This window comes from Microtus oregoni, unplaced genomic scaffold (genome assembly GCF_018167655.1).
Source record: "Microtus oregoni isolate MIOR12 unplaced genomic scaffold, Mior012 000066F_ref0000041, whole genome shotgun sequence".
Taxonomy (NCBI): domain Eukaryota; kingdom Metazoa; phylum Chordata; class Mammalia; order Rodentia; family Cricetidae; genus Microtus; species Microtus oregoni.
The window spans coordinates 301,313-445,491 of record NW_024543952.1 but is presented as its reverse complement, the minus strand read 5'-3'; positions in this window follow the sequence as shown (position 1 = coordinate 445,491).

Genomic DNA, 144,179 nt, shown 5'->3' with positions numbered 1-144,179 from the left:
GCACTGAGCACCCAGCACCCAGAGTACTGAGCACCCAGCCCCCTGAGTACTGAGCACCCAGCACCCTGAGTACTGAACACCCAGCACCCTGAGCACTGAGCAGTGAGCACCCTGAGCACTGAGTACTGAGCACCGAGCACCCCGAGCACTGAGCACCCAGCACCCGGAGTACTGAGCACCCAGCACCCTGAGTACTAAGCACCGAGCACCCTGAGTACTGAGCACCCAGCACCCTGAAGACTGAACATACAGCACCCTGAGTACTGAGCACCGAGCACCCCGAGCACTCAGCACCCAGCACCCCGAGCACTGAGCACCCAGCACCCCGAGCACTGAGCACCCAGCACCCTGAGCGCTGAGCACCCAGCACCCTGAGTACTGAGCACCCAGTACCCTGAGCACTGAGTACCCAGCACACTGAGCACTGAGCACACAGCACCCTGAGCAGTGAGCACCCTGCACCCTGAGCACTGAGCACCCAGCACCCTGAGTACTGAGCACCCAGTACCCTGAGCACTGAGTACCCAGCACCCTGAGCACTGAGCACCCAGCACCCTGAGCAGTGAGCACCCAGCACCCTGAGCACTGAGCACCCAGCACCCTGAGTACTGAGCACTGAGCACCCAGCACCCGAGCACTGAGCACCCAGCACCCTGAGCACTGAGCACCCAGCACCCGAGTACTGAGCACCCAGCACCCTGAGTACTGAGCACCCAGCTACCTGAGTACTGAGCACCCAGCACCCTGAGTACTGAGCACCCAACACCCTGAGTACTGAGCACCCAGCACCCTGAGCACTGAGCACCCAGCACCCCGAGCACTGAGCACCCAGCACCCTGAGTACTGAGCACCCAGCACCCTGAGCACTGAGCACCCAGCACCCTGAGCACTGAGCACCCAGCACCCTGAGCACTGAGCACACAGCACCCTGAGTACTGAGCACCCAGGACCCTGAGTACTGAGCACTGAGCACGCAGCACCCCGAGCACTGAGCACCCAGCACCCTGAGTACTGAGCACTGAGCAGCCAGCACCCGAGTACTGAGCACCCAGCACAATGAGTACTGAGCACCCAGCACCCTGAATACTGAGCACCCAGCACCCCGAGTACTGAGCACCCAGCACCCTGAGTACTGAGCACCCAGCACCCTGAGAACAGAGCACCCAGAACCCCGAGCACTGAGCACCCAGCACCCTGAGTACTGAGCACCCAGCACCCTGAGCACTGAGCAAACAGCATCCTGAGCACTGAGCACCCAGCAGCCTGAGCACTGAGCACGCAGCACCCTGAGTAGTGAGCACCCAACGTACTGAGCACCGAGCACCCCGAGCACTGAGCACCCAGCACCCGGAGTACTGAGCACCCAGCACCATGAGTACTAAGCACCGAGCACCCTGAGTACTGAGCACCCAGCACCCTGAGCACTGAACACACAGCACTCTGAGTACTGAGCACCCAGCACTCTGAGCACTGAGCACCGAGCACCCTGAGTACTGAGCACCCAGCACCCCGAGCACTGAGCACCCAGCACCCTGAGTACTGAGCACCCAGCACTCTGAGCACTGAGCACCCAGCACCCTGAGCACTGAGCACCCAGCACCCTGAGCACTGAGCACCCAGCACCCTGAGCACTGAGCACCCAGCATCCCGAGCACTGAGCACCCAGCACCCCGAGCACTGAGCACCCAGCACCCCGAGCACTGAGGGTGAGCACCCTGAGTACTGAGCACTGAGCACCCTGAGTACTGAGCACCGAGCACCCTGAGTACTGAGCACCCAGCACCCCGAGCACTGAGCACCGAGCACCCTGAGTAGTGAGCACCCAGCACCCTGAGCACTGAGCACCCAGCACAACGAGTACTGAGCACCCAGCACCCTGATTACTGAGCACCAAGCACCCCGAGCACTGAGCACCCAGCACCCCGAGCACTGAGCACCCAGCACCCTGAGTACTAAGCACCCAGCACCCTGAGTACTGAGCACCCAGCACCCTGAGTACTGAGCACCCAGCACCCTGAGCACTGAGCACCCAGCAATCTTAGTACTGAACACCCAGCACCCTGAGCACTGAGCACTGAGCACCCTGAGCCCTGAGTACTGAGCACCGAGCACCCCGAGAACTGAGCACCCAGCACCCGGAGTACTGAGCACCCAGCACCCTGAGTACTGAGTACCCAGCACCCCGAGCACTGAGCACACAGCACCCTGAGCACTGAGCACCCAGCACCCTGAGTACTGAGCACAGAGCACCCAGTACCCCGAGCACTGTGCACCCAGCACCCTGAGTACTAAGCACCCAGCACCCTGAGTACTGAGCACCCTGCACCCTGAGTACTGAGCACCCAGCACACTGAGTACAGAGCACCCAGCGTACTGAGCACCGAGCACCCCGAGCACTGAGCACCCAGCACCCTGAGTACTGAGCACCCAGCATACTGAGCACCGAGCACAAAGCACCCTGAGTACTGAGCACCCAGCACCCTGAGCACTGAGCACCCAGCACCCTGAGCACTGAGCCCCCAGCACCCTGAGTACTGAGCACCCAACGTACTGAGCACCGAGCACCCTGAGCACTGAACACCCAGCACCCTGAGTACTGAGCACCCAGCACCCTGAGCAATGAGCACCCTGAGTACTGAGCAGCCAGCACCTTGAGCACTGAGCACCGAGCACCCCGAGCACTGAGCACCCAGCACCCGGAGTACTGAGCACCCAGCACCCTGAGCACTGAACACACAGCACCCCAAGCACTGAGCACCCAGCACCCCGAGCACTGAGCACCCACCACCCCAAGCACTGAGCACCCAGCACCCTGAGTACTGAGCACCCAGCACCCTGAGTACTGAGCACCCAGCACCCTGAGCACTGAGTACCCAGCACCCTGAGCACTGAGCACCCAGCACCCTGAGCACTGAGCACACAGCACCCTGAGCACTGAGCACCCAGCACCCTGAATACTGAGCACTGAGCACCCAGCACCCTGAGTACTGAGCACTGAGCACCCAGCACACTGAGCACTGAGCACCCAGCACCCTGAGCACTGAGCACCCAGCTCCCGAGTACAGAGCACCCAGCACCCTGAGTACTGAGCACCCAGCAAACCGAGTACTGAGCACCCAGCAACCCGAGAACGGAGCACCCAGCACCCTGAGTACTGAGCACCCAGCACACCGAGCACTGAGCACCCAGCACCCCGAGCACTGAGCACCCAGCACCCTGAGTACTGAGCACCCAGGACCCTGAGAACTGAGCACCCTGAGTACTGAGCACTGAGCACCCTGAGTACTGAGCACTGAGCACCCTGAATACTGAGCACCCAGCACCCCGAGTACTGAGCACCCAGCACCCTGAGTACTGAGCACCCAGCACCCTGAGAACTGAGCACCCAGAACCCCGAGCACTGAGCACCCAGCACCCTGAGTACTGAGCACACAGCACCCTGAGCACTGAGCAAACAGCATCCTGAGCACTGAGCACCCAGCACCCTGAGCACTGAGCACGCAGCACCCTGAGTAGTGAGCACCCAACGTACTGAGCACCGAGCACCCCGAGCACTGAGCACCCAGCACCCGGAGTACTGAGCACCCAGCACCATGAGTACTAAGCACCGAGCACCCTGAGTACTGAGCACCCAGCACCCTGAGCACTGAACACACAGCACTCTGAGTACTGAGCACCCAGCACTCTGAGCACTGAGCACCCAGCACCCTGAGTACTGAGCACCCAGCACCCCGAGCACTGAGCACCCAGCACCCGGAGTACTGAGCACCCAGCACTCTGAGCACTGAGCACCCAGCACCCTGAGCACTGAGCACCCAGCACCCTGAGTACTGAGCACCCAGCACTCTGAGCACTGAGCACCGAGCACCCTGAGTACTGAGCACCCAGCACCCCGAGCACTGAGCACCCAGCACCCTGAGTACTGAGCACCCAGCACTCTGAGCACTGAGCACCCAGCACCCTGAGCACTGAGCACCCAGCACTCTGAGCACTGAGCACCCAGCACCCTGAGCACTGAGCACCCAGCATCCCGAGCACTGAGCACCCAGCACCCCGAGCACTGAGCACCCAGCACCCCGAGCACTGAGGGTGAGCACCCTGAGTACTGAGCACTGAGCACCCTGAGTACTGAGCACCGAGCACCCTGAGTACTGAGCACCCAGCACCCCGAGCACTGAGCACCGAGCACCCTGAGTAGTGAGCACCCAGCACCCTGAGCACTGAGCACCCAGCACAACGAGTACTGAGCACCCAGCACCCTGATTACTGAGCACCAAGCACCCCGAGCACTGAGCACCCAGCACCCCGAGCACTGAGCACCCAGCACCCTGAGTACTAAGCACCCAGCACCCTGAGTACTGAGCACCCAGCACCCTGAGTACTGAGCACCCAGCACCCTGAGCACTGAGCACCCAGCAATCTTAGTACTGAACACCCAGCACCCTGAGCACTGAGCACTGAGCACCCTGAGCCCTGAGTACTGAGCACCGAGCACCCCGAGAACTGAGCACCCAGCACCCGGAGTACTGAGCACCCAGCACCCTGAGTACTGAGTACCCAGCACCCCGAGCACTGAGCACACAGCACCCTGAGCACTGAGCACCCAGCACCCTGAGTACTGAGCACAGAGCACCCAGTACCCCGAGCACTGTGCACCCAGCACCCTGAGTACTAAGCACCCAGCACCCTGAGTACTGAGCACCCTGCACCCTGAGTACTGAGCACCCAGCACACTGAGTACAGAGCACCCAGCGTACTGAGCACCGAGCACCCCGAGCACTGAGCACCCAGCACCCTGAGTACTGAGCACCCAGCATACTGAGCACCGAGCACAAAGCACCCTGAGTACTGAGCACCCAGCACCCTGAGCACTGAGCACCCAGCACCCTGAGCACTGAGCCCCCAGCACCCTGAGTACTGAGCACCCAACGTACTGAGCACCGAGCACCCTGAGCACTGAACACCCAGCACCCTGAGTACTGAGCACCCAGCACCCTGAGCAATGAGCACCCTGAGTACTGAGCAGCCAGCACCTTGAGCACTGAGCACCGAGCACCCCGAGCACTGAGCACCCAGCACCCGGAGTACTGAGCACCCAGCACCCTGAGCACTGAACACACAGCACCCCAAGCACTGAGCACCCAGCACCCCGAGCACTGAGCACCCACCACCCCAAGCACTGAGCACCCAGCACCCTGAGTACTGAGCACCCAGCACCCTGAGTACTGAGCACCCAGCACCCTGAGCACTGAGTACCCAGCACCCTGAGCACTGAGCACCCAGCACCCTGAGCACTGAGCACACAGCACCCTGAGCACTGAGCACCCAGCACCCTGAATACTGAGCACTGAGCACCCAGCACCCTGAGTACTGAGCACTGAGCACCCAGCACACTGAGCACTGAGCACCCAGCACCCTGAGCACTGAGCACCCAGCTCCCGAGTACAGAGCACCCAGCACCCTGAGTACTGAGCACCCAGCAAACCGAGTACTGAGCACCCAGCAACCCGAGAACGGAGCACCCAGCACCCTGAGTACTGAGCACCCAGCACACCGAGCACTGAGCACCCAGCACCCCGAGCACTGAGCACCCAGCACCCTGAGTACTGAGCACCCAGGACCCTGAGAACTGAGCACCCTGAGTACTGAGCACTGAGCACCCTGAGTACTGAGCACTGAGCACCCTGAATACTGAGCACCCAGCACCCCGAGTACTGAGCACCCAGCACCCTGAGTACTGAGCACCCAGCACCCTGAGAACTGAGCACCCAGAACCCCGAGCACTGAGCACCCAGCACCCTGAGTACTGAGCACACAGCACCCTGAGCACTGAGCAAACAGCATCCTGAGCACTGAGCACCCAGCACCCTGAGCACTGAGCACGCAGCACCCTGAGTAGTGAGCACCCAACGTACTGAGCACCGAGCACCCCGAGCACTGAGCACCCAGCACCCGGAGTACTGAGCACCCAGCACCATGAGTACTAAGCACCGAGCACCCTGAGTACTGAGCACCCAGCACCCTGAGCACTGAACACACAGCACTCTGAGTACTGAGCACCCAGCACTCTGAGCACTGAGCACCCAGCACCCTGAGTACTGAGCACCCAGCACCCCGAGCACTGAGCACCCAGCACCCGGAGTACTGAGCACCCAGCACTCTGAGCACTGAGCACCCAGCACCCTGAGCACTGAGCACCCAGCACTCTGAGCACTGAGCACCCAGCACCCTGAGCACTGAGCACCCAGCACCCCGAGCACTGAGCACCCAGCACCCCGAGCACTGAGCACCCAGCACCCCGAGCACTGAGGGTGAGCACCCTGAGTACTGAGCACTGAGCACCCTGAGTACTGAGCACCGAGCACCCTGAGTACTGAGCACCCAGCACCCCGAGCACTGAGCACCGAGCACCCTGAGTAGTGAGCACCCAGCACCCTGAGCACTGAGCACCCAGCACAACGAGTACTGAGCACCCAGCACCCTGATTACTGAGCACCAAGCACCCCGAGCACTGAGCACCCAGCACCCCGAGCACTGAGCACCCAGCACCCTGAGTACTAAGCACCCAGCACCCTGAGTACTGAGCACCCAGCACCCTGAGTACTGAGCACCCAGCACCCTGAGCACTGAGCACCCAGCAATCTGAGTACTGAACACCCAGCACCCTGAGCACTGAGCACTGAGCACCCTGAGCCCTGAGTACTGAGCACCGAGCACCCCGAGAACTGAGCACCCAGCACCCGGAGTACTGAGCACCCAGCACCCTGAGTACTGAGCACCCAGCACCCCGAGCACTGAGCACCCAGCACCCTGAGCACTGAGCACCCAGCACCCTGAGTACTGAGCACAGAGCACCCAGTACCCCGAGCACTGTGCACCCAGCACCCTGAGTACTAAGCACTCAGCACCCTGAGTACTGAGCACCCTGCACCCTGAGTACTGAGCATCCAGCACACTGAGTACAGAGCACCCAGCGTACTGAGCACCGAGCACCCCGAGCACTGAGCACCCAGCACCCTGAGTACTGAGCACCCAGCATACTGAGCACCGAGCAAAAAGCACCCTGAGTACTGAGCACCCAGCACCCTGAGCACTGAGCACCCAGCACCCTGAGCACTGAGCCCCCAGCACCCTGAGTACTGAGCACCCAACGTACTGAGCACCGAGCACCCTGAGCACTGAACACCCAGCACCCTGAGTACTGAGCACCCAGCACCCTGAGCAATGAGCACCCTGAGTACTGAGCACCCAGCACCTTGAGCACTGAGCACCGAGCACCCCGAGCACTGAGCACCCAGCACCCTGAGCACTGAACACACAGCACCCCAAGCACTGAGCACCCAGCACCCCGAGCACTGAGCACCCACCACCCCGAGCACTGAGCACCCAGCACCCTGAGCACTGAGCACCCAGCACCCTGAGTACTGAGCACTGAGCACCCAGCACCCCGAGCACTGAGCACCCAGCACCCTGAGTACTGAGCACTGAGCACCCAGCACCCCGAGCACTGAGCACCCAGCACCCTGAGCACTGAGCACCCAGCACCCGAGTACTGAGCACCCAGCACCCTGAGTACTGAGCACCGAGCACCCCGAGTACTGAGCACCCAGCAATCTGAGTACTGAGCACCCAGCACCCCGAGCACTGAGCACCCAGCACCCTGAGTACTGAGCACCGAGCACCCTGAGGACTGAGCACCCAGCACCCCGAGTACTGAGCACCCAGCACGGTGAGCACTGAGCACCCAGCACCCTGAGCACTGAGCACCCAGCACCCTGAGTACTGAGCACCGATTACCCCGAGCACTGAGCACCCAGCACCCTGGGTACTGAGCTCCGAGCACCCCGAGCACTGAGCACCCAGCGCCCCGAGCACTGAGCACCGAGCACCCTGAGCACTGAGCACCCAGCACCCTGAGTACTGAGCACCCAGCACCCCGAGCACTGAGCACCCAGCACCCTGATCACTGAGCACCCAGCACACTGAGCACTGATCACCCAGCACACTGAGCACTGAGCACCCAGCACCCTTAGTACTGAGCACCCAGCACCCTGAGTACTGAGCACTCAGCACCCTGACTACTGAGCACCGAGCACCCCGAGCACTGAGCACCCAGCACCCTGAGCACTGAGCACCCTGAGGACTGAGCACCCAGCACCCTGTGCACCGAGCACCCAGAACCCCGAGCACTGAGCACACAGCACCCTGAGTACTGCGCACCCTGAGTACTGAGCACCGATCACCCTGAGCACTGAGCTCCCAGAACCCTGAGTACTGAGCACCCAGCACCCTGAGCACTGAGCACCCAGCACCCTGAGTACTGAGCACCCAGCACCCTGAGCACTGAGCACCCAGCACGCTGAGTACTGAGCACCCAGCACCCGGAGCACTGAGCACCCAGCACCCCGAGAATGAGCACCCAGCACCCCGAGTACTGAGCACCGAGCACCCTGAGCACTGAGTACCCAGCACGCTGAGCACTGAGCACCCAGCACCCAGAGTACTGAGCACCCAGCACCCTGAGTACTGAGCCCTCAGCACCCTGAGCACTGAGCACCCAGCACCCCGAGTACTGAGCACCCAGCACCCCGAGTACTGAGAACCCAGCACCCTGAGTACTGAGCACCCAGCACCCTGAGCACTGAGCACCCAGCACCCCGAGCACTGAGCACCCAGCACCCTGAGCACTGAGCACCCAGCACCCTGAGCACTGAGCACCCAGCACCCTGAGCACTGAGCACCCAGCACCCTGAGCACTGAGCACCCAGCACCCTGAGTAGTGAGCACCCAACGTACTGAGCACCGAGCACCCCGAGCACTGAGCACCCAGCACCCTGAGTACTGAGCACCGATCACCCCGAGCACTGAGCACCCAGCACCCTGAGTACTGAGCCCTGAGCACCCCGAGCACTGAGCACCCAGCGCCCCGAGCACTGAGCACCCAGCACCCTGAGCACTGAGCACCCAGCACCCTGAGCACTGAGCACCCAGCACACTGAGCACTGAGCACTGAGCACCCTGAGCACTGAGTACTGAGCACCAAGCACCCCGAGTACTGAGCACTGAGCACCCAGAGTACTGATCACCCAGCACCCTGAGCACTGAGCACCCAGCGCCCCGAGCACTGAGCACCCAGCACCCTGAGCACTGAGCTCCCAGCACCCTGAGTACTGAACACTGAGCACCCAGCACCCCGAGCACTGAGCACCCAGCACCCTGAGTACTAAGCACCCAGCACCCTGAGTACTGAGCACCCAGAACCCTGAGTACTGAGCACCCAGCGTACTGAGCACCGAGCACCCCGAGCACTGAGTACCCAGCACCCTGAGTACTGAGCACCCAGCACCCCGAGCACTGAGCACCCAGCACCCTGAGTACTGAGCACCGAGCACCCTGAGTACTGAGCACCCAGCACCCTGAGTACGGAGCACCCAGCACCCTGAGCACTGAGCACCCAGCACCCTGAGTACTGAGCACTGAGCACCCCGAGTACTGAGCACCGGGCACCCCGAGCACTAAGCACCCAGCACCCCGAGCACCGAGCACCCAGCACCCTGAGCACTGAGCACCCAGCACCCTGAGCACTGAGCACCCAGCACCCTGAGCACTGAGCACCCAACGTACTGAGCACCGAGCACCCCGAGCACTGAGCACCCAGCACTGAGCACCCAGCACCCTGAGTACTGAGCACCCAGCACCCTGAGCACTGAGTACCCAGCGCCCTGAGCACTGAGCACCCAGCACCCTGAGCACTGAGCACCCAGCACCCTGAGCACTGAGCACCCAGCACCCTGAGTAGTGAGCACCCAACATACTGAGCACCGAGCACACGGAGCACTGAGCACCCAGCACCCTGACTACTGAGCACCGATCACCCCGAGCACTGAGCACCCAGCACCCTGAGTACTGAGCTCCGAGCACCCGGAGCACTGAGCATCCAGCGCCCCGAGCACTGAGCACCCAGCACCCTGAGCACTGAGCACCAAGCACCCTGTGTACTGAGCACCCAGCAGCCCGAGCACTGAGCACCCAGCACCCTGAGCACTGAGCACCCAGCACACGGAGCACTGATCACCCAGCACCCTGAGCACTGAGCACCCAGCACCCTGAGTACTGAGCACCCAGCACCCTGAGTACTGAGCACTCAGCACCCTGAGGACTGAGCACCCAGCACCCTGAGCACTGAGCACCCAGCACCCTGAGTACTGAGCACCGATCACCCTGAGCACTGAGCACCCAGAACCCCGAGCACTGAGCACCCAGCACCCTGAGTACTGAGCACCCAGTACCCCGAGCACTGAGCACCCAGCACCCTGAGTACTGAGCACCCTGACTACTGAGCAAAGATCACCCTGAGCACTGAGCTCCCAGCACCCTGAGTACTGAGGACCCAGCACCCTGAGCACTGAGCACCCAGCACCCTGAGTACTGAGCACCCAGCACCCTGAGCACTGAGCACCCAGCACCCTGAGTACTGAGCACCCAGCACCCTGAGCACTGAGCACCCAGCACCCCGAGAATGAGCACCCAGCACCCCGAGTACTGAGCACCCAGCACCCCGAGCACTGAGCACCCAGCACCCTGAGTACTGAGCACCCAGCACCCTGAGTACTGAGCACCCAGCACCCTGAGTACTGAGCACCCAGCACCCTGAGCACTGAGCACCCAGCACCCTGAGCACTGAGCACCCAGCACCCTGAGCACTGAGCACCCAGCACCCTGAGCACTGAGCACACAGCACCCTGAGTACTGAGCACCCAGGACCCTGAGTACTGAGCACTGAGCACGCAGCACCCCGAGCACTGAGCACCCAGCAACCTGAGTACTGAGCACTGAGCACCCAGCACCCCGAGCACTGAGCACCCAGCACCCTGAGCACTGAGCACCCAGCACCCGAGTACTGAGCACCCAGCACAATGAGTACTGAGGACCCAGCACCCTGAATACTGAGCACCCAGCACCCTGAGTAGTGAGCACCCAACGTACTGAGCACCGAGCACCCCGAGCACTGAGCACCCAGCACCCGGAGTACTGAGCACCCAGCACCATGAGTACTAAGCACCGAGCACCCTGAGTACTGAGCACCCAGCACCCTGAGCACTGAACACACAGCACTCTGAGTAAAGAGCACCTCGCGCACTGAGCACCCAGCACCCCGAGCACTGAGCACCCAGCACCCTGAGTACTGAGCACCCAGCACCCTGAGTACTGAGCACCCAGCACCCTGAGCACTGAGTACCCAGCACCCTGAGCACTGAGCACCCAGCACCCTGAGCACTGAGCACACAGCACCCTGAGCACTGAGCACCCAGCACCCTGAGTACTGAGCACTGAGCACCCAGCACCCTGAGTACTGAGCACTGAGCACCCAGCACACCGAGCACTGAGCACCCAGCACCCTTAGCACTGAGCACCCAGCTCCCGAGTACAGAGCACCCAGCACCTTGAGTACTGAGCACCCAGCAACCCGAGTACTGAGCACCCAGCACCCCAAGTACTGAGCACCCAGCACCCTGAGTACTGAGCACCCAGCACCCCGAGCACTGAGCACCCAGCACCCCGAGCACTGAGCACCCAGCACCCTGAGTACTGAGCACCCAGCACCCTGAGCACTGAGCACCCAGCACCCTGAGCACTGAGCACCCAGCACCCTGAGCACTGAGCACCCAGCACCCTGTGCACTGAGCACCCAGCACCCTGAGTAGTGAGCACCCAACGTACTGAGCACCGAGCACCCCGAGCACTGTGCACCCAGCACCCTGAGTACTTAGCAACGAGCACCCCGAGCACTGAGCACCCAGCACCCTGGGTACTGAGCTCCGAGCACCCCGAGCACTGAGCACCCAGCGCCCCGAGCACTGAGCACCGAGCACCCTGAGCACTGAGCACCCAGCACCCTGAGTACTGAGCAACCAGCACCCCGAGCACTGAGCACCCAGCACCCTGATCACTGGGCACCCAGCACCCTGAGCACTGATCACCCAGCACACTGAGCACTGAGCACCCAGCACCCTGAGTACTGAGCACCCAGCACCCTGAGTACTGAGCACTCAGCACCCTGAGTACTGAGCACCGAGCACCCCAAGCACTGAGCACCCAGCACCCTGAGCACTGAGCACCCTGAGGTCTGAGCACCCAGCACCCTGAGCACTGAGCACCCAGCACCCTGAGTACTGAGCACCGATCACCCTGAGCACTGAGCACCCAGAACCCCGAGCACTGAGCACCCAGCACCCTGAGTACTGAGCACCCAGCACCCCGAGCACTGAGCACCCAGCACCCTGAGTACTGAGCACCCCGAGCACTGAGCCCCGAGCACCCTGAGCACTGAGCAACCAGCACCCCGAGTACTGAGCACCCAGGACCCTGAGCACTGAGCACCCAGCACCTTGAGTACTGAGCACCCAGCACCCTGAGTACTGAACACCCAGCACCCTGAGCACTGAGCACTGAGCACCCTGAGCCCTGAGTACTGAGCACCGAGCACCCCGAGAACTGAGCACCCAGCACCCGGAGTACTGAGCACCCAGCACCCTGAGTACTGAGCACACAGCACCCCGAGAATGAGCACCCAGCACCCAGCGTACTGAGCACCGAGCACCCCGAGCACTGAGCACCCAGCACCCTGAGTACTGAGCACCCAGCACCCCGAGCACTGAGCACCCAGCACCCTGAGTACTGAGCACCCAGCGTACAGAGCCCCGAGCACCGAGCACCCTGAGTACTGAGCACCCAGCACTCTGAGCACTGAGCACCCAGCACACTGAGCACTGAGCACCCAGCACCCCGAGCACTGAGCACCCAGCACCCCGAGCACTGAGCCTGAGCACCCTGAGTACTGAGCACTGAGCACCCTGAGTACTGAGCACCGAGCACCCTGAGTACTGAGCACCCAGCACCCCGAGCACTGAGCACCGAGCACCCTGAGTAGTGAGCACCCAGCACCCTGAGCACTGAGCACCCAGCACAACGAGTACTGAGCACCCAGCACCCTGATTACTGAGCACCAAGCACCCCGAGCACTGAGCACCCAGCACCCCGAGCACTGAGCACCCAGCACCCTGAGTACTAAGCACCCAGCACCCTGAGTACTGAGCACCCAGCACCCTGAGTACTGAGCACCCAGCACCCTGAGTACTGAGCACCCAGCACCCTGAGTACTAAGCACCCAGCACCCTGAGCACTGAGCACCCAGAACCCCGAGCACTGAGCACCCAGCACCCTGAGTACTGAGCACCCAGCACCCCGAGCACTGAGCACCCAACACCCTGAGCAATGAGCACCCTGAGTACTGAGCACCCAGCACCTTGAGCACTGAGCACCGAGCACCCCGAGAACTGAGCACCCAGCACCCTGAGTATTGAGCACCCAGCACCCTGCGTACTAAGCACCGAGCACCCTGAGTACTGAGCACCCAGCACCCTGAGCACTGAACATACAGCACCCTGAGTACTGAGCACCTTGAGCACTGAGCACCCAGCACCCTGAGTACTGAGCACCGAGCACCCCGAGCACTTAGCACCCAGCACCCCGAGCACTGAGCACCCAGCACCCCGAGCACTGAGCACCCAGCACCCTGAGCACTGAGCACCCAGCACCCTGAGCACTGAGCACACAGCACCCTGAGCACTGAGCACCCAGCACCCTGAGTACTGAGCACTGAGCACCCAGCACCCTGATTACTGAGCACTGAGCACCCAGCACACCGAGCACTGAGCACCCAGCACCCTGAGCACTGAGCACCCAGCTCCCGAGTACAGAGCACCCAGCACCCTGAGTACTGAGCACCCAGCACCCCGAGTACTGAGCACCCAGCACCCCGAGTACTGAGCACCCAGCACCCTGAGTACTGAGCACCCAGCACCCTGAGCACTGAGCACCCAGCACCCCGAGCACTGAGCACCCAGCACCCTGAGTACTGAGCACCCAGCACCCTGAGCACTGAGCACCCAGCACCCTGAGCACTGAGCACCCAGCACCCTGAGCACTGAGCACCCAGCACCCTGAGTAGTGAGCACCCAACGTACTGCGCACCGAGCACCCCGAGCACTGAGCACCCAGCACCCTGAGTACTGAGCACCGATCACCCCGAGCACTGAGCACCCAGCACCCTGAGTACTGAGCCCCGAGCACCCCGAGCACTGAGCACCCAGCGCCCCGAGCACTGAGCACCCAGCACCCTGAGCACTGAGCACCCAGCACCCTGAGCACTGAGCACCCAGCACACTGAGCACTGAGCACTGAGCACCCTGAGCACTGAGTACTGAGCACCAAGCACCCCGAGTACTGAGCACTGAGCACCCAGAGTACTGAGCACCCAGCACCCTGAGCACTGAGCACCCAGCGCCCCGAGCACTGAGCACCCAGCACCCTGAGCACTGAGCTCCCAGCACCCTGAGTACTGAACACTGAGCACCCAGCACCCCGAGCACTGAGCACCCAGCACCCTGAGTACTAAGCACCCAGCACCCTGAGTACTGAGCACCCAGAACCCTGAGTACTGAGCACCCAGCGTACTGAGCACCGAGCACCCCGAGCACTGAGCACCCAGCACCCTGAGTACTGAGCACCCAGCACCCCGAGTACTGAGCACCCAGCACCCTGAGTACTGAGCACCGAGCACCCTGAGTACTGAGCACCCAGCACCCTGAGTACTGAGCACCCAGCACCCTGAGCACTGAGCACCCAGCACCCTGAGTACTGAGCACTGAGCACCCCGAGTACTGAGCACCGGGCACCCCGAGCACTAAGCACCCAGCACCCCGAGCACCGAGCACCCAGCACCCTGAGCACTGAGCACCCAGCACCCTGAGCACTGAGCACCCAGCACCCTGAGCACTGAGCACCCAACGTACTGAGCACCGAGCACGCCGAGCACTGAGCACCCAGCACTGAGCACCCAGCACCCTGAGTACTGAGCACCCAGCACCCTGAGCACTGAGTACCCAGCGCCCTGAGCACTGAGCACCCAGCACCCTGAGCACTGAGCACCCAGCACCCTGAGCACTGAGCACCCAGCACCCTGATTAGTGAGCACCCAACGTACTGAGCACCGAGCACACGGAGCACTGAGCACCCAGCACCCTGACTACTGAGCACCGATCACCCCGAGCACTGAGCACCCAGCACCCTGAGTACTGAGCTCCGAGCACCCGGAGCACTGAGCATCCAGCGCCCCGAGCACTGAGCACCCAGCACCCTGAGCACTGAGCACCAAGCACCCTGTGTACTGAGCACCCAGCAGCCCGAGCACTGAGCACCCAGCACCCTGAGCACTGAGCACCCAGCACACGGAGCACTGATCACCCAGCACCCTGAGCACTGAGCACCCAGCACCCTGAGTACTGAGCACCCAGCACCCTGAGTACTGAGCACTCAGCACCCTGAGGACTGAGCACCCAGCACCCTGAGCACTGAGCACCCAGCACCCTGAGTACTGAGCACCGATCACCCTGAGCACTGAGCACCCAGAACCCCGAGCACTGAGCACCCAGCACCCTGAGTACTGAGCACCCAGTACCCCGAGCACTGAGCACCCAGCACCCTGAGTACTGAGCACCGATCACCCTGAGCACTGAGCACCCAGAACCCCGAGCACTGAGCACCCAGCACCCTGAGTACTGAGGTCCCAGCACCCTGAGCACTGAGCACCCAGCACCCTGAGTACTGAGCACCCAGCACCCTGAGCACTGAGCACCCAGCAGCCTGAGTACTGAGCACCCAGCACCCTGAGCACTGAGCACCCAGCACCCCGAGAATGAGCACCCAGCACCCCGAGTACTGAGCACCCAGCACCCCGAGCACTGAGCACCCAGCACCCTGAGTACTGAGCACCCAGCACCCTGAGTACTGAGCACCCAGCACCCTGAGTACTGAGCACCCAGCACCCTGAGCACTGAGCACCCAGCACCCTGAGCACTGAGCACCCAGCACCCTGAGCACTGAGCACCCAGCACCCTGAGCACTGAGCACACAGCACCCTGAGTACTGAGCACCCAGGACCCTGAGTACTGAGCACTGAGCACGCAGCACCCCGAGCACTGAGCACCCAGCAACCTGAGTACTGAGCACTGAGCACCCAGCACCCCGAGCACTGAGCACCCAGCACCCTGAGCACTGAGCACCCAGCACCCGAGTACTGAGCACCCAGCACAATGAGTACTGAGGACCCAGCACCCTGAATACTGAGCACCCAGCACCCTGAGTAGTGAGCACCCAACGTACTGAGCACCGAGCACCCCGAGCACTGAGCACCCAGCACCCGGAGTACTGAGCACCCAGCACCATGAGTACTAAGCACCGAGCACCCTGAGTACTGAGCACCCAGCACCCTGAGCACTGAACACACAGCACTCTGAGTAAAGAGCACCTCGCGCACTGAGCACCCAACACCCTGAGCACTGAGTACCCAGCACCCTGAGCACTGAGCACCCAGCACCCTGAGCACTGAGCACACAGCACCCTGAGCACTGAACACACAGCACCCTGAGTACTGAGCACCTCGAGCACTGAGCACCCAGCACCCTGAGTACTGAGCACCGAGCACCCCGAGCACTGAGCACACAGCACCCCGAGCACTGAGCACCCAGCACCCCGAGCACTGAGCACCCAGCACCCTGAGTACTGAGCACCCAGCACCCTGAGTACTGAGCACCCAGCACCCTGAGCACTGAGTACCCAGCACCCTGAGCACTGAGCACCCAGCACCCTGAGCACTGAGCACACAGCACCCTGAGCACTGAGCACCCAGCACCCTGAGTACTGAGCACTGAGCACCCAGCACCCTGAGTACTGAGCACTGAGCACCCAGCACACCGAGCACTGAGCACCCAGCACCCTGAGCACTGAGCACCCAGCTCCCGAGTACAGAGCACCCAGCACCCTGAGTACTGAGCACCCAGCAACCCGAGTACTGAGCACCCAGCACCCCGAGTACTGAGCACCCAGCACCCTGAGTACTGAGCACCCAGCACCCCGAGCACTGAGCACCCAGCACCCCGAGCACTGAGCACCCAGCACCCTGAGTACTGAGCACCCAGCACCCTGAGCACTGAGCACCCAGCACCCTGAGCACTGAGCACCCAGCACCCTGAGCACTGAGCACCCAGCACCCTGTGCACTGAGCACCCAGCACCCTGAGTAGTGAGCACCCAACGTACTGAGCACCGAGCACCCCGAGCACTGAGCACCCAGCACCCTGAGTACTGAGCAACCAGCACCCCGAGCACTGAGCACCCAGCACCCTGGGTACTGAGCTCCGAGCACCCCGAGCACTGAGCACCCAGCGCCCCGAGCACTGAGCACCGAGCACCCTGAGCACTGAGCACCCAGCACCCTGAGTACTGAGCAACCAGCACCCCGAGCACTGAGCACCCAGCACCCTGATCACTGGGCACCCAGCACACTGAGCACTGATCACCCAGCACACTGAGCACTGAGCACCCAGCACCCTGAGTACTGAGCACCCAGCTCCCTGAGTACTGAGCACTCAGCACCCTGAGTACTGAGCACCGAGCACCCCAAGCACTGAGCACCCAGCACCCTGAGCACTGAGCACCCAGCACCCTGAGCACTGAGCACCCAGCACACTGAGCACTGAGCACTGAGCACCCTGAGCACTGAGTACTGAGCACCAAGCACCCCGAGTACTGAGCACTGAGCACCCAGAGTACTGAGCACCCAGCACCCTGAGCACTGAGCACCCAGCGCCCCGAGCACTGAGCACCCAGCACCCTGAGCACTGAGCTCCCAGCACCCTGAGTACTGAACACTGAGCACCCAGCACCCCGAGCACTGAGCACCCAGCACCCTGAGTACTAAGCACCCAGCACCCTGAGTACTGAGCACCCAGAACCCTGAGTACTGAGCACCCAGCGTACTGAGCACCGAGCACCCCGAGCACTGAGCACCCAGCACCCTGAGTACTGAGCACCCAGCACCCCGAGTACTGAGCACCCAGCACCCTGAGTACTGAGCACCGAGCACCCTGAGTACTGAGCACCCAGCACCCTGAGTACTGAGCACCCAGCACCCTGAGCACTGAGCACCCAGCACCCTGAGTACTGAGCACTGAGCACCCCGAGTACTGAGCACCGGGCACCCCGAGCACTAAGCACCCAGCACCCCGAGCACCGAGCACCCAGCACCCTGAGCACTGAGCACCCAGCACCCTGAGCACTGAGCACCCAGCACCCTGAGCACTGAGCACCCAACGTACTGAGCACCGAGCACGCCGAGCACTGAGCACCCAGCACTGAGCACCCAGCACCCTGAGTACTGAGCACCCAGCACCCTGAGCACTGAGTACCCAGCGCCCTGAGCACTGAGCACCCAGCACCCTGAGCACTGAGCACCCAGCACCCTGAGCACTGAGCACCCAGCACCCTGATTAGTGAGCACCCAACGTACTGAGCACCGAGCACACGGAGCACTGAGCACCCAGCACCCTGACTACTGAGCACCGATCACCCCGAGCACTGAGCACCCAGCACCCTGAGTACTGAGCTCCGAGCACCCGGAGCACTGAGCATCCAGCGCCCCGAGCACTGAGCACCCAGCACCCTGAGCACTGAGCACCAAGCACCCTGTGTACTGAGCACCCAGCAGCCCGAGCACTGAGCACCCAGCACCCTGAGCACTGAGCACCCAGCACACGGAGCACTGATCACCCAGCACCCTGAGCACTGAGCACCCAGCACCCTGAGTACTGAGCACCCAGCACCCTGAGTACTGAGCACTCAGCACCCTGAGGACTGAGCACCCAGCACCCTGAGCACTGAGCACCCAGCACCCTGAGTACTGAGCACCGATCACCCTGAGCACTGAGCACCCAGAACCCCGAGCACTGAGCACCCAGCACCCTGAGTACTGAGCACCCAGTACCCCGAGCACTGAGCACCCAGCACCCTGAGTACTGAGCACCCTGACTACTGAGCAAAGATCACCCTGAGTACTGAGCACCCAGCACCCTGAGTACTGAGCACCCAGCACCCTGAGTACTGAGCACCCAGCACCCTGAGCACTGAGCACCCAGCACCCTGAGCACTGAGCACCCAGCACCCTGAGCACTGAGCACCCAGCACCCTGAGCACTGAGCACACAGCACCCTGAGTACTGAGCACCCAGGACCCTGAGTACTGAGCACTGAGCACGCAGCACCCCGAGCACTGAGCACCCAGCAACCTGAGTACTGAGCACTGAGCACCCAGCACCCCGAGCACTGAGCACCCAGCACCCTGAGCACTGAGCACCCAGCACCCGAGTACTGAGCACCCAGCACAATGAGTACTGAGGACCCAGCACCCTGAATACTGAGCACCCAGCACCCTGAGTAGTGAGCACCCAACGTACTGAGCACCGAGCACCCCGAGCACTGAGCACCCAGCACCCGGAGTACTGAGCACCCAGCACCATGAGTACTAAGCACCGAGCACCCTGAGTACTGAGCACCCAGCACCCTGAGCACTGAACACACAGCACTCTGAGTAAAGAGCACCTCGCGCACTGAGCACCCAACACCCTGAGCACTGAGTACCCAGCACCCTGAGCACTGAGCACCCAGCACCCTGAGCACTGAGCACACAGCACCCTGAGCACTGAACACACAGCACCCTGAGTACTGAGCACCTCGAGCACTGAGCACCCAGCACCCTGAGTACTGAGCACCGAGCACCCCGAGCACTGAGCACACAGCACCCCGAGCACTGAGCACCCAGCACCCCGAGCACTGAGCACCCAGCACCCTGAGTACTGAGCACCCAGCACCCTGAGTACTGAGCACCCAGCACCCTGAGCACTGAGTACCCAGCACCCTGAGCACTGAGCACCCAGCACCCTGAGCACTGAGCACACAGCACCCTGAGCACTGAGCACCCAGCACCCTGAGTACTGAGCACTGAGCACCCAGCACCCTGAGTACTGAGCACTGAGCACCCAGCACACCGAGCACTGAGCACCCAGCACCCTGAGCACTGAGCACCCAGCTCCCGAGTACAGAGCACCCAGCACCCTGAGGACTGAGCACCCAGCAACCCGAGTACTGAGCACCCAGCACCCCGAGTACTGAGCACCCAGCACCCTGAGTACTGAGCACCCAGCACCCCGAGCACTGAGCACCCAGCACCCCGAGCACTGAGCACCCAGCACCCTGAGTACTGAGCACCCAGCACCCTGAGCACTGAGCACCCAGCACCCTGAGCACTGAGCACCCAGCACCCTGAGCACTGAGCACCCAGCACCCTGTGCACTGAGCACCCAGCACCCTGAGTAGTGAGCACCCAACGTACTGAGCACCGAGCACCCCGAGCACTGAGCACCCAGCACCCTGAGTACTGAGCAACCAGCACCCCGAGCACTGAGCACCCAGCACCCTGGGTACTGAGCTCCGAGCACCCCGAGCACTGAGCACCCAGCGCCCCGAGCACTGAGCACCGAGCACCCTGAGCACTGAGCACCCAGCACCCTGAGTACTGAGCAACCAGCACCCCGAGCACTGAGCACCCAGCACCCTGATCACTGGGCACCCAGCACACTGAGCACTGATCACCCAGCACACTGAGCACTGAGCACCCAGCACCCTGAGTACTGAGCACCCAGCTCCCTGAGTACTGAGCACTCAGCACCCTGAGTACTGAGCACCGAGCACCCCAAGCACTGAGCACCCAGCACCCTGAGCACTGAGCACCCTGAGGTCTGAGCACCCAGCACCCTGAGCACTGAGCACCCAGCACCCTGAGTACTGAGCACCGATCACCCTGAGCACTGAGCACCCAGAACCCCGAGCACTGAGCACCCAGCACCCTGAGTACTGAGCACCCAGCACCCCGAGCACTGAGCACCCAGCACCCTGAGTACTGAGCACCCTGAGTACTGAGCACCGATCACCCTGAGCACTGAGCTCCCAGAACCCTGAGTACTGAGCACCCAGCACCGTGAACACTGAGCACCCAGCACCCTGAGTACTGAGCACCCAGCACCCTGAGCACTGAGCACCCAGCACCCTGAGTACTGAGCACCCAGCACCCTGAGCACTGAGCACCCAGCACGCTGCGTACTGAGCACCCAGCACCCCGAGCACTGAGCACCCAGCACCCCGAGAATGAGCACCCAGCACCCCGAGTACTGAGCACCGAGCACCCTGAGCACTGAGTACCCAGCACGCTGAGCACTGAGCACCCAGCACCCTGAGTACTGAGCACCCAGCACCCTGAGTACTGAGCCCCGAGCACCCTGAGCACTGAGCAACCAGCACCCCGAGTACTGAGCACCCAGCACCCTGAGCACTGAGCACCCAGCACCTTGAGTACTGAGCACCCAGCACCCTGAGTACTGAACACCCAGCACCCTGAGCACTGAGCACTGAGCACCCTGAGCCCTGAGTACTGAGCACCGAGCACCCCGAGAACTGAGCACCCAGCACCCGGAGTACTGAGCACCCAGCACCCTGAGTACTGAGCACACAGCACGCCGAGAATGAGCACCCAGCACCCAGCGTACTGAGCACCGAGCACCCCGAGCACTGAGCACCCAGCACCCTGAGTACTGAGCACCCAGCACACTGAGCACTGAGCACCCAGCACCCTGAGTACTGAGCACCCAGCGTACAGAGCACCGAGCACCGAGCACCCTGAGTACTGAGCACCCAGCACTCTGAGCACTGAGCACCCAGCACACTGAGCACTGAGCACCCAGCACCCCGAGCACTGAGCACCCAGCACCCCGAGCACTGAGCCTGAGCACCCTGAGTACTGAGCACTGAGCACCCTGAGTACTGAGCACCGAGCACCCTGAGTACTGAGCACCCAGCACCCCGAGCACTGAGCACCGAGCACCCTGAGTAGTGAGCACCCAGCACCCTGAGCACTGAGCACCCAGCACAACGAGTACTGAGCACCCAGCACCCTGATTACTGAGCACCAAGCACCCCGAGCACTGAGCACCCAGCACCCCGAGCACTGAGCACCCAGCACCCTGAGTACTAAGCACCCAGCACCCTGAGTACTGAGCACCCAGCACCCTGAGTACTGAGCACCCAGCACCACGAGCACTGAGCACCCAGCACCCTGATCACTGAGCACCCAGCACACTGAGCACTGATCACCCAACACACTGAGCACTGAGCACCCAGCACCCTGAGTACTGAGCACCCAGCACCCTGAGTACTGAGCACTCAGCACCCTGAGTACTGAGCACCGAGCACCCCGAGCACTGAGCACCCAGCACCCTGAGCACTGAGCACCCTGAGGACTGAGCACCCAGCACCCTGAGCACTGAGCACCCAGCACCCTGAGTACTGAGCACCGATCACCCTGAGCACTGAGCACCCAGAACCCCGAGCACTGAGCACCCAGCACCCTGAGTACTGAGCACCCAGCACCCCGAGCACTGAGCACCCAACACCCTGAGCAATGAGCACCCTGAGTACTGAGCACCCAGCACCTTGAGCACTGAGCACCGAGCACCCCGAGAACTGAGCACCCAGCACCCTGAGTACTGAGCACCCAGCACCCTGCGTACTAAGCACCGAGCACCCTGAGTACTGAGCACCCAGCACCCTGAGCACTGAACATACAGCACCCTGAGTACTGAGCACCTTGAGCACTGAGCACCCAGCACCCTGAGTAATGAGCACCGAGCACCCCGAGCACTTAGCACCCAGCACCCCGAGCACTGAGCACCCAGCACCCCGAGCACTGAGCACCCAGCACCCTGAGCACTGAGCACCCAGCACCCTGAGCACTGAGCACACAGCACCCTGAGCACTGAGCACCCAGCACCCTGAGTACTGAGCACTGAGCACCCAGCACCCTGATTACTGAGCACTGAGCACCCAGCACACCGAGCACTGAGCACCCAGCACCCTGAGCACTGAGCACCCAGCTCCCGAGTACAGAGCACCCAGCACCCTGAGTACTGAGCACCCAGCACCCCGAGTACTGAGCACCCAGCACCCCGAGTACTGAGCACCCAGCACCCCGAGTACTGAGCACCCAGCACCCCGAGTACTGAGCACCCAGCACCCTGAGTACTGAGCACCCAGCACCCTGAGCACTGAGCACCCAGCACCCCGAGCACTGAGCACCCAGCACCCTGAGTACTGAGCACCCAGCACCCTGAGCACTGAGCACCCAGCACCCTGAGCACTGAGCACCCAGCACCCTGAGCACTGAGCAGCCAGCACCCTGAGTAGTGAGCACCCAACGTACTGAGCACCGAGCACCCCGAGCGCTGAGCACCCAGCACCTTGAGTACTGAGCACCGATCACCCCGAGCACTGAGCACCCAGCACCCTGAGTACTGAGCTCCGAGCACCCCGAGCACTGAGCAACCAGCACCCTGAGTACTGAGCACCGATCACCCCGAGCACTGAGCACCCAGAACCCTGAGCACTGAGCACCCAGCACCCTGAGTCCTGAGCACCCAGCACCCTGAGTACTGAGCACCGAGCACCCCGAGCACTGAGCACCCAGCATCCTGAGTACTGAGCACCCAGCACCCTGAGTACTGAGCACCCAGCACCCTGAGTACTGAACACCCAGCACCCTGAGCGCTGAGCACTGAGCACCCTGAGCACTGAGCACCCAGCACAATGAGCACTGAGCACCCAGCACCTTGAGTACTGAGCACCGAGCACCCCGAGCACTGAGCACCCAGCACCCTGAGTACTGAGCACCCAGCACCCTGAGCACTGAGCACCCAGCACCCTGAGCACTGAGCACCCAGCACCCCGAGCACTGATCACCCAGCACCCTGAGTTCTGAGCACCTAGCACCCTGAGCACTGAGCACCAAGCACCCTGAGTACTGAGCACCCAGCACCCTGAGTACTGAGCAACCAGCACCCTGAGCAATGAGCACTGAGCACCCAGCACCCTGAGCACTGAGCACCCAGCACCCCGAGCACTGAACACCCAGCACCCCGAGCACTGAGCACCCAGCACTCTGAGCACTGAGCACCCTGTGGACTGAACACCCAGCACCCTGAGCACTGAGCACCCAGCACCCTGAGTACTGAGCACCGATCACCCTGAGCACTGAGCACCCAGCACCCCGAGCACTGAGCACCCAGCACCCTGAGTACTGAGCTCCCAGCACCCCGAGCACTGAGCACCCAGTACCCTGAGTACTGAGCACCCTGAGTACTGAGCACCGATCACCCTGAGCACTGAGCTCCCAGCACCCTGAGTACTGAGCACCCAGCACCCTGAGCACTGAGCACCCAGCACCCTGAGTACTGAGCACCCAGCACCCTGAGCACTGAGCACCCAGCACCCTGAGTACTGAGCACCCAGCACCCTGAGCACTGAGCAACCAGCACCCTGAGTACTGAGCACCCAGCACCCTGAGCACTGAGCACCCAGCACCCCGAGAATGAGCACCCAGCACCCCGAGTACTGAGCACCGAGCACCCTGAGCACTGAGTACCCAGCACCCTGAGCACTGAGCACCCAGCACCCTGAGTACTGAGCACCCAGCACCCTGAGTACTGAGCACCCAGCACCCTGAGCACTGAGCACTGAGCACCCAGAGTACTGAGCACCCAGCCCCCTGAGTACTGAGCACCCAGCACCATGAGTACTGAACACCCAGCACCCTGAGCACTGAGCAGTGAGCACCCTGAGCACTGAGTACTGAGCACCGAGCACCCCGAGCACTGAGCACCCAGCACCCGGAGTACTGAGCACCCAGCACCCTGAGTACTAAGCACCGAGCACCCTGAGTACTGAGCACCCAGCACCCTGAACACTGAACATACAGCACCCTGAGTACTGAGCACCGAGCACCCCGAGCACTCAGCACCCAGCACCCCGAGCACTGAGCACCCAGCACCCCGAGCACTGAGCACCCAGCACCCTGAGCGCTGAGCACCCAGCACCCTGAGTACTGAGCACCCAGTACCCTGAGCACTGAGTACCCAGCACACTGAGCACTGAGCACACAGCACCCTGAGCAGTGAGCACCCTGCACCCTGAGCACTGAGCACCCAGCACCCTGAGTACTGAGCACCCAGTACCCTGAGCACTGAGTACCCAGCACCCTGAGCACTGAGCACCCAGCACCCTGAGCAGTGAGCACCCAGCACCCTGAGCACTGAGCACCCAGCACCCTGAGTACTGAGCACTGAGCACCCAGCACCCGAGCACTGAGCACCCAGCACCCTGAGCACTGAGCACCCAGCACCCGAGTACTGAGCACCCAGCACCCTGAGTACTGAGCACCCAGCTACCTGAGTACTGAGCACCCAGCACCCTGAGTACTGAGCACCCAACACCCTGAGTACTGAGCACCCAGCACCCTGAGCACTGAGCACCCAGCACCCCGAGCACTGAGCACCCAGCACCCTGAGTACTGAGCACCCAGCACCCTGAGCACTGAGCACCCAGCACCCTGAGCACTGAGCACCCAGCACCCTGAGCACTGAGCACACAGCACCCTGAGTACTGAGCACCCAGGACCCTGAGTACTGAGCACTGAGCACGCAGCACCCCGAGCACTGAGCACCCAGCACCCTGAGTACTGAGCACTGAGCACCCAGCACCCGAGTACTGAGCACCCAGCACAATGAGTACTGAGCACCCAGCACCCTGAATACTGAGCACCCAGCACCCCGAGTACTGAGCACCCAGCACCCTGAGTACTGAGCACCCAGCACCCTGAGAACTGAGCACCCAGAACCCCGAGCACTGAGCACCCAGCACCCTGAGTACTGAGCACCCAGCACCCTGAGCACTGAGCAAACAGCATCCTGAGCACTGAGCACCCAGCACCCTGAGCACTGAGCACGCAGCACCCTGAGTAGTGAGCACCCAACGTACTGAGCACCGAGCACCCCGAGCACTGAGCACCCAGCACCCGGAGTACTGAGCACCCAGCACCATGAGTACTAAGCACCGAGCACCCTGAGTACTGAGCACCCAGCACCCTGAGCACTGAACACACAGCACTCTGAGTACTGAGCACCCAGCACTCTGAGCACTGAGCACCCAGCACCCTGAGTACTGAGCACCCAGCACCCCGAGCACTGAGCACCCAGCACCCTGAGTACTGAGCACCCAGCACTCTGAGCACTGAGCACCCAGCACCCTGAGCACTGAGCACCCAGCACTCTGAGCACTGAGCACCCAGCACCCTGAGCACTGAGCACCCAGCACCCCGAGCACTGAGCACCCAGCACCCCGAGCACTGAGCAGCCAGCACCCCGAGCACTGAGGGTGAGCACCCTGAGTACTGAGCACTGAGCACCCTGAGTACTGAGCACCGAGCACCCTGAGTACTGAGCACCCAGTACCCCGAGCACTGAGCACCGAGCACCCTGAGTAGTGAGCACCCAGCACCCTGAGCACTGAGCACCCAGCACAACGAGTACTGAGCACCCAGCACCCTGATTACTGAGCACCAAGCACCCCGAGCACTGAGCACCCAGCACCCCGAGCACTGAGCACCCAGCACCCTGAGTACTAAGCACCCAGCACCCTGAGTACTGAGCACCCAGCACCCTGAGTACTGAGCACCCAGCACCCTGAGCACTGAGCACCCAGCAATCTGAGTACTGAACACCCAGCACCCTGAGCACTGACCACTGAGCACCCTGAGCCCTGAGTACTGAGCACCGAGCACCCCGAGAACTGAGCACCCAGCACCCGGAGTACTGAGCACCCAGCACCCTGAGTACTGAGCACCCAGCACCCCGAGCACTGAGCACCCAGCACCCTGAGCACTGAGCACCCAGCACCCTGAGTACTGAGCACAGAGCACCCAGTACCCCGAGCACTGTGCACCCAGCACCCTGAGTACTAAGCACCCAGCACCCTGAGTACTGAGCACCCTGCACCCTGAGTACTGAGCACCCAGCACAGTGAGTACAGAGCACCCAGCGTACTGAGCACCGAGCACCCCGAGCACTGAGCACCCAGCACCCTGAGTACTGAGCACCCAGCATACTGAGCACCGAGCACAAAGCACCCTGAGTACTGAGCACCCAGCACCCTGAGCACTGAGCACCCAGCACCCTGAGCACTGAGCCCCCAGCACCCTGAGTACTGAGCACCCAACGTACTGAGCACCGAGCACCCTGAGCACTGAACACCCAGCACCCTGAGTACTGAGCACCCAGCACCCTGAGCAATGAGCACCCTGAGTACTGAGCACCCAGCACCTTGAGCACTGAGCACCGAGCACCCCGAGCACTGAGCACCCAGCACCCGGAGTACTGAGCACCCAGCACCCTGAGCACTGAACACACAGCACCCCAAGCACTGAGCACCCAGCACCCCGAGCACTGAGCACCCACCACCCCGAGCACTGAGCACCCAGCACCCTGAGTACTGAGCACCCAGCACCCTGAGTACTGAGCACCCAGCACCCTGAGCACTGAGTACCCAGCACCCTGAGCACTGAGCACCCAGCACCCTGAGCACTGAGCACACAGCACCCTGAGCACTGAGCACCCAGCACCCTGAATACTGAGCACTGAGCACCCAGAACCCTGAGTACTGAGCACTGAGCACCCAGCACACTGAGCACTGAGCACCCAGCACCCTGAGCACTGAGCACCCAGCTCCCGAGTACAGAGCACCCAGCACCCTGAGTACTGAGCACCCAGCAACCCGAGTACTGAGCACCCAGCACCCCGAGAACTGAGCACCCAGCACCCTGAGTACTGAGCACCCAGCACCCCGAGCACTGAGCACCCAGCACCCCGAGTACTAAGCACCCAGCACCCTGAGTACTGAGCACCCAGCACCCTGAGCACTGAGCACCCAGCACCCTGAGCACTGAGCACCCAGCACCCTGAGCACTGAGCACCCAGCACCCTGAATAGTGAGCACCCAACGTACTGAGCACCGAGCACCCCGAGCACTGAGCACCCAGCACCCTGAGTACTGAGCACCGATCACCCCGAGCACTGAGCACCCAGCACCCTGAGTACTGAGCTACGAGCACCCCGAGCACTGAGCACCCAGCACCCTGAGTACTGAGCACCGATCACCCCGAGCACTGAGCACCCAGCACCCTGAGCACTGAGCACCCAGCACCCTGAGTACTGAGCACCCAGCACCCTGAGTACTGAACACCCAGCACCCTGAGCACTGAGCACTGAGCACCCTGAGCACTGAGTACTGAGCACCGAGCACCTCGAGCACTGAGCACCCAGCACCCGGAGTACTGAGCACCCAGCACCCTGAGTACTAAGCACCGAGCACCCTGAGTACTGAGCAACCAGCACCCTGAACACTGAACATACAGCACCCTGAGTACTGAGCACCTCGAGCACTGAGCACCCAGCACCCTGAGTACTGAGCACCGAGCACCTGAGCACTGAGCACCCAGCACCCCGAGCACTGAGCACCCAGCACCCCGAGCACTGAGCACCCAGCACCCTGAGCTCTGAGCACCCAGCACCCTGAGTACTGAGCACCCAGTACCCTGAGCACTGAGTACCCAGCACCCTGAGCACTGAGCACCCAGCACCCTGAGCAGTGAACACCCAGCACCCTGAGCACTGAGCACCCAGCACCCTGAGTACTGAGCACTGAGCACCTAGCACCCCGAGTACTGAGCACCCAGCACCCTGAGTACTGAGCACTGAGCACCCAGCACCCCGAGCACTGAGCACCCAGCACCCTGAGCACTGAGCACCCAGCACCCGAGTACTGAGCACCCAGCACCCTGAGTACTGAGCACCCAGCTACCTGAGTACTGAGCACACAGCACCCAGAGTACTGAGCACCCAACACCCTGAGTACTGAGCACCCAGCACCCTGAGGACTGAGCACCCAGCACCCCGAGCACTGAGCACCTAGCACCCTGAGTACTGAGCACCCAGCACCCTGAGCACTGAGCACCCAGCACATTGAGCACTGAGCACCCAGCACCCTGAGCACTGAGCACACAGCACCCTGAGTACTGAGCACCCAGGACCCTGAGTACTGAGCACTGAGCACGCAGCACCCCGACCACTGAGCACCCAGCACCCTGAGCACTGAGCACCCAGCACCCTGAGCACTGAGCACACAGCACCCTGAGCACTGAGCACCCAGCACCCTGAGTACTGAGCACTGAGCACCTAGCACCCCGAGTACTGAGCACCCAGCACCCTGAGTACTGAGCACTGAGCACCCAGCACCCCGAGCACTGAGCACCCAGCACCCTGAGCACTGAGCACCCAGCACCCGAGTACTGAGCACCCAGCACCCTGAGTACTGAGCACCCAGCTACCTGAGTACTGAGCACACAGCACCCAGAGTACTGAGCACCCAACACCCTGAGTACTGAGCACCCAGCACCCTGAGCACTGAGCACCCAGCACCCCGAGCACTGAGCACCCAGCACCCTGAGTACTGAGCACCCAGCACCCTGAGCACTGAGCACCCAGCACATTGAGCACTGAGCACCCAGCACCCTGAGCACTGAGCACACAGCACCCTGAGTACTGAGCACCCAGGACCCTGAGTACTGAGCACTGAGCACGCAGCACCCCGACCACTGAGCACCCAGCACCCTGAGCACTGAGCACCCAGCACCCTGAGCACTGAGCACACAGCACCCTGAGCACTGAGCACCCAGCACCCTGAGTACTGAGCACTGAGCACCCAGAACCCCGAGCACTGAGCACCCAGCACCCTGAGTACTGAGCACTGAGCACCCAGCACCCCGAGCACTGAGCACCCAGCACGGTGAGCACTGAGCACCCAGCACCCTGAGCACTGAGCACCCAGCACCCTGAGCACTGAGCACCCAGCACCCCGAGCACTGAGCACCCAGCACCCTGAGTACTGAGCACCGAGCACCCTGAGAACTGAGCACCCAGCAATCTGAGTACTGAGCACCCAGCACCCCGAGCACTGAGCACCCAGCACCCTGAGTACTGAGCACCGAGCACCCCGAGTACTGAGCACCCAGCAATCTGAGTACTGAGCACCCAGCACCCCGAGCACTGAGCACCCAGCACCCTGAGTACTGAGCACCGAGCACCCTGAGAACTGAGCACCCAGCACCCCGAGTACTGAGCACCCAGCACGGTGAGCACTGAGCACCCAGCACCCTGAGCACTGAGCACCCAGCACCCTGAGCACTGAGCACCCAGCACCCTGAGCACTGAGCACCCAGCACCCTGAGTAGTGAGCACCCAACGTACTGAGCACCGAGCACCCCGAGCACTGAGCATCCAGCACCCTGAGTACTGAGCACCGATTACCCCGAGCACTGAGCACCCAGCACCCTGGGTACTGAGCTCCGAGCACCCCGAGCACTGAGCACCCAGCGCCCCGAGCACTGAGCACCGAGCACCCTGAGCACTGAGCATTCAGCACCCTGAGTACTGAGCACCCAGCACCCCGAGCACTGAGCACCCAGCACCCTGATCACTGAGCACCCAGCACACTGAGCACTGATCACCCAGCACACTGAGCACTGAGCACCCAGCACCCTTAGTACTGAGCACCCAGCACCCTGAGTACTGAGCACTCAGCACCCTGACTACTGAGCACCGAGCACCCCGAGCACTGAGCACCCAGCACCCTGAGCACTGAGCACCCTGAGGACTGAGCACCCAGCACCCTGAGCACTGAGCAACCAGAACCCCGAGCACTGAGCACCCAGCACCCTGAGTACTGCGCACCCTGAGTACTGAGCACCGATCACCCTGAGCACTGAGCTCCCAGAACCCTGAGTACTGAGCACCCAGCACCCTGAGCACTGAGCACCCAGCACCCTGAGTACTGAGCACCCAGCACCCTGAGCACTGAGCACCCAGCACGCTGAGTACTGAGCACCCAGCACCCCGAGCACTGAGCACCCAGCACCCCGAGAATGAGCACCCAGCACCCCGAGTACTGAGCACCGAGCACCCTGAGCACTGAGTACCCAGCACGCTGAGCACTGAGCACCCAGCACCCAGAGTACTGAGCACCCAGCACCCTGAGTACTGAGCCCTCAGCACCCTGAGCACTGAGCACCCAGCACCCCGAGTACTGAGCACCCAGCACCCCGAGTACTGAGCACCCAGCACCCTGAGTACTGAGCACCCAGCACCCTGAGCACTGAGCACCCAGCACCCCGAGCATTGAGCACCCAGCACCCTGAGCACTGAGCACCCAGCACCCTGAGCACTGAGCACCCAGCACCCTGAGCACTGAGCACCCAGCACCCTGAGCACTGAGCACCCAGCACCCTGAGTAGTGAGCACCCAACGTACTGAGCACCGAGCACCCCGAGCACTGAGCACCCAGCACCCTGAGTACTGAGCACCGATCACCCCGAGCACTGAGCACCCAGCACCCTGAGTACTGAGCCCCGAGCACCCCGAGCACTGAGCACCCAGCGCCCAGAGCACTGAGCACCCAGCACCCTGAGCACTGAGCACCCAGCACCCTGAGCACTGAGCACCCAGCACACTGAGCACTGAGCACTGAGCACCCTGAGCACTGAGTACTGAGCACCAAGCACCCCGAGTACTGAGCACTGAGCACCCAGAGTACTGAGCACCCAGCACCCTGAGCACTGAGCACCCAGCGCCCCGAGCACTGAGCACCCAGCACCCTGAGCACTGAGATCCCAGCACCCTGAGTACTGAACACTGAGCACCCAGCACCCCGAGCACTGAGCACCCAGCACCCTGAGTACTAAGCACCCAGCACCCTGAGTACTGAGCACCCAGAACCCTGAGTACTGAGCACCCAGCGTACTGAGCACCGAGCACCCCGAGCACTGAGCACCCAGCACCCTGAGTACTGAGCACCCAGCACCCCGAGCACTGAGCACCCAGCACCCTGAGTACTGAGCAAAGATCACCCTGAGTACTGAGCACCCAGCACCCTGAGTACTGAGCACCCAGCACCCTGAGCACTGAGCACCCAGCACCCTGAGTACTGAGCACTGAGCACCCCGAGTACTGAGCACCGGGCACCCCGAGCACTAAGCACCCAGCACCCCGAGCACCGAGCACCCAGCACCCTGAGCACTGAGCACCCAGCACCCTGAGCACTGAGCACCCAGCACCCTGAGCACTGAGCACCCAACGTACTGAGCACCGAGCACCCCGAGCACTGAGCACCCAGCACTGAGCACCCAGCACCCTGAGTACTGAGCACCCAGCACCCTGAGCACTGAGTACCCAGCGCCCTGAGCACTGAGCACCCAGCACCCTGAGCACTGAGCACCCAGCACCCTGAGCACTGAGCACCCAGCACCCTGAGTAGTGAGCACCCAACGTACTGAGCACCGAGCACACGGAGCACTGAGCACCCAGCACCCTGACTACTGAGCACCGATCACCCCGAGCACTGAGCACCCAGCACCCTGAGTACTGAGCTCCGAGCACCCGGAGCGCTGAGCATCCAGCGCCCCGAGCACTGAGCACCCAGCACCGTGAGCACTGAGCACCAAGCACCCTGTGTACTGAGCACCCAGCAGCCCGAGCACTGAGCACCCAGCACCCTGAGCACTGAGCACCCAGCACACGGAGCACTGATCACCCAGCACCCTGAGCACTGAGCACCCAGCACCCTGAGTACTGAGCACCCAGCACCCTGAGTACTGAGCACTCAGCACCCTGAGGACTGAGCACCCAGCACCCTGAGCACTGAGCACCCAGCACCCTGAGTACTGAGCACCGATCACCCTGAGCACTGAGCACCCAGAACCCCGAGCACTGAGCACCCAGCACCCTGAGTACTGAGCACCCAGTACCCCGAGCACTGAGCACCCAGCACCCTGAGTACTGAGCACCCTGACTACTGAGCAAAGATCACCCTGAGCACTGAGCTCCCAGCACCCTGAGTACTGAGGACCCAGCACCCTGAGCACTGAGCACCCAGCACCCTGAGTACTGAGCACCCAGCACCCTGAGCACTGAGCACCCAGCACCCTGAGTACTGAGCACCCAGCACCCTGAGCACTGAGCACCCAGCACCCCGAGAATGAGCACCCAGCACCCCGAGTAATGAGCACCGAGCACCCTGAGCACTGAGTACCCAGCACCCTGAGCACTGAGCACCCAGCACCCTGAGTACTGAGCACCCAACACCCTGAGTACTGAGCACCCAGCACCCTGAGCACTGAGCACCGAGCACCCAGAGTACTGAGCACCCAGCCCCCTGAGTACTGAGCACCCAGCACCCTGAGTACTGAACACCCTGCACCCTGAGCACTGAGCAGTGAGCACCCAACACCCTGAGTACTGAGCACCCAGCACCCTGAGCACTGAGCACCCAGCACCCCGAGCACTGAGCACCCAGCACCCTGAGTACTGAGCACCCAGCACCCTGAGCACTGAGCACCCAGCACATTGAGCACTGAGCACCCAGCACCCTGAGCACTGAGCACACAGCACCCTGAGTACTGAGCACCCAGGACCCTGAGTACTGAGCACTGAGCACGCAGCACCCCGACCACTGAGCACCCAGCACCCTGAGCACTGAGCACCCAGCACCCTGAGCACTGAGCACACAGCACCCTGAGCACTGAGCACCCAGCACCCTGAGTACTGAGCACTGAGCACCCAGAACCCCGAGCACTGAGCACCCAGCACCCTGAGTACTGAGCACTGAGCACCCAGCACCCCGAGCACTGAGCACCCAGCACGGTGAGCACTGAGCACCCAGCACCCTGAGCACTGAGCACCCAGCACCCTGAGCACTGAGCACCCAGCACCCCGAGCACTGAGCACCCAGCACCCTGAGTACTGAGCACCGAGCACCCTGAGAACTGAGCACCCAGCAATCTGAGTACTGAGCACCCAGCACCCCGAGCACTGAGCACCCAGCACCCTGAGTACTGAGCACCGAGCACCCCGAGTACTGAGCACCCAGCAATCTGAGTACTGAGCACCCAGCACCCCGAGCACTGAGCACCCAGCACCCTGAGTACTGAGCACCGAGCACCCTGAGAACTGAGCACCCAGCACCCCGAGTACTGAGCACCCAGCACGGTGAGCACTGAGCACCCAGCACCCTGAGCACTGAGCACCCAGCACCCTGAGCACTGAGCACCCAGCACCCTGAGCACTGAGCACCCAGCACCCTGAGTAGTGAGCACCCAACGTACTGAGCACCGAGCACCCCGAGCACTGAGCATCCAGCACCCTGAGTACTGAGCACCGATTACCCCGAGCACTGAGCACCCAGCACCCTGGGTACTGAGCTCCGAGCACCCCGAGCACTGAGCACCCAGCGCCCCGAGCACTGAGCACCGAGCACCCTGAGCACTGAGCATTCAGCACCCTGAGTACTGAGCACCCAGCACCCCGAGCACTGAGCACCCAGCACCCTGATCACTGAGCACCCAGCACACTGAGCACTGATCACCCAGCACACTGAGCACTGAGCACCCAGCACCCTTAGTACTGAGCACCCAGCACCCTGAGTACTGAGCACTCAGCACCCTGACTACTGAGCACCGAGCACCCCGAGCACTGAGCACCCAGCACCCTGAGCACTGAGCACCCTGAGGACTGAGCACCCAGCACCCTGAGCACTGAGCAACCAGAACCCCGAGCACTGAGCACCCAGCACCCTGAGTACTGCGCACCCTGAGTACTGAGCACCGATCACCCTGAGCACTGAGCTCCCAGAACCCTGAGTACTGAGCACCCAGCACCCTGAGCACTGAGCACCCAGCACCCTGAGTACTGAGCACCCAGCACCCTGAGCACTGAGCACCCAGCACGCTGAGTACTGAGCACCCAGCACCCCGAGCACTGAGCACCCAGCACCCCGAGAATGAGCACCCAGCACCCCGAGTACTGAGCACCGAGCACCCTGAGCACTGAGTACCCAGCACGCTGAGCACTGAGCACCCAGCACCCAGAGTACTGAGCACCCAGCACCCTGAGTACTGAGCCCTCAGCACCCTGAGCACTGAGCACCCAGCACCCCGAGTACTGAGCACCCAGCACCCCGAGTACTGAGCACCCAGCACCCTGAGTACTGAGCACCCAGCACCCTGAGCACTGAGCACCCAGCACCCCGAGCATTGAGCACCCAGCACCCTGAGCACTGAGCACCCAGCACCCTGAGCACTGAGCACCCAGCACCCTGAGCACTGAGCACCCAGCACCCTGAGCACTGAGCACCCAGCACCCTGAGTAGTGAGCACCCAACGTACTGAGCACCGAGCACCCCGAGCACTGAGCACCCAGCACCCTGAGTACTGAGCACCGATCACCCCGAGCACTGAGCACCCAGCACCCTGAGTACTGAGCCCCGAGCACCCCGAGCACTGAGCACCCAGCGCCCAGAGCACTGAGCACCCAGCACCCTGAGCACTGAGCACCCAGCACCCTGAGCACTGAGCACCCAGCACACTGAGCACTGAGCACTGAGCACCCTGAGCACTGAGTACTGAGCACCAAGCACCCCGAGTACTGAGCACTGAGCACCCAGAGTACTGAGCACCCAGCACCCTGAGCACTGAGCACCCAGCGCCCCGAGCACTGAGCACCCAGCACCCTGAGCACTGAGATCCCAGCACCCTGAGTACTGAACACTGAGCACCCAGCACCCCGAGCACTGAGCACCCAGCACCCTGAGTACTAAGCACCCAGCACCCTGAGTACTGAGCACCCAGAACCCTGAGTACTGAGCACCCAGCGTACTGAGCACCGAGCACCCCGAGCACTGAGCACCCAGCACCCTGAGTACTGAGCACCCAGCACCCCGAGCACTGAGCACCCAGCACCCTGAGTACTGAGCAAAGATCACCCTGAGTACTGAGCACCCAGCACCCTGAGTACTGAGCACCCAGCACCCTGAGCACTGAGCACCCAGCACCCTGAGTACTGAGCACTGAGCACCCCGAGTACTGAGCACCGGGCACCCCGAGCACTAAGCACCCAGCACCCCGAGCACCGAGCACCCAGCACCCTGAGCACTGAGCACCCAGCACCCTGAGCACTGAGCACCCAGCACCCTGAGCACTGAGCACCCAACGTACTGAGCACCGAGCACCCCGAGCACTGAGCACCCAGCACTGAGCACCCAGCACCCTGAGTACTGAGCACCCAGCACCCTGAGCACTGAGTACCCAGCGCCCTGAGCACTGAGCACCCAGCACCCTGAGCACTGAGCACCCAGCACCCTGAGCACTGAGCACCCAGCACCCTGAGTAGTGAGCACCCAACGTACTGAGCACCGAGCACACGGAGCACTGAGCACCCAGCACCCTGACTACTGAGCACCGATCACCCCGAGCACTGAGCACCCAGCACCCTGAGTACTGAGCTCCGAGCACCCGGAGCGCTGAGCATCCAGCGCCCCGAGCACTGAGCACCCAGCACCCTGAGCACTGAGCACCAAGCACCCTGTGTACTGAGCACCCAGCAGCCCGAGCACTGAGCACCCAGCACCCTGAGCACTGAGCACCCAGCACACGGAGCACTGATCACCCAGCACCCTGAGCACTGAGCACCCAGCACCCTGAGTACTGAGCACCCAGCACCCTGAGTACTGAGCACTCAGCACCCTGAGGACTGAGCACCCAGCACCCTGAGCACTGAGCACCCAGCACCCTGAGTACTGAGCACCGATCACCCTGAGCACTGAGCACCCAGAACCCCGAGCACTGAGCACCCAGCACCCTGAGTACTGAGCACCCAGTACCCCGAGCACTGAGCACCCAGCACCCTGAGTACTGAGCACCCTGACTACTGAGCAAAGATCACCCTGAGCACTGAGCTCCCAGCACCCTGAGTACTGAGGACCCAGCACCCTGAGCACTGAGCACCCAGCACCCTGAGTACTGAGCACCCAGCACCCTGAGCACTGAGCACCCAGCACCCTGAGTACTGAGCACCCAGCACCCTGAGCACTGAGCACCCAGCACCCCGAGAATGAGCACCCAGCACCCCGAGTAATGAGCACCGAGCACCCTGAGCACTGAGTACCCAGCACCCTGAGCACTGAGCACCCAGCACCCTGAGTACTGAGCACCCAACACCCTGAGTACTGAGCACCCAGCACCCTGAGCACTGAGCACCGAGCACCCAGAGTACTGAGCACCCAGCCCCCTGAGTACTGAGCACCCAGCACCCTGAGTACTGAACACCCTGCACCCTGAGCACTGAGCAGTGAGCACCCTGAGCACTGAGTACTGAGCACCGAGCACCCCGAGCACTGAGCACCCAGCACCCCGAGCACTGAGCACCCAGGACCCCGAGCACTGAGCCTGAGCACCCTGAGTACTGAGCACTGAGCACCCTGAGTACTGAGCACCGAGCACCCTGAGTACTGAGCACCCAGCACCCCGAGCACTGAGCACCGAGCACCCTGAGTAGTGAGCACCCAGCACCCTGAGCACTGAGCACCCAGCACAACGAGTACTGAGCACCCAGCACCCTGATTACTGAGCACCAAGCACCCCGAGCACTGAGCACCCAGCACCCCGAGCACTGAGCACCCAGCACCCTGAGTACTAAGCACCCAGCACCCTGAGTACTGAGCACCCAGCACCCTGAGTACTGAGCACCCAGCACCCTGAGTACTGAGCACCCAGCACCCTGAGTACTAAGCACCCAGCACCCTGAGTTCTGAGCACCCAGAACCCCGAGCACTGAGCACCCAGCACCCTGAGTACTGAGCACTGAGCACCCCGAGCACTTAGCACCCAGCACCCCGAGCACTGAGCACCCAGCACCCCGAGCACTGAGCACCCAGCACCCTGAGCACTGAGCACCCAGCACCCTGAGCACTGAGCACACAGCACCCTGAGCACTGAGCACCCAGCACCCTGAGTACTGAGCACTGAGCACCCAGCACCCTGATTACTGAGCACTGAGCACCCAGCACACCGAGCACTGAGCACCCAGCACCCTGAGCACTGAGCACCCAGCTCCCGAGTACAGAGCACCCAGCACCCTGAGTACTGAGCACCCAGCACCCCGAGTACTGAGCACCCAGCACCCCGAGTACTGAGCACCCAGCACCCTGAGCACTGAGCACCCAGCACCCCGAGCACTGAGCACCCAGCACCCTGAGTACTGAGCACCCAGCACCCTGAGCACTGAGCACCCAGCACCCAGAGCACTGAGCACCCAGCACCCTGAGCACTGAGCACCCAGCACCCTGAGTAGTGAGCACCCAACGTACTGAGCACCGAGCACCCCGAGCACTGAGCACCCAGCACCCTGAGTACTGAGCACCGATCACCCCGAGCACTGAGCACCCAGCACCCTGAGTACTGAGCCCCGAGCACCCCGAGCACTGAGCACCCAGCGCCCCGAGCACTGAGCACCCAGCACCCTGAGCACTGAGCACCCAGCACCCTGAGCACTGAGCACCCAGCACACTGAGCACTGAGCACTGAGCACCCTGAGCACTGAGTACTGAGCACCAAGCACCCCGAGTACTGAGCACTGAGCACCCAGAGTACTGAGCACCCAGCACCCTGAGCACTGAGCACCCAGCGCCCCGAGCACTGAGCACCCAGCACCCTGAGCACTGAGCTCCCAGCACCCTGAGTACTGAACACTGAGCACCCAGCACCCCGAGCACTGAGCACCCAGCACCCTGAGTACTAAGCACCCAGCACCCTGAGTACTGAGCACCCAGAACCCTGAGTACTGAGCACCCAGCGTACTGAGCACCGAGCACCCCGAGCACTGAGCACCCAGCACCCTGAGTACTGAGCACCCAGCACCCCGAGCACTGAGCACCCAGCACCCTGAGTACTGAGCACCGAGCACCCTGAGTACTGAGCACCCAGCAACCTGAGTACTGAGCACCCAGCACCCTGAGCACTGAGCACCCAGCACCCTGAGTACTGAGCACTGAGCACCCCGAGTACTGAGCACCGGGCACCCCGAGCACTAAGCACCCAGCACCCCGAGCACCGAGCACCCAGCACCCTGAGCACTGAGCACCCAGCACCCTGAGCACTGAGCACCCAGCACCCTGAGCACTGAGCACCCAACGTACTGAGCACCGAGCACCCCGAGCACTGAGCACCCAGCACTGAGCACCCAGCACCCTGAGTACTGAGCACCCAGCACCCTGAGCACTGAGTACCCAGCGCCCTGAGCACTGAGCACCCAGCACCCTGAGCACTGAGCACCCAGCACCCTGAGCACTGAGCACCCAGCACCCTGAGTAGTGAGCACCCAACGTACTGAGCACCGAGCACACGGAGCACTGAGCACCCAGCACCCTGACTACTGAGCACCGATCACCCCGAGCACTGAGCACCCAGCACCCTGAGTACTGAGCTCCGAGCACCCGGAGCACTGAGCATCCAGCGCCCCGAGCACTGAGCACCCAGCACCCTGAGCACTGAGCACCAAGCACCCTGTGTACTGAGCACCCAGCAGCCCGAGCACTGAGCACCCAGCACCCTGAGCACTGAGCACCCAGCACACGGAGCACTGATCACCCAGCACCCTGAGCACTGAGCACCCAGCACCCTGAGTACTGAGCACCCAGCACCCTGAGTACTGAGCACTCAGCACCCTGAGGACTGAGCACCCAGCACCCTGAGCACTGAGCACCCAGCACCCTGAGTACTGAGCACCGATCACCCTGAGCACTGAGCACCCAGAACCCCGAGCACTGAGCACCCAGCACCCTGAGTACTGAGCACCCAGTACCCCGAGCACTGAGCACCCAGCACCCTGAGTACTGAGCACCCTGACTACTGAGCAAAGATCACCCTGAGCACTGAGCTCCCAGCACCCTGAGTACTGAGCACCCAGCACCCTGAGTACTGAGCACCCAGCACCCTGAGTACTGAGCACCCAGCACCCTGAGCACTGAGCACCCAGCACCCTGAGCACTGAGCACCCAGCACCCTGAGCACTGAGCACCCAGCACCCTGAGCACTGAGCACACAGCACCCTGAGTACTGAGCACCCAGGACCCTGAGTACTGAGCACTGAGCACGCAGCACCCCGAGCACTGAGCACCCAGCAACCTGAGTACTGAGCACTGAGCACCCAGCACCCCGAGCACTGAGCACCCAGCACCCTGAGCACTGAGCACCCAGCACCCGAGTACTGAGCACCCAGCACAATGAGTACTGAGGACCCAGCACCCTGAATACTGAGCACCCAGCACCCTGAGTAGTGAGCACCCAACGTACTGAGCACCGAGCACCCCGAGCACTGAGCACCCAGCACCCGGAGTACTGAGCACCCAGCACCATGAGTACTAAGCACCGAGCACCCTGAGTACTGAGCACCCAGCACCCTGAGCACTGAACACACAGCACTCTGAGTAAAGAGCACCTCGCGCACTGAGCACCCAACACCCTGAGCACTGAGTACCCAGCACCCTGAGCACTGAGCACCCAGCACCCTGAGCACTGAGCACACAGCACCCTGAGCACTGAACACACAGCACCCTGAGTACTGAGCACCTCGAGCACTGAGCACCCAGCACCCTGAGTACTGAGCACCGAGCACCCCGAGCACTGAGCACCCAGCACCCCGAGCACTGAGCACCCAGCACCCCGAGCACTGAGCACCCAGCACCCTGAGTACTGAGCACCCAGCACCCTGAGTACTGAGCACCCAGCACCCTGAGCACTGAGTACCCAGCACCCTGAGCACTGAGCACCCAGCACCCTGAGCACTGAGCACACAGCACCCTGAGCACTGAGCACCCAGCACCCTGAGTACTGAGCACTGAGCACCCAGCACCCTGAGTACTGAGCACTGAGCACCCAGCACACCGAGCACTGAGCACCCAGCACCCTGAGCACTGAGCACCCAGCTCCCGAGTACAGAGCACCCAGCACCCTGAGTACTGAGCACCCAGCAACCCGAGTACTGAGCACCCAGCACCCCGAGTACTGAGCACCCAGCACCCTGAGTACTGAGCACCCAGCACCCCGAGCACTGAGCACCCAGCACCCCGAGCACTGAGCACCCAGCACCCTGAGTACTGAGCACCCAGCACCCTGAGCACTGAGCACCCAGCACCCTGAGCACTGAGCACCCAGCACCCTGAGCACTGAGCACCCAGCACGCTGTGCACTGAGCACCCAGCACCCTGAGTACTGAGCAACCAGCACCCCGAGCACTGAGCACCCAGCACCCTGGGTACTGAGCTCCGAGCACCCCGAGCACTGAGCACCCAGCGCCCCGAGCACTGAGCACCGAGCACCCTGAGCACTGAGCACCCAGCACCCTGAGTACTGAGCAACCAGCACACCGAGCACTGAGCACCCAGCACCCTGATCACTGGGCACCCAGCACACTGAGCACTGATCACCCAGCACACTGAGCACTGAGCACCCAGCACCCTGAGTACTGAGCACCCAGCACCCTGAGTACTGAGCACTCAGCACCCTGAGTACTGAGCACCGAGCACCCCAAGCACTGAGCACCCAGCACCCTGAGCACTGAGCACCCTGAGGTCTGAGCACCCAGCACCCTGAGCACTGAGCACCCAGCACCCTGAGTACTGAGCACCGATCACCCTGAGCACTGAGCACCCAGAACCCCGAGCACTGAGCACCCAGCACCCTGAGTACTGAGCACCCAGCACCCCGAGCACTGAGCACCCAGCACCCTGAGTACTGAGCACCCTGAGTACTGAGCACCGATCACCCTGAGCACTGAGCTCCCAGAACCCTGAGTACTGAGCACCCAGCACCGTGAACACTGAGCACCCAGCACCCTGAGTACTGAGCACCCAGCACCCTGAGCACTGAGCACCCAGCACCCTGAGTACTGAGCACCCAGCACCCTGAGCACTGAGCACCCAGCACGCTGCGTACTGAGCACCCAGCACCCCGAGCACTGAGCACCCAGCACCCCGAGAATGAGCACCCAGCACCCCGAGTACTGAGCACCGAGCACCCTGAGCACTGAGTACCCAGCACGCTGAGCACTGAGCACCCAGCACCCTGAGTACTGAGCACCCAGCACCCTGAGTACTGAGCCCCGAGCACCCTGAGCACTGAGCAACCAGCACCCCGAGTACTGAGCACCCAGCACCCTGAGCACTGAGCACCCAGCACCTTGAGTACTGAGCACCCAGCACCCTGAGTACTGAACACCAGGCACCCTGAGCACTGAGCACTGAGCACCCTGAGCCCTGAGTACTGAGCACCGAGCACCCCGAGAACTGAGCACCCAGCACCCGGAGTACTGAGCACCCAGCACCCTGAGTACTGAGCACACAGCACGCCGAGAATGAGCACCCAGCACCCAGCGTACTGAGCACCGAGCACCCCGAGCACTGAGCACCCAGCACCCTGAGTACTGAGCACCCAGAACCCCGAGCACTGAGCACCCAGCACCCTGAGTACTGAGCACCCAGCGTACAGAGCACCGAGCACTGAGCACCCTGAGTACTGAGCACCCAGCACTCTGAGCACTGAGCACCCAGCACACTGAGCACTGAGCACCCAGCACCCCGAGCACTGAGCACCCAGCACCCCGAGCACTGAGCCTGAGCACCCTGAGTACTGAGCACTGAACACCCTGAGTACTGAGCACCGAGCACCCTGAGTACTGAGCACCCAGCACCCCGAGCACTGAGCACCGAGCACCCTGAGTAGTGAGCACCCAGCACCCTGAGCACTGAGCACCCAGCACAACGAGTACTGAGCACCCAGCACCCTGATTACTGAGCACCAAGCACCCCGAGCACTGAGCACCCAGCACCCCGAGCACTGAGCACCCAGCACCCTGAGTACTAAGCACCCAGCACCCTGAGTACTGAGCACCCAGCACCCTGAGTACTGAGCACCCAGCACCACGAGCACTGAGCACCCAGCACCCTGATCACTGAGCACCCAGCACACTGAGCACTGATCACCCAACACACTGAGCACTGAGCACCCAGCACCCTGAGTACTGAGCACCCAGCACCCTGAGTACTGAGCACTCAGCACCCTGAGTACTGAGCACCGAGCACCCCGAGCACTGAGCACCCAGCACCCTGAGCACTGAGCACCCTGAGGACTGAGCACCCAGCACCCTGAGCACTGAGCACCCAGCACCCTGAGTACTGAGCACCGATCACCCTGAGCACTGAGCACCCAGAACCCCGAGCACTGAGCACCCAGCACCCTGAGTACTGAGCACCCAGCACCCCGAGCACTGAGCACCCAACACCCTGAGCAATGAGCACCCTGAGTACTGAGCACCCAGCACCTTGAGCACTGAGCACCGAGCACCCCGAGAACTGAGCACCCAGCACCCTGAGTACTGAGCACCCAGCACCCTGCGTACTAAGCACCGAGCACCCTGAGTACTGAGCACCCAGCACCCTGAGCACTGAACATACAGCACCCTGAGTACTGAGCACCTTGAGCACTGAGCACCCAGCACCCTGAGTACTGAGCACCGAGCACCCCGAGCACTTAGCACCCAGCACCCCGAGCACTGAGCACCCAGCACCCCGAGCACTGAGCACCCAGCACCCTGAGCACTGAGCACCCAGCATCCTGAGCACTGAGCACACAGCACCCTGAGCACTGAGCACCCAGCACCCTGAGTACTGAGCACTGAGCACCCAGCACCCTGATTACTGAGCACTGAGCACCCAGCACACCGAGCACTGAGCACCCAGCACCCTGAGCACTGAGCACCCAGCTCCCGAGTACAGAGCACCCAGCACCCTGAGTACTGAGCACCCAGCACCCCGAGTACTGAGCACCCAGCACCCCGAGTACTGAGCACCCAGCACCCTGAGTACTGAGCACCCAGCACCCTGAGCACTGAGCACCCAGCACCCCGAGCACTGAGCACCCAGCACCCTGAGTACTGAGCACCCAGCACCCTGAGCACTGAGCACCCAGCACCCTGAGCACTGAGCACCCAGCACCCTGAGCACTGAGCAGCCAGCACCCTGAGTAGTGAGCACCCAACGTACTGAGCACCGAGCACCCAGAGCGCTGAGCACCCAGCACCTTGAGTACTGAGCACCGATCACCCCGAGCACTGAGCACCCAGCACCCTGAGTACTGAGCTCCGAGCACCCCGAGCACTGAGCAACCAGCACCCTGAGTACTGAGCACCGATCACCCCGAGCACTGAGCACCCAGAACCCTGAGCACTGAGCACCCAGCACCCTGAGTACTGAGCACCCAGCACCCTGAGTACTGAGCACCGAGCACCCCGAGCACTGAGCACCCAGCATCCTGAGTACTGAGCACCCAGCACCCTGAGTACTGAGCACCCAGCACCCTGAGTACTGAACACCCAGCACCCTGAGCACTGAGCACTGAGCACCCTGAGCACTGAGCACCCAGCACAATGAGCACTGAGCACCCAGCACCTTGAGTACTGAGCACCGAGCACCCCGAGCACTGAGCACCCAGCACCCTGAGTACTGAGCACCCAGCACCCTGAGCACTGAGCACCCAGCACCCTGAGCACTGAGCACCCAGCACCCCGAGCACTGATCACCCAGCACCCTGAGTTCTGAGCACCTAGCACCCTGAGCACTGAGCACCCAGCACCCTGAGTACTGAGCACCCAGCACCCTGAGTACTGAGCAACCAGCACCCTGAGCACTGAGCACTGAGCACCCAGCACCCTGAGCACTGAGCACCCAGCACCCCGAGCACTGAACACCCAGCACCCCGAGCACTGAGCACCCAGCACTCTGAGCACTGAGCACCCTGTGGACTGAACACCCAGCACCCTGAGCACTGAGCACCCAGCACCCTGAGTACTGAGCACCGATCACCCTGAGCACTGAGCACCCAGCACCCCGAGCACTGAGCACCCAGCACCCTGAGTACTGAGCTCCCAGCACCCCGAGCACTGAGCACCCAGTACCCTGAGTACTGAGCACCCTGAGTACTGAGCACCGATCACCCTGAGCACTGAGCTCCCAGCACCCTGAGTACTGAGCACCCAGCACCCTGAGCACTGAGCACCCAGCACCCTGAGTACTGAGCACCCAGCACCCTGAGCCCTGAGCACCCAGCACCCTGAGTACTGAGCACCCAGCACCCTGAGCACTGAGCAACCAGCACCCTGAGTACTGAGCACCCAGCACCCTGAGCACTGAGCACCCAGCACCCCGAGAATGAGCACCCAGCACCCCGAGTACTGAGCACCGAGCACCCTGAGCACTGAGTACCCAGCACCCTGAGCACTGAGCACCCAGCACCCTGAGTACTGAGCACCCAGCACCCTGAGTACTGAGCACCCAGCACCCTGAGCACTGAGCACCGAGCACCCAGAGTACTGAGCACCCAGCCCCCTGAGTACTGAGCACCCAGCACCATGAGTACTGAACACCCAGCACCCTGAGCACTGAGCAGTGAGCACCCTGAGCACTGAGTACTGAGCACCGAGCACCCCGAGCACTGAGCACCCAGCACCCGGAGTACTGAGCACCCAGCACCCTGAGTACTAAGCACCGAGCACCCTGAGTACTGAGCACCCAGCACCCTGAACACTGAACATACAGCACCCTGAGTACTGAGCACCGAGCACCCCGAGCACTCAGCACCCAGCACCCCGAGCACTGAGCACCCAGCACCCCGAGCACTGAGCACCCAGCACCCTGAGCGCTGAGCACCCAGCACCCTGAGTACTGAGCACCCAGTACCCTGAGCACTGAGTACCCAGCACACTGAGCACTGAGCACACAGCACCCTGAGCAGTGAGCACCCTGCACCCTGAGCACTGAGCACCCAGCACCCTGAGTACTGAGCACCCAGTACCCTGAGCACTGAGTACCCAGCACCCTGAGCACTGAGCACCCAGCACCCTGAGCAGTGAGCACCCAGCACCCTGAGCACTGAGCACCCAGCACCCTGAGTACTGAGCACTGAGCACCCAGCACCCGAGCACTGAGCACCCAGCACCCTGAGCACTGAGCACCCAGCACCCGAGTACTGAGCACCCAGCACCCTGAGTACTGAGCACCCAGCTACCTGAGTACTGAGCACCCAGCACCCTGAGTACTGAGCACCCAACACCCTGAGTACTGAGCACCCAGCACCCTGAGCACTGAGCACCCAGCACCCCGAGCACTGAGCACCCAGCACCCTGAGTACTGAGCACCCAGCACCCTGAGCACTGAGCACCCAGCACCCTGAGCACTGAGCACCCAGCACCCTGAGCACTGAGCACACAGCACCCTGAGTACTGAGCACCCAGGACCCTGAGTACTGAGCACTGAGCACGCAGCACCCCGAGCACTGAGCACCCAGCACCCTGAGTACTGAGCACTGAGCACCCAGCACCCGAGTACTGAGCACCCAGCACAATGAGTACTGAGCACCCAGCACCCTGAATACTGAGCACCCAGCACCCCGAGTACTGAGCACCCAGCACCCTGAGTACTGAGCACCCAGCACCCTGAGAACTGAGCACCCAGAACCCCGAGCACTGAGCACCCAGCACCCTGAGTACTGAGCACCCAGCACCCTGAGCACTGAGCAAACAGCATCCTGAGCACTGAGCACCCAGCACCCTGAGCACTGAGCACGCAGCACCCTGAGTAGTGAGCACCCAACGTACTGAGCACCGAGCACCCCGAGCACTGAGCACCCAGCACCCGGAGTACTGAGCACCCAGCACCATGAGTACTAAGCACCGAGCACCCTGAGTACTGAGCACCCAGCACCCTGAGCACTGAACACACAGCACTCTGAGTACTGAGCACCCAGCACTCTGAGCACTGAGCACCCAGCACCCTGAGTACTGAGCACCCAGCACCCCGAGCACTGAGCACCCAGCACCCTGAGTACTGAGCACCCAGCACTCTGAGCACTGAGCACCCAGCACCCTGAGCACTGAGCACCCAGCACTCTGAGCACTGAGCACCCAGCAACCTGAGCACTGAGCACCCAGCACCCCGAGCACTGAGCACCCAGCACCCCGAGCACTGAGCACCCAGCACCCCGAGCACTGAGGGTGAGCACCCTGAGTACTGAGCACTGAGCACCCTGAGTACTGAGCACCGAGCACCCTGAGTACTGAGCACCCAGCACCCCGAGCACTGAGCACCGAGCACCCTGAGTAGTGAGCACCCAGCACCCTGAGCACTGAGCACCCAGCACAACGAGTACTGAGCACCCAGCACCCTGATTACTGAGCACCAAGCACCCCGAGCACTGAGCACCCAGCACCCCGAGCACTGAGCACCCAGCACCCTGAGTACTAAGCACCCAGCACCCTGAGTACTGAGCACCCAGCACCCTGAGTACTGAGCACCCAGCACCCTGAGCACTGAGCACCCAGCAATCTGAGTACTGAACACCCAGCACCCTGAGCACTGAGCACTGAGCACCCTGAGCCCTGAGTACTGAGCACCGAGCACCCCGAGAACTGAGCACCCAGCACCCGGAGTACTGAGCACCCAGCACCCTGAGTACTGAGCACCCAGCACCCCGAGCACTGAGCACCCAGCACCCTGAGCACTGAGCACCCAGCACCCTGAGTACTGAGCACAGAGCACCCAGTACCCCGAGCACTGTGCACCCAGCACCCTGAGTACTAAGCACCCAGCACCCTGAGTACTGAGCACCCTTCACCCTGAGTACTGAGCACCCAGCACAGTGAGTACAGAGCACCCAGCGTACTGAGCACCGAGCACCCCGAGCACTGAGCACCCAGCACCCTGAGTACTGAGCACCCAGCATACTGAGCACCGAGCACAAAGCACCCTGAGTACTGAGCACCCAGCACCCTGAGCACTGAGCACCCAGCACCCTGAGCACTGAGCCCCCAGCACCCTGAGTACTGAGCACCCAACGTACTGAGCACCGAGCACCCTGAGCACTGAACACCCAGCACCCTGAGTACTGAGCACCCAGCACCCTGAGCAATGAGCACCCTGAGTACTGAGCACCCAGCACCTTGAGCACTGAGCACCGAGCACCCCGAGCACTGAGCACCCAGCACCCGGAGTACTGAGCACCCAGCACCCTGAGCACTGAACACACAGCACCCCAAGCACTGAGCACCCAGCACCCCGAGCACTGAGCACCCACCACCCCGAGCACTGAGCACCCAGCTCCCGAGTACAGAGCACCCAGCACCCTGAGTACTGAGCACCCAGCAACCCGAGTACTGAGCACCCAGCACCCCGAGAACTGAGCACCCAGCACCCTGAGTACTGAGCACCCAGCACCCCGAGCACTGAGCACCCAGCACCCCGAGTACTGAGCACCCAGCACCCTGAGTACTGAGCACCCAGCACCCTGAGCACTGAGCACCCAGCACCCTGAGCACTGAGCACCCAGCACCCTGAGCACTGAGCACCCAGCACCCTGAATAGTGAGCACCCAACGTACTGAGCACCGAGCACCCCGAGCACTGAGCACCCAGCACCCTGAGTACTGAGCACCGATCACCCCGAGCACTGAGCACCCAGCACCCTGAGTACTGAGCTACGAGCACCCCGAGCACTGAGCACCCAGCACCCTGAGTACTGAGCACCGATCACCCCGAGCACTGAGCACCCAGCACCCTGAGCACTGAGCACCCAGCACCCTGAGTACTGAGCACCCAGCACCCTGAGTACTGAACACCCAGCACCCTGAGCACTGAGCACTGAGCACCCTGAGCACTGAGTACTGAGCACCGAGCACCCCGAGCACTGAGCACCCAGCACCCGGAGTACTGAGCACCCAGCACCCTGAGTACTAAGCACCGAGCACCCTGAGTACTGAGCAACCAGCACCCTGAACACTGAACATACAGCACCCTGAGTACTGAGCACCTCGAGCACTGAGCACCCAGCACCCTGAGTACTGAGCACCGAGCACCTGAGCACTGAGCACCCAGCACCCCGAGCACTGAGCACCCAGCACCCCGAGCACTGAGCACCCAGCACCCTGAGCACTGAGCACCCAGCACCCTGAGTACTGAGCACCCAGTACCCTGAGCACTGAGTACCCAGCACCCTGAGCACTGAGCACCCAGCACCCTGAGCAGTGAACACCCAGCACCCTGAGCACTGAGCACCCAGCACCCTGAGTACTGAGCACTGAGCACCTAGCACCCCGAGTACTGAGCACCCAGCACCCTGAGTACTGAGCACTGAGCACCCAGCACCCCGAGCACTGAGCACCCAGCACCCTGAGCACTGAGCACCCAGCACCCAAGTACTGAGCACCCAGCACCCTGAGTACTGAGCACCCAGCTACCTGAGTACTGAGCACACAGCACCCAGAGTACTGAGCACCCAACACCCTGAGTACTGAGCACCCAGCACCCTGAGGACTGAGCACCCAGCACCCCGAGCACTGAGCACCTAGCACCCTGAGTACTGAGCACCCAGCACCCTGAGCACTGAGCACCCAGCACATTGAGCACTGAGCACCCAGCACCCTGAGCACTGAGCACACAGCACCCTGAGTACTGAGCACCCAGGACCCTGAGTACTGAGCACTGAGCACGCAGCACCCCGACCACTGAGCACCCAGCACCCTGAGCACTGAGCACCCAGCACCCTGAGCACTGAGCACACAGCACCCTGAGCACTGAGCACCCAGCACCCTGAGTACTGAGCACTGAGCACCTAGCACCCCGAGTACTGAGCACCCAGCACCCTGAGTACTGAGCACTGAGCACCCAGCACCCCGAGCACTGAGCACCCAGCACCCTGAGCACTGAGCACCCAGCACCCGAGTACTGAGCACCCAGCACCCTGAGTACTGAGCACCCAGCTACCTGAGTACTGAGCACACAGCACCCAGAGTACTGAGCACCCAACACCCTGAGTACTGAGCACCCAGCACCCTGAGCACTGAGCACCCAGCACCCCGAGCACTGAGCACCCAGCACCCTGAGTACTGAGCACCCAGCACCCTGAGCACTGAGCACCCAGCACATTGAGCACTGAGCACCCAGCACCCTGAGCACTGAGCACACAGCACCCTGAGTACTGAGCACCCAGGACCCTGAGTACTGAGCACTGAGCACGCAGCACCCCGACCACTGAGCACCCAGCACCCTGAGCACTGAGCACCCAGCACCCTGAGCACTGAGCACACAGCACCCTGAGCACTGAGCACCCAGCACCCTGAGTACTGAGCACTGAGCACCCAGAACCCCGAGCACTGAGCACCCAGCACCCTGAGTACTGAGCACTGAGCACCCAGCACCCCGAGCACTGAGCACCCAGCACCCTGAGCACTGAGCACCCAGCACCCGAGTACTGAGCACCCAGCACCCTGAGTACTGAGCACCGAGCACCCCGAGTACTGAGCACCCAGCAATCTGAGTACTGAGCACCCAGCACCCCGAGCACTGAGCACCCAGCACCCTGAGTACTGAGCACCGAGCACCCTGAGAACTGAGCACCCAGCACCCCGAGTACTGAGCACCCAGCACGGTGAGCACTGAGCACCCAGCACCCTGAGCACTGAGCACCCAGCACCCTGAGCACTGAGCACCCAGCACCCTGAGCACTGAGCACCCAGCACCCTGAGTAGTGAGCACCCAACGTACTGAGCACCGAGCACCCCGAGCACTGAGCATCCAGCACCCTGAGTACTGAGCACCGATTACCCCGAGCACTGAGCACCCAGCACCCTGGGTACTGAGCTCCGAGCACCCCGAGCACTGAGCACCCAGCGCCCCGAGCACTGAGCACCGAGCACCCTGAGCACTGAGCACCCAGCACCCTGAGTACTGAGCACCCAGCACCCCGAGCACTGAGCACCCAGCACCCTGATCACTGAGCACCCAGCACACTGAGCACTGATCACCCAGCACACTGAGCACTGAGCACCCAGCACCCTTAGTACTGAGCACCCAGCACCCTGAGTACTGAGCACTCAGCACCCTGACTACTGAGCACCGAGCACCCCGAGCACTGAGCACCCAGCACCCTGAGCACTGAGCACCCTGAGGACTGAGCACCCAGCACCCTGAGCACTGAGCACCCAGAACCCCGAGCACTGAGAACCCAGCACCCTGAGTACTGCGCACCCTGAGTACTGAGCACCGATCACCCTGAGCACTGAGCTCCCAGAACCCTGAGTACTGAGCACCCAGCACCCTGAGCACTGAGCACCCAGCACCCTGAGTACTGAGCACCCAGCACCCTGAGCACTGAGCACCCAGCACGCTGAGTACTGAGCACCCAGCACTCCGAGCACTGAGCACCCAGCACCCCGAGAATGAGCACCCAGCACCCCGAGTACTGAGCACCGAGCACCCTGAGCACTGAGTACCCAGCACGCAGAGCACTGAGCACCCAGCACCCAGAGTACTGAGCACCCAGCACCCTGAGTACTGAGCCCTCAGCACCCTGAGCACTGAGCACCCAGCACCCCGAGTACTGAGCACCCAGCACCCCGAGTACTGAGCACCCAGCACCCTGAGTACTGAGCACCCAGCACCCTGAGCACTGAGCACCCAGCACCCCGAGCACTGAGCACCCAGCACCCTGAGCACTGAGCACCCAGCACCCTGAGCACTGAGCACCCAGCACCCTGAGCACTGAGCACCCAGCACCCTGAGCACTGAGCACCCAGCACCCTGAGTAGTGAGCACCCAACGTACTGAGCACCGAGCACCCCGAGCACTGAGCACCCAGCACCCTGAGTACTGAGCACTGATCACCCCGAGCACTGAGCACCCAGCACCCTGAGTACTGAGCCCCGAGCACCCCGAGCACTGAGCACCCAGCGCCCAGAGCACTGAGCACCCAGCACCCTGAGCACTGAGCACCCAGCACCCTGAGCACTGAGCACCCAGCACACTGAGCACTGAGCACCCTGAGCACTGAGTACTGAGCACCAAGCACCCCGAGTACTGAGCACTGAGCACCCAGAGTACTGAGCACCCAGCACCCTGAGCACTGAGCACCCAGCGCCCCGAGCACTGAGCACCCAGCACCCTGAGCACTGAGATCCCAGCACCCTGAGTACTGAACACTGAGCACCCAGCACCCCGAGCACTGAGCACCCAGCACCCTGAGTACTAAGCACCCAGCACCCTGAGTACTGAGCACCCAGAACCCTGAGTACTGAGCACCCAGCGTACTGAGCACCGAGCACCCCGAGCACTGAGCACCCAGCACCCTGAGTACTGAGCACCCAGAACCCCGAGCACAGAGCACCCAGCACCCTGAGTACTGAGCACCGATCACCCTGACTACTGAGCACCCAGCACCCTGAGTACTGAGCACCCAGCACCCTGAGCACTGAGCACCCAGCACCCTGAGTACTGAGCACTGAGCACCCCGAGTACTGAGCACCGGGCACCCCGAGCACTAAGCACCCAGCACCCCGAGCACCGAGCACCCAGCACCCTGAGCACTGAGCACCCAGCACCCTGAGCACTGAGCACCCAGCACCCTGAGCACTGAGCACCCAACGTACTGAGCACCGAGCACTGAGCACCCAGCACCCTGAGTACTGAGCACCCAGCACCCTGAGCACTGAGCACCCAACGTACTGAGCACCCAGCACTGAGCACCCAGCACCCTGAGTACTGAGCACCCAGCACCCTGAGCACTGAGTACCCAGCGCCCTGAGCACTGAGCACCCAGCACCCTGAGCACTGAGCACCCAGCACCCTGAGCACTGAGCACCCAGCACCCTGAGTAGTGAGCACCCAACGTACTGAGCACCGAGCACACGGAGCACTGAGCACCCAGCACCCTGACTACTGAGCACCGATCACCCCGAGCACTGAGCACCCAGCACCCTGAGTACTGAGCTCCGAGCACCCGGAGCACTGAGCATCCAGCGCCCCGAGCACTGAGCACCCAGCACCCTGAGCACTGAGCACCAAGCACCCTGTGTACTGAGCACCCAGCAGCCCGAGCACTGAGCACCCAGCACCCTGAGCACTGAGCACCCAGCACACGGAGCACTGATCACCCAGCACCCTGAGCACTGAGCACCCAGCACCCTGAGTACTGAGCACCCAGCACCCTGAGTACTGAGCACTCAGCACCCTGAGGACTGAGCACCCAGCACCCTGAGCACTGAGCACCCAGCACCCTGAGTACTGAGCACCGATCACCCTGAGCACTGAGCACCCAGAACCCCGAGCACTGAGCACCCAGCACCCTGAGTACTGAGCACCCAGTACCCCGAGCACTGAGCACCCAGCACCCTGAGTACTGAGCACCCTGACTACTGAGCAAAGATCACCCTGAGCACTGAGCTCCCAGCACCCTGAGTACTGAGGACCCAGCACCCTGAGCACTGAGCACCCAGCACCCTGAGTACTGAGCACCCAGCACCCTGAGCACTGAGCACCCAGCACCCTGAGTACTGAGCACCCAGCACCCTGAGCACTGAGCACCCAGCACCCCGAGAATGAGCACCCAGCACCCCGAGTAATGAGCACCGAGCACCCTGAGCACTGAGTACCCAGCACCCTGAGCACTGAGCACCCAGCACCCTGAGTACTGAGCACCCAACACCCTGAGTACTGAGCACCCAGCACCCTGAGCACTGAGCACCGAGCACCCAGAGTACTGAGCACCCAGCCCCCTGAGTACTGAGCACCCAGCACCCTGAGTACTGAACACCCTGCACCCTGAGCACTGAGCAGTGAGCACCCTGAGCACTGAGTACTGAGCACCGAGCACCCCGAGCACTGAGCACCCAGCACCCGGAGTACTGAGCACCCAGCACCCTGAGTACTAAGCACCGAGCACCCTGAGTACTGAGCACCCAGCACCCTGAACACTGAACATACAGCACCCTGAGTACTGAGCACCGAGCACACCGAGCACTCAGCACCCAGCACCCCGAGCACTGAGCACCCAGCACCCCGAGCACTGAGCACCCAGTACCCTGAGCACTGAGTACCCAGCACCCTGACCACTGAGCACCCAGCACCCTGAGCAGTGAGCACCCTGCACCCTGAGCACTGAGCACCCAGCACCCTGAGTACTGAGCACCCAGTACCCTGAGCACTGAGTACCCAGCACCCTGAGCACTGAGCACCCAGCACCCTGAGCAGTGAGGACCCAGCACCCTGAGCACTGAGCCCCCAGCACCCTGAGTACTGAGCACTGAGCACCCAGCACCCGAGCACTGAGCACCCAGCACCCTGAGCACTGAGCACCCAGCACCCTGAGCACTGAGCACACAGCACCCTGAGTACTGAGCACCCAGGACCCTGAGTACTGAGCACCCAGCACCCTGAGCACTGAGCACCCAGCACCCCGAGCACTGAGCACCCAGCACCCTGAGCACTGAGCACCCAGCACCCTGAGCACTGAGCACCCAGCACCCTGAGCACTGAGCACCCAGCACCCTGAGTAGTGAGCACCCAACGTACTGAGCACCGAGCACCCCGAGCACTGAGCACCCAGCACCATGAGTACTGAGCACCCAGCACCCCGAGTACTGAGCACCCAGCACCCTGAGTACTGAGCACCCAGCACCCCGAGCACTGAGCACCCAGCACCCTGAGTACTGAGCACCATGGTTTCTGAGCACAGAGCACCGAGCATCCTGAGTACTGAGCACCCAGCACGCCGAGCACTGAGCACTCAGCACCCTGAGCACTGAGCACCCAGCACCCTGAGCACTGAGCACCCAGCACCCTGAGTACTGAGCACCCAGCACCCTGAGCACTGAGCACCCAGCACCCTGAGTACTGAGCACCCAGCACCACCCTCAGCACTGAGCACCCAACACCCCGAGCACTGAGCACCCAGCACCCTGAGCACTGAGCACCCAGCACCCCGAGTACTGAGCACCCTGCACCCCGAGTACTGAGCATCGAGCACCCCGAGCACTGAGCACCCAGCACCCTGAGGACTGAGCACCCAGCACCCTGAGTACTGAGCACTGAGCACCCCGAGTACTGAGCACCCAGCACCCCGAGCACTGAGCAGCCACCAACCTGAGTACTGAGAAGAGATCACCCTGAGTACTGAGCACCCAGCACCCTGAGTACTGAGCCCCCAGCACCCTGAGTACTGAGCACCCAGCACCCCGAGCACTGAGCACCCAGCACCCCGAGAATGAGCACCCAGCACCCTGAGTACTGAGAACCGAGCACCCTGATACTGAGCACCCAGCACCCTGAGTACTGAGCCCCCAGCACCCTGAGTACTGAGCACCCAGCAACCCGAGCACTGAGCACCCAGCACCCTGAGAATGAGCACCCAGCACCATGAGTACTGAGCACCCAGCACACTGAGTACTGAGCACTAAGCACCCAGAGCACTGAGCACCCAGCACCCCGAGCACGGAGAACCCAGGACCCCGAGCACTGAGAACTGAGCACCCAGCACCCTGAGTACTGAGCAACGAGATCCCCGAGCACTGAGCACACTGAGTACAGAGCACCCAGCACCCCGAGCACTGAGCACCCAGCACCCTGAGCACTGAGCACCCAGCACCATGAGCACGGAGCACCCTGAGAACTGAGTACTGAGCACTGAGCACCCTGAGCACTGAGCACCCAGCACCCCGAGTACTGAGCACCCAGCACCCCGAGCACTGAGCACCCAGCACCCCGAGCACTGAGCACTGAGCACCCTGAGCACTGAGCACCCAGCACCCCGAGTACTGAGCACTGAGCACCCTGAGTACTGAACACCAAGCACCCTGAGTACTGAGCACCCAGCACCCTGAGTACTGAGCACCCAGCACCCTGAGCACTGAGCACCCAGCACCCCGAGCACTGAGCACCCAGCACCCTGAGTACTGAGCACAGAGCACTCTGAGCACTGAGCACCCAGCACCCTGAGCACTGAGCTCCCTGAGCACTGAGCACCCTGAGCACTGAGCACTGAGCACCCAGCACCCTGAGTCCTGAGCACCCAACACTCTGAGCACTGAGCACCCAGCACGCTGAGTACTGAGCACTGAGCACAGAGCACCCCGAGCACTGAGCACCCAGCACCCCGGGCACTGAGCACCCAGCGCCCTGAGCACTGAGCACCCAGCATACTGAGCACTGAGCACCCAGCCCCCTGAGTACTGAGCACCCAGCACCATGAGTACTGAGCACCCAGCACCCTGAGTACTGAGCACTCAGCACCCTGAGTACTGAGCACCGAGCACCCCGAGCACAGAGCACCCAGCACCCTGAGCACTGAGCACCCTGAGGACTGAGCACCCAGCACCCTGAGCACTGAGCACCCAGCACCCTGAGTACTGAGCACCGATCACCCTGAGCACTGAGCACCCAGCACCCCGAGCACTGAGCACCCAGCACCCCGAGCACTGAGCAGCCACCAACCTGAGTACTGAGATCAGATCACCCTGAGTACTGAGCACCCAGCACCCTGAGTACTGAGCCCCCAGCACCCTGAGTACTGAGCACCCAGCACCCCGAGCACTGAGCACAAAGCACCCCGAGAATGAGCACCCAGCACCCTGAGTACTGAGAACTGAGCACCCTGATACTGAGCACCCAGCACCCTGAGTACTGAGCCCCCAGCACCCTGAGTACTGAGCACCCAGCAACCCGAGCACTGAGCACCCAGCACCCTGAGAATGAGCACCCAGCACCATGAGTACTGAGCACCCAGCACACTGAGTACTGAGCACTAAGCACCCAGAGCACTGAGCACCCAGCACCCCGAGCACGGAGAACCCAGGACCCCGAGCACTGAGAACTGAGCACCCAGCACCCTGAGTACTGAGCAACGAGATCCCCGAGCACTGAGCACACTGAGTACAGAGCACCCAGCACCCCGAGCACTGAGCACCCAGCACCCTGAGCACTGAGCACCCAGCACCATGAGCACGGAGCACCCTGAGAACTGAGTACTGAGCACTGAGCACCCTGAGCACTGAGCACCCAGCACCCCGAGTACTGAGCACCCAGCACCCCGAGCACTGAGCACCCAGCACCCCGAGCACTGAGCACTGAGCACCCTGAGCACTGAGCACCCAGCACCCCGAGTACTGAGCACTGAGCACCCTGAGTACTGAACACCAAGCACCCTGAGTACTGAGCACCCAGCACCCTGAGTACTGAGCACCCAGCACCCTGAGCACTGAGCACCCAGCACCCCGAGCACTGAGCACCCAGCACCCTGAGTACTGAGCACAGAGCACTCTGAGCACTGAGCACCCAGCACCCTGAGCACTGAGCACCCTGAGCACTGAGCACCCTGAGCACTGAGCACTGAGCACCCAGCACCCTGAGTCCTGAGCACCCAACACTCTGAGCACTGAGCACCCAGCACGCTGAGTACTGAGCACTGAGCACAGAGCACCCCGAGCACTGAGCACCCAGCACCCCGGGCACTGAGCACCCAGCGCCCTGAGCACTGAGCACCCAGCACACTGAGCACTGAGCACCCAGCCCCCTGAGTACTGAGCACCCAGCACCATGAGTACTGAGCACCCAGCACCCTGAGTACTGAGCACTCAGCACCCTGAGTACTGAGCACCGAGCACCCCGAGCACAGAGCACGCAGCACCCTGAGCACTGAGCACCCTGAGGACTGAGCACCCAGCACCCTGAGCACTGAGCACCCAGCACCCTGAGTACTGAGCACCGATCACCCTGAGCACTGAGCACCCAGCACCCCGAGCACTGAGCACCCAGCACCCTGAGTACTGTGCACCCAGCACCCTGAGCACTGAGCACCCAGCACCCGGAGTGCTGAGCACCCTGAGTACTGAGCACCGATCACCCTGAGCACTGAGCACCCAGCAGCCTGAGTACTGAGCACCCAGCACCCTGAGCACTGAGCACCCAGCACCCTGAGCACTGAGCACCCAGCACCCTGAGTACTGAGCACCCAGCACCCTGAGTACTGAGTACCCAGCACACTGAGCACTGAGCACCCAGCACCCTGAGTACTGAGCACCGAGCACCCTGAGTACAGAGCACCCAGCACCCTGAGTACTGAGCACCCAGCACCCTGAGCACTGAGCACCCAGCACCCTGAGTACTGAGCACCCAGCACCCTGAGTACTGAGCACCCAGCACCCAGAGCACTGAGCACCCAGCACCCCGAGCACGGAGCACCCAGGACCCCGAGCACTGAGTACTGAGCACAGAGCACCCTGAGTACTGATCACCGAGCTCCCCTAGCACTGAGCACCCTGAGTACTGAGCACCCAGCACCCCGATCACTGAGCACCCAGCACCCTGAGCACTGAGCACCCAGCACCCTGAGCACTGAGCACCCAGCACACTGAGTACTGAGCACCCAGCACGCTGAGTACTGAGCACCCAGCACCCCGAGCACTGAGCACCCAGCCCCCTGAGTACTGAGCACTGAGCACCCAGCACACCGAGCACTGAGCACCCAGCACCCTGTGTACTGAGCACTGAGCACCCTGAGTACTAAGCACCCAGCACCCTGTGTACTGAGCACCCAGGACCCTGAGCACTGAGCACCGAGCACCCCGAGCACTGAGCACCCAGCACCCTGAGCACTCAGAACCCAGCACCCCGAGCACTGAGCACCCAGCACCCTGAGCACTGAGCACCCAGCACCATGAGCATGGAGCACCCCGAGGACTGAGCACCCAGCACCCTGAGCACTGAGCACCCAGCACCTTCAGTACTGAGCACCGAGCACCTCGAGCACTAAGCACCCAGCACCCTGAGTACTGAGCACCCAGCACCCTGAGCACTGAGCACCCAGAAACCTGAGCACTGAGCACCCAGCACCCTGAGCAGGGAGCACCCAGCACCCTGAGTTCTGAGCACCCAACACCCAGAGTACTGAGCACCCAGCACCCTGAGCACTGAGTACTGAACACTGAGCACCCTGAGCACTGAGCACCCAGCACCCCGAGTACTGAGCCCCCAGCACCCCGAGCACTGAGCACCCAGCGCCCCGAGCACTGAGCACCCAGCACCCCGAGCATTGAGCACTGAGCACCCTGAGCACTGAGCACCAAGCACCACGAGTACTGAGCACCGAGCACCCTGAGTACTGAGCACCAAGCACCCCGAGTACTGATCACTGAGCACCCTGAGTACTGAGCACCCAGCACCCTGAGTACTGAGCACCCAGCACCCTGATCACTGAGCACGGAGCACCCCGAGGACTGAGCACCCAGCACCCTGAGCACTGAGCACCCAGCACCTTGAGTACTGAGCACCGAGCACAACGAGCACTGAGCACCCAGCACCCTGAGTACTGAGCACCCAGCACCCTGAGCACTGAGCACCCAGCTCCCTGAGCACTGAGCACGCAGCACCCCGAGCACTGAGCACCCAGCACCCTGAGTACTGAGCACAGAGCACCCTGAGCACTGAGCACTGAGCACCCAGCACCCTGAGCACTGAGCACTGAGCACCCAGCACCACAGCCCTGAGCACCCAGCACCCCGAGCACTGAGCACCCAGCACCCTGAGCACTGAGCACCAAGCACCCTGAGTACTGAGCAACCAGCAACCTGAGTACTGAGCACCCAGCACCCTGAGTACTGAGCACTCAGCACCCTGAGTACTGAGCACCGAGCACACCGAGCAATGAGCACCCAGCAACCTGAGCACTGAGCACCCGGAGGACTGAGCACCCAGCACCCTGAGCACTGAGCACCGATCACCCTGAGCAGTGAGCACCCAGCACCCCGAGTACTGAGCACCCAGCACCCTGAGTACTGAGCACCCAGCTCCCCGAGCACTGAGCACCCAGCACCCTGAGTACTGAGCACCCTGATTACTGAGCACTGAGCACCGAGCATCCTGAGTACTGAGCACCCAGCACGCCAAGCACTGAGCACCCAGCACCCTGAGCACTGAGCACCCAGCACCCTGAGCACTGAGAACCCAGCACCCTGAGTACTGAGCACCCAGCACCCTGAGTACTGAGTACCCAGCACCCTGAGCTCTGAGCACCCAGAACCCTGAGTACTGAGCACCGAGCACCCTGAGTACTGAGCACCCAGCACCCTTAGTACTGAGCACCCAGCACCCTGAGCACTGAGCACCCAGCACCCTGAGTACTGAGCACCCAGCACCACCCTCAGCACTGAGCACCCAGCACCCCGAGCACTGAGCACCCAGCACCCTGAGCACTGAGCACCCAGCACCCCGAGTACTGAGCACCCTGCACCCCGAGTACTGAGCACCGAGCACACCGAGGACTGAGCACCCAGCACCCTGAGTACTGAGCACCCAGCACCCTGAGTACTGAGCACTGAGCACCCCGAGTACTGAGCACCCAGCACCCTGAGTACTGAGCACCCAGCACCCCGAGTACTAAGCAGCCAGCAACCTGAGTACTGAGAACAGATCACCCTGAGTACTGAGCACCCAGCACCCTGAGTACTGAGCCCCCAGCACCCTGAGTACTGAGCACCCAGCACCCCGAGCACTGAGCACCCAGCACCCCGAGAATGAGCACCCAGCACCCTGAGTACTGAGAACCGAGCAGCCTGATACTGAGCACCCAGCACCCTGAGTACTGAGCCCCCAGCACCCTGAGTACTGAGCACCCAGCAACCCGAGCACTGAGCACCCAGCACACTGAGCACTGAGCACCCAGCACCCTGAGTACTGAGCACCGAGCACCCTGAGTACAGAGCACCCAGCACCCTGAGTACTGAGCACCCAGCACCCTGAGCACTGAGCACCCAGCACCCTGAGTACTGAGCACCCAGCACCCTGAGTACTGAGCACCCAGCACCCAGAGCACTGAGCACCCAGCACCCCGAGCACGGAGCACCCAGGACCCCGAGCACTGAGTACTGAGCACAGAGCACCCTGAGTACTGATCACCGAGCTCCCCTAGCACTGAGCACCCTGAGTACTGAGCACCCAGCACCCCGATCACTGAGCACCCAGCACCCTGAGCACTGAGCACCCAGCACCCTGAGCACTGAGCACCCAGCACACTGAGTACTGAGCACCCAGCACGCTGAGTACTGAGCACCCAGCACCCCGAGCACTGAGCACCCAGCCCCCTGAGTACTGAGCACTGAGCACCCAGCACACCGAGCACTGAGCACCCAGCACCCTGTGTACTGAGCACTGAGCACCCTGAGTACTAAGCACCCAGCACCCTGTGTACTGAGCACCCAGGACCCTGAGCACTGAGCACCGAGCACCCCGAGCACTGAGCACCCAGCACCCTGAGCACTCAGAACCCAGCACCCCGAGCACTGAGCACCCAGCACCCTGAGCACTGAGCACCCAGCACCATGAGCATGGAGCACCCCGAGGACTGAGCACCCAGCACCCTGAGCACTGAGCACCCAGCACCTTCAGTACTGAGCACCGAGCACCTCGAGCACTAAGCACCCAGCACCCTGAGTACTGAGCACCCAGCACCCTGAGCACTGAGCACCCAGAAACCTGAGCACTGAGCACCCAGCACCCTGAGCAGGGAGCACCCAGCACCCTGAGTTCTGAGCACCCAACACCCAGAGTACTGAGCACCCAGCACCCTGAGCACTGAGTACTGAACACTGAGCACCCTGAGCACTGAGCACCCAGCACCCCGAGTACTGAGCCCCCAGCACCCCGAGCACTGAGCACCCAGCGCCCCGAGCACTGAGCACCCAGCACCCCGAGCATTGAGCACTGAGCACCCTGAGCACTGAGCACCAAGCACCACGAGTACTGAGCACCGAGCACCCTGAGTACTGAGCACCAAGCACCCCGAGTACTGATCACTGAGCACCCTGAGTACTGAGCACCCAGCACCCTGAGTACTGAGCACCCAGCACCCTGATCACTGAGCACGGAGCACCCCGAGGACTGAGCACCCAGCACCCTGAGCACTGAGCACCCAGCACCTTGAGTACTGAGCACCGAGCACAACGAGCACTGAGCACCCAGCACCCTGAGTACTGAGCACCCAGCACCCTGAGCACTGAGCACCCAGCTCCCTGAGCACTGAGCACGCAGCACCCCGAGCACTGAGCACCCAGCACCCTGAGTACTGAGCACAGAGCACCCTGAGCACTGAGCACTGAGCACCCAGCACCCTGAGCACTGAGCACTGAGCACCCAGCACCACAGCCCTGAGCACCCAGCACCCCGAGCACTGAGCACCCAGCACCCTGAGCACTGAGCACCAAGCACCCTGAGTACTGAGCAACCAGCAACCTGAGTACTGAGCACCCAGCACCCTGAGTACTGAGCACTCAGCACCCTGAGTACTGAGCACCGAGCACACCGAGCAATGAGCACCCAGCAACCTGAGCACTGAGCACCCGGAGGACTGAGCACCCAGCACCCTGAGCACTGAGCACCGATCACCCTGAGCAGTGAGCACCCAGCACCCCGAGTACTGAGCACCCAGCACCCTGAGTACTGAGCACCCAGCTCCCCGAGCACTGAGCACCCAGCACCCTGAGTACTGAGCACCCTGATTACTGAGCACTGAGCACCGAGCATCCTGAGTACTGAGCACCCAGCACGCCAAGCACTGAGCACCCAGCACCCTGAGCACTGAGCACCCAGCACCCTGAGCACTGAGAACCCAGCACCCTGAGTACTGAGCACCCAGCACCCTGAGTACTGAGTACCCAGCACCCTGAGCTCTGAGCACCCAGAACCCTGAGTACTGAGCACCGAGCACCCTGAGTACTGAGCACCCAGCACCCTTAGTACTGAGCACCCAGCACCCTGAGCACTGAGCACCCAGCACCCTGAGTACTGAGCACCCAGCACCACCCTCAGCACTGAGCACCCAGCACCCCGAGCACTGAGCACCCAGCACCCTGAGCACTGAGCACCCAGCACCCCGAGTACTGAGCACCCTGCACCCCGAGTACTGAGCACCGAGCACACCGAGGACTGAGCACCCAGCACCCTGAGTACTGAGCACCCAGCACCCTGAGTACTGAGCACTGAGCACCCCGAGTACTGAGCACCCAGCACCCTGAGTACTGAGCACCCAGCACCCCGAGTACTAAGCAGCCAGCAACCTGAGTACTGAGAACAGATCACCCTGAGTACTGAGCACCCAGCACCCTGAGTACTGAGCCCCCAGCACCCTGAGTACTGAGCACCCAGCACCCCGAGCACTGAGCACCCAGCACCCCGAGAATGAGCACCCAGCACCCTGAGTACTGAGAACCGAGCAGCCTGATACTGAGCACCCAGCACCCTGAGTACTGAGCCCCCAGCACCCTGAGTACTGAGCACCCAGCAACCCGAGCACTGAGCACCCAGCACCCTGAGAATGAGCACCCAGCACCATGAGTACTGAGCACCCAGCACCCTGAGTACTGAGCACCCAGCACCATGAGTACTGAGCACCCAGCACCCTGAGTACTGAGCACTCAGCACCCTGAGTACTGATCACCGAGCTCCCCGAGCACTGAGCACCCTGAGTACTGAGCACCCAGCACCCCGATCACTGAGCACCCAGCACCCTGAGCACTGAGCACCCAGCACCCTGAGCACTGAGCACCCAGCACACTGAGTACTGAGCACCCAGCACGCTGAGTACTGAGCACCCAGCACCCCGAGCACTGAGCACCCAGCCCCCTGAGTACTGAGCACTGAGCACCCAGCACACCGAGCACTGAGCACCCAGCACCCTGTGTACTGAGCACTGAGCACCCTGAGTACTAAGCACCCAGCACCCTGAGTACTGAGCACCCAGGACCCTGAGCACTGAGCACCGAGCACCCCGAGCACTGAGCACCCAGCACCCTGAGCACTCAGAACCCAGCACCCCGAGCACTGAGCACCCAGCACCCTGAGCACTGAGCACCCAGCACCATGAGCATGGAGCACCCCGAGGACTGAGCACCCAGCACCCTGAGCACTGAGCACCCAGCACCTTCAGTACTGGGCACCGAGCACCTCGAGCACTAAGCACCCAGCACCCTGAGTACTGAGCACCCAGCACCCTGAGCACTGAGCACCCAGAAACCTGAGCACTGAGCACCCAGCACCCTGAGCAGGGAGCACCCAGCACCCTGAGTACTGAGCACCCAACACCCAGAGTACTGAGCACCCAGCACCCTGAGCACTGAGTACTGAGCACTGAGCACCCTGAGCACTGAGCACCCAGCACCCCGAGTACTGAGCACCCAGCACCCCGAGCACTGAGCACCCAGCGCCCCGAGCACTGAGCACCCAGCACCCCGAGCACTGAGCACTGAGCACCCTGAGCACTGAGCACCCAGCACCACGAGTACTGAGCACCGAGCACCCTGAGTACTGAGCACCAAGCACCCCGAGTACTGAGCACAGAGCACCCTGAGCACTGAGCACCCAGCACCTTGAGTACTGAGCACCGAGCACAACGAGCACTGAGCACCCAGCACCCTGAGTACTGAGCACCCAGCACCCTGAGCACTGAGCATCCAGCTCCCTGAGCACTGAGCACGCAGCACCCCGAGCACTGAGCACCCAGCACCCTGAGTACTGAGCACAGAGCACCCTGAGCACTGAGCACTGAGCACCCAGCACCCTGAGCACTGAGTACTGAGCACCCAGCACCACAGACCTGAGCACCCAGCACCCCGAGCACTGAGCACCCAGCACCCTGAGCACTGAGCACCCAGCACCCTGAGTACTGAGCAACCAGCAACCTGAGTACTGAGCACCCAGCACCCTGAGTACTGAGCACTCAGCACCCTGAGTACTGAGCACCGAGCACACCGAGCAATGAGCACCCAGCACCCTGAGCACTGAGCACCCGGAGGACTGAGCACCCAGCACCCTGAGCACTGAGCACCGATCACCCTGAGCAGTGAGCACCCAGCACCCCGAGTACTGAGCACCCAGCACCCTGAGAACTGAGCACCCAGCTCCCCGAGCACTGAGCACCCAGCACCCTGAGTACTGAGCACCCTGATTACTGAGCACTGAGCACCGAGCATCCTGAGTACTGAGCACCCAGCACGCCGAGCACTGAGCACCCAGCACCCTGAGCACTGAGCACCCAGCACCCTGAGCACTGAGCACCCAGCACCCTGAGTACTGAGCACCCAGCACCCTGAGTACTGAGTACCCAGCACCCTGAGCTCTGAGCACCCAGAACCCTGAGTACTGAGCACCGAGCACCCTGAGTACTGAGCACCCAGCACCCTTAGTACTGAGCACCCAGCACCCTGAGCACTGAGCACCCAGCACCCTGAGTACTGAGCACCCAGCACCACCCTCAGCACTGAGCACCCAGCACCCCGAGCACTGAGCACCCAGCACCCTGAGCACTGAGCACCCAGCACCCCGAGTACTGAGCACCCTGCACCCCGAGTACTGAGCACCGAGCACACCGAGCACTGAGCACCCAGCACCCTGAGTACTGAGCACCCAGCACCCTGAGTACTGAGCACAGAGCACCCCGAGTACTGAGCACCCAGCACCCTGAGTACTGAGCACCCAGCACCCCGAGCACTGAGCAGCCAGCAACCTGAGTACTGAGAACAGATCACCCTGAGTACTGAGCACCCAGCACCCTGAGTACTGAGCACCGAGCACCCTGAGTACTGAGCACCCAGCACCCTGAGTACTGAGCACCCAGCACCCTGAGCACTGAGCACCCAGCACCCTGAGTACTGAGCACTGAGCACCCCGAGTACTGAGCACCGGGCACCCCGAGCACTAAGCACCCAGCACCCCGAGCACCGAGCACCCAGCACCCTGAGCACCGAGCACCCAGCACCCTGAGCACTGAGCACCCAGCACCCTGAGCACTGAGCACCCACCGTACTGAGCACCGAGCACCCCGAGCACTGAGCACCCAGCACTGAGCACCCAGCACCCTGAGTACTGAGCACCCAGCACAATGAGCACTGAGTACCCAGCGCCCTGAGCACTGAGCACCCAGCACCCTGAGCACTGAGCACCCAGCACCCTGAGAACTGAGCACCCAGCACCCTGAGTAGTGAGCACCCAACGTACTGAGCACTGAGCACACGGAGCACTGAGCACCCAGCACCCTGACTACTGAGCACCGATCACCCCGAGCACTGAGCACCCAGCACCCTGAGTACTGAGCTCCGAGCACCCGGAGCACTGAGCATCCAGCGCCCCGAGCACTGAGCACCCAGCACCCTGAGCACTGAGCACCAAGCACCCTGTGTACTGAGCACCCAGCAGCCCGAGCACTGAGAACCCAGCACCCTGAGCACTGAGCACCCAGCACACGGAGCACTGATCACCCAGCACCCTGAGCACTGAGCACCCAGCACCCTGAGTACTGAGCACCCAGCACCCTGAGTACTGAGCACTCAGCACCCTGAGGAATGAGCACCCAGCACCCTGAGCACTGGGCACCCAGCACCCTGAGTACTGAGCACCGATCACCCTGAGCACTGAGCACCCAGAACCCCGAGCACTGAGCACCCAGCACCCTGAGTACTGAGCACCCAGTACCCCGAGCACTGAGCACCCAGCACCCTGAGTACTGAGCACCCTGACTACTGAGCAAAGATCACCCTGAGCACTGAGCTCCCAGCACCCTGAGTACTGAGGACCCAGCACCCTGAGCACTGAGCACCCAGCACCCTGAGTACTGAGCACCCAGCACCCTGAGCACTGAGCACCCAGCACCCTGAGTACTGAGCACCCAGCACCCTGAGCACTGAGCACCCAGCACCCCGAGAATGAGCACCCAGCACCCCGAGTAATGAGCACCGAGCACCCTGAGCACTGAGTACCCAGCACCCTGAGCACTGAGCCCCCAGCACCCTGAGTACTGAGCACCCAACACCCTGAGTACTGAGCATCCAGCACCCTGAGCACTGAGCACCGAGCACCCAGAGTACTGAGCACCCAGCCCCCTGAGTACTGAACACCCAGCACCCTGAGTACTGAACACCCAGCACCCTGAGCACTGAGCAGTGAGCACCCTGAGCACTGAGTACTGAGCACCGAGCACCCCGAGCACTGGGCACCCAGCACCCGGAGTACTGAGCACCCAGCACCCTGAGTACTAAGCACCGAGCACCCTGAGTACTGAGCACCCAGCACCCTGAACACTGAACATACAGCACCCTGAGTACTGAGCACCCAGTACCCTGAGCACTGAGTACCCAGCACCCTGAGCACTGAGCACCCAGCACCCTGAGCAGTGAGCACCCTGCACCCTGAGCACTGAGCACCCAGCACCCTGAGTACTGAGCACCCAGTACCCTGAGCACTGAGTACCCAGCACCCTGAGCACTGAGCACCCAGCACCCTGAGCAGTGAGCACCCAGCACCCTGAGCACTGAGCCCCCAGCACCCTGAGTACTGAGCACTGAGCACCCAGCACCCGAGCACTGAGCACCCAGCACCCTGAGCACTGAGCACCCAGCACCCTGAGCACTGAGCACACAGCACCCTGAGTACTGAGCACCCAGGACCCTGAGTACTGAGCACCCAGCACCCTGAGCACTGAGCACCCAGCACCCCGAGCACTGAGCACCCAGCACCCTGAGCACTGAGCACCCAGCACCCTGAGCACTGAGCACCCAGCCCCCTGAGCACTGAGCACCAAGCACCCTGAGCACTGAGCACCCAGCACCCTGAGTAGTGAGCACCCAACGTACTGAGCACCGAGCACCCCGAGCACTGAGCAGCCAGCACCCTGAGTACTGAGCACCGATCACACCGAGCACTGAGCACCCAGCACCCTGAGTACTGAGCTCCGAGCACCCCGAGCACTGAGCAACCAGCGCCCCGAGCACTGAGCACCCAGCACCCTGAGCACTGAGCACCCAGGACCCTGAGCACTGAGCACCCAGCACACTGAGCACTGAGCACTGAGCACCCTGAGCACTGAGTACTGAGCACCAAGCACCCCGAGTACTGAGCACTGAGCACCCAGAGTACTGAGCACCCAGCACCCTGAGCACTGAGCACCCAGCGCCCCGAGCACTGAGCACCCAGCACCCTGAGCACTGAGCTCCCAGCACCCTGAGTACTGAACACTGAGCACCCAGCACCCCGAGCACTGAGCACCCAGCACCCTGAGTACTAAGCACCCAGCACCCTGAGTACTGAGCACCCAGAACCCTGAGTACTGAGCACCCAGCGTACTGAGCACCGAGCACCCCGAGCACTGAGCACCCAGCACCCTGAGTACTGAGCACCCAGCACCCCGAGCACTGAGCACCAAGCACCCTGAGTACTGAGCACCGAGCACCCTGAGTACTGAGCACCCAGCACCCTGAGTACTGAGCACCCAGCACCCTGAGCACTGAGCACCCAGCACCCTGAGTACTGAGCACTGAGCACCCCGAGTACTGAGCACCGGGCACCCCGAGCACTAAGCACCCAGCACCCCGAGCACCGAGCACCCAGCACCCTGAGCACTGAGCACCCAGCACCCTGAGCACTGAGCACCCAGCACCCTGAGCACTGAGCACCCAACGTACTGAGCACCGAGCACCCCGAGCACTGAGCACCCAGCACTGAGCACCCAGCACCCTGAGTACTGAGCACCCAGCACCCTGAGCACTGAGTACCCAGCGCCCTGAGCACTGAGCACCCAGCACCCTGAGCACTGAGCACCCAGCACCCTGAGCACTGAGCACCCAGCACCCTGAGTAGTGAGCACCCAACGTACTGAGCACCGAGCACACGGAGCACTGAGCACCCAGCACCCTGACTACTGAGCACCGATCACCCCGAGCACTGAGCACCCAGCACCCTGAGTACTGAGCTCCGAGCACCCGGAGCACTGAGCATCCAGCGCCCCGAGCACTGAGCACCCAGCACCCTGAGCACTGAGCACCAAGCACCCTGTGTACTGAGCACCCAGCAGCCCGAGCACTGAGCACCCAGCACCCTGAGCACTGAGCACCCAGCACACGGAGCACTGATCACCCAGCACCCTGAGCACTGAGCACCCAGCACCCTGAGTACTGAGCACCCAGCACCCTGAGGACTGAGCAACCAGCACCCTGAGCACTGAGCACCCAGCACCCTGAGTACTGAGCACCGATCACCCTGAGCACTGAGCACCCAGAACCCCGAGCACTGAGCACCCAGCACCCTGAGTACTGAGCACCCAGTACCCCGAGCACTGAGCACCCAGCACCCTGAGTACTGAGCACCCTGACTACTGAGCAAAGATCACCCTGAGCACTGAGCTCCCAGCACCCTGAGTACTGAGGACCCAGCACCCTGAGCACTGAGCACCCAGCACCCTGAGTACTGAGCACCCAGCACCCTGAGCACTGAGCACCCAGCACCCTGAGTACTGAGCACCCAGCACCCTGAGCACTGAGCACCCAGCACCCTGAGAATGAGCACCCAGCACCCCGAGTACTGAGCACCGAGCACCCTGAGCACTGAGTACCCTGCACCCTGAGCACTGAGCACCCAGCACCCTGAGTACTGAGCACCCAGCACCCTGAGCACTGAGCACCGAGCACCCAGAGTACTGAGCACCCAGCCCCCTGAGTACTGAGCACCCAGCCCCCTGAGTACTGAGCACCCAGCACCCTGAGCACTGAGCACCCAGCACCCTGAGTACTGAGCACCCAGCACCCTGAGCACTGAGCACCCAGCACCCCGAGAATGAGCACCCAGCACCCCGAGTACTGAGCATCGAGCACCCTGAGCACTGAGTACCCAGCACCCTGAGCACTGATCACCCAGCACCCTGAGTACTGAGCACCCAGCACCCTGAGCACTGAGCACCGAGCACCCAGAGTACTGAGCACCCAGCCCCCTGAGTACTGAGCACCCAGCACCCTGAGTACTGAACACCCAGCACCCTGAGCACTGAGCAGTGAGCACCCTGAGCACTGAGTACTGAGCACCGAGCACCCCGAGCACTGAGCACCCAGCACCCGGAGTACTGAGCACCCAGCACCCTGAGTACTAAGCACCGAGCACCCTGAGTACTGAGCACCCAGCACCCTGAACACAGAACATACAGCACCCTGAGTACTGAGCACCGAGCACCCCGAGCACTCAGCACCCAGCACCCCGAGCACTGAGCACCCAGCACCCCGAGCACTGAGCACCCAGCACCCTGAGCGCTGAGCACCCAGCACCCTGAGTACTGAGCACCCAGTTCCCTGAGCACTGAGTACCCAGCACCCTGAGCACTGAGCACCCAGCACCCTGAGCAGTGAGCACCCTGCACCCTGAGCACTGAGCACCCAGCACCCTGAGTACTGAGCACTGAGCACCCAGCACCCGAGCACTGAGCACCCAGCACCCTGAGCACTGAGCACCCAGCACCCTGAGCACTGAGCACACAGCACCCTGAGTACTGAGCACCCAGGACCCTGAGTACTGAGCACTGAGCACGCAGCACCCCGAGCACTGAGCACCCAGCTCCCTGAGTACTGAGCACTGAGCACCCAGCACCCGAGTACTGAGCACCCAGCACAATGAGTACTGAGCACCCAGCACCCTGAATACTGAGCACCCAGCACCCCGAGTACTGAGCACCCAGCACCCTGAGTACTGAGCACCCAGCACCCTGAGAACTGAGCACCCAGAACCCCGAGCACTGAGCACCCAGCACCCTGAGTACTGAGCACCCAGCACCCTGAGCACAGAGCAAACAGCATCCTGAGCACTGAGCACCCAGCACCCTGAGCACTGAGCACGCAGCACCCTGAGTAGTGAGCACCCAACGTACTGAGCACCGAGCACCCCGAGCACTGAGCACCCAGCACCCGGAGTACTGAGCACCCAGCACCATGAGTACTAAGCACTGAGCACCCTGAGTACTGAGCACCCAGCACCCTGAGCACTGAACACACAGCACTCTGAGTACTGAGCACCCAGCACTCTGAGCACTGAGCACCCAGCACCCTGAGTACTGAGCACCCAGCACCCCGAGCACTGAGCACCCAGCACCCTGAGTACTGAGCACCCAGCACTCTGAGCACTGAGCACCCAGCACCCTGAGCACTGAGCACCCAGCACTCTGAGCACTGAGCACCCAGCACCCTGAGCACTGAGCACAAAGCACCCCGAGCACTGAGCACCCAGCACCCCGAGCACTGAGCACCCAGCACCCCGAGCACTGAGGGTGAGCACCCTGAGTACTGAGCACTGAGCACCCTGAGTACTGAGCACCGAGCACCCTGAGTACTGAGCACCCAGCACCCCGAGCACTGAGCACCGAGCACCCTGAGTAGTGAGCACCCTGCACCCTGAGCACTGAGCACCCAGCACAACGAGTACTGAGCACCCAGCACCCTGATTACTGAGCACCAAGCACCCCGAGCACTGAGCACCCAGCACCCCGAGCACTGAGCACCCAGCACCCTGAGTACTGAGCCCCCAGCACCCTGAGCACTGAGCACGGAGCACCCTGAGTACTGAACACCCAGCACCCTGAGCACTGAGCACTGAGCACCCTGAGCCCTGAGTACTGAGCACCGAGCACCCCGAGAACTGAGCACCCAGCACCCGGAGTACTGAGCACCCAGCACCCTGAGTACTGAGCACCCAGCACCCCGAGCACTGAGCACCCAGCACCCTGAGCACTGAGCACCCAGCACCCTGAGTACTGAGCACAGAGCACCCAGCACCCCGAGCACTGAGCACCCAGCACCCTGAGTACTAAGCACCCAGCACCCTGAGTACTGAGCACCCTGCACCCTGAGTACTGAGCACCCAGCACACTGAGTACAGAGCACCCAGCGTACTGAGCACCGAGCACCCGGAGCACTGAGCACCCAGCACCCTGAGTACTGAGCACCCAGCATACTGAGCACCGAACACAAAGCACCCTGAGTACTGAGCACCCAGCACCCTGAGCACTGAGCACCCAGCACCCTGAGCACTGAGCCCCCAGCACCCTGAGTACTGAGCACCCAACGTACTGAGCACCGAGCACCCTGAGCACTGAGCACCCAGCACCCTGAGTACTGAGCACCCAGCACCCTGAGCAATGAGCACCCTGAGTACTGAGCACCCAGCACCTTGAGCACTGAGCACCGAGCACCCCGAGCACTGAGCACCCAGCACCCGGAGTACTGAGCACCCAGCACCCTGAGCACTGAACACACAGCAACCCAAGCACTGAGCACCCAGCACCCCGAGCACTGAGCACCCACCACCCCGAGCACTGAGCACCCAGCACCCTGAGTACTGAGCACCCAGCACCCTGAGTACTGAGCACCCAGCACCCTGAGCACAGAGCAAACAGCATCCTGAGCACTGAGCACCCAGCACCCTGAGCACTGAGCACGCAGCACCCTGAGTAGTGAGCACCCAACGTACTGAGCACCGAGCACCCCGAGCACTGAGCACCCAGCACCCGGAGTACTGAGCACCCAGCACCATGTGTACTAAGCACTGAGCACCCTGAGTACTGAGCACCCAGCACCCTGAGCACTGAACACACAGCACTCTGAGTACTGAGCACCCAGCACTCTGAGCACTGAGCACCCAGCACCCTGAGTACTGAGCACCCAGCACCCCGAGCACTGAGCACCCAGCACCCTGAGTACTGAGCAACCAGCACTCTGAGCACTGAGCACCCAGCACCCTGAGCACTGAGCACCCAGCACTCTGAGCACTGAGCACCCAGCACCCTGAGCACTGAGCACAAAGCACCCCGAGCACTGAGCACCCAGCACCCCGAGCACTGAGCACCCAGCACCCCGAGCACTGAGGGTGAGCACCCTGAGTACTGAGCACTGAGCACCCTGAGTACTGAGCACCGAGCACCCTGAGTACTGAGCACCCAGCACCCCGAGCACTGAGCACCGAGCACCCTGAGTAGTGAGCACCCTGCACCCTGAGCACTGAGCACCCAGCACAACGAGTACTGAGCACCCAGCACCCTGATTACTGAGCACCAAGCACCCCGAGCACTGATCACCCAGCACCCCGAGCACTGAGCACCCAGCACCCTGAGTACTGAGCCCCCAGCACCCTGAGCACTGAGCACGGAGCACCCTGAGTACTGAACACCCAGCACCCTGAGCACTGAGCACTGAGCACCCTGAGCCCTGAGTACTGAGCACCGAGCACCCCGAGAACTGAGCACCCAGCACCCGGAGTACTGAGCACCCAGCACCCTGAGTACTGAGCACCCAGCACCCCGAGCACTGAGCACCCAGCACCCTGAGCACTGAGCACCCAGCACCCTGAGTACTGAGCACAGAGCACCCAGCACCCCGAGCACTGAGCACCCAGCACCCTGAGTACTAAGCACCCAGCACCCTGAGTACTGAGCACCCTGCACCCTGAGTACTGAGCACCCAGCACACTGAGTACAGAGCACCCAGCGTACTGAGCACCGAGCACCCGGAGCACTGAGCACCCAGCACCCTGAGTACTGAGCACCCAGCATACTGAGCACCGAACACAAAGCACCCTGAGTACTGAGCACCCAGCACCCTGAGCACTGAGCACCCAGCACCCTGAGCACTGAGCCCCCAGCACCCTGAGTACTGAGCACCCAACGTACTGAGCACCGAGCACCCTGAGCACTGAGCACCCAGCACCCTGAGTACTGAGCACCCAGCACCCTGAGCAATGAGCACCCTGAGTACTGAGCACCCAGCACCTTGAGCACTGAGCACCGAGCACCCCGAGCACTGAGCACCCAGCACCCGGAGTACTGAGCACCCAGCACCCTGAGCACTGAACACACAGCAACCCAAGCACTGAGCACCCAGCACCCCGAGCACTGAGCACCCACCACCCCGAGCACTGAGCACCCAGCACCCTGAGTACTGAGCACCCAGCACCCTGAGTACTGAGCACCCAGCACCCTGAGCACTGAGTACCCAGCACACTGAGCACTGAGCACCCAGCACCCTGAGCACTGAGCACACAGCACCCTGATCACTGAGCACCCAGCACCCTGAATACTGAGCACTGAGCACCCAGCACCCTGAGTACTGAGCACTGAGCACCCAGCACACTGAGCACTGAGCACCCAGCACCCTGAGCACTGAGCACCCAGCTCCCGAGTACAGAGCACCCAGCACCCTGAGTACTGAGCACCCAGCAACCCGAGTACTGAGCACCCAGCACCCCGAGTACTGAGCACCCAGCACCCTGAGTACTGAGCACCCAGCACCCCGAGCACTGAGCACCCAGCACCCCGAGCACTGAGCACCCAGCACCCTGAGTACTGAGCACCCAGCACCCTGAGCACTGAGCACCCAGCACCCTGAGCACTGAGCACCCAGCACCCTGAGCACTGAGCACCCAGCACCCTGAATAGTGAGCACCCAACGTACTGAGCACCGAGCACCCCGAGCACTGAGCACCCAGCACCCTGAGTACTGAGCACCGATCACCCCGAGCACTGAGCACCCAGCACCCTGAGTACTGAGCTCCGAGCACCCCGAGCACTGAGCACCCAGCACCCTGAGTACTGAGCACCGATCACCCCGAGCACTGAGCACCCAGCACCCTGAGCACTGAGCACCCAGCACCCTGAGTACTGAGCACCCAGCACACTGAGTACTGAACACCCAGCACCCTGAGCACTGAGCACTGAGCACCCTGAGCACTGAGTACTGAGCACCGAGCACCCCGAGCACTGAGCACCCAGCACCCGGAGTACTGAGCACCCAGCACCCTGAGTACTAAGCACCGAGCACCCTGAGTACTGAGCACCCAGCACCCTGAACACTGAACATACAGCACCCTGAGTACTGAGCACCTCGAGCACTGAGCACCCAGCACCCTGAGTACTGAGCACCGAGCACCTGAGCACTGAGCACCCAGCACCCCGAGCACTGAGCACCCAGCACCCCGAGCACTGAGCACCCAGCACCCTGAGCACTGAGCACCCAGCACCCTGAGTACTGAGCACCCAGTACCCTGAGCACTGAGTACCCAGCACCCTGAGCACTGAGCACCCAGCACCCTGAGCAGTGAACACCCAGCACCCTGAGCACTGAGCACCCAGCACCCTGAGTACTGAGCACTGAGCACCTAGCACCCCGAGTACTGAGCACCCAGCACCCTGAGTACTGAGCACTGAGCACCCAGCACCCCGAGCACTGAGCACCCAGCACCCTGAGCACTGAGCACCCAGCACCCGAGTACTGAGCACCCAGCACCCTGAGTACTGAGCACCCAGCTACCTGAGTACTGAGCACACAGCACCCAGAGTACTGAGCACCCAACACCCTGAGTACTGAGCACCCAGCACCCTGAGCACTGAGCACCCAGCACCCCGAGCACTGAGCACCCAGCACCCTGAGTACTGAGCACCCAGCACCCTGAGCACTGAGCACCCAGCACATTGAGCACTGAGCACCCAGCACCCTGAGCACTGAGCACACAGCACCCTGAGTACTGAGCACCCAGGACCCTGAGTACTGAGCACTGGGCACGCAGCACCCCGAGCACTGAGCACCCAGCACCCTGAGAACTGAGCACCCAGCACCCTGAGCACTGAGCACACAGCACCCTGAGCACTGAGCACCCAGCACCCTGAGTACTGAGCACTGAGCACCCAGAAACCCGAGCACTGAGCACCCAGCACCCTGAGTACTGAGCACTGAGCACCCAGCACCCCGAGCACTGAGCACCCAGCACCCTGAGCACTGAGCACCCAGCACCCTGAGTACTAAGCACCGAGCACCCTGAGTACTGAGCACCCAGCACCCTGAACACTGAACATACAGCACCCTGAGTACTGAGCACCTCGAGCACTGAGCACCCAGCACCCTGAGTACTGAGCACCGAGCACCTGAGCACTGAGCACCCAGTACCCTGAGCACTGAGTACCCAGCACCCTGAGCACTGAGCACCCAGCACCCTGAGCAGTGAACACCCAGCACCCTGAGCACTGAGCACCCAGCACCCTGAGTACTGAGCACTGAGCACCTAGCACCCCGAGTACTGAGCACCCAGCACCCTGAGTACTGAGCACTGAGCACCCAGCACCCCGAGCACTGAGCACCCAGCACCCTGAGCACTGAGCACCCAGCACCCGCGTACTGAGCACCCAGCACCCTGAGTACTGAGCACCCAGCTACCTGAGTACTGAGCACACAGCACCCAGAGTACTGAGCACCCAACACCCTGAGTACTGAGCACCCAGCACCCTGAGCACTGAGCACCCAGCACCCCGAGCACTGAGCACCCAGCACCCTGAGTACTGAGCACCCAGCACCCTGAGCACTGAGCACCCAGCACATTGAGCACTGAGCACCCAGCACCCTGAGCACTGAGCACACAGCACCCTGAGTACTGAGCACCCAGGACCCTGAGTACTGAGCACTGAGCACGCAGCACCCCGAGCACTGAGCACCCAGCACCCTGAGAACTGAGCACCCAGCACCCTGAGCACTGAGCACACAGCACCCTGAGCACTGAGCACCCAGCACCCTGAGTACTGAGCACTGAGCACCCAGAAACCCGAGCACTGAGCACCCAGCACCCTGAGTACTGAGCACTGAGCACCCAGCACCCCGAGCACTGAGCACCCAGCACCCTGAGCACTGAGCACCCAGCACCCTGAGTACTAAGCACCGAGCACCCTGAGTACTGAGCACCCAGCACCCTGAACACTGAACATACAGCACCCTGAGTACTGAGCACCTCGAGCACTGAGCACCCAGCACCCTGAGTACTGAGCACCGAGCACCTGAGCACTGAGCACCCAGCACCCCGAGCACTGAGCACCCAGCACCCCGAGCACTGAGCACCCAGCACCCTGAGCACTGAGCACCCAGCACCCTGAGTACTGAGCACCCAGTACCCTGAGCACTGAGTACCCAGCACCCTGAGCACTGAGCACCCAGCACCCTGAGTACTGAGCACTGAGCACCTAGCACCCCGAGTACTGAGCACCCAGCACCCTGAGTACTGAGCACTGAGCACCCAGCACCCCGAGCACTGAGCACCCAGCACCCTGAGCACTGAGCACCCAGCACCCGAGTACTGAGCACCCAGCACCCTGAGTACTGAGTACCCAGCTACCTGAGTACTGAGCACACAGCACCCAGAGTACTGAGCACCCAACACCCTGAGTACTGAGCACCCAGCACCCTGAGCACTGAGCACCCAGCACCCCGAGCACTGAGCACCCAGCACCCTGAGTACTGAGCACCCAGCACCCTGAGCACTGAGCACCCAGCACATTGAGCACTGAGCACCCAGCACCCTGAGCACTGAGCACACAGCACCCTGAGTACTGAGCATCCAGGACCCTGAGTACTGAGCACTGAGCACGCAGCACCCCGAGCACTGAGCACCCAGCACCCTGAGCACTGAGCACCCAGCACCCTGAGCACTGAGCACACAGCACCCTGAGCACTGAGCACCCAGCACCCTGAGTACTGAGCACTGAGCACCCAGAACCCCGAGCACTGAGCACCCAGCACCCTGAGTACTGAGCACTGAGCACCCAGCACCCCGAGCACTGAGCACCCAGCACCCTGAGCACTGAGCACCCAGCACCCGAGTACTGAGCACCCAGCACCCTGAGTACTGAGCACCGAGCACCCCGAGTACTGAGCACCCAGCAACCTGAGTACTGAGCACCCAGCACCCTGAGTACTGAACACCCAGCACCCTGAGCACTGAGCACTGAGCACCCTGAGCACTGAGTACTGAGCACCGAGCACCCCGAGAACTGAGCACCCAGCACCCTGAGTACTGAGCACCAAGCACCCTGACTACTGAGCACCCAGCACCCTGAGCACTGAGCACCCAGCACCCTGAGTACTGAACACCCAGCACCCCGAGTACTGAGCACCCAGCACCCTGAGTACTGAACACCCAGCACCCTGAGTACTGAGCACCCAGCACCCTGAGTACTGAGCACCCAGCACCCTGAGCACTGAGCACCCAGCACCCTGAGTACTGAGCACCCAACACCCCAAGCACTGAGCACCCTGAGTACTGAGCACCCAGCACCCTGAGTACTGAGCACCCAGCACCCTGAGAACTGAGCACCCAGCACCCTGAGTAGTGAGCACCCAACGTACTGAGCACCGAGCACCCCGAGCACTGAGCACCCAGCACCCTAAGTACTGAGCACCGATCACACCGAGCACTGAGCACCCACCAGCCCGAGTAGTGAGCACCCAACGTACTGAGCACCAAGCACCCCGAGCACTGAGCACCCAGCACCCTAAGTACTGAGCACCGATCACCCCGAGCACTGAGCACCCAGCATCCAGAGCACTGAGCACCCAGCACCCTGAGTACTGAGCACCCAGCACCCTGAGTACTGAGCACCCAGCACCCTGAGCACTGAGCACACAGCACCCTGAGTACTGAGCACCCAAAACCCCAAGCACTGAGCACCCTGAGTACTGAGCACCCAGCACCCCAAGCACTGAGCACCTTGAGTACTGAGCACCCAGCACCCTGAGCACAGAGCAAACAGCATCCTGAGCACTGAGCACCCAGCACCCTGAGCACTGAGCACGCAGCACCCTGAGTAGTGAGCACCCAACGTACTGAGCACCGAGCACCCCGAGCACTGAGCACCCAGCACCCGGAGTACTGAGCACCCAGCACCATGAGTACTAAGCACTGAGCACCCTGAGTACTGAGCACCCAGCACCCTGAGCACTGAACACACAGCACTCTGAGTACTGAGCACCCAGCACTCTGAGCACTGAGCACCCAGCACCCTGAGTACTGAGCACCCAGCACCCCGAGCACTGAGCACCCAGCACCCTGAGTACTGAGCACCCAGCACTCTGAGCACTGAGCACCCAGCACCCTGAGCACTGAGCACCCAGCACTCTGAGCACTGAGCACCCAGCACCCTGAGCACTGAGCACAAAGCACCCCGAGCACTGAGCACCCAGCACCCCGAGCACTGAGCACCCAGCACCCCGAGCACTGAGGGTGAGCACCCTGAGTACTGAGCACTGAGCACCCTGAGTACTGAGCACCGAGCACCCTGAGTACTGAGCACCCAGCACCCCGAGCACTGAGCACCGAGCACCCTGAGTAGTGAGCACCCTGCACCCTGAGCACTGAGCACCCAGCACAACGAGTACTGAGCACCCAGCACCCTGATTACTGAGCACCAAGCACCCCGAGCACTGAGCACCCAGCACCCCGAGCACTGAGCACCCAGCACCCTGAGTACTGAGCCCCCAGCACCCTGAGCACTGAGCACGGAGCACCCTGAGTACTGAACACCCAGCACCCTGAGCACTGAGCACTGAGCACCCTGAGCCCTGAGTACTGAGCACCGAGCACCCCGAGAACTGAGCACCCAGCACCCGGAGTACTGAGCACCCAGCACCCTGAGTACTGAGCACCCAGCACCCCGAGCACTGAGCACCCAGCACCCTGAGCACTGAGCACCCAGCACCCTGAGTACTGAGCACAGAGCACCCAGCACCCCGAGCACTGAGCACCCAGCACCCTGAGTACTAAGCACCCAGCACCCTGAGTACTGAGCACCCTGCACCCTGAGTACTGAGCACCCAGCACACTGAGTACAGAGCACCCAGCGTACTGAGCACCGAGCACCCGGAGCACTGAGCACCCAGCACTCTGAGTACTGAGCACCCAGCATACTGAGCACCGAACACAAAGCACCCTGAGTACTGAGCACCCAGCACCCTGAGCACTGAGCACCCAGCACCCTGAGCACTGAGCCCCCAGCACCCTGAGTACTGAGCACCCAACGTACTGAGCACCGAGCACCCTGAGCACTGAGCACCCAGCACCCTGAGTACTGAGCACCCAGCACCCTGAGCAATGAGCACCCTGAGTACTGAGCACCCAGCACCTTGAGCACTGAGCACCGAGCACCCCGAGCACTGAGCACCCAGCACCCGGAGTACTGAGCACCCAGCACCCTGAGCACTGAACACACAGCAACCCAAGCACTGAGCACCCAGCACCCCGAGCACTGAGCACCCACCACCCCGAGCACTGAGCACCCAGCACCCTGAGTACTGAGCACCCAGCACCCTGAGTACTGAGCACCCAGCACCCTGAGCACTGAGTACCCAGCACACTGAGCACTGAGCACCCAGCACCCTGAGCACTGAGCACACAGCACCCTGAGCACTGAGCACCCAGCACCCTGAATACTGAGCACTGAGCACCCAGCACCCTGAGTACTGAGCACTGAGCACCCAGCACACTGAGCACTGAGCACCCAGCACCCTGAGCACTGAGCACCCAGCTCCCGAGTACAGAGCACCCAGCACCCTGAGTACTGAGCACCCAGCAACCCGAGTACTGAGCACCCAGCACCCCGAGTACTGAGCACCCAGCACCCTGAGTACTGAGCACCCAGCACCCCGAGCACTGAGCACCCAGCACCCCGAGCACTGAGCACCCAGCACCCTGAGTACTGAGCACCCAGCACCCTGAGCACTGAGCACCCAGCACCCTGAGCACTGAGCACCCAGCACCCTGAGCACTGAGCACCCAGCACCCTGAATAGTGAGCACCCAACGTACTGAGCACCGAGCACCCCGAGCACTGAGCACCCAGCACCCTGAGTACTGAGCACCGATCACCCCGAGCACTGAGCACCCAGCACCCTGAGTACTGAGCTCCGAGCACCCCGAGCACTGAGCACCCAGCACCCTGAGTACTGAGCACCGATCACCCCGAGCACTGAGCACCCAGCACCCTGAGCACTGAGCACCCAGCACCCTGAGTACTGAGCACCCAGCACACTGAGTACTGAACACCCAGCACCCTGAGCACTGAGCACTGAGCACCCTGAGCACTGAGTACTGAGCACCGAGCACCCCGAGCACTGAGCACCCAGCACCCGGAGTACTGAGCACCCAGCACCCTGAGTACTAAGCACCGAGCACCCTGAGTACTGAGCACCCAGCACCCTGAACACTAAACATACAGCACCCTGAGTACTGAGCACCTCGAGCACTGAGCACCCAGCACCCTGAGTACTGAGCACCCAGCACACTGAGTACTGAACACCCAGCACCCTGAGCACTGAGCACTGAGCACCCTGAGCACTGAGTACTGAGCACCGAGCACCCCGAGCACTGAGCACACAGCACCCGGAGTACTGAGCACCCAGCACCCTGAGTACTAAGCACCGAGCACCCTGAGTACTGAGCACCCAGCACCCTGAACACTGAACATACAGCACCCTGAGTACTGAGCACCTCGAGCACTGAGCACCCAGCACCCTGAGTACTGAGCACCGAGCACCTGAGCACTGAGCACCCAGCACCCCGAGCACTGAGCACCCAGCACCCCGAGCACTGAGCACCCAGCACCCTGAGCACTGAGCACCCAGCACCCTGAGTACTGAGCACCCAGTACCCTGAGCACTGAGTACCCAGCACCCTGAGCACTGAGCACCCAGCACCCTGAGCAGTGAACACCCAGCACCCTGAGCACTGAGCACCCAGCACCCTGAGTACTGAGCACTGAGCACCTAGCACCCCGAGTACTGAGCACCCAGCACCCTGAGTACTGAGCACTGAGCACCCAGCACCCCGAGCACTGAGCACCCAGCACCCTGAGCACTGAGCACCCAGCACCCGAGTACTGAGCACCCAGCACCCTGAGTACTGAGCACCCAGCTACCTGAGTACTGAGCACACAGCACCCAGAGTACTGAGCACCCAACACCCTGAGTACTGAGCACCCAGCACCCTGAGCACTGAGCACCCAGCACCCCGAGCACTGAGCACCCAGCACCCTGAGTACTGAGCACCCAGCACCCTGAGCACTGAGCACCCAGCACATTGAGCACTGAGCACCCAGCACCCTGAGCACTGAGCACACAGCACCCTGAGTACTGAGCACCCAGGACCCTGAGTACTGAGCACTGGGCACGCAGCACCCCGAGCACTGAGCACCCAGCACCCTGAGAACTGAGCACCCAGCACCCTGAGCACTGAGCACACAGCACCCTGAGCACTGAGCACCCAGCACCCTGAGTACTGAGCACTGAGCACCCAGAAACCCGAGCACTGAGCACCCAGCACCCTGAGTACTGAGCACTGAGCACCCAGCACCCCGAGCACTGAGCACCCAGCACCCTGAGCACTGAGCACCCAGCACCCTGAGTACTAAGCACCGAGCACCCTGAGTACTGAGCACCCAGCACCCTGAACACTGAACATACAGCACCCTGAGTACTGAGCACCTCGAGCACTGAGCACCCAGCACCCTGAGTACTGAGCACCGAGCACCTGAGCACTGAGCACCCAGTACCCTGAGCACTGAGTACCCAGCACCCTGAGCACTGAGCACCCAGCACCCTGAGCAGTGAACACCCAGCACCCTGAGCACTGAGCACCCAGCACCCTGAGTACTGAGCACTGAGCACCTAGCACCCCGAGTACTGAGCACCCAGCACCCTGAGTACTGAGCACTGAGCACCCAGCACCCCGAGCACTGAGCACCCAGCACCCTGAGCACTGAGCACCCAGCACCCGCGTACTGAGCACCCAGCACCCTGAGTACTGAGCACCCAGCTACCTGAGTACTGAGCACACAGCACCCAGAGTACTGAGCACCCAACACCCTGAGTACTGAGCACCCAGCACCCTGAGCACTGAGCACCCAGCACCCCGAGCACTGAGCACCCAGCACCCTGAGTACTGAGCACCCAGCACCCTGAGCACTGAGCACCCAGCACATTGAGCACTGAGCACCCAGCACCCTGAGCACTGAGCACACAGCACCCTGAGTACTGAGCACCCAGGACCCTGAGTACTGAGCACTGAGCACGCAGCACCCCGAGCACTGAGCACCCAGCACCCTGAGAACTGAGCACCCAGCACCCTGAGCACTGAGCACACAGCACCCTGAGCACTGAGCACCCAGCACCCTGAGTACTGAGCACTGAGCACCCAGAAACCCGAGCACTGAGCACCCAGCACCCTGAGTACTGAGCACTGAGCACCCAGCACCCCGAGCACTGAGCACCCAGCACCCTGAGCACTGAGCACCCAGCACCCTGAGTACTAAGCACCGAGCACCCTGAGTACTGAGCACCCAGCACCCTGAACACTGAACATACAGCACCCTGAGTACTGAGCACCTCGAGCACTGAGCACCCAGCACCCTGAGTACTGAGCACCGAGCACCTGAGCACTGAGCACCCAGCACCCCGAGCACTGAGCACCCAGCACCCCGAGCACTGAGCACCCAGCACCCTGAGCACTGAGCACCCAGCACCCTGAGTACTGAGCACCCAGTACCCTGAGCACTGAGTACCCAGCACCCTGAGCACTGAGCACCCAGCACCCTGAGTACTGAGCACTGAGCACCTAGCACCCCGAGTACTGAGCACCCAGCACCCTGAGTACTGAGCACTGAGCACCCAGCACCCCGAGCACTGAGCACCCAGCACCCTGAGCACTGAGCACCCAGCACCCGAGTACTGAGCACCCAGCACCCTGAGTACTGAGCACCCAGCTACCTGAGTACTGAGCACACAGCACCCAGAGTACTGAGCACCCAACACCCTGAGTACTGAGCACCCAGCACCCTGAGCACTGAGCACCCAGCACCCCGAGCACTGAGCACCCAGCACCCTGAGTACTGAGCACCCAGCACCCTGAGCACTGAGCACCCAGCACATTGAGCACTGAGCACCCAGCACCCTGAGCACTGAGCACACAGCACCCTGAGTACTGAGCATCCAGGACCCTGAGTACTGAGCACTGAGCACGCAGCACCCCGAGCACTGAGCACCCAGCACCCTGAGCACTGAGCACCCAGCACCCTGAGCACTGAGCACACAGCACCCTGAGCACTGAGCACCCAGCACCCTGAGTACTGAGCACTGAGCACCCAGAACCCCGAGCACTGAGCACCCAGCACCCTGAGTACTGAGCACTGAGCACCCAGCACCCCGAGCACTGAGCACCCAGCACCCTGAGCACTGAGCACCCAGCACCCGAGTACTGAGCACCCAGCACCCTGAGTACTGAGCACCGAGCACCCCGAGTACTGAGCACCCAGCAACCTGAGTACTGAGCACCCAGCACCCTGAGTACTGAACACCCAGCACCCTGAGCACTGAGCACTGAGCACCCTGAGCACTGAGTACTGAGCACCGAGCACCCCGAGAACTGAGCACCCAGCACCCTGAGTACTGAGCACCAAGCACCCTGACTACAGAGCACCCAGCACCCTGAGCACTGAGCACCCAGCACCCTGAGTACTGAACACCCAGCACCCCGAGTACTGAGCACCCAGCACCCTGAGTACTGAACACCCAGCACCCTGAGTACTGAGCACCCAGCACCCTGAGTACTGAGCACCCAGCACCCTGAGCACTGAGCACCCAGCACCCTGAGTACTGAGCACCCAACACCCCAAGCACTGAGCACCCTGAGTACTGAGCACCCAGCACCCTGAGTACTGAGCACCCAGCACCCTGAGAACTGAGCACCCAGCACCCTGAGTAGTGAGCACCCAACGTACTGAGCACCGAGCACCCCGAGCACTGAGCACCCAGCACCCTAAGTACTGAGCACCGATCACACCGAGCACTGAGCACCCACCAGCCCGAGTAGTGAGCACCCAACGTACTGAGCACCAAGCACCCCGAGCACTGAGCACCCAGCACCCTAAGTACTGAGCACCGATCACCCCGAGCACTGAGCACCCAGCACCCAGAGCACTGAGCACCCAGCACCCTGAGTACTGAGCACCCAGCACCCTGAGTACTGAGCACCCAGCACCCTGAGCACTGAGCACACAGCACCCTGAGTACTGAGCACCCAAAACCCCAAGCACTGAGCACCCTGAGTACTGAGCACCCAGCACCCCAAGCACTGAGCACCTTGAGTACTGAGCACCCAGCACCCTGAGCACAGAGCAAACAGCATCCTGAGCACTGAGCACCCAGCACCCTGAGCACTGAGCACGCAGCACCCTGAGTAGTGAGCACCCAACGTACTGAGCACCGAGCACCCCGAGCACTGAGCACCCAGCACCCGGAGTACTGAGCACCCAGCACCATGAGTACTAAGCACTGAGCACCCTGAGTACTGAGCACCCAGCACCCTGAGCACTGAACACACAGCACTCTGAGTACTGAGCACCCAGCACTCTGAGCACTGAGCACCCAGCACCCTGAGTACTGAGCACCCAGCACCCCGAGCACTGAGCACCCAGCACCCTGAGTACTGAGCACCCAGCACTCTGAGCACTGAGCACCCAGCACCCTGAGCACTGAGCACCCAGCACTCTGAGCACTGAGCACCCAGCACCCTGAGCACTGAGCACAAAGCACCCCGAGCACTGAGCACCCAGCACCCCGAGCACTGAGCACCCAGCACCCCGAGCACTGAGGGTGAGCACCCTGAGTACTGAGCACTGAGCACCCTGAGTACTGAGCACCGAGCACCCTGAGTACTGAGCACCCAGCACCCCGAGCACTGAGCACCGAGCACCCTGAGTAGTGAGCACCCTGCACCCTGAGCACTGAGCACCCAGCACAACGAGTACTGAGCACCCAGCACCCTGATTACTGAGCACCAAGCACCCCGAGCACTGAGCACCCAGCACCCCGAGCACTGAGCACCCAGCACCCTGAGTACTGAGCCCCCAGCACCCTGAGCACTGAGCACGGAGCACCCTGAGTACTGAACACCCAGCACCCTGAGCACTGAGCACTGAGCACCCTGAGCCCTGAGTACTGAGCACCGAGCACCCCGAGAACTGAGCACCCAGCACCCGGAGTACTGAGCACCCAGCACCCTGAGTACTGAGCACCCAGCACCCCGAGCACTGAGCACCCAGCACCCTGAGCACTGAGCACCCAGCACCCTGAGTACTGAGCACAGAGCACCCAGCACCCCGAGCACTGAGCACCCAGCACCCTGAGTACTAAGCACCCAGCACCCTGAGTACTGAGCACCCTGCACCCTGAGTACTGAGCACCCAGCACACTGAGTACAGAGCACCCAGCGTACTGAGCACCGAGCACCCGGAGCACTGAGCACCCAGCACCCTGAGTACTGAGCACCCAGCATACTGAGCACCGAACACAAAGCACCCTGAGTACTGAGCACCCAGCACCCTGAGCACTGAGCACCCAGCACCCTGAGCACTGAGCCCCCAGCACCCTGAGTACTGAGCACCCAACGTACTGAGCACCGAGCACCCTGAGCACTGAGCACCCAGCACCCTGAGTACTGAGCACCCAGCACCCTGAGCAATGAGCACCCTGAGTACTGAGCACCCAGCACCTTGAGCACTGAGCACCGAGCACCCCGAGCACTGAGCACCCAGCACCCGGAGTACTGAGCACCCAGCACCCTGAGCACTGAACACACAGCAACCCAAGCACTGAGCACCCAGCACCCCGAGCACTGAGCACCCACCACCCCGAGCACTGAGCACCCAGCACCCTGAGTACTGAGCACCCAGCACCCTGAGTACTGAGCACCCAGCACCCTGAGCACTGAGTACCCAGCACACTGATCACTGAGCACCCAGCACCCTGAGCACTGAGCACACAGCACCCTGAGCACTGAGCACCCAGCACCCTGAATACTGAGCACTGAGCACCCAGCACCCTGAGTACTGAGCACTGAGCACCCAGCACACTGAGCACTGAGCACCCAGCACCCTGAGCACTGAGCACCCAGCTCCCGAGTACAGAGCACCCAGCACCCTGAGTACTGAGCACCCAGCAACCCGAGTACTGAGCACCCAGCACCCCGAGTACTGAGCACCCAGCACCCTGAGTACTGAGCACCCAGCACCCCGAGCACTGAGCACCCAGCACCCCGAGCACTGAGCACCCAGCACCCTGAGTACTGAGCACCCAGCACCCTGAGCACTGAGCACCCAGCACCCTGAGCACTGAGCACCCAGCACCCTGAGCACTGAGCACCCAGCACCCTGAATAGTGAGCACCCAACGTACTGAGCACCGAGCACCCCGAGCACTGAGCACCCAGCACCCTGAGTACTGAGCACCGATCACCCCGAGCACTGAGCACCCAGCACCCTGAGTACTGAGCTCCGAGCACCCCGAGCACTGAGCACCCAGCACCCTGAGTACTGAGCACCGATCACCCCGAGCACTGAGCACCCAGCACCCTGAGCACTGAGCACCCAGCACCCTGAGTACTGAGCACCCAGCACACTGAGTACTGAACACCCAGCACCCTGAGCACTGAGCACTGAGCACCCTGAGCACTGAGTACTGAGCACCGAGCACCCCGAGCACTGAGCACCCAGCACCCGGAGTACTGAGCACCCAGCACCCTGAGTACTAAGCACCGAGCACCCTGAGTACTGAGCACCCAGCACCCTGAACACTGAACATACAGCACCCTGAGTACTGAGCACCTCGAGCACTGAGCACCCAGCACCCTGAGTACTGAGCACCGAGCACCTGAGCACTGAGCACCCAGCACCCCGAGCACTGAGCACCCAGCACCCCGAGCACTGAGCACCCAGCACCCTGAGCACTGAGCACCCAGCACCCTGAGTACTGAGCACCCAGTACCCTGAGCACTGAGTACCCAGCACCCTGAGCACTGAGCACCCAGCACCCTGAGCAGTGAACACCCAGCACCCTGAGCACTGAGCACCCAGCACCCTGAGTACTGAGCACTGAGCACCTAGCACCCCGAGTACTGAGCACCCAGCACCCTGAGTACTGAGCACTGAGCACCCAGCACCCCGAGCACTGAGCACCCAGCACCCTGAGCACTGAGCACCCAGCACCCGAGTACTGAGCACCCAGCACCCTGAGTACTGAGCACCCAGCTACCTGAGTACTGAGCACACAGCACCCAGAGTACTGAGCACCCAACACCCTGAGTACTGAGCACCCAGCACCCTGAGCACTGAGCACCCAGCACCCCGAGCACTGAGCACCCAGCACCCTGAGTACTGAGCACCCAGCACCCTGAGCACTGAGCACCCAGCACATTGAGCACTGAGCACCCAGCACCCTGAGCCCTGAGCACACAGCACCCTGAGTACTGAGCACCCAGGACCCTGAGTACTGAGCACTGAGCACGCAGCACCCCGAGCACTGAGCACCCAGCACCCTGAGAACTGAGCACCCAGCACCCTGAGCACTGAGCACACAGCACCCTGAGCACTGAGCACCCAGCACCCTGAGTACTGAGCACTGAGCACCCAGAAACCCGAGCACTGAGCACCCAGCACCCTGAGTACTGAGCACTGAGCACCCAGCACCCCGAGCACTGAGCACCCAGCACCCTGAGCACTGAGCACCCAGCACCCTGAGTACTAAGCACCGAGCACCCTGAGTACTGAGCACCCAGCACCCTGAACACTGAACATACAGCACCCTGAGTACTGAGCACCTTGAGCACTGAGCACCCAGCACCCTGAGTACTGAGCACCGAGCACCTGAGCACTGAGCACCCAGCACCCCGAGCACTGAGCACCCAGCACCCCGAGCACTGAGCACCCAGCACCCTGAGCACTGAGCACCCAGCACCCTGAGTACTGAGCACCCAGTACCCTGAGCACTGAGTACCCAGCACCCTGAGCACTGAGCACCCAGCACCCTGAGTACTGAGCACTGAGCACCTAGCACCCCGAGTACTGAGCACCCAGCACCCTGAGTACTGAGCACTGAGCACCCAGCACCCCGAGCACTGAGCACCCAGCACCCTGAGCACTGAGCACCCAGCACCCGAGTACTGAGCACCCAGCACCCTGAGTACTGAGCACCCAGCTACCTGAGTACTGAGCACACAGCACCCAGAGTACTGAGCACCCAACACCCTGAGTACTGAGCACCCAGCACCCTGAGCACTGAGCACCCAGCACCCCGAGCACTGAGCACCCAGCACCCTGAGTACTGAGCACCCAGCACCCTGAGCACTGAGCACCCAGCACATTGAGCACTGAGCACCCAGCACCCTGAGCACTGAGCACACAGCACCCTGAGTACTGAGCATCCAGGACCCTGAGTACTGAGCACTGAGCACGCAGCACCGCGAGCACTGAGCACCCAGCACCCTGAGCACTGAGCACCCAGCACCCTGAGCACTGAGCACACAGCACCCTGAGCACTGAGCACCCAGCACCCTGAGTACTGAGCACTGAGCACCCAGAACCCCGAGCACTGAGCACCCAGCACCCTGAGTACTGAGCACTGAGCACCCAGCACCCCGAGCACTGAGCACCCAGCACCCTGAGCACTGAGCACCCAGCACCCGAGTACTGAGCACCCAGCACCCTGAGTACTGAGCACCGAGCACCCCGAGTACTGAGCACCCAGCAACCTGAGTACTGAGCACCCAGCACCCTGAGTACTGAACACCCAGCACCCTGAGCACTGAGCACTGAGCACCCTGAGCACTGAGTACTGAGCACCGAGCACCCCGAGAACTGAGCACCCAGCACCCTGAGTACTGAGCACCAAGCACCCTGACTACTGAGCACCCAGCACCCTGAGCACTGAGCACCCAGCACCCTGAGTACTGAACACCCAGCACCCCGAGTACTGAGCACCCAGCACCCTGAGTACTGAACACCCAGCACCCTGAGTACTGAGCACCCAGCACCCTGAGTACTGAGCACCCAGCACCCTGAGCACTGAGCACCCAGCACCCTGAGTACTGAGCACCCAACACCCCAAGCACTGAGCACCCTGAGTACTGAGCACCCAGCACCCTGAGTACTGAGCACCCAGCACCCTGAGAACTGAGCACCCAGCACCCTGAGTAGTGAGCACCCAACGTACTGAGCACCGAGCACCCCGAGCACTGAGCACCCAGCACCCTAAGTACTGAGCACCGATCACACCGAGCACTGAGCACCCACCAGCCCGAGTAGTGAGCACCCAACGTACTGAGCACCAAGCACCCCGAGCACTGAGCACCCAGCACCCTAAGTACTGAGCACCGATCACCCCGAGCACTGAGCACCCAGCACCCAGAGCACTGAGCACCCAGCACCCTGAGTACTGAGCACCCAGCACCCTGAGTACTGAGCACCCAGCACCCTGAGCACTGAGCACACAGCACCCTGAGTACTGAGCACCCAAAACCCCAAGCACTGAGCACCCTGAGTACTGAGCACCCAGCACCCCAAGCACTGAGCACCTTGAGTACTGAGCACCCAGCACCCTGAGTAATGAGCAGCCAGCACCCTGAGTACTGAGCACCCAGCTTACTGAGCACCGAGCACCCAGCACCCTGAGTACTGAGCACCCAGCACCCTGAGCACTGAGCACCCAGCACCCTGAGTACTGAGCACCGAGCAACCCGAGTACTGAGCACCCAGCACCCCTAGCACTGAGCACCCAGCACCCCGAGCACTGAGCACCCAGCACCCTGAGCACTGAGCACCCAGCACCCCGAGCACTGAGCACCCAACACCCCGAGCACTGAGCACTCAGCACCCTGTGTACTGAGCACCGAGCACCCAACACCCTGAGTACTGAACACCCAGCACCCTTAGCACTGAGCACCCAGCACCCTGAGCACTGAGCACCCAGCAGCCTGAGTACTGAGCACCCTGAGTACTGAGCACCCAGCACCCTGAGCACTGAGCACCCAGCACCCCGAGCACTGAGCACCCTGCACGCTGAGCACTGAGCACCCTGAGTACTGAGCACTGAGCACCCTGAGTACTGAGCACTGAGCACCCTGTGTACTGAGCACCCAGCACCCTGAGTACTGAGCACCCATCACCCTGAGCAATGAGCACCCTGAGTACTGAGCACCCAGCACCCCGAGCACTGAGCACCCAGCACCCTGAGTACTGAGCACCGAGCACCCTGTGTACTGAGCAGCCAGCACCCTGAGTACTGAGCACCCAGCGTACTGAGCACCGAGCACCCAGCACCCTGAGTACTGAGCACCCAGCACCCCGAGCACTGAGCACCCAGCACCCTGAGTACTGAGCACCCAGCACCCCGAGCACTGAGCACCCAGCACCCCGAGCACTGAGCTCCCAGCACCCCGAGCACTGAGCACCCAGCACCCTGAGCACTGAGCACCAAGCACCCTGAGCACTGAGCACCCAGCAGCCTGAGTACTGAGCACCCTGAGTACTGAGCACCCAGCACCCCGAGCACTGAGCACCCAGCACCCCGAGCACTGAGCACCCAGCACGCTGAGAACTGAGCACCCTGAGTACTGAGCACTGAGCACCCTGAGTACTGAGCACTGAGCACCCTGTGTACTGAGCACCCAGCACCCTGAGTACTGAGCACCCAGCACCCTGAGCAATGAGCACCCTGAGTACTGAGCACCCAGCAACCTGAGCACTGAGCACCGAGCACCCCGAGCACTGAGCACCCAGCACCCGGATTACTGAGCACCCAGCACCCTGAGTACTAAGCACCGAGCACCCTGAGTACTGAGCACCCAGTACCCTGAGCACTGAACACACAGCACCCTGAGTACTGAGCACCCCGAGCACTGAGCACCCAGCGCGCTGAGCACTGAGGACCCAGCACCCTGAGTACTGAGCACCCAGCACCCTGAGCACTGAGCACCCAGCACCCTGAGTACTGAGCATCCAGCACATCGAGCACTGAGCACCCAGCACCCCGAGCACTGAGCACTCAGCACCCTGTGTACTGAGCACTGAGTACCCAGCACCCCGAGCACTGAGCACGCAGCACCCTGAGCACTGAGCACCCTGAGTACTGAGCACCCAGCACCCTGAGCACTGAGCACCCAGCACCCCGAGCACTGAGCACCCAGCACCCAGAGCACTGAGCACTGAGCACCCAGCACCCTGAGCACTGAGCACCCAGCACCCTGAATAGTGAGCACCCAACGTACTGAGCACCGAGCACCCCGAGCACTGAGCACCCAGCACCCTGAGTACTGAGCACCGATCACCCCGAGCACTGAGCACCCAGCACCCTGAGTACTGAGCTCCGAGCACCCCGAGCACTGAGCACCCAGCACCCTGAGTACTGAGCACCGATCACCCCGAGCACTGAGCACCCAGCACCCTGAGCACTGAGCACCCAGCACCCTGAGTACTGAGCACCCAGCACACTGAGTACTGAACACCCAGCACCCTGAGCACTGAGCACTGAGCACCCTGAGCACTGAGTACTGAGCACCGAGCACCCCGAGCACTGAGCACCCAGCACCCGGAGTACTGAGCACCCAGCACCCTGAGTACTAAGCACCGAGCACCCTGAGTACTGAGCACCCAGCACCCTGAACACTGAACATACAGCACCCTGAGTACTGAGCACCTCGAGCACTGAGCACCCAGCACCCTGAGTACTGAGCACCGAGCACCTGAGCACTGAGCACCCAGCACCCCGAGCACTGAGCACCCAGCACCCCGAGCACTGAGCACCCAGCACCCTGAGCACTGAGCACCCAGCACCCTGAGTACTGAGCACCCAGTACCCTGAGCACTGAGTACCCAGCACCCTGAGCACTGAGCACCCAGCACCCTGAGCAGTGAACACCCAGCACCCTGAGCACTGAGCACCCAGCACCCTGAGTACTGAGCACTGAGCACCTAGCACCCCGAGTACTGAGCACCCAGCACCCTGAGTACTGAGCACTGAGCACCCAGCACCCCGAGCACTGAGCACCCAGCACCCTGAGCACTGAGCACCCAGCACCCGAGTACTGAGCACCCAGCACCCTGAGTACTGAGCACCCAGCTACCTGAGTACTGAGCACACAGCACCCAGAGTACTGAGCACCCAACACCCTGAGTACTGAGCACCCAGCACCCTGAGCACTGAGCACCCAGCACCCCGAGCACTGAGCACCCAGCACCCTGAGTACTGAGCACCCAGCACCCTGAGCACTGAGCACCCAGCACATTGAGCACTGAGCACCCAGCACCCTGAGCCCTGAGCACACAGCACCCTGAGTACTGAGCACCCAGGACCCTGAGTACTGAGCACTGAGCACGCAGCACCCCGAGCACTGAGCACCCAGCACCCTGAGAACTGAGCACCCAGCACCCTGAGCACTGAGCACACAGCACCCTGAGCACTGAGCACCCAGCACCCTGAGTACTGAGCACTGAGCACCCAGAAACCCGAGCACTGAGCACCCAGCACCCTGAGTACTGAGCACTGAGCACCCAGCACCCCGAGCACTGAGCACCCAGCACCCTGAGCACTGAGCACCCAGCACCCTGAGTACTAAGCACCGAGCACCCTGAGTACTGAGCACCCAGCACCCTGAACACTGAACATACAGCACCCTGAGTACTGAGCACCTTGAGCACTGAGCACCCAGCACCCTGAGTACTGAGCACCGAGCACCTGAGCACTGAGCACCCAGCACCCCGAGCACTGAGCACCCAGCACCCCGAGCACTGAGCACCCAGCACCCTGAGCACTGAGCACCCAGCACCCTGAGTACTGAGCACCGAGTACCCTGAGCACTGAGTACCCAGCACCCTGAGCACTGAGCACCCAGCACCCTGAGTACTGAGCACTGAGCACCTAGCACCCCGAGTACTGAGCACCCAGCACCCTGAGTACTGAGCACTGAGCACCCAGCACCCCGAGCACTGAGCACCCAGCACCCTGAGCACTGAGCACCCAGCACCCGAGTACTGAGCACCCAGCACCCTGAGTACTGAGCACCCAGCTACCTGAGTACTGAGCACACAGCACCCAGAGTACTGAGCACCCAACACCCTGAGTACTGAGCACCCAGCACCCTGAGCACTGAGCACCCAGCACCCCGAGCACTGAGCACCCAGCACCCTGAGTACTGAGCACCCAGCACCCTGAGCACTGAGCACCCAGCACATTGAGCACTGAGCACCCAGCACCCTGAGCACTGAGCACACAGCACCCTGAGTACTGAGCATCCAGGACCCTGAGTACTGAGCACTGAGCACGCAGCACCCCGAGCACTGAGCACCCAGCACCCTGAGCACTGAGCACCCAGCACCCTGAGCACTGAGCACACAGCACCCTGAGCACTGAGCACCCAGCACCCTGAGTACTGAGCACTGAGCACCCAGAACCCCGAGCACTGAGCACCCAGCACCCTGAGTACTGAGCACTGAGCACCCAGCACCCCGAGCACTGAGCACCCAGCACCCTGAGCACTGAGCACCCAGCACCCGAGTACTGAGCACCCAGCACCCTGAGTACTGAGCACCGAGCACCCCGAGTACTGAGCACCCAGCAACCTGAGTACTGAGCACCCAGCACCCTGAGTACTGAACACCCAGCACCCTGAGCACTGAGCACTGAGCACCCTGAGCACTGAGTACTGAGCACCGAGCACCCCGAGAACTGAGCACCCAGCACCCTGAGTACTGAGCACCAAGCACCCTGACTACTGAGCACCCAGCACCCTGAGCACTGAGCACCCAGCACCCTGAGTACTGAACACCCAGCACCCCGAGTACTGAGCACCCAGCACCCTGAGTACTGAACACCCAGCACCCTGAGTACTGAGCACCCAGCACCCTGAGTACTGAGCACCCAGCACCCTGAGCACTGAGCACCCAGCACCCTGAGTACTGAGCACCCAACACCCCAAGCACTGAGCACCCTGAGTACTGAGCACCCAGCACCCTGAGTACTGAGCACCCAGCACCCTGAGAACTGAGCACCCAGCACCCTGAGTAGTGAGCACCCAACGTACTGAGCACCGAGCACCCCGAGCACTGAGCACCCAGCACCCTAAGTACTGAGCACCGATCACACCGAGCACTGAGCACCCACCAGCCCGAGTAGTGAGCACCCAACGTACTGAGCACCAAGCACCCCGAGCACTGAGCACCCAGCACCCTAAGTACTGAGCACCGATCACCCCGAGCACTGAGCACCCAGCACCCAGAGCACTGAGCACCCAGCACCCTGAGTACTGAGCACCCAGCACCCTGAGTACTGAGCACCCAGCACCCTGAGCACTGAGCACACAGCACCCTGAGTACTGAGCACCCAAAACCCCAAGCACTGAGCACCCTGAGTACTGAGCACCCAGCACCCCAAGCACTGAGCACCTTGAGTACTGAGCACCCAGCACCCTGAGTAATGAGCAGCCAGCACCCTGAGTACTGAGCACCCAGCTTACTGAGCACCGAGCACCCAGCACCCTGAGTACTGAGCACCCAGCACCCTGAGCACTGAGCACCCAGCACCCTGAGTACTGAGCACCGAGCAACCCGAGTACTGAGCACCCAGCACCCCTAGCACTGAGCACCCAGCACCCCGAGCACTGAGCACCCAGCACCCTGAGCACTGAGCACCCAGCACCCCGAGCACTGAGCACCCAACACCCCGAGCACTGAGCACTCAGCACCCTGTGTACTGAGCACCGAGCACCCAACACCCTGAGTACTGAACACCCAGCACCCTTAGCACTGAGCACCCAGCACCCTGAGCACTGAGCACCCAGCAGCCTGAGTACTGAGCACCCTGAGTACTGAGCACCCAGCACCCTGAGCACTGAGCACCCAGCACCCCGAGCACTGAGCACCCTGCACGCTGAGCACTGAGCACCCTGAGTACTGAGCACTGAGCACCCTGAGTACTGAGCACTGAGCACCCTGTGTACTGAGCACCCAGCACCCTGAGTACTGAGCACCCATCACCCTGAGCAATGAGCACCCTGAGTACTGAGCACCCAGCACCCCGAGCACTGAGCACCCAGCACCCTGAGTACTGAGCACCGAGCACCCTGTGTACTGAGCAGCCAGCACCCTGAGTACTGAGCACCCAGCGTACTGAGCACCGAGCACCCAGCACCCTGAGTACTGAGCACCCAGCACCCCGAGCACTGAGCACCCAGCACCCTGAGTACTGAGCACCCAGCACCCCGAGCACTGAGCACCCAGCACCCCGAGCACTGAGCTCCCAGCACCCCGAGCACTGAGCACCCAGCACACTGAGCACTGAGCACCAAGCACCCTGAGCACTGAGCACCCAGCAGCCTGAGTACTGAGCACCCTGAGTACTGAGCACCCAGCACCCCGAGCACTGAGCACCCAGCACCCCGAGCACTGAGCACCCAGCACGCTGAGAACTGAGCACCCTGAGTACTGAGCACTGAGCACCCTGAGTACTGAGCACTGAGCACCCTGTGTACTGAGCACCCAGCACCCTGAGTACTGAGCACCCAGCACCCTGAGCAATGAGCACCCTGAGTACTGAGCACCCAGCAACCTGAGCACTGAGCACCGAGCACCCCGAGCACTGAGCACCCAGCACCCGGATTACTGAGCACCCAGCACCCTGAGTACTAAGCACCGAGCACCCTGAGTACTGAGCACCCAGTACCCTGAGCACTGAACACACAGCACCCTGAGTACTGAGCACCCCGAGCACTGAGCACCCAGCGCGCTGAGCACTGAGGACCCAGCACCCTGAGTACTGAGCACCCAGCACCCTGAGCACTGAGCACCCAGCACCCTGAGTACTGAGCATCCAGCACATCGAGCACTGAGCACCCAGCACCCCGAGCACTGAGCACTCAGCACCCTGTGTACTGAGCACTGAGTACCCAGCACCCCGAGCACTGAGCACGCAGCACCCTGAGCACTGAGCACCCTGAGTACTGAGCACCCAGCACCCTGAGCACTGAGCACCCAGCACCCCGAGCACTGAGCACCCAGCACCCAGAGCACTGAGCACTGAGCACCCTGAGTACTGATCACTGAGCACCCTGAGCACTGAGCACCGAGCACCCTGAGTACTGAGCACTGAGCACCCTGAGCACTGAGCACCCAGCACCCTGAGTACTGAGCACCCAGCACCCTGAGCACTGAGGACCGAGCACCCTGAGTACTAAGCACCTAGCACCCTGAGCACTGAGCACCCAGCACCCTGAGCACTGAGCACCCAGCACCCTGATCACTGAGCACCCAGCACCCTGAGCACTGAGCACCCAGCACCCTGAGTACTGAGCACTGAGCACCCAGCACCCCGAGTACTGAGCACCCAGCACCCTGAGTACTGAGCACCGAGCACCCCGAGCACTGAGCACCCAGCACTCTGAGTACTGAGCTCCGAGCACCCCGAGCACTGAGCACCCAGCGCCCCGAGCACTGAGCACCCGGCGCCCCGAGCACTGATGACACAGAACCCCGAGCACTGAGCACCCAGCACCCCGAGCACTGAGCACCCAGCACCCCGAGCACTAAGCACCCCGCACCCCGAGCACTGAGCACCCAGCACCCTGAGTACTGAGCACCCAGCACCCTGAGTACTGAGCACCCAGCACCCTGAGCATTGAGCACCCAGCACCCTGAGTACTGAGCACCCAACACCCCAAGCACTGAGCACCCTGAGTACTGAGCACCCAGCACCACAAGCACTGAGCACACTGAGTACTGAGCACCCAGCACCCTGAGTAATGAGCACCCAGCACCCCGATCACTGAGCACCCAGCACCCTGAGTACTGAGCACCGAGCACCCTGTGTACTGAGCAGCCAGCACCCTGAGTACTGGGCACCCAGCGTACTGAGCACCGAGCACCCAGCACCCTGAGTACTGAGCACCCAGCACCCCGAGCACTGAGCACCCAGCACCCTGAGAACTGAGCACCGAGCACCCCGAGTACTGAGCACCCAGCACCCCGAGTACTGAGCACCCAGCACCCTGAGTACTGAACACCCAGCACCCCGAGTACTGAGCACCCAGCACCCTGAGTACTGAGCACCCAGCACCCTGAGCACTGAGCACCCAGCACCCTGAGTACTGAGCACCCAGCACCCTGAGTACTGAGCACCCAGCACCCTGAGTACTGAACACCCAGCACCCTGAGCACTGAGCACTGAGCACCCTGAGCACTGAGTACTGAGCACCGAGCACCCCGAGAACTGAGCACCCAGCACCCTGAGTACTGAGCACCAAGCACCCTGACTACTGAGCACCCAGCACCCTGAGCACTGAGCACCCAGCACCCTGAGTACTGAACACCCAGCACCCCGAGTACTGAGCACCCAGCACCCTGAGTACTGAACGCCCAGCACCCTGAGTACTGAGCACCCAGCACCCTGAGTACTGAGCACCCAGCACCCTGAGCACTGAGCACCCAGCACCCTGAGTACTGAGCACCCAACACCCCAAGCACTGAGCACCCTGAGTACTGAGCACCCAGCACCCTGAGTACTGAGCACCCAGCACCCTGAGAACTGAGCACCCAGCACCCTGAGTAGTGAGCACACAACGTACTGAGCACCGAGCACCCAGAGCACTGAGCACCCAGCACCCTAAGTACTGAGCACCGATCACCCCGAGCACTGAGCACCCAGCACCCTGAGTAGTGAGCACCCAACGTACTGAGCACCGAGCACCCCGAGCACTGAGCACCCAGCACCCTAAGTACTGAGCACCGATCACCCCGAGAATGAGCACCCAGCACCCCGAGTACTGAGCACCCAGCACCCCGAGCACTGAGCACCCAGCACCCTGAGTACTGAGCACCCAGCACTCTGAGCACTGAGCACCGAGCACCCCGAGTACTGAGCACCCAGCACCCTGAGCACTGAGCACCCAGCACCCTGAGGACTGAGCACCCAGCACCCTGAGTACTGAACACCCAGCACCCTGAGCACTGAGCACTGAGCACCCTGAGCACTGAGTACTGAGCACCGAGCACCCCGAGAACTGAGCACCCAGCACCCGGAGTACTGAGCACCCAGCACCCTGACTACTGAGCACCCAGCACCCCGAGCACTGAGCACCCAGCACCCTGAGCACTGAGCACCCAGCACCCTGAGTACTGAGCACTGAGCACCCAGCACCCCGAGCACTGATCACCCAGCACCCTGAGTACTGAGCACTGAGCACCCAGCACCCCGAGCACTGAGCACCCAGCACCCTGAGCACTGAGCACCCTGCACCCCGAGCAATGAGCACCCAGCACCCTGAGTACTGAGCACTGAGCACCCAGCACCCCGAGCACTGAGCACCCAGCACCCTGAGCACTGAGCACCCAGCACCCGAGTACTGAGCACCCTGAGCACTGAGTACCCATCACCCTGAGTACTGAACACCCAGCACCCCGAGTACTGAGCACCCAGCACCCTGAGTACTGAACACCCAGCACCCCGAGTACTGAGCACCCAGCACCCTGAGCACTGAGGACCGAGCACCCTGAGCACTGAGCACCCAGCAGCCTGAGTACTGAGCACCGATCACCCTGAGCACTGAGCACCCAGAACCCCGAGCACTGAGCACCCAGCACCCTGAGTACTGAGCACCCAGCACCCCGAGCACTGAGCACCCAGCACCCTGAGTAATGAGCACCCTGAGTACTGAGCACCCATCACCCTGAGCACTGAGCTCCCAGCACGCTGAGTACTGAGCACCCAGCACGCTGAGCACTGAGCACCCAGCACCCTGAGTACTGAGCACCCAGCACCCTGAGCACTGAGCACTGAGCACCCTGAGCACTGAGTACTGAGCACCGAGCACCCCGAGAACTGAGCACACAGCACCCGGAGTACTGAGCACCCAGCACCCTGAGTACTGAGCACCCAGCACCCCGAGCACTGAGCACCCAGCACCCTGAGCACTGAGCACCCAGCACCCTGAGTACTGAGCACTGAGCACCCAGCACCCCGAGAACTGAGCACCCAGCACCCTGAGTACTGAGCACTGAGCACCCAGCACCCCGAGCACTGAGCACCCAGCACCCTGAGCACTGAGCACCCTGCACCCCGAGCACTGAGCACCCAGCACCCTGAGTACTGAGCACTGAGCACCCAGCACCCCGAGCACTGAGCACCCAGCACCCTGAGCACTGAGCACCCAGCACCCGAGTACTGAGCACCCAGCACCCTGAGCACTGAGCACCCAGCACCCTGAATACTGAACACCCAGCACCCCGAGTACTGAGCACCCAGCACCCTGAGTACTGAACACCCAGCACCCTGAGTACTGAGCACCCAGCACCCTGAGCACTGAGCACCGAGCACCCTGAGCACTGAGCACCCAGCACCCTGAGTACTGAGCACCGATCACCCTGAGCACTGAGCACCCAGAACCCCGAGCACTGAGCACCCAGCACCCTGAGTACTGCGCACCCAGCACCCTGAGCACTGAGCACCCAGCACCCTGAGTAATGAGCACCCTGAGTACTGAGCACCGATCACCCTGAGCACTGAGCTCCCAGCACCCTGAGTACTGAGCACCCAGCACGCTGAGCACTGAGCACCCAGCACCCTGAGTACTGAGCACCCAGCACCCTGAGCACTGAGCACCCAGCACCCTGAGTACTGAGCACCCAGCACCCTGAGCACTGAGCACCCAGCACCCTGAGTACTGAGCACCCAGCACCCCGAGCACTGAGCACCCCGCACCCCGAGAATGAGCACCCAGCACCCCGAGTACTGAGCACCGAGCACCCTGAGCACTGAGCACCCAGCACCCTGAGTACTGAGCACCCAGCACCCTGAGCACTGAGCACCGAGCACCCCGAGTACTGAGCACCCAGCACCCTGAGCACTGAGCACCCAGCACCCTGAGTACTGAGCACCCAGCACCCTGAGTACTGAACACCCAGCACCCTGAGCACTGAGCACTGAGCACCCTGAGCACTGAGTACTGAGCACCGAGCACCCCGAGAACTGAGCACCCAGCACCCTGAGTACTGAGCACCAAGCACCCTGACTACTGAGCTCCCAGCACCCTGAGCACTGAGCACCCAGCACCCTGAGTACTGAACACCCAGCACCCCGAGTACTGAGCACCCAGCACCCTGAGTACTGAACACCCAGCACCCTGAGTACTGAGCACCCAGCACCCTGAGTACTGAGCACCCAGCACCCTGAGCACTGAGCACCCAGCACCCTGAGTACTGAGCACCCAACACCCCAAGCACTGAGCACCCTGAGTACTGAGCACCCAGCACCCTGAGTACTGAGCACCCAGCACCCTGAGAACTGAGCACCCAGCACCCTGAGTAGTGAGCACCCAACGTACTGAGCACCGAGCACCCCGAGCACTGAGCACCCAGCACCCTAAGTACTGAGCACCGATCACACCGAGCACTGAGCACCCACCACCCCGAGTAGTGAGCACCCAACGTACTGAGCACCAAGCACCCCGAGCACTGAGCACCCAGCACCCTAAGTACTGAGCACCGATCACCCCGAGCACTGAGCACCCAGCACCCAGAGCACTGAGCACCCAGCACCCTGAGTACTGAGCACCCAGCACCCTGAGTACTGAGCACCCAGCACCCTGAGCACTGAGCACACAGCACCCTGAGTACTGAGCACCCAAAACCCCAAGCACTGAGCACCCTGAGTACTGAGCACCCAGCACCCCAAGCACTGAGCACCTTGAGTACTGAGCACCCAGCACCATGAGTAATGAGCAGCCAGCACCCTGAGTACTGAGCACCCAGCTTACTGAGCACCGAGCACGCAGCACCCTGAGTACTGAGCACCCAGCACCCTGAGCACTGAGCACCCAGCACCCTGAGTACTGAGCACCGAGCAACCCGAGTACTGAGCACCCAGCACCCCTAACACTGAGCACCCAGCACCCCGAGCACTGAGCACCCAGCACCCTGAGCACTGAGCACCCAGCACCCCGAGCACTGAGCACCCAACACCCCGAGCACTGAGCACTCAGCACCCTGTGTACTGAGCACCGAGCACCCAACACCCTGAGTACTGAACACCCAGCACCCTTAGCACTGAGCACCCAGCACCCTGAGCACTGAGCACCCAGCAGCCTGAGTACTGAGCACCCTGAGTACTGAGCACCCAGCACCCTGAGCACTGAGCACCCAGCACCCCGAGCACTGAGCACCCTGCACGCTGAGCACTGAGCACCCTGAGTACTGAGCACTGAGCACCCTGAGTACTGAGCACTGAGCACCCTGTGTACTGAGCACCCAGCACCCTGAGTACTGAGCACCCATCACCCTGAGCAATGAGCACCCTGAGTACTGAGCACCCAGCACCCCGAGCACTGAGCACCCAGCACCCTGAGTACTGAGCACCGAGCACCCTGTGTACTGAGCAGCCAGCACCCTGAGTACTGAGCACCCAGCGTACTGAGCACCGAGCACCCAGCACCCTGAGTACTGAGCACCCAGCACCCCGAGCACTGAGCACCCAGCACCCTGAGTACTGAGCACCCAGCACCCCGAGCACTGAGCACCCAGCACCCCGAGCACTGAGCACCCAGCACCCCGAGCACTGAGCACCCAGCACCCTGAGCACTGAGCACCCAGCACCCTGAGCACTGAGCACCCAGCAGCCTGAGTACTGAGCACCCCGAGTACTGAGCACCCAGCACCCCGAGCACTGAGCACCCAGCACCCCGAGCACTGAGCACCCAGCACGCTGAGAACTGAGCACCCTGAGTACTGAGCACTGAGCACCCTGAGTACTGAGCACTGAGCACCCTGTGTACTGAGCACCCAGCACCCTGAGTACTGAGCACCCAGCACCCTGAGCAATGAGCACCCTGAGTACTGAGCACCCAGCAACCTGAGCACTGAGCACCGAGCACCCCGAGCACTGAGCACCCAGCACCCGGATTACTGAGCACCCAGCACCCTGAGTACTAAGCACCGAGCACCCTGAGTACTGAGCACCCAGTACCCTGAGCACTGAACACACAGCACCCTGAGTACTGAGCACCCCGAGCACTGAGCACCCAGCGCGCTGAGCACTGAGGACCCAGCACCCTGAGTACTGAGCACCCAGCACCCTGAGCACTGAGCACCCAGCACCCTGAGTACTGAGCATCCAGCACATCGAGCACTGAGCACCCAGCACCCCGAGCACTGAGCACTCAGCACCCTGTGTACTGAGCACTGAGTACCCAGCACCCCGAGCACTGAGCACGCAGCACCCTGAGCACTGAGCACCCTGAGTACTGAGCACCCAGCACCCTGAGCACTGAGCACCCAGCACCCTGAGCACTGAGCACCCAGCACCCAGAGCACTGAACACTGAGCACCCTGAGTACTGAGCACTGAGCACCCTGAGCACTGAGCACCGAGCACCCTGAGTACTGAGCACTGAGCACCCTGAGCACTGAGCACCGAGCACCCTGAGTACTGAGCACTGAGCACCCTGAGCACTGAGCACCCAGCACCCTGAGTACTGAGCACCCAGCACCCTGAGCACTGAGGACCGAGCACCCTGAGTACTAAGCACCTAGCACCCTGAGCACTGAGCACCCAGCACCCTGAGCACTGAGCACCCAGCACCCCGAGTACTGAACACTGAGCACCCAGCACCCCGAGCACTGAGCACCCAGCACCCTGAGTACTAAGCACTGAGTACCCAGCACCCTGAGCACTGAGCACCCAGCACCCTGATCACTGAGCACCCAGCACCCTGAGCACTGAGCACCCAGCACCCTGAGTACTGAGCACTGAGCACCCTGAGCACTGAGTACTGAGCACCGAGCACCCCGAGAACTGAGCACCCAGCACCCTGAGTACTGAGCACCAAGCACCCTGACTACTGAGCACCCAGCACCCTGAGCACTGAGCACCCAGCACCCTGAGTACTGAACACCCAGCACCCCGAGTACTGAGCACCCAGCACCCTGAGTACTGAACGCCCAGCACCCTGAGTACTGAGCACCCAGCACCCTGAGTACTGAGCGCCCAGCACCCTGAGCACTGAGCACCCAGCACCCTGAGTACTGAGCACCCAACACCCCAAGCACTGAGCACCCTGAGTACTGAGCACCCAGCACCCTGAGTACTGAGCACCCAGCACCCTGAGAACTGAGCACCCAGCACCCTGAGTAGTGAGCACACAACGTACTGAGCACCGAGCACCCAGAGCACTGAGCACCCAGCACCCTAAGTACTGAGCACCGATCACCCCGAGCACTGAGCACCCAGCACCCTGAGTAGTGAGCACCCAACGTACTGAGCACCGAGCACCCCGAGCACTGAGCACCCAGCACCCTAAGTACTGAGCACCGATCACCCCGAGAATGAGCACCCAGCACCCCGAGTACTGAGCACCCAGCACCCCGAGCACTGAGCACCCAGCACCCTGAGTACTGAGCACCCAGCACTCTGAGCACTGAGCACCGAGCACCCCGAGTACTGAGCACCCAGCACCCTGAGCACTGAGCACCCAGCACCCTGAGGACTGAGCACCCAGCACCCTGAGTACTGAACACCCAGCACCCTGAGCACTGAGCACTGAGCACCCTGAGCACTGAGTACTGAGCACCGAGCACCCCGAGAACTGAGCACCCAGCACCCGGAGTACTGAGCACCCAGCACCCTGACTACTGAGCACCCAGCACCCCGAGCACTGAGCACCCAGCACCCTGAGCACTGAGCACCCAGCACCCTGAGTACTGAGCACTGAGCACCCAGCACCCCGAGCACTGATCACCCAGCACCCTGAGTACTGAGCACTGAGCACCCAGCACCCCGAGCACTGAGCACCCAGCACCCTGAGCACTGAGCACCCTGCACCCCGAGCAATGAGCACCCAGCACCCTGAGTACTGAGCACTGAGCACCCAGCACCCCGAGCACTGAGCACCCAGCACCCTGAGCACTGAGCACCCAGCACCCGAGTACTGAGCACCCTGAGCACTGAGTACCCATCACCCTGAGTACTGAACACCCAGCACCCCGAGTACTGAGCACCCAGCACCCTGAGTACTGAACACCCAGCACCCCGAGTACTGAGCACCCAGCACCCTGAGCACTGAGCACCGAGCACCCTGAGCACTGAGCACCCAGCAGCCTGAGTACTGAGCACCGATCACCCTGAGCACTGAGCACCCAGAACCCCGAGCACTGAGCACCCAGCACCCTGAGTACTGAGCACCCAGCACCCCGAGCACTGAGCACCCAGCACCCTGAGTAATGAGCACCCTGAGTACTGAGAACCCATCACCCTGAGCACTGAGCTCCCAGCACGCTGAGTACTGAGCACCCAGCACGCTGAGCACTGAGCACCCAGCACCCTGAGTACTGAGCACCCAGCACCCTGAGCACTGAGCACTGAGCACCCTGAGCACTGAGTACTGAGCACCGAGCACCCCGAGAACTGAGCACACAGCACCCGGAGTACTGAGCACCCAGCACCCTGAGTACTGAGCACCCAGCACCCCGAGCACTGAGCACCCAGCACCCTGAGCACTGAGCACCCAGCACCCTGAGTACTGAGCACTGAGCACCCAGCACCCCGAGAACTGAGCACCCAGCACCCTGAGTACTGAGCACTGAGCACCCAGCACCCCGAGCACTGAGCACCCAGCACCCTGAGCACTGAGCACCCTGCACCCCGAGCACTGAGCACCCAGCAACCTGAGTACTGAGCACTGAGCACCCCGCACCCCGAGCACTGAGCACCCAGCACCCTGAGCACTGAGCACCCAGCACCCGAGTACTGAGCACCAAGCACCCCGAGTACTGAGCACCCAGCACCCTGAGTACTGAACACCCAGCACCCTGAGTACTGAGCACCCAGCACCCTGAGCACTGAGCACCGAGCACCCTGAGCACTGAGCACCCAGCACCCTGAGTACTGAGCACCGATCACCCTGAGCACTGAGCACCCAGAACCCCGAGCACTGAGCACCCAGCACCCTGAGTACTGCGCACCCAGCACCCTGAGCACTGAGCACCCAGCACCCTGAGTAATGAGCACCCTGAGTACTGAGCACCGATCACCCTGAGAACTGAGCTCCCAGCACCCTGAGTACTGAGCACCCAGCACGCTGAGCACTGAGCACCCAGCACCCTGAGTACTGAGCACCCAGCACCCTGAGCACTGAGCACCCAGCACCCTGAGTACTGAGCACCCAGCACCCTGAGCACTGAGCACCCAGCACCCTGAGTACTGAGCACCCAGCACCCCGAGCACTGAGCACCCCGCACCCCGAGAATGAGCACCCAGCACCCCGAGTACTGAGCACCGAGCACCCTGAGCACTGAGCACCCAGCACCCTGAGTACTGAGCACCCAGCACCCTGAGCACTGAGCACCGAGCACCCCGAGTACTGAGCACCCAGCACCCTGAGCACTGAGCACCCAGCACCCTGAGTACTGAGCACCCAGCACCCTGAGTACTGAACACCCAGCACCCTGAGCACTGAGCACTGAGCACCCTGAGCACTGAGTACTGAGCACCGAGCACCCCGAGAACTGAGCACCTAGCACCCTGAGTACTGAGCACCAAGCACCCTGACTACTGAGCTCCCAGCACCCTGAGCACTGAGCACCCAGCACCCTGAGTACTGAACACCCAGCACCCCGAGTACTGAGCACCCAGCACCCTGAGTACTGAACACCCAGCACCCTGAGTACTGAGCACCCAGCACCCTGAGTACTGAGCACCCAGCACCCTGAGCACTGAGCACCCAGCACCCTGAGTACTGAGCACCCAACACCCCAAGCACTGAGCACCCTGAGTACTGAGCACCCAGCACCCTGAGTACTGAGCACCCAGCACCCTGAGAACTGAGCACCCAGCACCCTGAGTAGTGAGCACCCAACGTACTGAGCACCGAGCACCCCGAGCACTGAGCACCCAGCACCCTAAGTACTGAGCACCGATCACACCGAGCACTGAGCACCCACCACCCCGAGTAGTGAGCACCCAACGTACTGAGCACCAAGCACCCCGAGCACTGAGCACCCAGCACCCTAAGTACTGAGCACCGATCACCCCGAGCACTGAGCACCCAGCACCCAGAGCACTGAGCACCCAGCACCCTGAGTACTGAGCACCCAGCACCCTGAGTACTGAGCACCCAGCACCCTGAGCACTGAGCACACAGCACCCTGAGTACTGAGCACCCAAACCCCAAGCACTGAGCACCCTGAGTACTGAGCACCCAGCACCCCAAGCACTGAGCACCTTGAGTACTGAGCACCCAGCACCATGAGTAATGAGCAGCCAGCACCCTGAGTACTGAGCACCCAGCTTACTGAGCACCGAGCACGCAGCACCCTGAGTACTGAGCACCCAGCACCCTGAGCACTGAGCACCCAGCACCCTGAGTACTGAGCACCGAGCAACCCGAGTACTGAGCACCCAGCACCCCTAGCACTGAGCACCCAGCACCCCGAGCACTGAGCACCCAGCACCCTGAGCACTGAGCACCCAGCACCCCGAGCACTGAGCACCCAACACCCCGAGCACTGAGCACTCAGCACCCTGTGTACTGAGCACCGAGCACCCAACATCCTGAGTACTGAACACCCAGCACCCTTAGCACTGAGCACCCAGCACCCTGAGCACTGAGCACCCAGCAGCCTGAGTACTGAGCACCCTGAGTACTGAGCACCCAGCACCCTGAGCACTGAGCACCCAGCACCCCGAGCACTGAGCACCCTGCACGCTGAGCACTGAGCACCCTGAGTACTGAGCACTGAGCACCCTGAGTACTGAGCACTGAGCACCCTGTGTACTGAGCACCCAGCAGCCTGAGTACTGAGCACCCATCACCCTGAGCAATGAGCACCCTGAGTACTGAGCACCCAGCACCCCGAGCACTGAGCACCCAGCACCCTGAGTACTGAGCACCGAGCACCCTGTGTACTGAGCAGCCAGCACCCTGAGTACTGAGCACCCAGCGTACTGAGCACCGAGCACCCAGCACCCTGAGTACTGAGCACCCAGCACCCCGAGCACTGAGCACCCAGCACCCTGAGTACTGAGTACCCAGCACCCCGAGCACTGAGCACCCAGCACCCCGAGCACTGAGCACCCAGCACCCCGAGCACTGAGCACCCAGCACCCTGAGCACTGAGCACCCAGCACCCTGAGCACTGAGCACCCAGCAGCCTGAGTACTGAGCACCCCGAGTACTGAGCACCCAGCACCCTGAGCACTGAACACCCAGCACCCCGAGCACTGAGCACCCAGCACGCTGAGAACTGAGCACCCTGAGTACTGAGCACTGAGCACCCTGAGTACTGAGCACTGAGCACCCTGTGTACTGAGCACCCAGCACCCTGAGTACTGAGCACCCAGCACCCTGAGCAATGAGCACCCTGAGTACTGAGCACCCAGCAACCTGAGCACTGAGCACCGAGCACCCCGAGCACTGAGCACCCAGCACCCGGATTACTGAGCACCCAGCACCCTGAGTACTAAGCACCGAGCACCCTGAGTACTGAGCACCCAGTACCCTGAGCACTGAACACACAGCACCCTGAGTACTGAGCACCCCGAGCACTGAGCACCCAGCGCGCTGAGCACTGAGGACCCAGCACCCTGAGTACTGAGCACCCAGCACCCTGAGCACTGAGCACCCAGCACCCTGAGTACTGAGCATCCAGCACATCGAGCACTGAGCACCCAGCACCCCGAGCACTGAGCACTCAGCACCCTGTGTACTGAGCACTGAGTACCCAGCACCCCGAGCACTGAGCACGCAGCACCCTGAGCACTGAGCACCCTGAGTACTGAGCACCCAGCACCCTGAGCACTGAGCACCCAGCACCCTGAGCACTGAGCACCCAGCACCCAGAGCACTGAACACTGAGCACCCTGAGTACTGAGCACTGAGCACCCTGAGCACTGAGCACCGAGCACCCTGAGTACTGAGCACTGAGCACCCTGAGCACTGAGCACCCAGCACCCTGAGTACTGAGCACCCAGCACCCTGAGCACTGAGGACCGAGCACCCTGAGTACTAAGCACCTAGCACCCTGAGCACTGAGCACCCAGCACCCTGAGCACTGAGCACCCAGCACCCCGAGTACTGAACACTGAGCACCCAGCACCCCGAGCACTGAGCACCCAGCACCCTGAGTACTAAGCACTGAGTACCCAGCACCCTGAGCACTGAGCACCCAGCACCCTGATCACTGAGCACCCAGCACCCTGAGCACTGAGCACCCAGCACCCTGAGTACTGAGCACTGAGCACCCAGCACCCCGAGCACTGAGCACCCAGCACCCTGAGTACTGAGCACTGTGCACCCAGCACCCCGAGCACTGAGCACCCAGCACCCTGAGCACTGAGCACCCAGCACCCGAGTACTGATCACCCAGCACTCTGAGTACTGAGCACCCAGCACCCTGAGTACTGAGCACCCAGCACCCCGAGTACTGAGCACCCAGCACCCTGAGCACTGAGCACCCAGCACCCTGAGCACTGAGCACCCAGCGCCCCGAGCACTGCGCACCCAGCACCCTGAGTACTGAGCACCCAGCACCCTGAGCACTGAGCACCCAGCACCCTGAGCACTGAGCACCCAGCACCCTGAGCACTGAGCACCCAGCACCCTGAGTAGTGAGCACCCAACGTACTGAGCACCGAGCACCCCGAGTACTGAGCACCCAGCACCCTGAGTACTGAGCACCGAGCACCCCGAGCACTGAGCACCCAGCACTCTGAGTACTGAGCTCCGAGCACCCCGAGCACTGAGCACCCAGCGCCCCGAGCACTGAGCACCCGGCGCCCCGAGCACTGATGACACAGAACCCCGAGCACTGAGCACCCAGCACCCCGAGCACTGAGCACCCAGCACCCTGAGCACTAAGCACCCCGCACCCCGAGCACTGAGCACCCAGCACCCTGAGTACTGAGCACCCAGCACCCTGAGTACTGAGCACCCAGCACCCTGAGCATTGAGCACCCAGCACCCTGAGTACTGAGCACCCAACACCCCAAGCACTGAGCACCCTGAGTACTGAGCACCCAGCACCACAAGCACTGAGCACACTGAGTACTGAGCACCCAGCACCCTGAGTAATGAGCACCCAGCACCCCGATCACTGAGCACCCAGCACCCTGAGTACTGAGCACCGAGCACCCTGTGTACTGAGCAGCCAGCACCCTGAGTACTGGGCACCCAGCGTACTGAGCACCGAGCACCCAGCACCCTGAGTACTGAGCACCCAGCACCCCGAGCACTGAGCACCCAGCACCCTGAGAACTGAGCACCGAGCACCCCGAGTACTGAGCACCCAGCACCCCGAGCACTGAGCACCCAGCAACCTGAGCACTGAGCACCCAGCATCCCGAGCAACGAGCACCCTGAGTACTAAGCACCGAGCACCCTGAGCACTGAGCACCCAGCACACTGAGCACTGAGGACCCAGCACCCTGAGCACCGAGCACCCAGCTCCCTGAGTACAGAGCACCCAGCACCCCGAGTACTGAGCACCCAGCACCCCGAGCACTGAGCACACAGCACCCTGAGCACTGAGCACCCAGCACCCTTAGCACTGAACACACAGCACCCTGAGTACTGAGCACCCCGAGCACTGAGCACCCAGCTCCCTGAGTACTGAGCACCGAGCACCCCGAGCAATGAGCACCCAGCACCCCGAGTACTGAGCACCCAGCACCCCGAGTACTGAGCACCCAGCAACCTGAGCACCGAGCAGCCAGCACCCCGAGCACTGAGCACCCAGCACCCTGAGCACTGAGCACCCAGCACCCCGGGTACTGAGCACTGAGCACCCCGAGTACTGAGCACCCAGCACCCCGAGCACTGAGCACCGAGCACCCCGAGCACTGAACACCCAGCACCCCGAGCACTGAGCACCCAGCACCCCGAGCACTAAGCACCTAGCACCCGGAGCACTGAGCACCCATCACCCTGAGCACTGAGCACCCAGCACCCTGAGTAGTGAGCACCCAACGTACTGAGCACCGAGCACCCTGAGCACTGAGCACCCAGCACCCTGAGTACTGAGCACCGAGCACCCCGAGCACTGAGCACCCAGCACCCTGAGTACTGAGCTCCCAGCACCCCGAGCACTGAGCACCCAGCGCCCCGAGCACTGAGCACCCAGCGCCCCGAGCACTGAGCACCCAGCACCCCGAGCACTGAGCACCCAGCACCCCGAGCACTGAGCACCCAGCACCCCGAGCACTGAGCACCCAGCACCCCGAGCACTGAGCACCCAGCAACCCGAGCCCTAAGCACCCAGCACCCCGAGCACTGAGCACCCAGCACCCTGAGTGCTTAGCACCCAGCACCCTGAGTACTGAGCACCCAGCACCCTGAGCATTGAGCACCCAGCACCCTGAGTACTGAGCACCCAAAACCCCAAGCACTGAGCACCCTGAGTACTGAGCACCCAGCACCCCAAGCACTGAGCACACTGAGTACTGAGCACCCAGCACCCTGAGTAATGAGCACACAGCACCCCGAGCACTGAGCACCCAGCACCCTGAGTACTGAGCACCGAGCACCCTGTGTACTGAGCAGCCAGCACACTGAGTTCTGAGCACCCAGCTTACTGAGCACCGAGCACCCAGCACCCTGAGTACTGAGCACCCAGCACCCCGAGCACTGAGCACCCAGCACCCTGAGTACTGAGCACCGAGCACCCCGAGTACTGAGCACCCAGCAACCCGAGCACTGAGCACCCAGCAGCCCGAGCACTGAGCACCCAGCACCCTGAGCAACGAGCACCCTGAGTACTAAGCACCGAGCACCCTGAGCACTGAGCACCCAGCACCCTGAGCACTGAGGACCCAGCACCCTGAGCACCGAGCACCCAGTACCCTGAGTACTGAGCACCCAGCACCCCGAGTACTGAGCACCCAGCACCCCGAGCACTGAGCACCCAGCACCCCGAGCACTAAGCACCGAGCACCCCGAGCACTGAGCACCCAGCACCCTGAGTACTTAGCACCCAGCACCCTGAGTACTGAGCACCCAGCACCCTGAGCATTGAGCACCCAGCACCCTGAGTACTGAGCACCCAACACCCCAAGCACTGAGCACCCTGAGTACTGAGAAACCAGCAACCCAAGCACTGAGCACACTGAGTACTGAGCACCCAGCACCCTGAGTAATGAGCACACAGCACCCCGAGCACTGAGCACCCAGCACCCTGAGTACTGAGCACCGAGCACCCTGTGTACTGAGCAGCCAGCACACTGAGTACTGAGCACCCAGCGTACTGAGCACCGAGCACCCAGCACCCTGAGTACTGAGCACCCAGCACCCCGAGCACTGAGAACCCTGCACCCTTAGTACTGAGCACCGAGCACCCCGAGTACTGAGCACCCAGCAACCCGAGCACTGAGCACCCAGCAGCCCGAGCACTGAGCACCCAGCACCCTGAGCAACGAGCACCCTGAGTACTAAGCACCGAGCACCCTGAGCACTGAGCACCCAGCACCCTGAGCACTGAGGACCCAGCACCCTGAGCACCGAGCACCCAGCACCCTGAGTACTGAGCACCCAGCACCCAGAGTACTGAGCACCCAGCACCCCGAGTACTGAGCACCCAGCAACCTGAGCACCGAGCAGCCAGCACCCCGAGCACTGAGCACCCAGCACCCTGAGCACTGAGCACCCATCACCCTGAGTACTGAGCACTGAGCACCCCGAGTACTGAGCACCCAGCACCCCGAGCACTGAGCACCGAGCACCCCGAGCACTGAGCACCCAGCACCCCGAGCACTGAGCACCCAGCACCCCGAGCACTGAGCACCCAGCACCCTGAGCACTGAGCACCCAGCACCCTGAGCACTGAGCACCCAGCACCCCGAGCACTGAGCACCCAGCACCCCGAGCACTGAGGACCCAGCACCCAGAGCACTGAGCACCCAGCACCCTGAGTACTGAGCACCCAGCACCCTGAGTACTGAGCACCCAGCACCCTGAGCACTGAGCACACAGCACCCTGAGTACTGAGCACCCAATACCCCAAGCACTGAGCACCCTGAGTACTGAGCACCCAGCACCCCAAGCACTGAGCACCTTGAGTACTGAGCACCCAGCACCCTGAGTAATGAGCACCCAGCACCCCAAGCACTGAGCACCCAGCACCCTGAGTACTGAGCACCCAGCACCCCAAGCACTGAGCACCTTGAGTACTGAGCACCCAGCACCATGAGTAATGAGCAGCCAGCACCCTGAGTACTGAGCACCCAGCTTACTGAGCACCGAGCACGCAGCACCCTGAGTACTGAGCACCCAGCACCCTGAGCACTGAGCACCCAGCACCCTGAGTACTGAGCACCGAGCAACCCGAGTACTGAGCACCCAGCACCCCTAGCACTGAGCACCCAGCACCCCGAGCACTGAGCACCCAGCACCCTGAGCACTGAGCACCCAGCACCCCGAGCACTGAGCACCCAACACCCCGAGCACTGAGCACTCAGCACCCTGTGTACTGAGCACCGAGCACCCAACATCCTGAGTACTGAACACCCAGCACCCTTAGCACTGAGCACCCAGCACCCTGAGCACTGAGCACCCAGCAGCCTGAGTACTGAGCACCCTGAGTACTGAGCACCCAGCACCCTGAGCACTGAGCACCCAGCACCCCGAGCACTGAGCACCCTGCACGCTGAGCACTGAGCACCCTGAGTACTGAGCACTGAGCACCCTGAGTACTGAGCACTGAGCACCCTGTGTACTGAGCACCCAGCAGCCTGAGTACTGAGCACCCATCACCCTGAGCAATGAGCACCCTGAGTACTGAGCACCCAGCACCCCGAGCACTGAGCACCCAGCACCCTGAGTACTGAGCACCGAGCACCCTGTGTACTGAGCAGCCAGCACCCTGAGTACTGAGCACCCAGCGTACTGAGCACCGAGCACCCAGCACCCTGAGTACTGAGCACCCAGCACCCCGAGCACTGAGCACCCAGCACCCTGAGTACTGAGTACCCAGCACCCCGAGCACTGAGCACCCAGCACCCCGAGCACTGAGCACCCAGCACCCCGAGCACTGAGCACCCAGCACCCTGAGCACTGAGCACCCAGCACCCTGAGCACTGAGCACCCAGCAGCCTGAGTACTGAGCACCCCGAGTACTGAGCACCCAGCACCCTGAGCACTGAACACCCAGCACCCCGAGCACTGAGCACCCAGCACGCTGAGAACTGAGCACCCTGAGTACTGAGCACTGAGCACCCTGAGTACTGAGCACTGAGCACCCTGTGTACTGAGCACCCAGCACCCTGAGTACTGAGCACCCAGCACCCTGAGCAATGAGCACCCTGAGTACTGAGCACCCAGCAACCTGAGCACTGAGCACCGAGCACCCCGAGCACTGAGCACCCAGCACCCGGATTACTGAGCACCCAGCACCCTGAGTACTAAGCACCGAGCACCCTGAGTACTGAGCACCCAGTACCCTGAGCACTGAACACACAGCACCCTGAGTACTGAGCACCCCGAGCACTGAGCACCCAGCGCGCTGAGCACTGAGGACCCAGCACCCTGAGTACTGAGCACCCAGCACCCTGAGCACTGAGCACCCAGCACCCTGAGTACTGAGCATCCAGCACATCGAGCACTGAGCACCCAGCACCCCGAGCACTGAGCACTCAGCACCCTGTGTACTGAGCACTGAGTACCCAGCACCCCGAGCACTGAGCACGCAGCACCCTGAGCACTGAGCACCCTGAGTACTGAGCACCCAGCACCCTGAGCACTGAGCACCCAGCACCCTGAGCACTGAGCACCCAGCACCCAGAGCACTGAACACTGAGCACCCTGAGTACTGAGCACTGAGCACCCTGAGCACTGAGCACCGAGCACCCTGAGTACTGAGCACTGAGCACCCTGAGCACTGAGCACCCAGCACCCTGAGTACTGAGCACCCAGCACCCTGAGCACTGAGGACCGAGCACCCTGAGTACTAAGCACCTAGCACCCTGAGCACTGAGCACCCAGCACCCTGAGCACTGAGCACCCAGCACCCCGAGTACTGAACACTGAGCACCCAGCACCCCGAGCACTGAGCACCCAGCACCCTGAGTACTAAGCACTGAGTACCCAGCACCCTGAGCACTGAGCACCCAGCACCCTGATCACTGAGCACCCAGCACCCTGAGCACTGAGCACCCAGCACCCTGAGTACTGAGCACTGAGCACCCAGCACCCCGAGCACTGAGCACCCAGCACCCTGAGTACTGAGCACTGTGCACCCAGCACCCCGAGCACTGAGCACCCAGCACCCTGAGCACTGAGCACCCAGCACCCGAGTACTGATCACCCAGCACTCTGAGTACTGAGCACCCAGCACCCTGAGTACTGAGCACCCAGCACCCCGAGTACTGAGCACCCAGCACCCTGAGCACTGAGCACCCAGCACCCTGAGCACTGAGCACCCAGCGCCCCGAGCACTGCGCACCCAGCACCCTGAGTACTGAGCACCCAGCACCCTGAGCACTGAGCACCCAGCACCCTGAGCACTGAGCACCCAGCACCCTGAGCACTGAGCACCCAGCACCCTGAGTAGTGAGCACCCAACGTACTGAGCACCGAGCACCCCGAGTACTGAGCACCCAGCACCCTGAGTACTGAGCACCGAGCACCCCGAGCACTGAGCACCCAGCACTCTGAGTACTGAGCTCCGAGCACCCCGAGCACTGAGCACCCAGCGCCCCGAGCACTGAGCACCCGGCGCCCCGAGCACTGATGACACAGAACCCCGAGCACTGAGCACCCAGCACCCCGAGCACTGAGCACCCAGCACCCTGAGCACTAAGCACCCCGCACCCCGAGCACTGAGCACCCAGCACCCTGAGTACTGAGCACCCAGCACCCTGAGTACTGAGCACCCAGCACCCTGAGCATTGAGCACCCAGCACCCTGAGTACTGAGCACCCAACACCCCAAGCACTGAGCACCCTGAGTACTGAGCACCCAGCACCACAAGCACTGAGCACACTGAGTACTGAGCACCCAGCACCCTGAGTAATGAGCACCCAGCACCCCGATCACTGAGCACCCAGCACCCTGAGTACTGAGCACCGAGCACCCTGTGTACTGAGCAGCCAGCACCCTGAGTACTGGGCACCCAGCGTACTGAGCACCGAGCACCCAGCACCCTGAGTACTGAGCACCCAGCACCCCGAGCACTGAGCACCCAGCACCCTGAGAACTGAGCACCGAGCACCCCGAGTACTGAGCACCCAGCACCCCGAGCACTGAGCACCCAGCAACCTGAGCACTGAGCACCCAGCATCCCGAGCAACGAGCACCCTGAGTACTAAGCACCGAGCACCCTGAGCACTGAGCACCCAGCACACTGAGCACTGAGGACCCAGCACCCTGAGCACCGAGCACCCAGCTCCCTGAGTACAGAGCACCCAGCACCCCGAGTACTGAGCACCCAGCACCCCGAGCACTGAGCACACAGCACCCTGAGCACTGAGCACCCAGCACCCTTAGCACTGAACACACAGCACCCTGAGTACTGAGCACCCCGAGCACTGAGCACCCAGCTCCCTGAGTACTGAGCACCGAGCACCCCGAGCAATGAGCACCCAGCACCCCGAGTACTGAGCACCCAGCACCCCGAGTACTGAGCACCCAGCAACCTGAGCACCGAGCAGCCAGCACCCCGAGCACTGAGCACCCAGCACCCTGAGCACTGAGCACCCAGCACCCCGGGTACTGAGCACTGAGCACCCCGAGTACTGAGCACCCAGCACCCCGAGCACTGAGCACCGAGCACCCCGAGCACTGAACACCCAGCACCCCGAGCACTGAGCACCCAGCACCCCGAGCACTAAGCACCTAGCACCCGGAGCACTGAGCACCCATCACCCTGAGCACTGAGCACCCAGCACCCTGAGTAGTGAGCACCCAACGTACTGAGCACCGAGCACCCTGAGCACTGAGCACCCAGCACCCTGAGTACTGAGCACCGAGCACCCCGAGCACTGAGCACCCAGCACCCTGAGTACTGAGCTCCCAGCACCCCGAGCACTGAGCACCCAGCGCCCCGAGCACTGAGCACCCAGCGCCCCGAGCACTGAGCACCCAGCACCCCGAGCACTGAGCACCCAGCACCCCGAGCACTGAGCACCCAGCACCCCGAGCACTGAGCACCCAGCACCCCGAGCACTGAGCACCCAGCAACCCGAGCCCTAAGCACCCAGCACCCCGAGCACTGAGCACCCAGCACCCTGAGTGCTTAGCACCCAGCACCCTGAGTACTGAGCACCCAGCACCCTGAGCATTGAGCACCCAGCACCCTGAGTACTGAGCACCCAAAACCCCAAGCACTGAGCACCCTGAGTACTGAGCACCCAGCACCCCAAGCACTGAGCACACTGAGTACTGAGCACCCAGCACCCTGAGTAATGAGCACACAGCACCCCGAGCACTGAGCACCCAGCACCCTGAGTACTGAGCACCGAGCACCCTGTGTACTGAGCAGCCAGCACACTGAGTTCTGAGCACCCAGCTTACTGAGCACCGAGCACCCAGCACCCTGAGTACTGAGCACCCAGCACCCCGAGCACTGAGCACCCAGCACCCTGAGTACTGAGCACCGAGCACCCCGAGTACTGAGCACCCAGCAACCCGAGCACTGAGCACCCAGCAGCCCGAGCACTGAGCACCCAGCACCCTGAGCAACGAGCACCCTGAGTACTAAGCACCGAGCACCCTGAGCACTGAGCACCCAGCACCCTGAGCACTGAGGACCCAGCACCCTGAGCACCGAGCACCCAGTACCCTGAGTACTGAGCACCCAGCACCCCGAGTACTGAGCACCCAGCACCCCGAGCACTGAGCACCCAGCACCCCGAGCACTAAGCACCGAGCACCCCGAGCACTGAGCACCCAGCACCCTGAGTACTTAGCACCCAGCACCCTGAGTACTGAGCACCCAGCACCCTGAGCATTGAGCACCCAGCACCCTGAGTACTGAGCACCCAACACCCCAAGCACTGAGCACCCTGAGTACTGAGAAACCAGCAACCCAAGCACTGAGCACACTGAGTACTGAGCACCCAGCACCCTGAGTAATGAGCACACAGCACCCCGAGCACTGAGCACCCAGCACCCTGAGTACTGAGCACCGAGCACCCTGTGTACTGAGCAGCCAGCACACTGAGTACTGAGCACCCAGCGTACTGAGCACCGAGCACCCAGCACCCTGAGTACTGAGCACCCAGCACCCCGAGCACTGAGAACCCTGCACCCTTAGTACTGAGCACCGAGCACCCCGAGTACTGAGCACCCAGCAACCCGAGCACTGAGCACCCAGCAGCCCGAGCACTGAGCACCCAGCACCCTGAGCAACGAGCACCCTGAGTACTAAGCACCGAGCACCCTGAGCACTGAGCACCCAGCACCCTGAGCACTGAGGACCCAGCACCCTGAGCACCGAGCACCCAGCACCCTGAGTACTGAGCACCCAGCACCCAGAGTACTGAGCACCCAGCACCCCGAGTACTGAGCACCCAGCAACCTGAGCACCGAGCAGCCAGCACCCCGAGCACTGAGCACCCAGCACCCTGAGCACTGAGCACCCATCACCCTGAGTACTGAGCACTGAGCACCCCGAGTACTGAGCACCCAGCACCCCGAGCACTGAGCACCGAGCACCCCGAGCACTGAGCACCCAGCACCCCGAGCACTGAGCACCCAGCACCCCGAGCACTGAGCACCCAGCACCCTGAGCACTGAGCACCCAGCACCCTGAGCACTGAGCACCCAGCACCCCGAGCACTGAGCACCCAGCACCCCGAGCACTGAGGACCCAGCACCCAGAGCACTGAGCACCCAGCACCCTGAGTACTGAGCACCCAGCACCCTGAGTACTGAGCACCCAGCACCCTGAGCACTGAGCACACAGCACCCTGAGTACTGAGCACCCAATACCCCAAGCACTGAGCACCCTGAGTACTGAGCACCCAGCACCCCAAGCACTGAGCACCTTGAGTACTGAGCACCCAGCACCCTGAGTAATGAGCACCCAGCACCCCAAGCACTGAGCACCCAGCACCCTGAGTACTGAGCACCGAGCACCCTGAGTACTGAGCAGCCAGCACCCTGAGTACTGAGCACCCAGCTTACTGAGCACCGAGCACCCAGCACCCTGAGTACTGAGCACCCAGCACCCTGAGCACTGAGCACCCAGCACCCTGAGTACTGAGCACCGAGCAACCCGAGTACTGAGCACCCAGCACCCCTAGCACTGAGCACCCAGCACCCCGAGCACTGAGCACCCAGCACCCCGAGCACTGAGCACCCAGTAGACTGAGTACTGAGCACCCTGAGTACTGAGCACCCAGCACCCTGAGCACTGAGCACCCAGCAGCCCGAGCACTGAGCACCCAACACCCCGAGCACTGAGCACTCAGCACCCTGTGTACTGAGCACCCAGCACCCTGAGCACTGAGCACCCAACACCCCGAGTACTGAGCACTCAGCACCCTGTGTACTGAGCACCGAGCACCCAACACCCTGAGTACTGAGCACCCAGCACCCTTAGCACTGAGCACCCAGCACCCTGAGCACTGAGCACCCAGCAGCCTGAGTACTGAGCACCCTGAGTACTGAGCACCCAGCACCCTGAGCACTGAGCACCCAGCACCCCGAGCACTGAGCACCCAGCACGCTGAGCACTGAGCACTCTGAGTACTGAGCACTGAGCACCCTGAGTACTGAGCACTGAGCACCGTGTGTACTGAGCACCCAGCACCCTGAGTACTGAGCACCCATCACCCTGAGCAATGAGCACCCCGAGCACTGAGCACCCAGCACCCCGAGCACTGAGCACCCAGCACCCTGAGTACTGAGCACCGAGCACCCTGTGTACTGAGCAGCCAGCACCCTGAGTACTGAGCACCCAGCGTACTGAGCACCGAGCACCCAGCACCCTGAGTACTGAGCACCCAGCACCCCGAGCACTGAGCACCCAGCACCCCGAGCACTAAGCACCTAGCACCCGGAGCACTGAGCACCCAGCACCCTGAGCACTGAGCACCGAGCACCCCGAGCACTGAGCACCCAGCACCCCGAGCACTGAGCACCCAGCACCCCGAGCACTAAGCACCTAGCACCCGGAGCACTGAGCACCCAGCACCCCGAGCACTGAGCACCGAGCACCCCGAGCACTGAGCACCCAGCACCCCGAGCACTGAGCAACCAGCACCCTGAGAACTGAGCACCGAGCACCCCGAGTACTGAGCACCCAGCACCCCGAGCACTGAGCACCCAGCAACCTGAGCACTGAGCACCCAGCATCCCGAGCAACGAGCACCCTGAGTACTAAGCACCGAGCACCCTGAGCACTGAGCACCCAGCACCCTGAGCACTGAGGACCCAGCACCCTGAGCACCAAGCACCCAGCTCCCTGAGTACAGAGCACCCAGCACCCCGAGTACTGAGCACCCAGCACCCCGAGCACTGAGCACACAGCACCCTGAGCACTGAGCACCCAGCACCCTTAGCACTGAACACACAGCACCCTGAGTACTGAGCACCCCGAGCACTGAGCACCCAGCACCCTGAGTACTGAGCACCGAGCACCCCGAGCAATGAGCACCCAGCACCCCGAGTACTGAGCACCCAGCACCCCGAGTACTGAGCACCCAGCAACCTGAGCACCGAGCAGCCAGCACCCCGAGCACTGAGCACCCAGCACCCTGAGCACTGAGCACCCAGCACCCCGGGTACTGAGCACTGAGCACCCCGAGTACTGAGCACCCAGCACCCCGAGCACTGAGCACAGAGCACCCCGAGCACTGAGCACCCAGCACCCCGAGCACTGAGCACCCAGCACCCCGAGCACTAAGCACCTAGCACCCGGAGCACTGAGCACCCAGCACCCTGAGCACTGAGCACCCAGCACCCTGAGTAGTGAGCACCCAACGTACTGAGCACCGAGCACCCTGAGCACTGAGCACCCAGCACCCTGAGTACTGAGCACCGAGCACCCCGAGCACTGAGCACCCAGCACCCTGAGTACTGAGCTCCGAGCACCCCGAGCACTGAGCACCCAGCGCCCCGAGCACTGAGCACAAAGCACCCCGAGCACTGAGCACCCAGCACCCCGAGCACTGAGCACCCAGCAACCCGAGCCCTAAGCACCCAGCACCCCGAGCACTGAGCACCCAGCACCCTGAGTACTTAGCACCCAGCACCCTGAGTACTGAGCACCCAGCACCCTGAGCATTGAGCACCCAGCACCCTGAGTACTGAGCACCCAAAACCCCAAGCACTGAGCACCCTGAGTACTGAGCACCCAGCACCCCAAGCACTGAGCACACTGAGTACTGAGCACCCAGCACCCTGAGTAATGAGCACACAGCACCCCGAGCACTGAGCACCCAGCACCCTGAGTACTGAGCACCGAGAACCCTGTGTACTGAGCAGCCAGCACACTGAGTTCTGAGCACCCAGCTTACTGAGCACCGAGCACCCAGCACCCTGAGTACTGAGCACCCAGCACCCCGAGCACTGAGCACCCAGCACCCTGAGTACTGAGCACCGAGCACCCCGAGTACTGAGCACCCAGCAACCAGAGCACTGAGCACCCAGCAGCCCGAGCACTGAGCACCCAGCACCCTGAGCAACGAGCACCCTGAGTACTAAGCACCGAGCACCCTGAGCACTGAGCACCCAGCACCCTGAGCACTGAGGACCCAGCACCCTGAGCCCCGAGCACCCAGTACCCTGAGTACTGAGCACCCAGCACCCCGAGTACTGAGCACCCAGCACCCCGAGCACTGAGCACCCAGCACCCCGAGCACTAAGCACCCAGCACCCCGAGCACTGAGCACCCAGCACCCTGAGTACTTAGCACCCAGCACCCTGAGTACTGAGCACCCAGCACCCTGAGCATTGAGCACCCAGCACCCCGAGCACTGAGCACCCAGCACCCTGAGTACTTAGCACCCAGCACCCTGAGTACTGAGCACCCAGCACCCTGAGCATTGAGCACCCAGCACCCTGAGCATTGAGCACCCAGCACCCCGAGCACTGAGCACCCAGCACCCTGAGTACTTAGCACCCAGCACCCCGAGCACTGAGCACCCAGCACCCCGAGCACTAAGCACCCAGCACCCCGAGCACTGAGCACCCAGCACCCTGAGTACTTAGCACCCAGCACCCTGAGTACTGAGCACCCAGCACCCCGAGCACTGAGCACCCAGCACCCTGAGCACTGAGCACCCAGCAACCTGAGCACTGAGCACCCAGCACCCCGAGCACTGAGCACCCAGCACCCCGAGCACTGAGGACCCAGCACCCAGAGCACTGAGCACCCAGCACCCTGAGTACTGAGCACCCAGCACCCTGAGTACTGAGCAGCCAGCACCCTGAGCACTGAGCACACAGCACCCTGAGTACTGAGCACCCAATACCCCAAGCACTGAGCACCCTGAGTACTGAGCACCCAGCACCCCAAGCACTGAGCACCTTGAGTACTGAGCACCCAGCACCCTGAGTAATGAGCACCCAGCACCCCGAGCACTGAGCACCCAGCACCCTGAGTACTGAGCACCGAGCACCCTGAGTACTGAGCAGCCAGCACCCTGAGTACTGAGCACCCAGCTTACTGAGCACCGAGCACCCAGCACCCTGAGTACTGAGCACCCAGCACCCTGAGCACTGAGCACCCAGCACCCTGAGTACTGAGCACCGAGCAACCCGAGTACTGAGCACCCAGCACCCCTAGCACTGAGCACCCAGCACCCCGAGCACTGAGCACCCAGCACCCCGAGCACTGAGCACCCAGTAGCCTGAGTACTGAGCACCCTGAGTACTGAGCACCCAGCACCCTGAGCACTGAGCACCCAACACCCCGAGCACTGAGCACTCAGCACCCTGTGTACTGAGCACCCAGCACCCTGAGCACTGAGCACCCAACACCCCGAGCACTGAGCACTCAGCACCCTGTGTACTGAGCACCGAGCACCCAACACCCTGAGTACTGAGCACCCAGCACCCTTAGCACTGAGCACCCAGCACCCTGAGCACTGAGCACCCAGCAGCCTGAGTACTGAGCACACTGAGTACTGAGCACCCAGCACCCTGAGCACTGAGCACCCAGCACCCCGAGCACTGAGCACCCAGCACGCTGAGCACTGAGCACTCTGAGTACTGAGCACTGAGCACCCTGAGTACTGAGCACTGAGCACCGTGTGTACTGAGCACCCAGCACCCTGAGTACTGAGCACCCATCACCCTGAGCAATGAGCACCACGAGCACTGAGCACCCAGCACCCCGAGCACTGAGCACCCAGCACCCTGAGTACTGAGCACCGAGCACCCTGTGTACTGAGCAGCCAGCACCCTGAGTACTGAGCACCCAGCGTACTGAGCACCGAGCACCCAGCACCCTGAGTACTGAGCACCCAGCACCCCGAGCACTGAGCACCCAGCACCCTGAGTACTGAGCACCCAGCACCCCGAGCACTGAGCACCCAGCACCCCGAGCACTGAGCACCCAGCACCCCGAGCACTGAGCACCCAGCACCCTGAGCACTGAGCACCCAGCAGCCTGAGTACTGAGCACCCTGAGTACTGAGCACCCAGCACCCCGAGCACTGAGCACCCGTCGCCCCGAGCACTGATGACCCAGAACCCCGAGCACTGAGCACCCAGCAACCCGAGCACTGAGCACCCAGCACCCCGAGCACTAAGCACCCCGCACCCCGAGCACTGAGCACCCAGCACCCTGAGTACTGAGCACCCAGCACCCTGAGTACTGAGCACCCAGCACCCTGAGCATTGAGCACCCAGCACCCTGAGTACTGAGCACCCAACACCCCAAGCACTGAGCACCCTGAGTACTGAGCACCCAGCACCACAAGCACTGAGCACACCGAGTACTGAGCACCCAGCACCCTGAGTAATGAGCACCCAGCACCCCGATCACTGAGCACCCAGCACCCTGAGTACTGAGCACCGAGCACCCTGTGTACTGAGCAGCCAGCACCCTGAGTACGGGGCACCCAGCGTACTGAGCACCGAGCACCCAGCACCCTGAGTACTGAGCACCCAGCACCCCGAGCACTGAGCACCCAGCACCCTGAGAACTGAGCACCGAGCACCCCGAGTACTGAGCACCCAGCACCCCGAGCACTGAGCACCCAGCAACCTGAGCACTGAGCACCCAGCATCCCGAGCAACGAGCACCCTGAGTACTAAGCACCGAGCACCCTGAGCACTGAGCACCCAGCACCCTGAGCACTGAGCACCCAGCACCCTGAGAACTGAGCACACAGCACCCTGAGCACTGAGCACCCAGCACCCTGAGTACTGAGCACTGAGCACCCAGCACCCTGATTACTGAGCACTGAGCACCCAGCACACCGAGCACTAAGCACCCAGCACCCTGAGCACTGAGCACCCAGCTCCCGAGTACAGAGCACCCAGCACCATGAGTACTGAGCACCCAGCACCCCGAGTACTGAGCACCCAGCACCCCGAGTACTGAGCACCCAGCACGCTGAGTACTGAGCACCCAGCACCCTGAGCACTGAGCACCCAGCACCCCGAGCACTGAGCACCCAGCACCCTGAGTACTGAGCACCCAGCACCCTGAGCACTGAGCACCCAGCACCCTGAGCACTGAGCACCCAGCACCCTGAGCACTGAGCAGCCAGCACCCTGAGTAGTGAGCACCCAACGTACTGAGCACCGAGCACCCCGAGCGCTGAGCACCCACCACCCTGAGTACTGAGCACCGATCACCCCGAGCACTGAGCACCCAGCACCCTGAGTACTGAGCTCCGAGCACCCCGAGCACTGAGCACCCAGCACCCTGAGTACTGAGCACCGATCAACCCGAGCACTGAGCACCCAGAACCCTGAGCACTGAGCACCCAGCACCCTGAGTACTGAGCACCCAGCACCCTGAGTACTGAGCACCGAGCACCCTGAGCACTGAGCACCCAGCACCCTGAGTACTGAGCACCCAGCACCCTGAGTACTGAGCACCCAGCACCCTGAGTACTGAACACCCAGCACCCTGAGCACTGAGCACCCTGAGCACTGAGCACCCAGCACACTGAGCACTGAGCACCCAGCACCTTGAGTACTGAGCACCGAGCACCCTGAGCACTGAGCACCCAGCACCCTGAGTACTGAGCACCCAGCACCCTGAGCACTGAGCACCCAGCACCCTGAGCACTGAGCACCCAGCACCCCGAGCACTGATCACCCAGCACCCTGAGTTCTGAGCACCTAGCACCCTGAGCACTGAGCACCTAGCACCCTGAGTACTGAGCACCCAGCACCCTGAGTACTGAGCAACCAGCACCCTGAGCACTGAGCACTGAGCACCCAGCACCCTGAGCACTGAGCACCCAGCACCCCGAGCACTGAACACCCAGCACCCCGAGCACTGAGCACCCAGCACCCTGAGCACTGAGGACCCAGCACCCTGAGCACCGAGCACCCAGCACCCTGAGTACTGAGCACCCAGCACCCCGAGTACTGAGCACCCAGCACCCCGAGTACTGAGCACCCAGCAACCCGAGCACTGAGCACCCAGCACCCCGAGCACTGAGAACCCAGCACCCTGAGTACTGAGCACCGAGCACCCCGAGTACTGAGCACCCAGCAACCCGAGCACTGAGCACCCAGCAGCCCGAGCACTGAGCACCCAGCACCCTGAGCAACGAGCACCCTGAGTACTAAGCACCGAGCACCCTGAGCACTGAGCACCCAGCACCCTGAGCACTGAGGACCCAGCACCCTGAGCACCGAGCACCCAGCACCCTGAGTACTGAGCACCCAGCACCCCGAGTACTGAGCACCCAGCACCCCGAGTACTGAGCACCCAGCAACCTGAGCACCGAGCAGCCAGCACCCCGAGCACTGAGCACCCAGCACCCTGAGCACTGAGCACCCAGCACCCTGAGTACTGAGCACTGAGCACCCCGAGTACTGAGCACACAGCACCCCGAGCACTGAGCACCGAGCACCACGAGCACTGAGCACCCAGCACCCCGAGCACTGAGCACCCAGCACCCCGAGCACTGAGCACCCAGCACCCTGAGCACTGAGCACCCAGCACCCTGAGCACTGAGCACCCAGCACCCCGAGCACTGAGCACCCAGCACCCCGAGCACTGAGGACCCAGCACCCAGAGCACTGAGCACCCAGCACCCTGAGTACTGAGCACCCAGCACCCTGAGTACTGAGCACCCAGCACCCTGAGCACTGAGCACACAGCACCCTGAGTACTGAGCACCCAATACCCCAAGCACTGAGCACCCTGAGTACTGAGCACCCAGCACCCCAAGCACTGAGCACCTTGAGTACTGAGCACCCAGCACCCTGAGTAATGAGCACCCAGCACCCCGAGCACTGAGCACCCAGCACCCTGAGTACTGAGCACCGAGCACCCTGAGTACTGAGCAGCCAGCACCCTGAGTACTGAGCACCCAGCTTACTGAGCACCGAGCACCCAGCACCCTGAGTACTGAGCACCCAGCACCCTGAGCACTGAGCACCCAGCACCCTGAGTACTGAGCACCGAGCAACCCGAGTACTGAGCACCCAGCACCCCTAGCACTGAGCACCCAGCACCCCGAGCACTGAGCACCCAGCACCCCGAGCACTGAGCACCCAGTAGCCTGAGTACTGAGCACCCTGAGTACTGAGCACCCAGCACCCTGAGCACTGAGCACCCAGCACCCCGAGCACTGAGCACCCAACACCCCGAGCACTGAGCACTCAGCACCCTGTGTACTGAGCACCCAGCACCCTGAGCACTGAGCACCCAACACCCCGAGCACTGAGCACTCAGCACCCTGTGTACTGAGCACCGAGCACCCAACACCCTGAGTACTGAGCACCCAGCAGCCTTAGCACTGAGCACCCAGCACCCTGAGCACTGAGCACCCAGCAGCCTGAGTACTGAGCACACTGAGTACTGAGCACCCAGCACCCTGAGCACTGAGCACCCAGCACCCCGAGCACTGAGCACCCAGCACGCTGAGCACTGAGCACTCTGAGTACTGAGCACTGAGCACCCTGAGTACTGAGCACTGAGCACCGTGTGTACTGAGCACCCAGCACCCTGAGTACTGAGCACCCATCACCCTGAGCAATGAGCACCCCGAGCACTGAGCACCCAGCACCCCGAGCACTGAGCACCCAGCACCCTGAGTACTGAGCACCGAGCACCCTGTGTACTGAGCAGCCAGCACCCTGAGTACTGAGCACCCAGCGTACTGAGCACCGAGCACCCAGCACCCTGAGTACTGAGCACCCAGCACCCCGAGCACTGAGCACCCAGCACCCTGAGTACTGAGCACCCAGCACCCCGAGCACTGAGCACCCAGCACCCCGAGCACTGAGCACCCAGCACCCCGAGCACTGAGCACCCAGCACCCTGAGCACTGAGCACCCAGCAGCCTGAGTACTGAGCACCCTGAGTACTGAGCACCCAGCACCCCGAGCACTGAGCACCCGTCGCCCCGAGCACTGATGACCCAGAACCCCGAGCACTGAGCACTCAGCAACCCGAGCACTGAGCACCCAGCACCCCGAGCACTAAGCACCCCGCACCCCGAGCACTGAGCACCCAGCACCCTGAGTACTGAGCACCCAGCACCCTGAGTACTGAGCACCCAGGACCCTGAGCATTGAGCACCCAGCACCCTGAGTACTGAGCACCCAACACCCCAAGCACTGAGCACCCTGAGTACTGAGCACCCAGCACCACAAGCACTGAGCACACCGAGTACTGAGCACCCAGCACCCTGAGTAATGAGCACCCAGCACCCCGATCACTGAGCACCCAGCACCCTGAGTACTGAGCACCGAGCACCCTGTGTACTGAGCAGCCAGCACCCTGAGTACGGGGCACCCAGCGTACTGAGCACCGAGCACCCAGCACCCTGAGTACTGAGCACCCAGCACCCCGAGCACTGAGCACCCAGCACCCTGAGAACTGAGCACCGAGCACCCCGAGTACTGAGCACCCAGCACCCCGAGCACTGAGCACCCAGCAACCTGAGCACTGAGCACCCAGCATCCCGAGCAACGAGCACCCTGAGTACTAAGCACCGAGCACCCTGAGCACTGAGCACCCAGCACCCTGAGCACTGAGCACCCAGCACCCTGAGCACTGAGCACACAGCACCCTGAGCACTGAGCACCCAGCACCCTGAGTACTGAGCACTGAGCACCCAGCACCCTGATTACTGAGCACTGAGCACCCAGCACACCGAGCACTAAGCACCCAGCACCCTGAGCACTGAGCACCCAGCTCCCGAGTACAGAGCACCCAGCACCATGAGTACTGAGCACCCAGCACCCCGAGTACTGAGCACCCAGCACCCCGAGTACTGAGCACCCAGCACCCTGAGTACTGAGCACCCAGCACCCTGAGCACTGAGCACCCAGCACCCCGAGCACTGAGCACCCAGCACCCTGAGTACTGAGCACCCAGCACCCTGAGCACTGAGCACCCAGCACCCTGAGCACTGAGCACCCAGCACCCTGAGCACTGAGCAGCCAGCACCCTGAGTAGTGAGCACCCAACGTACTGAGCACCGAGCACCCCGAGCGCTGAGCACCCACCACCCTGAGTACTGAGCACCGATCACCCCGAGCACTGAGCACCCAGCACCCTGAGTACTGAGCTCCGAGCACCCCGAGCACTGAGCACCCAGCACCCTGAGTACTGAGCACCGATCAACCCGAGCACTGAGCACCCAGAACCCTGAGCACTGAGCACCCAGCACCCTGAGTACTGAGCACCCAGCACCCTGAGTACTGAGCACCGAGCACCCTGAGCACTGAGCACCCAGCACCCTGAGTACTGAGCACCCAGCACCCTGAGTACTGAGCACCCAGCACCCTGAGTACTGAACACCCAGCACCCTGAGCACTGAGCACCCTGAGCACTGAGCACCCAGCACACTGAGCACTGAGCACCCAGCACCTTGAGTACTGAGCACCGAGCACCCTGAGCACTGAGCACCCAGCACCCTGAGTACTGAGCACCCAGCACCCTGAGCACTGAGCACCCAGCACCCTGAGCACTGAGCACCCAGCACCCCGAGCACTGATCACCCAGCACCCTGAGTTCTGAGCACCTAGCACCCTGAGCACTGAGCACCTAGCACCCTGAGTACTGAGCACCCAGCACCCTGAGTACTGAGCAACCAGCACCCTGAGCACTGAGCACTGAGCACCCAGCACCCTGAGCACTGAGCACCCAGCACCCCGAGCACTGAACACCCAGCACCCTGAGCACTGAGCACCCAGCACCCTGAGCACTGAGCACCCTGTGGACTGAACACCCAGCACCCTGAGCACTGAGCACCCAGCACCCTGAGTACTGAGCACCGATCACCCTGAGCACTGAGCACCCAGCACCCTGAGTACTGAGCTCCCAGCACCCCGAGCACTGAGCACCCAGTACCCTGAGTACTGAGCACCCTGAGTACTGAGCACCGATCACCCTGAGCACTGAGCTCCCAGCACCCTGAGTACTGAGCACCCAGCACCCTGAGCACTGAGCACCCAGCACCCTGAGTACTGAGCACCCAGCACCCAGAGCACTGAGCACCCAGCACCCTGAGTACTGAGCACCCAGCACCCTGAGCACTGAGCACCCAGCACCCTGAGTACTGAGCACCCAGCACCCTGAGCACTGAGCACCCAGCACCCAGAGAATGAGCACCCAGCACCCCGAGTACTGAGCACCGAGCACCCTGAGCACTGAGTACCCAGCACCCTGAGCACTGAGCACCCAGCACCCTGAGTACTGAGCACCCAGCACCCTGAATACTGAGCACCCAGCACCCTGAGCACTGAGCACCGAGCACCCAGAGTACTGAGCACCCAGCCCCCTGAGTACTGAGCACCCAGCACCCTGAGTACTGAACACCCAGCACTCTGAGCACTGAGCAGTGAGCACCCTGAGCACTGAGTACTGAGCACCGAGCACCCCGAGCACTGAGCACCCAGCACCCGAAGTACTGAGCACCCAGCACCCTGAGTACTAAGCACCGAGCACCCTGAGTACTGAGCACCCAGCACCCTGAACACTGAACATACAGCACCCTGAGTACTGAGCACCGAGCACCCCGAGCACTCAGCACCCAGCACCCCGAGCACTGAGCACCCAGCACCCCGAGCACTGAGCACCCAGCACCCTGAGCGCTGAGCACCCAGCACCCTGAGTACTGAGCACCCAGTACCCTGAGCACTGAGTACCCAGCACCCTGAGCACTGAGCACCCAACACCCTGAGCAGTGAGCACCCAGCACCCTGAGCACTGAGCACCCAGCACCCTGAGTACTGAGCACCCAGTACCCTGAGCACTGAGTACCCAGCACCCTGAGCACTGAGCACCCAGCACCCTGAGCAGTGAGCACCCAGCACCCTGAGCACTGAGCACCCAGCACCCTGAGTACTGAGCACTGAGCACCCAGAACCCGAGCACTGAGCACCCAGCACCCTGAGCACTGAGCACCCAGCACCCTGAGCACTGAGCACCCAGCACCCTGAGTACTGAGCACCCAGAACGCTGAGTACTGAGCACCCAGCACCGCGAGCACTGAACACCCAGCACCCTGAGTACTGAGCACTGAGCACCAAGCACCCCGAGCACTGAGCACCCAGCACCCTGTGTACTGAGCACTGAGCACCCTGAGTACTAAGCACCCTGCACCCTGAGTTCTGAGCATCCAGGACCCTGAGCACTGAGCACTGACACCCCGAGAACTGAGCACCCAGCATCCTGAGCACTGAGTACTGAGCACCCAGCACCCTGAGCACTGAGCACCCAGCACTCTGAGCACTGAGCACCCAGCACCCTGAGTACTGAGCACCCAGCACGCTGAGCACTGAGCACCCAGCACCCCGAGTACTGAGCACCGATCACCCCGAGCACTGAGCACCCAGCACCCTGAGTACTGAGCTCCGAGCACCCCGAGCACTGAGCACCCACCACCCTGAGTACTGAGCACCGATCACCCCGAGCACTGAGCACCCAGCACCCTGAGTACTGAGCTCCGAGCACCCCGAGCACTGAGCACCCAGCACCCTGAGTACTGAGCACCGATCAACCCGAGCACTGAGCACCCAGAACCCTGAGCACTGAGCACCCAGCACCCTGAGTACTGAGCACCCAGCACCCTGAGTACTGAGCACCGAGCACCCTGAGCACTGAGCACCCAGCACCCTGAGTACTGAGCACCCAGCACCCTGAGTACTGAGCACCCAGCACCCTGAGTACTGAACACCCAGCACCCTGAGCACTGAGCACCCTGAGCACTGAGCACCCAGCACACTGAGCACTGAGCACCCAGCACCTTGAGTACTGAGCACCGAGCACCCTGAGCACTGAGCACCCAGCACCCTGAGTACTGAGCACCCAGCACCCTGAGCACTGAGCACCCAGCACCCTGAGCACTGAGCACCCAGCACCCCGAGCACTGATCACCCAGCACCCTGAGTTCTGAGCACCTAGCACCCTGAGCACTGAGCACCTAGCACCCTGAGTACTGAGCACCCAGCACCCTGAGTACTGAGCAACCAGCACCCTGAGCACTGAGCACTGAGCACCCAGCACCCTGAGCACTGAGCACCCAGCACCCCGAGCACTGAACACCCAGCACCCCGAGCACTGAGCACCCAGCACCCTGAGCACTGAGCACCCTGTGGACTGAACACCCAGCACCCTGAGCACTGAGCACCCAGCACCCTGAGTACTGAGCACCGATCACCCTGAGCACTGAGCACCCAGCACCCTGAGTACTGAGCTCCCAGCACCCCGAGCACTGAGCACCCAGTACCCTGAGTACTGAGCACCCTGAGTACTGAGCACCGATCACCCTGAGCACTGAGCTCCCAGCACCCTGAGTACTGAGCACCCAGCACCCTGAGCACTGAGCACCCAGCACCCTGAGTACTGAGCACCCAGCACCCTGAGCACTGAGCACCCAGCACCCTGAGTACTGAGCACCCAGCACCCTGAGCACTGAGCACCCAGCACCCTGAGTACTGAGCACCCAGCACCCTGAGCACTGAGCACCCAGCACCCAGAGAATGAGCACCCAGCACCCCGAGTACTGAGCACCGAGCACCCTGAGCACTGAGTACGCAGCACCCTGAGCACTGAGCACCCAGCACCCTGAGTACTGAGCACCCAGCACCCTGAATACTGAGCACCCAGCACCCTGAGCACTGAGCACCGAGCACCCAGAGTACTGAGCACCCAGCCCCCTGAGTACTGAGCACCCAGCACCCTGAGTACTGAACACCCAGCACTCTGAGCACTGAGCAGTGAGCACCCTGAGCACTGAGTACTGAGCACCGAGCACCCCGAACACTGAGCACCCAGCACCCGAAGTACTGAGCACCCAGCACCCTGAGTACTAAGCACCGAGCACCCTGAGTACTGAGCACCCAGCACCCTGAACACTGAACATACAGCACCCTGAGTACTGAGCACCGAGCACCCCGAGCACTCAGCACCCAGCACCCCGAGCACTGAGCACCCAGCACCCCGAGCACTGAGCACCCAGCACCCTGAGCGCTGAGCACCCAGCACCCTGAGTACTGAGCACCCAGTACCCTGAGCACTGAGTACCCAGCACCCTGAGCACTGAGCACCCAACACCCTGAGCAGTGAGCACCCAGCACCCTGAGCACTGAGCACCCAGCACCCTGAGTACTGAGCACCCAGTACCCTGAGCACTGAGTACCCAGCACCCTGAGCACTGAGCACCCAGCACCCTGAGCAGTGAGCACCCAGCACCCTGAGCACTGAGCACCCAGCACCCTGAGTACTGAGCACTGAGCACCCAGAACCCGAGCACTGAGCACCCAGCACCCTGAGCACTGAGCACCCAGCACCCTGAGCACTGAGCACCCAGCACCCTGAGTACTGAGCACCCAGAACGCTGAGTACTGAGCACCCAGCACCGCGAGCACTGAACACCCAGCACCCTGAGTACTGAGCACTGAGCACCAAGCACCCCGAGCACTGAGCACCCAGCACCCTGTGTACTGAGCACTGAGCACCCTGAGTACTAAGCACCCTGCACCCTGAGTTCTGAGCATCCAGGACCCTGAGCACTGAGCACTGACACCCCGAGAACTGAGCACCCAGCATCCTGAGCACTGAGTACTGAGCACCCAGCACCCTGAGCACTGAGCACCCAGCACTCTGAGCACTGAGCACCCAGCACCCTGAGTACTGAGCACCCAGCACGCTGAGCACTGAGCACCCAGCACCCCGAGTACTGAGCACCCAGCACCCTGAGTACTGAGCACACAGCACCCTGAGTCCTGAGCACCGAGCACCCTAAGCACTGAGCACCCAGCACCCTGAGCACTGAGCACCCAACACCCTGAGTACTGAGCATCAAGCACCCTGAGCACTGAGCACCCAGCACCCTTAGTACTGAGCACCCAGTACCCTGAGCACTGAGCACCCAGCACCCTGAGTACTGAGCACAGAGCTCCCCGAGCACTGAGCACCCAGCACCCTGAGTACTGAGCACTGAGCATCCCGAGTACTGAGCACCCAGCACCCCGAGCACTGAGCACCCAGCACCCTGAGTACTGAGAACAGATCACCCTGAGTACTGAGCACCCAGCACCCTGAGTACTGAGCCCCCAGCACCCTGAGTACAGAGCACCCAGCACCCTGAGTACTGAGCACCCAGCACCCAGAGCACTGAGCACCCAGCACCCCGAGCACGGAGCACCCAGGAACCCGAGCACTGAGTAGTGAGCACCCAGCACCCTGAGTACTGAGCACCGAGCTCCCCGAGCACTGAGCACCCTGAGTACTGAGCACCCAGCACCCTGAGCACTGAGCACCCAGCACCCTGAGCACTGAGCACCCAGCACCCTGAGTACTGAGCACCCAGCACGCTGAGTACTGAGCACCCAGCACCCCGAGCACTGAGCACCCAGCACCCTGAGTACTGAGCACTGAGCACCCAGCACCCCGAGCACTGAGCACCCAGCACCCTGTGTACTGAGCACTGAGCACCCTGAGTACTGAGCACCCAGCACCCTGAGCACTGAGCACCCAACACCCCGAGCACTGAGCACTCAGCACCCTGTGTACTGAGCACCGAGCACCCAACACCCTGAGTACTGAGCACCCAGCACCCTTAGCACTGAGCACCCAGCACCCTGAGCACTGAGCACCCAGCAGCCTGAGTACTGAGCACACTGAGTACTGAGCACCCAGCACCCTGAGCACTGAGCACCCAGCACCCCGAGCACTGAGCACCCAGCACGCTGAGCACTGAGCACTCTGAGTACTGAGCACTGAGCACCCTGAGTACTGAGCACTGAGCACCGTGTGTACTGAGCACCCAGCACCCTGAGTACTGAGCACCCATCACCCTGAGCAATGAGCACCCCGAGCACTGAGCACCCAGCACCCCGAGCACTGAGCACCCAGCACCCTGAGTACTGAGCACCGAGCACCCTGTGTACTGAGCAGCCAGCACCCTGAGTACTGAGCACCCAGCGTACTGAGCACCGAGCACCCAGCACCCTGAGTACTGAGCACCCAGCACCCCGAGCACTGAGCACCCAGCACCCTGAGTACTGAGCACCCAGCACCCCGAGCACTGAGCACCCAGCACCCCGAGCACTGAGCACCCAGCACCCCGAGCACTGAGCACCCAGCACCCTGAGCACTGAGCACCCAGCAGCCTGAGTACTGAGCACCCTGAGTACTGAGCACCCAGCACCCCGAGCACTGAGCACCCGTCGCCCCGAGCACTGATGACCCAGAACCCCGAGCACTGAGCACCCAGCAACCCGAGCACTGAGCACCCAGCACCCCGAGCACTAAGCACCCCGCACCCCGAGCACTGAGCACCCAGCACCCTGAGTACTGAGCACCCAGCACCCTGAGTACTGAGCACCCAGCACCCTGAGCATTGAGCACCCAGCACCCTGAGTACTGAGCACCCAACACCCCAAGCACTGAGCACCCTGAGTACTGAGCACCCAGCACCACAAGCACTGAGCACACCGAGTACTGAGCACCCAGCACCCTGAGTAATGAGCACCCAGCACCCCGATCACTGAGCACCCAGCACCCTGAGTACTGAGCACCGAGCACCCTGTGTACTGAGCAGCCAGCACCCTGAGTACGGGGCACACAGCGTACTGAGCACCGAGCACCCAGCACCCTGAGTACTGAGCACCCAGCACCCCGAGCACTGAGCACCCAGCACCCTGAGAACTGAGCACCGAGCACCCCGAGTACTGAGCACCCAGCACCCTGAGCACTGAGCACCCAGCAACCTGAGCACTGAGCACCCAGCATCCCGAGCAACGAGCACCCTGAGTACTAAGCACCGAGCACCCTGAGCACTGAGCACCCAGCACCCTGAGCACTGAGCACCCAGCTCCCTGAGCACTGAGCACACAGCACCCTGAGCACTGAGCACCCAGCACCCTGAGTACTGAGCACTGAGCACCCAGCACCCTGATTACTGAGCACTGAGCACCCAGCACACCGAGCACTAAGCACCCAGCACCCTGAGCACTGAGCACCCAGCTCCCGAGTACAGAGCACCCAGCACCATGAGTACTGAGCACCCAGCACCCCGAGTACTGAGCACCCAGCACCCCGAGTACTGAGCACCCAGCACCCTGAGTACTGAGCACCCAGCACCCTGAGCACTGAGCACCCAGCACCCCGAGCACTGAGCACCCAGCACCCTGAGTACTGAGCACCCAGCACCCTGAGCACTGAGCACCCAGCACCCTGAGCACTGAGCACCCAGCACCCTGAGCACTGAGCAGCCAGCACCCTGAGTAGTGAGCACCCAACGTACTGAGCACCGAGCACCCCGAGCGCTGAGCACCCACCACCCTGAGTACTGAGCACCGATCACCCCGAGCACTGAGCACCCAGCACCCTGAGTACTGAGCTCCGAGCACCCCGAGCACTGAGCACCCAGCACCCTGAGTACTGAGCACCGATCAACCCGAGCACTGAGCACCCAGAACCCTGAGCACTGAGCACCCAGCACCCTGAGTACTGAGCACCCAGCACCCTGAGTACTGAGCACCGAGCACCCTGAGCACTGAGCACCCAGCACCCTGAGTACTGAGCACCCAGCACCCTGAGTACTGAGCACCCAGCACCCTGAGTACTGAACACCCAGCACCCTGAGCACTGAGCACCCTGAGCACTGAGCACCCTGCACACTGAGCACTGAGCACCCAGCACCTTGAGTACTGAGCACCGAGCACCCTGAGCACTGAGCACCCAGCACCCTGAGTACTGAGCACCCAGCACCCTGAGCACTGAGCACCCAGCACCCTGAGCACTGAGCACCCAGCACCCCGAGCACTGATCACCCAGCACCCTGAGTTCTGAGCACCTAGCACCCTGAGCACTGAGCACCTAGCACCCTGAGTACTGAGCACCCAGCACCCTGAGTACTGAGCAACCAGCACCCTGAGCACTGAGCACTGAGCACCCAGCACCCTGAGCACTGAGCACCCAGCACCCCGAGCACTGAACACCCAGCACCCCGAGCACTGAGCACCCAGCACCCTGAGCACTGAGCACCCTGTGGACTGAACACCCAGCACCCTGAGCACTGAGCACCCAGCACCCTGAGTACTGAGCACCGATCACCCTGAGCACTGAGCACCCAGCACCCTGAGTACTGAGCTCCCAGCACCCCGAGCACTGAGCACCCAGTACCCTGAGTACTGAGCACCCTTAGTACTGAGCACCGATCACCCTGAGCACTGAGCTCCCAGCACCCTGAGTACTGAGCACCCAGCACCCTGAGCACTGAGCACCCAGCACCCTGAGTACTGAGCACCCAGCACCCTGAGCACTGAGCACCCAGCACCCTGAGTACTGAGCACCCAGCACCCTGAGCACTGAGCACCCAGCACCCTGAGTACTGAGCACCCAGCACCCTGAGCACTGAGCACCCAGCACCCAGAGAATGAGCACCCAGCACCCCGAGTACTGAGCACCGAGCACCCTGAGCACTGAGCACCCAGCACCCAGAGAATGAGCACCCAGCACCCCGAGTACTGAGCACCCAGCACCCTGAGTACTGAGCACCCAGCACCCTGAGAACTGAGCACCCAGAACCCCGAGCACTGAACACCCAGCACCCTGAGTACTGAGCACCCAGCACCCTGAGCACTGAGCAAACAGCATCCTGAGCACTGAGCACCCAGCACCCTGAGCACTGAGCACGCAGCACCCTGAGTAGTGTGCACCCAACGTACTGAGCACCGAGCACCCCGAGCACTGAGCACCCAGCACCCGGAGTACTGAGCACCCAGCACCATGAGTACTGAACACCCAGCACTCTGAGCACTGAGCAGTGAGCACCCTGAGCACTGAGTACTGAGCACCGAGCACCCCGAGCACTGAGCACCCAGCACCCGAAGTACTGAGCACCCAGCACCCTGAGTACTAAGCACCGAGCACCCTGAGTACTGAGCACCCAGCACCCTGAACACTGAACATACAGCACCCTGAGTACTGAGCACCGAGCACCCCGAGCACTCAGCACCCAGCACCCCGAGCACTGAGCACCCAGCACCCCGAGCACTGAGCACCCAGCACCCTGAGCGCTGAGCACCCAGCACCCTGAGTACTGAGCACCCAGTACCCTGAGCACTGAGTACCCAGCACCCTGAGCACTGAGCACCCAGCACCCTGAGCAGTGAGCACCCAGCACCCTGAGCACTGAGCACCCAGCACCCTGAGTACTGAGCACCCAGTACCCTGAGCACTGAGTACCCAGCACCCTGAGCACTGAGCACCCAGCACCCTGAGCAGTGAGCACCCAGCACCCTGAGCACTGAGCACCCAGCACCCTGAGTACTGAGCACTGAGCACCCAGAACCCGAGCACTGAGCACCCAGCACCCTGAGCACTGAGCACCCAGCACCCGAGTACTGAGCACCCAGCACCCTGAGTACTGAGCACCCAGCTACCTGAGTACTGAGCACCCAGCACCCTGAGTACTGAGCACCCAACACCCTGAGTACTGAGCACCCAGCACCCTGAGCACTGAGCACCCAGCACCCCGAGCACTGAGCACCCAGCACCCTGAGTACTGAGCACCCAGCACCCTGAGCACTGAGCACCCAGCACCCTGAGCACTGAGCACCCAGCACCCTGAGCACTGAGCACACAGCACCCTGAGTACTGAGCACCCAGGACCCTGAGTACTGAGCACTGAGCACGCAGCACCCCGAGCACTGAGCACCCAGCACCCGAGTACTGAGCACCCAGCACAATGAGTACTGAGCACCCAGCACCCTGAATACTGAGCACCCAGCACCCCGAGTACTGAGCACCCAGCACCCTGAGTACTGAGCACCCAGCACCCTGAGAACTGAGCACCCAGAACCCCGAGCACTGAACACCCAGCACCCTGAGTACTGAGCACCCAGCACCCTGAGCACTGAGCAAACAGCATCCTGAGCACTGAGCACCCAGCACCCTGAGCACTGAGCACGCAGCACCCTGAGTAGTGAGCACCCAACGTACTGAGCACCGAGCACCCCGAGCACTGAGCACCCAGCACCCGGAGTACTGAGCACCCAGCACCATGAGTACTAAGCACCGAGCACCCTGAGTACTGAGCACCCAGCACCCTGAGAACTGAACACACAGCACTCTGAGTACTGAGCAACTGGCGCACTGAGCACCCAGCACCCTGAGCACTGGGCACCGAGCACCCCGAGCACTGAGCACCCAGCACCCTGAGTACTGAGCACCCAGCACCCTGAGCACTGAGCAAACAGCATCCTGAGCACTGAGCACCCAGCACCCTGAGCACTGAGCACCCAGCACCCGAGTACTGAGAACCCAGCACAATGAGTACTGAGCACCCAGCACCCTGAATACTGAGCACCCAGCACCCCGAGTACTGAGCACCCAGCACCCTGAGTACTGAGCACCCAGCACCCTGAGAACTGAGCACCCAGAACCCCGAGCACTGAGCACCCAGCACCCTGAGTACTGAGCACCCAGCACCCTGAGCACTGAGCAAACAGCATCCTGAGCACTGAGCATCCAGCACCCTGAGCACTGAGCACGCAGCACCCTGAGTAGTGAGCACCCAACGTACTGAGCACCGAGCACCCCGAGCACTGAGCACCCAGCACCCGGAGTACTGAGCACCCAGCACCATGAGTACTAAGCACCGAGCACCCTGAGTACTGAGCACCCAGCACCCTGAGCACTGAACACACAGCACTCTGAGTACTGAGCACCTCGCGCACTGAGCACCCAGCACCCTGAGCACTGGGCGCCGAGCAAACGGAGCACTAAGCACCCAGCACCCTGAGTACTGAGCACCCAGCACCCTGAGCACTGAGCAAACAGCATCCTGAGCACTGAGCACCCTGAGGACTGAGCACCCAGCACCCTGAGCACTGAGCACCCAGAACCCCGAGCACTGAGCACACAGCACCCTGAGTACTGAGCACCCAGCACACTGAGCACTGAGCACCCAGCACCCTGAGTACTGAGCAACCAGCACCCTGAGTACTGAGCACTCAGCACCCTGAGTACTGAGCACCGAGCACCCCGAGCACTGAGCACCCAGCACCCTGAGCACTGAGCACCCTGAGGACTGAGCACCCAGCACCCTGAGCACTGAGCACCCAGAACCCCGAGCACTGAGCACACAGCACCCTGAGTACTGAGCACCCAGCACCCCGAGCACTGAGCACCCAGCACCCTGAGTACTGAGCACCCTGAGTACTGAGCACCGATCACCCTGAGCAATGAGCTCCCAGAACCCTGAGTACTGAGCACCCAGCACCCTGAGCACTGAGCACCCATCACCTTGAGTACTGAGCACCCAGCACCCTGAGCACTGAGCACCCATCACCCTCAGTACTGAGCACCCAGCACCCTGAGCACTGAGCACCCAGCACGCTGAGTACTGAGCACCCAGCACCCCGAGCACTGAGCACCCAGCACCCCGAGAATGAGCACCCAGCACCCCGAGTACTGAGCACCGAGCACCCTGAGCACTGAGTACCCAGCACGCTGAGCACTGAGCACCCAGCACCCTGAGTACTGAGCACCCAGCACCCTGAGTACTGAGCCCCCAGCACCCTGAGCACTGAGCACCCAGCACCCTGAGTACTGAACACGCGGCACCCTGAGCACTGAGCACTGAGCACCCTGAGCCCTGAGTACTGAGCACCGAGCACCCCGAGAACTGAGCACCCAGCACCCGGAGTACTGAGCACCCAGCACCCTGAGTACTGAGCACCCAGCACCCTGAGCACTGAGCACCCAGCAGCCTGAGTACTGAGCACAGAGCACCCAGCACCCCGAGCACTGAGCACCCAGCACCATGAGTACTAAGCACCCAGCACCCTGAGTACTGAGCACCCTGCACCCTGAGTACTGAGCACCCAGCACACTGAGTACTGAGCACCTAGCGTACTGAGCACCGAGCACCCCGAGCACTGAGCACCCAGCACCCTGAGTACTGAGCACCCAGCACCCTGAGTACTGAGCACCCAGCACCCTGAGCACTGAGTACCCAGCACCCTGAGCACTGAGCACCCAGCACCCTGAGCACTGAGCACACAGCACCCTGAGCACTGAACACACAGCACCCTGAGTACTGAGCACCTCGAGCACTGAGCACCCAGCACCCTGAGTACTGAGCACCGAGCACCCCGAGCACTGAGCACCCAGCACCCCGAGCACTGAGCACCCAGCACCCTGAGTACTGAGCACCCAGCACCCTGAGTACTGAGCACCCAGCACCCTGAGCACTGAGTACCCAGAACCCTGAGCACTGAGCACCCAGTACCCTGAGCACTGAGCACACAGCACCCTGAGCACTGAGCACCCAGCACCCTGAGTACTGAGCACTGAGCACCCAGCACCCTGAGTACTGAGCACTGAGCACCCAGCACACCGAGCACTGAGCACCCAGCACCCTGAGCACTGAGCACCCAGCTCCCGAGTACAGAGCACCCAGCACCCTGAGTACTGAGCACCCAGCAACCCGAGTACTGAGCACCCAGCACCCCGAGTACTGAGCACCCAGCACCCTGAGTACTGAGCACCCAGCACCCCGAGCACTGAGCACCCAGCACCCCGAGCACTGAGCACCCAGCACCCTGAGTACTGAGCACCCAGCACCCTGAGCACTGAGCACCCAGCACCCTGAGCACTCAGCACCCAGCACCCTGAGCACTGAGCACCCAGCACCCCGAGCACTGAGCACCCAGCACCCTGAGCGCTGAGCACCCAGCACCCTGAGTACTGAGCACCCAGTACCCTGAGCACTGAGTACCCAGCACCCTGAGCACTGAGCACCCAGCACCCTGAGCAGTGAGCACCCAGCACCCTGAGCACTGAGCACCCAGCACCCTGAGTACTGAGCACCCAGTACCCTGAGCACTGAGTACCCAGCACCCTGAGCACTGAGCACCCAGCACCCTGAGCAGTGAGCACCCAGCACCCTGACCACTGAGCACCCAGCACCCTGAGTACTGAGCACTGAGCACCCAGAACCCGAGCACTGAGCACCCAGCACCCTGAGCACTGAGCAACCAGCACCCGAGTACTGAGCACCCAGCACCCTGAGTACTGAGCACCCAGCTACCTGAATACTGAGCACCCAGCACCCTGAGTACTGAGCACCCAACACCCTGAGTACTGAGCACCCAGCACCCTGAGCACTGAGCACCCAGCACCCCGAGCACTGAGCACCCAGCACCCTGAGTACTGAGCACCCAGCACCCTGAGCACTGAGCACCCAGCACCCTGAGCACTGAGCACCCAGCACCCTGAGCACTGAGCACACAGCACCCTGAGTACTGAGCACCCAGGACCCTGAGTACTGAGCACTGAGCACGCAGCACCCCGAGCACTGAGCACCCAGCACCCGAGTACTGAGCACCCAGCACAATGAGTACTGAGCACCCAGCACCCTGAATACTGAGCACCCAGCACCCCGAGTACTGAGCACCCAGCACCCTGAGTACTGAGCACCCAGCACCCTGAGAACTGAGCACCCAGAACCCCGAGCACTGAACACCCAGCACCCTGAGTACTGAGCACCCAGCACCCTGAGCACTGAGCAAACAGCATCCTGAGCACTGAGCACCCAGCACCCTGAGCACTGAGCACGCAGCACCCTGAGTAGTGAGCACCCAACGTACTGAGCACCGAGCACCCCGAGCACTGAGCACCCAGCACCCGGAGTACTGAGCACCCAGCACCATGAGTACTAAGCACCGAGCACCCTGAGTACTGAGCACCCAGCACCCTGAGAACTGAACACACAGCACTCTGAGTACTGAGCAACTGGCGCACTGAGCACCCAGCACCCTGAGCACTGGGCACCGAGCACCCCGAGCACTGAGCACCCAGCACCCTGAGTACTGAGCACCCAGCACCCTGAGCACTGAGCAAACAGCATCCTGAGCACTGAGCACCCAGCACCCTGAGCACTGAGCACCCAGCACCCGAGTACTGAGAACCCAGCACAATGAGTACTGAGCACCCAGCACCCTGAATACTGAGCACCCAGCACCCCGAGTACTGAGCACCCAGCACCCTGAGTACTGAGCACCCAGCACCCTGAGAACTGAGCACCCAGAACCCCGAGCACTGAGCACCCAGCACCCTGAGTACTGAGCACCCAGCACCCTGAGCACTGAGCAAACAGCATCCTGAGCACTGAGCATCCAGCACCCTGAGCACTGAGCACGCAGCACCCTGAGTAGTGAGCACCCAACGTACTGAGCACCGAGCACCCCGAGCACTGAGCACCCAGCACCCGGAGTACTGAGCACCCAGCACCATGAGTACTAAGCACCGAGCACCCTGAGTACTGAGCACCCAGCACCCTGAGCACTGAACACACAGCACTCTGAGTACTGAGCACCTCGCGCACTGAGCACCCAGCACCCTGAGCACTGGGCGCCGAGCAAACGGAGCACTAAGCACCCAGCACCCTGAGTACTGAGCACCCAGCACCCTGAGCACTGAGCAAACAGCATCCTGAGCACTGAGCACCCTGAGGACTGAGCACCCAGCACCCTGAGCACTGAGCACCCAGAACCCCGAGCACTGAGCACACAGCACCCTGAGTACTGAGCACCCAGCACACTGAGCACTGAGCACCCAGCACCCTGAGTACTGAGCAACCAGCACCCTGAGTACTGAGCACTCAGCACCCTGAGTACTGAGCACCGAGCACCCCGAGCACTGAGCACCCAGCACCCTGAGCACTGAGCACCCTGAGGACTGAGCACCCAGCACCCTGAGCACTGAGCACCCAGAACCCCGAGCACTGAGCACACAGCACCCTGAGTACTGAGCACCCAGCACCCCGAGCACTGAGCACCCAGCACCCTGAGTACTGAGCACCCTGAGTACTGAGCACCGATCACCCTGAGCAATGAGCTCCCAGAACCCTGAGTACTGAGCACCCAGCACCCTGAGCACTGAGCACCCATCACCTTGAGTACTGAGCACCCAGCACCCTGAGCACTGAGCACCCATCACCCTCAGTACTGAGCACCCAGCACCCTGAGCACTGAGCACCCAGCACGCTGAGTACTGAGCACCCAGCACCCCGAGCACTGAGCACCCAGCACCCCGAGAATGAGCACCCAGCACCCCGAGTACTGAGCACCGAGCACCCTGAGCACTGAGTACCCAGCACGCTGAGCACTGAGCACCCAGCACCCTGAGTACTGAGCACCCAGCACCCTGAGTACTGAGCCCCCAGCACCCTGAGCACTGAGCACCCAGCACCCTGAGTACTGAACACGCGGCACCCTGAGCACTGAGCACTGAGCACCCTGAGCCCTGAGTACTGAGCACCGAGCACCCCGAGAACTGAGCACCCAGCACCCGGAGTACTGAGCACCCAGCACCCTGAGTACTGAGCACCCAGCACCCTGAGCACTGAGCACCCAGCAGCCTGAGTACTGAGCACAGAGCACCCAGCACCCCGAGCACTGAGCACCCAGCACCATGAGTACTAAGCACCCAGCACCCTGAGTACTGAGCACCCTGCACCCTGAGTACTGAGCACCCAGCACACTGAGTACTGAGCACCTAGCGTACTGAGCACCGAGCACCCCGAGCACTGAGCACCCAGCACCCTGAGTACTGAGCACCCAGCACCCTGAGTACTGAGCACCCAGCACCCTGAGCACTGAGTACCCAGCACCCTGAGCACTGAGCACCCAGCACCCTGAGCACTGAGCACACAGCACCCTGAGCACTGAACACACAGCACCCTGAGTACTGAGCACCTCGAGCACTGAGCACCCAGCACCCTGAGTACTGAGCACCGAGCACCCCGAGCACTGAGCACCCAGCACCCCGAGCACTGAGCACCCAGCACCCTGAGTACTGAGCACCCAGCACCCTGAGTACTGAGCACCCAGCACCCTGAGCACTGAGTACCCAGAACCCTGAGCACTGAGCACCCAGTACCCTGAGCACTGAGCACACAGCACCCTGAGCACTGAGCACCCAGCACCCTGAGTACTGAGCACTGAGCACCCAGCACCCTGAGTACTGAGCACTGAGCACCCAGCACACCGAGCACTGAGCACCCAGCACCCTGAGCACTGAGCACCCAGCTCCCGAGTACAGAGCACCCAGCACCCTGAGTACTGAGCACCCAGCAACCCGAGTACTGAGCACCCAGCACCCCGAGTACTGAGCACCCAGCACCCTGAGTACTGAGCACCCAGCACCCCGAGCACTGAGCACCCAGCACCCCGAGCACTGAGCACCCAGCACCCTGAGTACTGAGCACCCAGCACCCTGAGCACTGAGCACCCAGCACCCTGAGCACTCAGCACCCAGCACCCTGAGCACTGAGCACCCAGCACCCCGAGCACTGAGCACCCAGCACCCTGAGCGCTGAGCACCCAGCACCCTGAGTACTGAGCACCCAGTACCCTGAGCACTGAGTACCCAGCACCCTGAGCACTGAGCACCCAGCACCCTGAGCAGTGAGCACCCAGCACCCTGAGCACTGAGCACCCAGCACCCTGAGTACTGAGCACCCAGTACCCTGAGCACTGAGTACCCA